Below are 103,066 nucleotides of genomic sequence, written 5' to 3'. Positions count from 1 at the left end.
CTGGAAACTGGCCCTGCACCTTGTCAAGTCCAGCTTCTCTCTGGGCTGTTCCCAGGCCATTCTAGAAGGAGTTTGCTTCCTATTTGTCTCCTCACTAGCCACGCCTCCCCTCCCACAGAATACCAACACAACTCTGGCTTCTCCCTCTTACATAGACAGAGTAAGTAACTCCCTGCATCTACCTCCATTTCTTACCTGTAGACTGTAGGTGCTCTTGTAGCACCTAAAACACTCTGAATGTGTGCAGTGAAATTTGGGAGCCCTTGTGTGGGGGTCCATTCAATTGATTTATAAGTTTCCACCTTGGACTGAAGAAAGAATCAGAGTTCAGGGCCTCTCTCTTCTACTGCCTCAGGAGACTACTTCTTTTCCAGAGTCTTATCAATAATACAGTCTGCACTTTAAAAAGGGTAAGGAAGAGAAAAGCTGGTTTGGAAGTTGGCAGAAAGAAGAGAGAGTAGCCCCAGGCAAGGAGGATGGGGAAAGTTTGTTCTGCTAGGGTTATGGCATCTAGGGGAAAGAAGTGTGTGTGTGTGTGTGTGTGTGTGTGTGTGTGTGCGTGTGTGTGTTGAGGGAGAGAATAGTTACCCCAGGCCAACTTCCTTGGCCTAGTGCCAGCACATAGGCCAGAGAATGTGGCAGGGAATTTTCAGGGACCAAGCTGGGGACTGTATGGGAGGCTTCTTGGTGGTCCCAAGCCTGCAAGCCAGCTGGTGGTGGATGAAGCTGCTGACATGTAATTGCCCAGGAGGGCAGTCTGAGGACAACCCCCCATCTCACACTGATTACTGCCACTGTCTGTCTTCCCAGTGCGTGCACACGCACCCCCCCCCGCCCCACCCCCACACACCGCCCAACCCATTTACATCCCCCTAGAGCCTGGAGCTTCCCATTACTCTCTCTGCCTGGACCCCTTCCCAGGGCACTGGTACACATTGAGCATATGTGTGTGTTTTGGGGGTGGAGGGGCAAGGAACTAACATCTGTCCCCCACCCCCACTAAGCTATGCCTGTGAATGACCCAGCAGGGTTGCTGGCTTCAGAGTGATGATGCCAGGGGGCAGTGACCCAGCCAGCAGGGGCCAGAGGGCCAAACGGGAGGGGGGATCAGAGAGCAAAGAGCAGACACCCGGCTGGAAAGCAGACAGCAGGAGCCTGCCCCCGGCAGGAGCCAAGGATTGTTGGCTCAACCCCTGTAGCTGCTGAGATAATAAGCCAGGGCCCCCTGCCCAAGAGTATCCCTTGCCCCACAGGGTTCCAGTGGAGGAGGCTGCGGGGAGACACTTTGCAACACACTCCATCAAGTCTTGAAATCTGGAGGCAACTGGGCAGAAATATCCAGACCCCAGTACAGATGGAATGAGGGCTAGAGGAGAAAGAGCTTTCCTGGGTCCTTTTATAAAACTTGGTACAGAGCAAGCACTCCATAAAGACTGGTTTTGTGAATACATCTGATGAACTAGTTAGTCCTCACAACTGCCCCCTCAGAGCTCACCAGCTTCTCTGCCTCCCCCTTACCCTCCTTATATTTATTTCCCAGGGCTACTGTTACAAAGTACCACAAACTAGTTGGCCTCACAGAGCAGAAATTTATTCTCTCCCAGTGCTGGAGGCTAGAAGTCTGAAGCCAATGTGTCAGCAGGGCTATGTGCTGTCATAAGGCTTTAGGGGAAATCCTTCCTTGCCTCTTCCAGACTCTGGTGGGTGCTGGCAGTCCTTGGCATTGCTTGGCTTACACATCCATCACTCCAATCCCTGCCTCCGTCCTCACATGGCGTTCTTCCCTGTATGCCTGTATGTGTGTGTGCGTCTTATAAGGACAGCAGTCACTGGGTTAAGGTCTACACCAATACAGTGTGATCTCTTCTTAAACTAATTCTCTCTCCAAAGATCCTATTTCCAAATAAGGTCACATTCTGAAGTTCCCGGGGGGATACGAATTTGGGGAGATACAATTCAACCCAATATGCTTTCTTTTCCTGTTGTTCTTCCCTGCTTCCCCCTCTATTATTCCTGGTGCTCTCCTAGGGGCCCCATTTTGCTGGTTTTGAAAACAGTTTTGTTATTATAGGCATAATACATACACAAGCAAAAATACCCAAGCAGAATAAGAGAGTATGAGATGAATAGTCAAAGTCCCCACCATTCTTTTGTTTTTAAGATTTTATTTATTTATTTATTCATTCATTCACTTAGAGAGCCGGCGTGAGCAGGGGGAGGGGCAGAGGGAGAGGGAGAGAGAGAATCTCAGGCAGACTCTGTGCCCAGTGTGGAGCCTGACGCCAGGCTTGATCCCACGATTCCAAGATCATGACGTGAGCCGAAATCAAGAGTTGGACGCTCAACCAACTGAGCCACCCAGGTGCTCCAAAAGTCTCTCCACCATTCTTAAATCCTTCGTCTTATAGACCCATTTGCCTGGGTAGCTACTGATGGTTTCCTGTGTATCTTTCCAGACTCTAAAAAAGCATGTATGTCTCTATCCTTTTAAAAACACAAATATGATCATACTATGTGTACTGTTTTACACCTTGCTTTTTTAACTTACCAATATTTTTAGGGCACTGTTTCATATCAGTATGTGTATCTACATCTTTTTTACTTTAATGACTGCTTAATATTCCATCCTATGGATTTATCATACATTTGTAATCAGTCCCCTATTTATGGAAATTTGGATTGTATCTTTTTTTAAAATAAGCAATGCTACAAATAAACATACATATATCTTTGCACACATGTGTAACTGTAGGATAAATTCTTAGAAGTGAAATTGTAGAGGCAAATAATAGCTGAGAACAGCTAATGTTTGTTGAGAGGTTCTATTCATTCAACCACCTGGCAGATGTTCACCAGGTACCGACTACATGCCAGACACAGTTCTGCAGGTAGGAGCTACCTGTGTGAGAAAGATAGACAAGGAATCTGGTCTGAGCACTTTAAAGACATAATCTGCTTTTCACAGGAGCCCTATGATGTACGTACTCTTATCTCTGTTTTTCAGATGAGAAAATTGGGCCTAAGAAAGGATAGTACGTGAAGTAATTTTACTTAAGTAAACTCCCCAAAATCACACAGCAAGACTTTTGAGCAGAGGAGTGACATAATCTGACTTATTTTTAATAGGATTTCTCTAGCTGTGATGGGAACAAACTGAAGATAAGGCAAGGGTAGAGAACGGGAAAACGGCTGGAAACCTTTTGCAATAACACAGGCAAGTGATGATGGTGATAGGACCAGGGTGGTACCGGTAGTGATGAGTGATAGCCAGATTCTGGATATATTTTATTTTATTATGTTATGTTAATCACCATACATTACATCATTAGTTTTTGATGTAGTGTTCCATGATTCATTGTTTGCGTATAACACCCAGTGCTCCATTCAATATGTGCCCTCCTTAATACCCATCACCAGGCTAACCCATCCCCCCACCCCCTTCCCCTGTAGAACCCTCAGTTTGTTTCTCAGAGTCCATAGTCTCTCATGGTTCGTCTCCCCCTCCGAATCCCCCCCTTCATTTTTGCCTTCCTACTATCTTCTTCTTTTTCTTCTTTTTTTTTTTAACATATAATGTATTGTTTGTTTCAGAGGTACAGGTCTGTGATTCATCAGTCTTACACAATTCACAGCGCTCACCATAGCACATACCCTCCCCAATGTCTATCACCCAGTCACCCCATCCCTCCCACCCCCCACCACTCCAGCAACCCTCAGTTTGTTTCCTGAGATTAAGAATTCCTCATATCAGTGAGATCATATGATACATGTCTTCCTCTGATTGACTTATTTCCCTTAGCATAATACCCTCTAGTTCCATCCACGTCATTACAAATGACAAGATTTCGGGTTTTTTGATGGCTGCATAATATTCCATTGTGTGTGTATATATATATATATATATATATATATATATATACCACATCTTCTTTATCCATCCATCTGTCGATGGACATCTTGGCTCTTTACACAGTTTGGCTATTGTGGACATTGCTGCTATAAACATTGAGGTGCATGTATCCCTTCAGATCACTACATTTGTATCTTTGGGGTAAATACCCAGTAGTGCAATTGCTGGGTCGTATGGTAGCTCTATTTTCAACTTTTTGAGGAACCTCCATACTGTTTTCCAGAGTGGCTGCACCAGCTTGCTTTCCCACCAACAGTGTAGGAGGGTTCCTCTTTCTCCGCATCCTCGCCAACATCTGTCATTTCCTGACTTGTAAATTTTAGCCATTCTAACTGGTGTGAGGTGGTATCTCATTGAGGTTTTGATTTGGATTTCTCCGATGCCCAGATTCTGGATATATTTTGAAATTAGAGCTGCCAAGATTTTACTGAGATGGGGAAGCTTAGATTCAATGAATAATATTAGGAAATTAGGTTTGGGGCATGTTAACTTTGAGATGATTATTAGAAACCTTGGTGGTGTCATCACATGGGCAGTTGGATGAACTAGTCTTGAAGTTCAGAGGAGCAGTCTAGGCTAGAGCTATAAATTTGAGGGTCCTCGTCATATAAATGGTATATAAAGCCACAGAAGTAGATGAGATCATCAAGGGAAATAGAATAAAATGGACAGGCCAAGGACTGGGCCTTTGGGTACTCTAACATTTAGAATTTAGGAAGTTGAGGACGAAGCAAAAAGAAAACTAAGAAGGGGCCAAAGAGATAAGAGGGAATCTGGGAGAGCGTGATGTCCTGGAACCCAAGTTAAGAAAGGGGAATCCAAGTGACAGAGGAGGGGGTCCATGGTAAGTGGAGTAAGATCAACTAGGATGAAGACAAAGATTAACCACTGGATTTAGTAACATGGATGCCACTGTTGGTGATGAGAAAAGCAGTTTTGGTGGATTGGCGGAGGCAAAATCTGACTGGAGTGGATTCAAGAGTAAATGGAAGGAAAAGAATTAGTTTTGCCAAAATAGGAAGAGTTGTAGGGAGACAGTTGAAAAAAGTAGAAAAAATATATATTAATACATATATAAATATATATTTATATATTTATACACATATGGGAGAAACAAACTCATGTTTATGCACTGACTGAAATTATCTAATAGAGAAAGGAAATCCATGATACAAAGAAGAGGGGGGAGAGTTGCTGGAACAATGTCCTTATATGGGAGACATGATGCACTCTAGCCCATAAGTGAACAGGTTCACTTAGGAACATTATTCATCCACAGTAACAGACACAGGGTAGGGTGTCTGGACACATACAGATAGGTGATAAGATGTGGCGGGAGCCAGTGGGAATTCTCTTCTGATTGTTTCTCCATTTCCCATGAAATAGGAAGCAAAGTTATCAGCTAAGAATGAACATAGGGGAAGAGGTGTTGACAGTTTGAGGAGAGAGAAGAGTGTATAACAGTCATGTGGGAGAGCAAAAGACAACACCTGAGGAAATACAATGTAATCCTAGGCAGCATTAGAGGACTGCTTGCAATCATGAATTAAAAGTGAGATAACTGTGATGCCCGGGTGGCTCAGTCGGTTAAGCATCCGACTCTTGATTTCAACTCGGGTCATGATCTCAGGGTCGTGAGATTGAGCCCCACTGCGGGCTCCATGCTGGGGGTGGAGCCTGCTTGAGAGTCTCCCTCTCCCTGTGCCCCTCCCCCATTCTCTCTCTCTTTCTCAAAAAATGAAATAAAAATAAAAGTGGGACAACTGTGCATGGTTTTGCATTTTTTTCCGTGTCCATTCAGCTCCTTGGGTGTAGGTACAGAGGAGGTAGAGAGTTGGATTTTCCCATCTTTGTGGGTTAGCCAGACAAACTTAAAGAAATGAGAGTCAGGTAGGGAAGTTGAGAATGTATGCAAGAAACTGATTCTGATGATTGAGTAAAAAAGGAAGTAGAGCCATGAGTTGATAAACTGAAAAAAGTGACAGTGAAAAGGAGTTGAGATCAATGGAAAGAACTGATCAAGGGATTGTCCTAATGGGGTCTAAAGTTTGTGGGAATTGGAATATCAGAAGAGGTGAACAGGAAAAAAAATAGGAGATGGTGGTTGGAAATGAGAATGCTTGAAATTAAGATCATGAAGTAGTTCAGTTATTGCTTATGACAAGGTCTGCCAGGGTATGACCACAGGAAATAACAGCTGGGGTAGCGCAGACAACAAGACTGTGGTAGGAAAGGTCAAGAAACTGAGCAGCAAGGATATTGGATGGATCATCTAAGTGGTCATTAAAACCATCAAGAATTAGAGCAGGGGAAGAGTGGGTGAGAGACAGCTAACTGGGAGCTAAAACACACAAGGAACAAGGTGACATGACCCTGGAGTCGATAGTGGGTGGTCCTGAGATGGTGGGTCGTAGAGTCTTATGACATTAGACTGAAAATTGGGGAGTTTTTTAGGGAGGAGGCAGGGAGAATGGTTCAGATTCAACAATAAAGAGGAAGGAGTATGCTTATCGCCCTTTAGGACCAGTGATACAGATTTGTGGAGGAAAATAGCTGCCTTGTTTTTATGTCCTCTACTAATTTTATTTTATTTATTTATTTTTTTTAAAGATTTTATTTATTTATTTGACAGAGAGAGACACAGTGAGAGAGGGGAACACAAGCAGGGGGAGTGGGAGAGGGAGAAGCAGGCTTCCCGCCGAGCAGGGAGCCCGATGCGGGGCTCGATCCCAGGACCCTGGGATCACGACCTGAGCCGAAGGCAGACGCTTAACGACTGAGCCACCCAGGCGCCCCTGTCCTCTACTAATTTTAAAGTTTTCATCATGGAGACCTTGAGCACTCCTTGTTTGTTTATTCCAATGTTTATTATTGTTGTGTTACAAATGTATACAGGATCTTTCTTTTGGACTCCTAACCTTTCCATATCCCCCTTAAACTCTGAGCTGAGCATGCCACTCCAGTGAGTTTCTGAGAGGTATATCATCAGCTCTGTACCTCCTGCCCAGTTCAATGCCACTGCCTTACCATCTTTCATTCTGACAACTGAAAACTAACTCCCTGCATCCAGTCTTCCGCTGAGAATCCATTCTCCACACTGCTGCTTTGGGGAGTTGTCATATAGTTGTTCAACCCCCCATTTAATAAGTACCTACTAAGGACTGAGCTACAGGCATGGCTCTAATGTTCAAATCTGATCATGTCACTCACTCACTTAAGGATTATAACGGCCCCTCAATTCCTACAGGATAGATCCCACGCTAGTGGCACCCAAGTATGGCCATAGTCCAGATGCTGTCTGCCTTTCCAAGATCTTCTCCGTTACCCCACAACTACCCCCTCCCCTCTCGCCATCCATATCCCACCACCAAGCTACCTTATTTCTGTCAAGTGTGGTGTTTCCCATCGCCTATTCTTGAAAAGCCCTCTCCCCTCCATTCTCCACCTGCTGGGTTCCTTTCATCCCTGCAATTCAGCTTTAGTCACCTGATTAATGAAGCCTTCCTGACCCCCCCACATAGATTGCAGTGTCCTCCCAAACCACTTGGTTTATTCCCCTACTGTATAACTTTACATACAATGTTTTAATTATTTGCTTACATCTACCATCCCCCGTAAGCTCCAAGTTCCCTTTAGAGAGTACGGACTACATCTTCGTACCCCTGGTCTCTAACTTAATGGGCAGCGTATAGTCAGTGCTCATTTAATGTTAAGGAATTACATGAATTACAATAGATAACATTAATTGTAAATTTACTGTGGCCAGGGCTGTTCGAAGTGTTTTACTCATTTAATTCTTCTAAAACTCTACGAACACGTACTGTTATTACCCTCATTTTACAGATGGGGAGACTTAGAGTGATCAAGTAACTTGCCCAAAGTTACTTGGTTAGTAAATTGAGGATCCAGTATTCAAACTCAGGCCAAACCTATACCAGAAGGAAGACTCCCCCTGTGACTACCCTCAATATTCTACTCTTACATATAATTCTAGTAACAGAATAACTTCTACAGTCACATTGTTGAGTATAATCCATTAAGACATCCAGGTCTTTTTCTCCCATTCTGTTTTTAGTTCCTAAATTCCTTAGTCCCTTGTACCCATCATTATTAAACCTGCTGCTCTTTATATTTGCTCATTTCTGTAATTCCTTTTTTAAAATATTTTATTTATTTGAGAGAAAGGGAGAGCACAGAGGGAGAGTGAGAGGGAGAAGCAGACTCCCCGCTGAGCAGAGAGCCTGCCCTGGGGCTCGATCCCAAGACCCTAAGATCATGGCCTGAGCCGAAGCTGGATGCTTAACCAACTGAGTCACCCAGGAGTTCCTCATTTCTGTAATTCCTGACATTTTTGCAGTTTCAGGGAAGTCAGAAATGGACTCTGTTCTTTATCTCTTAATCTGTACATGAGCATTAAATTCACAAAGGAAGAGACTAATTAAGATCTTCAAATCCACTGCATCCAACAGAGGGTGTTCCATTTTTCAATTAAAGAGGACTGTTCCCTCGCCTCTAACGATTTACATTGAGAGGGAAATGCTTTTGCGTTAAATGTATATGTGAATGGTTTTCCACCTTACTTTACTGAGTCTTTATTTTCCATGTTTCTTTGGTTGCCTATGTATATTCATAGATTTGTCTATGTTTACCTCAAATACTAGACCTATCTCCTTTACTTGCAGGGATCCCTCTGCCCTGGAGTCCTTCCTTCCACTGTTCTACACTGATCCTTGGTTTTCCATACCATAAGGGGCTCCTTTTCATGAGCTCAATTCCTTGGAGTGAAGATGACTCCAAGATCTCTCTGGGCTCCCACAAAGAAGCACAGTCTGACCTAGAAAAATACAGCTTCATTGTGACCTCATTCCCCATCTAGACGATGAGTAGAGATTCAACTAGATTTTAGGAGCAGCAGAGAAGTCACTATTCTGACCAGTAATGGGAACCTAGGCTGCCTTTCCTTCCTTCCTTTCATGTGGCCCTCTCCTTTTCCCATGTCTCTCTCCCCTTCCATCTTCCCTACCCCCATCCTGCTGCCATTTATTTTTAAAGACTTACCTCCTAGGTCCTGATTGCATAGCTCATAAATATTCAACATTCCCTAGAAGCAACCTCTGAATGATATTTCACTGCTCAGTGTTATTCCTTCATCTAATCAGAAATGGGGCTTGACTTTTCCAGGGTCATTTGCCTCCACCCCTGAACCCTGAACTTATCAGCATGGGGGCCTTATTTTCCTCTCCATGATCTTAATCATAAAGGGATTGCCCACTGTGACTTTGGAGCCCCTCATGGGCTCCAACCTTGATAGGCCCTGAGACTCCTACCTCTAAATGTGAGAATTCTCAAATATCCCATGATGAGAAGGTTTGCCTACTCCAGGACAATAGAAGAGGAGAACGGATCTGGAGTTATGACCCAGGTAGAAAAATTATAAGCACCGTCCTTGACACGTAGAAGACATTTAGCAAATATTTTCATTGTGTTGAATGATTTCTTATACGCATATAAAAATGGAAAGAAAAATAAGCCAAAATATAAGCAATGTTTGGTGAAGTGTGAGGGAATATATACAATTTTTCCATCTTTTCTCCATTTAAAAATATTTTGTTCATTAATAGTGGAAAATATAAAAGTATCATTTCAAAGGTGCTAAGTAGAGGAAGGAGGGCAGGCAGATTATGGGTCCAGGACTGTCCTCAGGACAAAAAGCTCCCACTTCAGGGGCACGCTGGAGCAGCCCAAGCCCAAGGCCGTAGCTAGTCTCACCTTTCCTCCACTGGTTTGGAAAAAGGATCAGCAAAGCCCCCACTCTTTGCATTGGGGGAAGGAGGGAACAGAGACGCGGGAATAGGAAATAAATGCAGGGAATCAAAGAATGGTAGGTTCCTTTGCAAATATCCTCCGCCAAACCTCCCTTTATGACATCTTAAACAGATCTCATCCAGTCTTGGCTTCAATCCTTCCAGAGACAGGGGGCTTAAAACCTGGTGAGGGAGCTGAGTCCAAGAGGAAGCAGCTCCAACAAAGAGAAGAGGTCTTGTCTGTGGATATCGGCCACACTTCTAGCTCTGTCTCTAGCAAAATAATTGGCTGGGAAGTAGCTCAGAAGACAAACAGGATCAAGAAACAGAGATGGAATCCAAGAATCAAGGAAAAGAAATCTCTTGGTAAGGTTCTAATATTAGTTGAGACATTGGAGACTCAGAGCCAGGCTCACCCTTTAATGCTCTGCCCAAAACACACAAGAGGACCTAGGTTGGCAGAGGTTGGGGTCAGTGTGGACAGCAATGGCTTGGGCCAGTGTCCAAAGACGCAGTTTCATGGCCCCCATTTAGGTCCTCTTTGGGCACAGCTTAGGTTGGAGAAGGGAGTGGGAAATATTCTATGGGGCTATTTCAAAAGGCTAGGGCAGCTGTCAGAGGAAGCTGTAAAAGTGTGTGTGTGTGAGGGGGGAGGGTCGGTGTGGGGACAGGGCCCATGTGTTTTGGGCTCTATTAACTAACTCCCTCCCATCCATCACAGCCTCCCCCCGGGGGCCGCTACTGCCCTGGCAGCTGGGTCACCCCGGGGAGGCTGGGCTGGGGGTCCCTGAAGGGAGCCAGGCTTCAGGCAGAGCAGCGGAGACACATGTGTGCCTGGCTGGGTTGGGGCTGGCGCCTCATTGAGAAGGGGGCTCTCCAAGCTGGGCTTCATTAGGGCAGTGGCACTAATAGGGGAGGGGGTGCAGGGGGCCGGGCTGACAGCCAATTACTTGCTCGTCTGCATTATGGATTAACCCATCTGGGCCTGGGAGATTGGCTCTGAAAGGGGCACAAAAGGGGGGGCGTGACCACAATCACACAGTGAATTATCCTGTCTGAGCGCAATTGTCCAGCAACAAACGGGGCCTCAGGATGGGTGACCCCCTTGGGTTCTCTCCATCCCCCACCCCTTGCCCCACAAGAAGAACCAGAGATAAACTGCTGCCTGGTTAAAAGGCAGGGTCTGGGACAAGGAGAACAGGGATGCCATTCCAGAGAGGCAGGGAATTTAGGGGAGGAGGCCGGGTTTGAGATTAAGTCAGAGAAGCCCAGAGCCAAGCAAAAGTTCCCCCAACAGACTTTTGTACCTCACTCCTCCACCTCAGAGGGAAAGACTGACAGAAGAAACTCACCTATCTGGAATGCCGAGGAGAATCAGAGAGTGGAGGGCCTCAGCAGAGGCTAGGGGGCAGGAATGAAAGGAAGGACCCTCAGAGTCAGGTGTCTCGCTTCTCACCTGTCACCCCTTCTAAAGCTAATTGATTCCAGACATGAATAAGGGGTCCTCAGATGGGGTCTTGGAGGACCCCTGCCCTGCTCTGGCATCCCTGATGCTCTCCCAGTGGGAATGCCCGCACCCTCCCCCACACCTCCTTCGTCCAGGAATAAACCCACGTGCTGGGTGATGGAGAGAAGAATGGGAGGGGGCGGCAGGCAGGGGGCTCTCTCTGGCTAATCCCCTCATTACCATCTCATAATCAGAATCACGCTTTCAATGTAAATGGGGATGTTAAATATTGGTTTCTCTAGACACAAGCTCCTTTGGAGAAAATTACTGATGCTCCCCCTTTTGCCAGTGCTGGTCAGCTCCCACAGTGAGGGGGTGGTGTGGAGTGTTAGTGAGGGCTGGGGGCTTAAGAGTCCGGTGGCTGATGGGGAAGGTGGGGGGATCTGACAAGACGGGGCAGACTGATTTGTTTTTAGTTGGCCTGGGCGGCCTCAATTTCCCCGATTCCACAGAAGAAACTCATCCAGAGGAAACTGACTCGTTTCAAACTCACCAAGACTTTGTTGGAGCTGACTGGCTTCTGGTCTCAAATCACTCTTGACTGGAGATCAGTATGGAGTTGTGGAGCCCAAAGTCAGAATACTGGGGTAAGGGAGGTGTATTCATTAAGGAGCTCAGGCGCTGTTGCCCATTGCTAGAAACCCCTGGCATACCCCGGGGGAAGTGACCTGGACTCTCCTTCCAACCATTTCCAGATACAGAGCACATCAACTTACAAAGGCTCTTCAAGGCAAAGCTTTGTGCCTGTCCTTTCCCATCAGCCCCATGAAATGGGTATGGCAGTTATTATTCCCAATGGGCAGGCTCGGAGTCCTCAAGCAACCCACCCAGGTTCACACGGCTGGTCAACAGCAAATCCATGTTGCAACATGGTTCTTCTGAGTCCAGCGTCATCCCTTTGTGCCATGTTCTATCCTTGAAAATTGAGGCGACTACTCCTATGTCACTTGTGGGGACATAGACGACACTGGGTGTGTCTGCAGTCTGACCATAGAGGGGTGTGCATGGAGGGTAGGTATGGAGGGGGCAGGCAGAGGTCATTTTCTGCTCTTCTCTACCAGCATAGGTTAAGACACAAGGCCCCAGACTGTTGGGGAGGCCGTCATACTGCCTGTTCTCTCTCTGTTCAGGGGCTCCATCCCTCACTGCCTCCTCTCCACCCTGGGTTCAAAATTGGGAATGAAAAAATTCATATCAATATTGATGATAGGGGCTTCTTTTCAGTTTTGCTTAGCATTTTACAGTTTTCAAAGTCCTTCCTGTGTGTTATAGGATTAGATCTTTACAACCACCCTGTGAACTTGCACCATCACTTCATGCTTAAGGACATAGGTTCCCGAGTCACATTAGATTTACTTGCCAGCCCCACTGCTTAGTAGCAGGGTGACCGCGGGTCGGTGGTGTCACATTTCCTGCCTCAGTGTCCTTTTCTGTGGAACACAGATGATTATAACAGAGCCTACTTTCTAGAGTTGCTGGGAACAATAAATGGGATTATACATGCCAAACGCTTAGACTAGTGTCTGGCATAAACTAAGTTCTCAATCAATGTTAGCCATTTTGAGGGGGGTAAGGGGCATGGCCCAATTTGACAGATGCAGCAACCGAGGCCCAAAAGATTAGGAATTCGGTTAAGGTCCCTCGGCTGGTAACAGCAGAGCTGATTCTTCAAGCCGGATGGGAATGATATCTGCAGGTGGTCTGGGACTTCTGCCCGACGTTCCTCAAGATGAAAAGAAAAGGGCGATCTTCCGAGGTCCTTTGTTGTGTCGTAGGTGGCAGGGGCAGGTTTTCTGTTTAGCCAGGTTAGGCCCACGCGGAGGCAGGAGAAGCGATTCCCCACTGCGGCTAGCACGCGGCGGCGGCGGCGGCGACCCGTCCCCTCCCTGGGCCGGAGGCGGCGACGGGAGCCAGGGGCACCATGTGGCTTGCGCTAAGCCTCTCCTGAAAAGAGAGGGCGGGAGATGCCTTCGGAGGGCCCCCTCCAGGGCCTCCGAGACGGCTTCCGCTGCTCAGCTCCCTCCGTTTAGCTTTCCCCTCATTAACTCCCCGGCCTCATTAATCAGCCGCGATGAAATGCGCCCCCGGGAACACTGCCCGCCAGCTCCACGGTTTGGCGCTTTAATTATCCTCCCAGCGGGAGGAGGCGAGGTGGGCGACGGGCGCGCGGGGGACGCGCGCACACGCACACGCACACACACCGGCCCGGCGCGCGCGCTCACACACACACCCTCACCAGCCCGCGGATGGCCAAGCGCAAGCAGGTCCTGGGGCGTGACCCGGCCAGGGCAGCAGACACCGGGCTCGGTTCCCAGGATGCTGCATCAGCCCCAGGTAGCGCTAGCGGCTCCTCGGCATCTGTCGAATGAGTCTACTAGGGAGTTGTCATTTGCATGAAGTCCCCTCCCTACGAGGGAAGGGGGAACTTCTGTCCCCAAAAGTCCCCAAACCTTCATCTCTCTAGTCTAATTTCATTTACTCATCAAATCCTCGCCGAGCCGCCTGCTGTGCGCTGTCGTTTTAGGTGTTGGAGACACAGACACAGTGGCTTCAGGGAGTTCCCACACCATCCAGGAGGGAGACAAATGAAAAAAAAAAACCAACCCAACTTGAAAAAGCAAAATCAAAAACCCACCAAGGCAAGGGGAGGTTCTTAAAGGAAGCACAGGATGCTATAGAAGTGCAGAGCGGGACATGGAATGCAGCCAGGGCCTGCCAAAAAAGGTTTCCTAAGGGGATCGAAGCTTGAAGTGGGACTTAAACTCTAAGTGGGAGTTAGCTGGTGAAGGGGTGGTGCCTAAAGAAGCATATCGCAAATACAGGGGACAAAAGCTAGACAGCACTGTGTGTGCAGAGCCCTGTGGGTAATTTGATCTGGTGGAGGACAGGGTCCTGACCAGGGGACAGCAGGAGGTAAGGAGGCAGATGTGGTAAGACCCAGGTGAAGAGGGGCCTTGTATGCTATGCAGAGGTTGATTAGATCTAACCTAAAGGCAATGAGGACTTACGGAGAGATTTTAAAGCCAGACAGTGACATGATTAGGCCCATGTTTTGGAAAACCTCTTTTCCATCAAGGAAGATGATTTGGAGGGAGACAGGAATGAAGGCAGGGAGGCCAATTAGCAAGCAAGGTGACTGACTGGGTGTGGGAAGAGAAATGGGAGGGGGGGAGTTTCAAATATTCCCAAGTTTCCTCTGCAAAGGATGGTTTGGGGAATTGGGAGGAAGATGATATTGAGATATTTCAAGGTGTCAGACCCATCTCAAATTGGAGGGAAGGCAGAGTCCAGATACTTCTCCCCTCATGGGAGGCTTATCTTCTAATCCCAGGTAAATAATTTACTTCATCAGTTCTCTCATCTGTAAGATGAAACATGGGTTGGATTGGGCTTACAAACTCATACCTGTGGGGTCCAGGAAGATTAAAAAAAAAAAAAAAAAAAAAAGATCTAAGCAGACCAGGGCAAGAATAAATGCCCAATAAAGAGAGCAGTGCCCTTCAACCACAGACAACTCCAGCCATGCTGGAAAGGGGCTCAGGATTGCCAGATCATCTACAGGAGACGTCAGCCCTCAGTATTTTTAATATGGTATCTCCTAATTTAAAAATACCCATGCAATCAAAACATACTTGGCGTGAAACACATTACATGTATTGAAATCCATGAAATCATAATGACATATATTTTTTAAATCATTGCTCACCTTTAAAATATGCTAAGTAATAAACTTTCTTTAGACAAGTATTCCAGCTAATAAATGAAGATGGAATCACAGAACTAGAATATCACAATTTGGCAAACCCTAATGAAATAATGGGTCTAGGCAATGATCATTTCTGGATGTTAATATAACAACAACAACAAAACAGACCAGCAACCATTACTCTGGAGACAAACAATACTGCCTATGAAGAATTCATACGAAAAAAATCAGGCATTAATTGATCTAGCTTCTATATCTTGCAACCAATTTACAGAAAATATAGGGGCAGAAGAACATGTTAAATGACACTATGGGGATACATTCAACAAAATCCAGACTGTGGAAAATTCTACGGAACAAACGACCCAGTTTTTCATCAAATAAATTGCAAGGGGAAAAAAAGAGATTAAGCAGAGAACATCAGCTTAAAAGAGTCATTACACTATACATACAGACTCATTTGTATTCTATTTTGAAAAACAATACCAATGAAGAAAAATAATTGAGACAATTGGGGAAATTTGAACATTGATTACATATAATGATATATAGTAGGTTGATAATGGTATTGTCATTACATTACTAAATGAGTTCTTACTTTTTAGAACTACATTGAAATATTTACAGAAGAAATATGATTTCCAAGATTTGCTCCCAAATCATGAGTGGAGAGTAGGGGTATAGATGACAGGAGATTGCCTTTGAATGTTAAGTGCTCAGGCTGGGTGATGGATACACGGGGCTTCATTCTATTATTCTATTATTCTCTCTAATTTTGGATATTATCCACAATATACTCTTATCCATAATAGAATGTTTTATATCATATATATATATACATATATATCCACACATATGTGATGTATTTCACACGAAGTATTTTTGATTGCATGGGTGTATGTATATATGTATGTATATGTATATATATAATAGAATGTTTTAAAAATAATTTCTGGGCCAAAATGTGTCTGTTGCCTCCATTGGGTTCATGGGCAGCCAGGTTGTGGTTCCACTCACCTCTAAATTGCCCATTAACCAAACCATCAGTGGTGAGAAACTTTATTACTAGACCTCATTTTCCCCAAACCTTTTTCTGGTCCCTTTTCAGCTCCTTTCCCAGAGGTGCGCATCTCCCAGGGAACATGAGATGGTGTGCAGAGAGGAGCATTAAAGAAAGCCATAAACACTAGGACGAGTTCCCTGGGACAGAAGACACAGGGGATTAGGGTGTGTGGAGCTGGAAGTTACGTGCTGTCACAACCTAGCAGCCTTCCTTAAAATCCCTGCCTGCGCCCTTCCACCCTTATCCCACTCTTTCATCTCAGCCTTAAAGGTACACACATCTGGCCGATCTCCCACCTTTTACCTCTGCGTTCCAGAACCCAGACAAAGGCATCCACTGCCCAGGAAAAAAAATAAATAAATAAAAATAAAATAAAATAGAAGGCGGGAATCTCCCCGGAGCAGTTCGGATTAGAGAAGAGGGTTGTCAATGTGGGGAGACCGAGCATTTGGGGTGGGGGTGGGGAGCGAGAGAAAGTCCCCTTATCCACTGGCACGCGTGAGGGACAGTGTTGGACCCAGGCTGACTGCTTCTTTTGTGTGCAGTCTCTTCTGGTTGCATCCCCCCCTGCCTCCACCCCCACTTCTCCCTCCGCAGTGGACGACCCTTCCCCCCGCACGTGTCTGCGGCGCTAACTGCTCATTTAGAGCCGAAGAGGCGGGCTGGGAGAATGATTACGCGAGCCGGGAGCACCGGGAGGCGGCGGGGCCCGGGACGCGGGGCGCCGGGCGGGCGCGGAGCGGGGACGGACAATAGGCAATCGGCGGACCCCGGGGCTGCGGGGCGTGCGGGGGGACGACGCCCACAGGGAGCGCGCTCCCGGGAGGAGTCCGGACCCTCCGCAGCCCGCAGGCCTCTTGTTGTTCCTCGGCTCCTCCTCCCTCCCGGCCCTGGGGGCCCAGCTTGGCACCGGCGGGAAGCGTCCGGCGAGGGTCGCTCCGGGCCGCCGCTGGACCGGTGTCCTCGGTGCAGGCCTCGCCCCTCCGCCCTCGCGCGCTCCGGCCCAGGGGTCTGCGCGCAGTGGTCGGCCGGCCGGCCCTCCCTCGCTCCCACCTCTTTCATCAGCCGCTCCCCGGCCGGTCCCGGTAATTGGTAATGAGCTCCTGGCCCCCGCGCCATTGTGTGCACGTTAGGGTGAGGCCGGGTCTCCGCGGTGCGATGGAGGGTGACCGCGCGCGCGGCTGCGACCCCCGCTTCACACCTGCTCCCCGCCCCCAGCCCGGGGCCGGCGCGGGTGTGTCCTCTCCCTCCCCGCGGGAGGGGGCTCAGCTGGGGCTGCACTTGGTAAAGAGGCCGTGGAGAGGACGCGGCGGCCGGGGGAGCAGCTATAAATTTGGAGCAGATGCGGCCTGACAGTCACCCAGCCCGGGGAGGTGGCGGGGGGGGGGGGGCCTCCGTGTCCCTGCCAGGCCCCATCTTCTAGTCTGCAGCTGAGTTAGACGCACCCGGGCCGAGGTGACCCGGACTGTGGGCAGACGGAGCCTGTCCCCGCGCTTGTGCTCTTTGTGTATCCACGTGTGGACAGGAGGAATGGAGGTCAGGGAGATGCCCGAATAAGCTTATTACTTTTCCCCTTTTAAAAAAGAGTGGGTTTTTTTTTTTAGAAGAGACAGGCAAAGTCTGCGCCCCTGGCTCTGAGCTGGCACTTTCCTGCAGCAGCTCGAGGAAAATATGGAAAAATAACAGAAGCATGCTTCAGTTGTTCTTTCTACTCTTTTTAATCAAGTGCCCATTTTGTGCTAGAAATGCCAGGTGGGGGCGCCTGGGTGGCTCAGTTGGTTAAGCAACTGCCTTCGGCTCAGGTCATGATCCTGGAGTCCTGGGATCGAGTCCTGCATCGGGCTCCCTGCTCAGCGGGGAGTCTGCTTCTCCCTCTGACCCTCCCCCCCTCATGCTCTCTCTATCTCATTCTCTCTCTCAAACAAATAAATAAAATCTTTAAAAAAAAAAAAAAAAAAAAAAAGCCGGGGGGGGGGGAAAGGGAGAAAGGGAGGGGGGGGGGGAGGAAAGTGGGAAAGGATAGCAACACACACACACAATTAAGGACTAATGCCTGCCCCGAGTACTATATAAACAGCAATACTGTACATTTAAATAGCATTTCCTTTAGCAAGTAGTATTCTCTCCATTCAACAGAGGGAGCAGCCTGCAGAGGGCCACCAGGGGTGTGGTGGAGTTAGTATTCAAGCCAGGCATCCCAAACACTAGTGTGTCTGTGTGTTGGGGGGGGCGGGGCCTTGCTGGAGGGGGCTCACCACTACACCACACCGCCAGGGAGCTACAATGGGCCTCCCATGGATCTGGGAGAGAGTGGAGAGAGTTGGAGCTGAGCATGGGTACAGGTGGGCACAGCCCTGGTTTCGCCTACTTGGCCTGGACAGTGTAAGGCTCCCTCTCTAGAGCAGTATGAATTGAAGGCGGAGTCCATGTTTCTAGTATGAAGATCATGGTACCATAACCAATCTAACCTAGAGTAAATTTCGGGGTTAGTGTCCACAACACAGACGCCAACCTGAGTTGGCAGAAATCTCTGCAATGACTCTGTGGTCCCTCCTTGTAGCTGTCCCTCTGACTCCTCTAACACTGTGGGGCTCACTCTGGCTTGTAGGATCCATCGCTCCTTCCCTTCCCTTCCACTCTCATCGGTCAGTCTCCCTGGTCCACACCCACAAGGTTTACTAAACTGGTGGTTCTCAGACTTTAACTTGCATCAAAATGCCCGGAAGGCTTGTTAAAACACTCCCAGCTTCTGATTCAGTGGGTCTCTGGTAGGGTATGAGAATTTGCATTTCTAGAAGTTTCCCAGGTGATGACAATGCTGATGCTTGGGACCATACTTTGAGACCAGGGAAGACAGAAAGCAAAAGTAGGGGCTGAATACTGAAGTACTGTATGTGTGGTACTGGAAACAGTGATTGGCAGTTCAAGCTCCCAAGCTCCCTCTGAGGGAGATAGGCTAAGTCCCCAAGGAATTGTGGGCATGGTCCTGAATTAGCCCAGTGCCTGTGACTTTCCTGGAGACTTAGCACTCCCCCTAATGGACTGTAACGATTCTGCGCTTTCCCCCACCTTACAAACGGAAGCAGGAATGACCCTAATTTATTTTCCCAACCTAATTTGGTCATCCATTCATCTCTTTGTCACTAAAGGAGCAGGGGTGTTGTCATAGACGTTTCTGTTTGCAAACTGATCAGCATAGGTTTTTGGTATTCAGTAGTGAATCAATGAATGTGTATGAATAAATTAACTATGCTCTTATTTCTCTTTAGGAGAACCCTAATACTTACAAGTCCCCTCCTCTTCACTCTTTGCTCCTCCTAGCTGTTCTGAAACAATGTAAAGGTGATTTAAGATGTTTGAATTCCAGATGGTTGCCAAAAAGTTCTCTTTGAGGTGTCGGTATCTTTATCATCAGTTAGAAGCCTTTGGCAGGTGGCAAGCCTTAAGTCAGAAACTGAGGATGGATTTGCAAAAATTGAATAGCGAGAGAGAGGGAGGGAAGGAGAGAGATAGGGGAGGGAGAGGGAAGGAGAGAGGAAAGGAGAGAAGGAAAGAGGGAGGGAAGGAAAGAGGGAGGGAGATTGGATGAGAAAAATGTGGCATTTCATTTCTTACCACCAGGTGGCGGACCTTTCCTCAGGAATGTGAATCACCCTACATTTGAAGCCTGGCCCAAACTCTACTTTTTTCAAATCAGAGCCAGGACAAAAGGGCTGTTTCTCTTATTAGAAGACTCGGGAATTGAGGCAGGGAGACCACTTGCTTGTAAATACCTTTGTAACTGCTGCCAAGGTACTCGAGTGATTCCCTGAGCTTCCTTATCGTCAGAAAGGGATCAATGAGACCTTCTAGTTTTTCCTTCTGGAAAAGAGGTACACCCTTTTGCAGATGTAAGAAAATGGGTTATGTAACTAAGAAAAACACAAAGAATGTAACTTCAGACCAGAGGTTTCTGGTGCCATAAAGACATGTGGCAGCCCTAAACCACTTTATAGGCACATTGTTTGGCTTCTTTCTCCCGGCCATTGTCTGGGAGGCACCCCTCTACTTCCTGCCATCCAAGAGTTCTTTGTTCTATTGCTCATATTGAATTTTTTTCAAATAAACAAACAAACAAAAAAAAATGAAAGCTTTATTCTAACCCTAGAATCCGCTCAGGGGCCTTTTTATGAAATTCCAGCTTGCAATCTAATGGACAATGGATGGTCTCTATTATACCCAAATGATCGTGACCCTCAGATGATACTCAACATTGAACAAAATCTAAACCCTACAATAACTAAAGCAAGAGTTGCACACATACAACAGGAATATATGTATGTGGGGCACCTGGGTGGCTCAGTCGGTTGAACGTCTGCCTTCAGCTTAGGTCATGATCCTGGGGTCCTGCTTCTCCTTCTCCCTCTGCCGCTAACCCCACTTGTGCTCTCTCTCGCTCTCTCTCTCAAATAAATAAATAAAATCTGTAAAAAAAGAATATATGTATGTATCTCTTACAGGAGGGCTCAATGAAAGTTTTGGGAGAAAGAAGATGAGGATTTCTGTTCTATACACCTTTCTCATCTCACGTGTAGGTACAGCAGATACTGGGAATATAGTGGTATCCACCCCAAAGCCAAGGTCAGAGCAGATCACTCCTTACATAGAAAACAAGGAATTGGATATACCAGTATCAGGTTCTCTAACATAGGTGGGATATCATCCTGTTAGCCTGCAGGGGTCCTTACTTCTCTCCGCTGATCAACGTTAGGCCTTCTACCTCATTTGGGAGCGGGCAGATCCCAGGTGCATACTGACAATCTCAGACTAAGCAAAGCTCCCCTGGCCAGAGTCCTTCATTGGTCAATTCTCTGCCGAGGCCTCGGCTCCCTTGTTCACCTTCGATATTTATGGATATCGGTGGTAAAGACAGAGACTATGAAAAGAAAGTATTATTTAAATAGTACACATTTGTTGTGTGGTTTTTTTTTCTCTATGTGGGTTAACAGAGTCACTCAAAACATATTTATGGAATGCCTTCAGGGCACATCGCATGGTACTTCACCCTTCATTGAAAATCCATTAAAACAATTACCAGGTCACGCTTGGAAACTTTTTTTCACAAAGGAATTTGCTTTAGTTGCTCGGTTAGCAGGAACTAATTTGAGATGCAAATTTAACAACCCCGTTTGTACTAGGAAGGCCTTACGTAAACCATCACACAGTGAAGTAATATCTGTGAATTTATTCACACCCGTATCTGAGTATATGGACTTAAAAGCTACAAACTTAATGGGATAGTGTTCATGTGAGGGAAGAATAACTTTAGAAGTTAGTGAATCATCTTCTACTAATGCTCCAAAGTTATATGTTTACCTGGAAGGTTATGCCTTGGTTATAGGCCATCTAAGACCACCAATAAATGAAAGTGTGTTCACATCTATAACACTTATGGAATGTCCTATCTTCTTGACTCTCATACCAGGACTAGGCTCAAAAAACAAAAACAAAAACAAAAACAAAAAACAAAAAAACACTGAAACCCTACTTTTTACTGAGATAATGTTGATCAAGGCAAATATCCAGACACATTCAAACCAACATTTGGTCTTTGAAATTAATTTATAATTGTTTTTTCCCACTGCTACCTTTAACTGCATTTATTAGCACATGTATGTATACCAAGTTGGTTCTGTCTTCTTTCAATTACTCATTTAAAGGAATTTTAAATGGAGCTTTTTCTTCTTGAATAGCCCAAGTTATCTAGCAGAGAGATGCAGTTTGAAGGAGTTGTGGGGTCTTGTTAATGGTTCCCAGTTGCAGCAGGCCCCCCCCCCCCACCGTTCTATTCCTGTCCCTTGTTTCTAGTCCCAAATCTTCTCTGCAACCAGTGACTAATCCAGAACACTCTACTGTATCCCCAGCCTTTTTAAGGCAGGAGGAGAGACAAAGAGTAGAGGTGGGCAGAGGGTCTTACTCTGCCTTAAAAGGATACACTTTCTTTTTTTTTTTTTTTAAAGATTTTATTTATTTTTTGACAGAGAGAGAGACAGCGAGAGAGGGAACACAGCAGGGGGAGTGGGAGAGGGAGAAGCAGACTTCCTGCGGGGCAGGGAGCCCGATGCGGGGCTCGATCCCAGGACCCTGGGATCATGACCTGAGCCGAAGGCAGACGCTTAACGACTGAGCCACCCAGGCGCCCAAAAGGATACACTTTCTAGCAAATGGCAGAACTGACATAAAATAACTGACATAAGGAAAATAGTACAGGTTTTAGAGAATAAGCTGGCATCAGAGAGTCTCAGGTTCGAAGTTGAGATTCACCACTTACCAGGGATAAGATTTGGGGCAAGGATCTTAACTTCTCTGAGCTTTGGTTAACTTCACTGTAAAGCGAGGCTTAAATAAGATAATGCATAGGAAATGCTTCATAGCGTGTCTAGTAGAAAGCATCAGTGAATGAAAGCTCTTCGTATCCCCCAGACCCGAAGCTCTGTGACCATAGAAGCCTAGTTCACCCCTGCGGCTTCAGCTGGTTTCTGACAAACCTTCACCTGTGATGGAGAGAGTATGAATGGACCAGCAAAACAGCAGAAAGCCCATTGAACCGTCAGTAAACCAGGGTCCTGCATCATAGGAACTTTCTATTCTGGAAAAAAAAGATCTGTTTCGAGTAGGAGTCAAAGATGTCCTGTTGGTAGGTTAGGTGGGGTCCCTCAGAGGTAGACACTGAGACAAAGATTAAAGAGCAAGGAGCTTATTTGGGGGAAAGAAGTACCAGTAGGAAAACAGAAGTGTGGGAGAGAAAGGAAAGAAGCCAGTAAAAGGTGGGTTGTGGATAACTGGGGTGTAATCCCATCAGGGAACTCTGGGAGATCACACAAGACACATCTCAGAGTTATACCATGTGAGGAGCAAGAAAGTCGGGATGTTTATTTACCAATTCTTCATCCAGCACTAGTGAAGATCTGCTTCTGGGAACATTAAAAAGAATGGATGTGCAGCAGAACCCCTAAAGGTCTAGACGGCAGCTTTCCTAATGGAGCTTGCCAGGGACTACATGGCATAGACATCCACGACAAACAAAACCAGCACCCTGGAATCTACTAGTCCTATGACCCAAGCAGCAAGGCCACTTAAACTGCAGCCGGAACCTGCTGCAGAGTCTATTCTTGCTCTGGGCTTCCCTCAAAACCTGTTACTCTATACATAGATCGAGCAGTTACGGTGTCACCAAACTCCGAAGAGGCCAACCAGTACTGCATCTCTGAGTGGTAGGAAAAGCAAGGGACTTGTCCCCAGACTTGGTGTGGATGTCTTGGCATTCTTCAGACAACTGGTCTCCTAAAAACTTCACTGATATAGTAGACCCCCCCACCCCCGGAATCATTTTAGGTATTTGTTCCCCTCTGGTATTCAAGTGATCCAATTAACATGATGCCATCAAAATAGGGGAACTTCATGGTGTTCTGTGTTATACATATGGTCTTTTGGGCAATAATTTGAGGCTGCTGTGGGAAAATATCCTTAAGATTCTCAGAAGCTCTAGTTGAGACAGTCCTTTAGGCATTACCTTAAATCATTCAGGGGTCTGAACAAGGGTCCTTACAGCCATACCCTTGGTTTGATCTTTGGCTTTGAGAATTTCTACCGGCTGGGAGAACTAGGGTAAGATTTATATTTTCCAATTTTAGTATATGTGCTGCCGAAGCGAGCACAGATTTATATTTTCCAAAGCAACAAATCCTTGGGCTTCTAGATATCCTCTAGATTCTTCTTCTAAGGTTCATGATTCCTTCTTTTGTTCATCTCTCTCTTCCTGTCCATTGTCATGCAGTTAGAAGAAGCCAAAATGGCTCTTCCAACATTCTGTCTGGAAATCTCCTTAATCATATTTTTAAAAAGGCTACGAGGTACGTTTTCTAGCTTTCAAGTTTTCACAGGCGACTTTTTGCCAATGATTGCGTCACTACAAAACACGAGTCGCCCTCCCTTTAGCCTCTGATAACGATTTTCTCACTGCATTCCCAGCCTCCAGCAACTGTTTGTCCATCATTCCTCCAGTCTTTGCTAACAGCCTCTTTGGGGTTTTTCCAGCCTCTAACCACCCACTGGTCCAAGGGCAAAATTCCAGGAGCATGAGAGTGGAAGTTACAAGCCTCTTGAGGTTAGGCTCTGGAACAGCATCGCTTCTGCTACATTTTATTGTAGCAAGCTGCAGGGCCATCCCAGATGCAAGGAGTCCGGGAAAGACTCATCTCTTAATGGAAAGAGTTGTGAAATATGTGGCAATGTTTTCAATCTACGGCAGACATCTTCACACTTAACATGTGGATACATCTTTAGAATAAATTCCTAAAAGTGAACTTGCTGAGTCAAATGCAAGTACGTATTTGGGAAATATGGCCAAGTCACCCTTCCCAGAGATGATACAAATTTTGAATCTCACCATCAACGTATGATGCCAGATGAGGGTTCTCCAGATCACACAACACAATGTGTTTTCCAAATTATTTTCTCTGCCAACCTGACAGGTAAAAATGACATCTTCTTGTAGTTTTAATTTGTGTTTTGCATATGATGAGTGAGATTGGGTGTATTTTACTGAGAGCCAATTGTATTTTCTTTTCTTGAAAGCAGCTAGTCATATGTTTGCCATTTTGCATTTGGTTTGTAGGCATGACTTATCATCTTTCAAAGCCCTTGAGAACTTACACATGTTTGTAGTTGGATACTTGGATACCAACTCTGCGACTGGTTCTCTTGAGTCTCTGAACTAAAAGATTCCTTACATACCCAATTTGGGTCTTGCTGAAGGTAACAAATTTTCTCCCCTGGGAAAGGCCATTAGTATGAGGAGTCCATAATGAGCTCTAAAGAAATATGTAGTTGTCTAACTGGAGAAGACCCAGGTTTCTAGATACTTTCCCCTAAATCTCACTGCCCCCAAAGGAGAAAATCACATAGGTGGGAGAGAATCCTGAGTCTTAAGTCTGGAGGGACCCAGTTGCCTTCAGTTTCCTACAAGGTGTTAAAGGAGAACTGATCATAAAGATGCTCCCCTGAGCATGTTGTAACCCACCTCTGTAGTTTGTAGGCCCTGGTGTGAAGAGCTCTGCATTGAAGCAGAACACCTGTGTTTGAGTCTAATGACTTTGGACGAGTGTCTTCCCAGTCACTTCAGTTTCTTCACCTGTAAAAGGAGGGTGATATTACCTGTTTTGAAGCTCAAATATGAAAGCAATTTGCAAAGGTAAGATATAAAAACATACGGTATTATGATGTTTACCTAGAGGTTCTAGATGCCATCCAGGATCTAATGCAGGATGTGGAAACTCAGTGATCTAAACCATTGTTGCCAGTAGGACACCACTATCTTTCTCAAGCTGAGATACTAGATACTCCTGCCTAACCTCTTCTAACGCTACCATGAGTAGCCAAACTTGAGGTTAAGGGCACAGTCCTCCAGACTGCCAAGTGTGTCCAAGACTGTAGGTACCCACTGCAAGTTTGGGACCCTTAGGACCACCCTTACTTCAGATCAGCTGGCTACAAATTAGGGGGCTCTCATGACCACCATAAGGTTCAATAATTTGCTAGAACTCAGGACTTATTATTATAGTTTTATTATAATGAAAGGATACACATTAGAACCAGAAGAGATGCATATGGCAGAGTCTAGAAGTGAGAGGGTTCCAAATGCAACCTTTTGTGTCTTCAAGAATGTGTTTCCTTCCTCGCATTAATGTGTGGTAATAGGCAGAGTATTGTCAATCCAAGACACTCATCCACATGCTTTGTATATTCAAGAAACAGCAAAGAAGCCAATGTGACTGGAGCTTGGAGGCAGCAATAAGAGATGAAGTCAGAGGGGTAATGGAATGGAAGCAGGAAGACCACTCAAGTGGTTCTTGAAATCATCTAGGCAAGAGATATTAGTGACTCAGAACGGTGGTGGAAGCTGTAAGAAATCATATTTTGAATAATTTTGAAGGTAGACCTAACAAGACTGGCTGATAGCTTGGACACAGAGTGAGAAACGGTCAATGACAGTACCATGGTTTTAGGCCTGAGCAACTGGGATGATGAGGAAGACTAGAAGGCACAGGTTTGGAGAAGATCAGGAGCTGTTTTGTACACACAGTTTGAGAAGCCCTTTATGTGACCACATGGAAACGTCAAGTTGGCAGTGTATTATATGAGTGTGCAGTTTGGAAGAGAGGCCTGGCCTGGAGACGTGACATTTGAAAGTCATCAGTGTAGGGGCGCCTGGGTGGCTCAGTCGTTAAGCGTCTGCCTTCGGCTCAGGTCATGATCACAGGGTCCTGGGATCAAGCCCCACATCGGGCTCCCTGCTCAGCGGGAAGCCTGCTTCTCCCTCTCCCGCTCCCCCTGCTTGTGTTCCCTCTCTCGCTGTGTCTCTCTGTCAAATAAATAAATAAAATCTTAAAAAAAAAAAAAGAAAGTCATCAGCGTATGGAGAATTACTGAAAACTGTGAGACTGAAGGAGATCACGAAGGAAATGAGTGCAGATAAAAAGGACAAGAGGTCTGAGGACTGGTTCTGAGGCACTAGCAAAGGAGACTGAGGAGGAACAATGAAGGCGGTGGGAGGAAAACCAGGAAGCAGGAGAGTGTAGTGTTCTGAACGCAAAGTGATGAAGGAGGGAGGTGAGATTGATTGTGTCCAATACTGTTGCCAGGTCAAGTAGGATGAAAATGAGACTCCACCTACAGGATTTAGCAACAAGGAAGGCATCGGTGACCTCACAAGAGCAGTTTCATTGAGTTTGTGGGGGATCAGAGTCTGCTTGGAGTTGATTCAAGAAAGAGGTTGGCAGGGAGCAGGAGGAAGGAGACAGGAATTGAACATGAAGTAACGACAACACTTTTGAGAAGCTTTGCGTAAGAGGGAAGGAGAGAGAGGATGGCTTCTGGAATGGTAGTGTGAGGAGCTTTGTGGTTCCTTTCTCCTGTGAAACAGCCATAACTGGTGAAAATTATTTCTTAAAAAAACCCAATCTTTCAGTCCCTGGAAACTGTCCTAAGGGCATAGAGCAAATGAAGAAATATTTATTCAAGAAAAATTTATTAGATCTGTTTGAACGGAGTCTGTGGCACCCACTGACTCTCTCGACCACTCTCCCACCTCAGCTTGATAGAAACTCAGCATGGCAGAGCTTCCGGTCACAGACTATGTTATCTCCCTGTGCAGGGCAGCCACCAGCATCTTCCATACCTCCAAACTCTGTGCTGCAGACATTAAATGCCAGGGAAGTGTTGCCAAGGGGCTGGAGTCTCTCTTCCTTCACTGAGCCCCCATTCATAGGTCAGAGGCTCTACCCAGGCATGACAGGCCTAGAATACTGGGACCCCAATCTCTCTCAGCCCAATTCACTCATAGAACAGAGGCTCCACATGGCCAGAGGCAAGCCAAGGAGACCGGATGTTTATGACCCCCATCCTCTGCCCTGCAGAGGCAGGTCACTCTGAGACACTTGGATCACTGTCCCTCTCACCAGCTCTAAAGCAGAATTGCAAAAGTTTTGCCGCTGGGGAGAGGTAGGCCATAAGAACAGAGACTGCCAAGGCTTTCACCAAGGGAACTGACTTTATATGGAACAGAATGTGGGGAAGTTCAAACCTAAAGGCACTCTTGAAAACAATGGAGGTTTTGGTGGTAAGCAATTAAAAAGTTGGTAGCTCCATGAGGACAGGAAGCTAAACTATAGGCCAATAAGTTTCCCAGAGAGAACTGGGAAAAGAGTCAGCTAAGAACAGCACTCCTGGGGTACAAATCTCAAAAGCTTACCTCAGAGGCTACCCCTGCAGGGGTGCCCAGCTGTAGAGGTGCCTGGGTGTAGAGATTACTCAATAAAATCTTAAAAAACACAAAAACAACAACAACAAAAAACCCCAAAAAACCAACTACCCCAGCAAAGAGGACCAGACTTAACTGGTTCCCGTTGTGGGGCAATTTGTGCCTCACTTTGTGATAGAAAACAGTAGAAAGCAATCAGCTGGCAATCAGTGAAGCCTAACTGTCAAGTGTGAATATAGATGTAAAAATTCTAAAACAAAACAAAACAAAAACTTATAAATTGAATCCAGCAACATATAGAAGGAATTACAACTCATAACCAAGTAGGATTTATCCCCAACACGCAAAGTTATTCAAACATCTGAAAGTCGATTAATATAATTCACTATATCAGTAGAGAAAAGACAAAAATCACATACATGATCATCTCAATAGAGGCTGAAAAAGTACTCTGACAATATTCAACACTCCAGTATCCTTTCATGATAAAAATACTCAACAGACTAGGAATAGTACAGAATGTCCTTAACTTGATAGAGAACATCTACCAAAAACTCACAGCTAACATCATTATTAATGATGAAAGACTGAATGCCTTTCCCCTTTTATGATCACAAATAAGACAAGGATAGACACTCTTACCACTTCAACACTGTACTGGAGGTTCTAGCCAAGGTAATTTGGCGAGAAAATGAAGTAAAAGACATTCAGATTGGAAAGGAAGAAGTAAAAACATCTCTATTTTTAAAAGATTTAAAACAATTTTTTTCGGGGTGCTTGGGTGGCTCAGTCATTAAGCGTCTGCCTTTGGCTCAGGTCATGATCCCAGGGTCCTGGGATCGAGCCCAGATTGGGCTCCCTGCTCGGCAGGAAGCCTGCTTCTCCCTCTCCCACTCCCCCTGCTTGTGTTCCCTCTCTCCTCCTCTCCCTATCTCTCTCTCCCTGCCAAATAAAAAAAAAAAAAACTAAAAAAATTTTTTTAAGTAATCTCCACCTCCAACATGGGGCTCGAACTCACAACCTCGAGATTAAGAGTTGCATGCTCCACTGACTGAGCCAGCCAGGTGCCCCAAAATATCTCTATTTTTAGATGACATGATCTTGTATATGGAAAACCATAAAGAATTCACTAAAAAATTATCAGAATAAACAAGTTCAACAAGGTTGCAGGCTACAAGATCAATGACATATATCAGTAGATCTTCTAGACACTGGCAATAAACAATCTGAAAATGAAATTAAGAAAACAATTCCATTTGGAGTAGCATCTAAAGAATAAACTACCAGGGATATGTTTAACCAAAAAATGTATAAAACTTATACTCTGAAAACCACAAAAATTGTTGAAAGGAATTAAAAAAGACCTCAATAAATGGAAAGATATTCTCTGTTCCTTGATTGGAAGATTTAATATTGTTAAGATGGCAAATTGATGTACAGATCCAATGCAATCCTTATGAAATCTTTGCTGGCTTTTTTTTGGGGGGGAGGGAGCACAAATTAAGAGGCTGATGCTAAAATTCATATGGACATAAAAGGAGCCCAGAATAGCCAAAACAATCTTGAATGAGAATAAAATTGGAGGACTCACTCTTCACAATTTCAAAACTTACTATATAGCCACAGTAATGAAGACAGAGTGATTATGTCAAAGTGATAGACATAGATCAGTGGAATAGAAATGAGAGTCTAGAAATAAATTTCACATTTACAGTCAATTGATATTAGACAGGGGGGTGGGCAAGACAATTCAATTGGGAAAGAACAGTCTTTCCCACAAATAGTGCTGAGACAACCGGATATCCAGATGCAAAAAAAAAGGGGGGGGGTTGGATCACTTCCTCACAAATATTTAATATGAGACAAACAAAGGCATTGAATAATGTAGTCATACAGGAGAATGAGAGAATGAATGAGAGAAATGAAATGATTGCTCAACTATATCAAGGGGCCACTTGAGGTCAGCAATCAGCACTTGATTGAAAGGCAAACCAGTCAGCCTGATTGGTGTATTTCTCCAACCACCAGCCGTTGCATGGTGCAAGGTGCATAGGCAGACAGTTGGATTTAAACAGGATTGTGATTTGGACAACGAGTGCTACAAAGACAGAAAGGAACAAGTGAATGAAAGGGGAAAGTCCTCATTTAAAGGGCTGAAGTGGGAAGCTATGGACAGCCAAGGTTGAGTAAGAGCAAGAAAGTATAAAGAAGGGTCAGAGAAGAAACTGAGGACATAGGGAGTTTTTCTTACCACTGATCACAAACACCAGAGGACACAGGAGTTTGAAGGGGTGGGTAACGGAATCAGAAAAGAGAATTTACAGAGTCCCAGGGTTATTAAATTCAATTGCATTTAAGATGTCCTTGTATTCCCGGGCTTCCCATGGGGAGTGACTTAAACAGGGAAACGGGCATGATGAGGTTAGTCCTGATAGTCCCGAATCAGATAGAGATGGCAAGGCTGTCACTGTTGTGTTGGGTCAGGGCTTGGGGTGGGAGAGCTTCCTTTGCAGCTATCTTTTATTAAGTGCACTTCATCATTATCTTATCTATGCTTCAGACTTTCCTAAGAGGTAGGCATGTGTCCCCATTTGGGAAAAAATTGACACAGTCCACCTTCAGTGTTACAGTGTCCCATAGGTGCTACAGTAGTGGGAGAGAGGGGAAATTGTCGCATTACTTCTTCCAACATTCCTTTTTAAAATAACTGGGTCTTTCACTGATATGAGGAATTCTTAATCTCAGGAAACAAACTGGGGGTTGCTGGAGTGGGGGAGGGGGGGGGAGGGACGGGGTGGCTGGGTGATAGACACTGGGGAGGGTATGTGCTCTGGTAAGCGCTGTGAATTGTGCAAGACTGTTGAATCACAGATCTGTACCTCTGAAACAAATAATGCAATATATGTTAAGAAAAAAAAAAAGAAGGTAGCAGGAGGGGAAGAATGAAGGGGGGGAAATCGGAGGGGGAGATGAACCATGAGAGACGATGGACTCTGAAAAACAAACTGAGGGTTCTAGTGGGGAGGGGGGTGGGAGAATGGGTTAGCCTGGTGATGGGTATTGAGGAGGGCACGTTCTGCATGGAGCACTGGGTGTTATGCACAAACAATGAATCATGGAACACTACATCTAAAACTAATGAAGTAATGTATGGGGATTAACATAACAATAAAAAATTAAAAAAAAATGGAGACAAAAAAAATAACTGGGTCTTTAAAAGCAGAATCAGACCTGTAAACACAAAGAACAGACTGATTGTTGTCAGAGGGGAGGAGAGGCGAAAGGATGGGCAAAATAAGGGAAAGGGAGTGGGAGATACGGGCTTCCAGGTATGGAATGAGTAAGTCATGGGAGAAAAAGGCACAGCATAAGGAATATAATCAATCGTATTGTAACAATATTGTATGGCAACAGATGGCAGCTATACTTGTGGTGAGAGGAGCATAATGTTTAAGCTTGTGGAATCACTCCATTGTGCATCTGAAACCAATGTGACATTGTGTGTCAACCACACTCAAATAAAAAAATTAATTAAAAAATAATAAAGATAAAATAACTGAATTTTGTTTTCTCAAATATCACAAAACCATCATTTCTTTGTGAGAAAACAAAGATCAACAACAAAATGAAAACCAGAATTAGATATAACCAGTATTAAAACCTGTCGTGTATTATTTCCACCCTTTTAAAAATTAATAAATTGCAATGGAAGCCTATTTTTCAATAAATTATTAAGAGACATTTTTCTTAGATATAGGGATATATTCCAAGAGATATCATTTTCAAGGACTGTAAGACTGATTATCATAAAGATGTCAGTTTTTCTCATAGTGGCCAATAGATTCAGCGCAATACCAATCAAAATACCCACAGCTTTTTCTGTAGAACTTGACAAGCTAATTCTAAAATATATATGGAAATATTAAGGATCAAGAATAGCAAGTCACTCTTGAAAAAGGAGGAGGAGGAAGGACTTTCTCTACTTGACATAAGACTTATTATAAAGCCAGTATGACTCATTATTGTGCTGCAAGGAACACAGAAAAATAGACAAATAGACCAATGTAACTAAAGAGCCCAGAAACAGACCCAAGCACATATGGACACTTGCTTTATGTCAAAGATAGCATTGCAAGAGAAGGAGGGAAAGGATGGTCTTTTCAGAAAATGGAGTTGGAATAATTGGGTATCCACATGGAAAGAAGGAAGACAAGAAGGGAAGGAGAGAGGGAGGAAGGCATATACTCTTGCACATATGGGCTGGGAGACATGTACAAGAATGTTTGTAGCAGCATTATTCATAATATCCTAAATTAGAGACAGCCCAAAAATTCAACAGTAGGGTGGGTAAATAAAATGTGACATAGTCATAAAATAAGAGTATTTTACAGCAACAAAAATGAATAAACTGTAGCCTCATATGGAATGGATGAATCTTAATTAAAAACATAATATTGAATGAAAGAAGGAGATACAGAATACATGTGATTTCACTTACCAAAAAAAATTAAAACCAGGGAAAACTTTTAGCAATGCATGATACAGTGATAAAACTATAAAGAAAGACAAATCAGTATAGTGGTTATCTTTATAAGAGAGATAGGGGTTAACATTGGCAGGGATTATGGGGCAGAGCTTCTAGAGTGCTTCTATTTCTCTGACCTGGGTGGTGGCTATGTAGTATTTGCTGTCTAATAAGCCATATGATAGTTGTACATGTATGTTTCACGTACTCCTCTATATTCATGTTATATTTCACAAGAAAAAAGTTGTAAAAAACCAAATTCACCTTGGCTACTGTGTAAGCAGGAAAGTATGCAAGTAGGAAGTCCAGTTGTCCAGTAAAGACACGATGAAGGCTTGGACTAGAGTCGAGAAGTAGTCAGATTTAGGAAATATTTCAGAGGTGGAGGTAACAGGACTTGATGTGGAACGTGAAGGGAAAAAAAAAAGCTGAAGCAACAAACACATCAACAGTCCTAAAACACAGCAAGAGAGTGTACAACAGAATTAACGAAGCTTTGGAAACAGAACACATTAAAGTGAAGCGCTAAATTGTAGGAGTGGGTCTTAGACCCACTGGAGATCCAGCTGGTTAGGAGACGCTTCATAGAAAAGTTGGGAATACAAGCCCTGAACACAGAAGGATATGCACAGTCTCTTCAACAAATGGTGCTGGGAAAACTGGACAGCCACATGCAAAAGAAGGAAACTGGACCACTTTTTTTCACAGTACACAAAAATAAACTCAAAATGGATGAAGAACCTAAATGTGAGACCTGAAACCATAAAACTCCTGGTATAGAACACAGGCAGTAATCTCTTTGACATCAGCCATAACAACATTTTTCTAGACACATCTCCTAAGGCAAGGGAAACAAAAGCAAAAATAAACTACTGGGACTACATCAAAATAAAAAGCTTTTGCACAGAGAAGGAAACCATTAACAAAATAAAAAGGCAACCTAACCAGTGGGAGAAGATATTTGCAAATGATATATCCGATAAAGAGTTAATCTCCAGACTATATAAAGAACTTATACAACTCAACACTAAAAAAACCCAAATAACCCCATTAAAAAATAGGCAGAGGAGGGGTCCCTGGGTGGCTCAGTCAGTTGAGCCTCTGACTCCTGATTTCAGCTCAGGTCATGATCTCAGGGTCATGATCTCAGGGCTCCGTGTTCAGCAGGGAGTCTGCGTGGGATTCTCTCTCTCCCTCTCCTTTTGCCCCTGCCCCTGCTCTTGCGTTCACTCACTCTCTCAAATTAAATAAATTTTTTAAATTGGGCAGATAATCTCAACAGACATTTCTCCAAAGAAGACATACAGATGGCCAACAGACACATGAAAAGGATGCTTAACATCACCCATCAGAAGGAAAATGGAAATCAAACCCACAATGAGATATCACCTTACACCTGTCTGAGTGGCTAGAATAAGAAAAACAAGAAATAAATGTTGGTGAGGATGTGGAGAAAAAGGAACCCTCATACACTATTGGTGGAACATAAATTGGTACAACCACCACTGTGAAAAACAGTATGGAGTTTCCCCAAAAGATTAAAAATAGAAATACCATATAATCCAGTAATTCTACAATAGGATATTTACCCAAAGAAAAATGAAAACACTAATTTGAAAAGATATATACACCCTTATGTTTATTGAAGCGTTATTTACAATAGCCAAGATATGGAAGCAACCTGAGTGTCCATCGACAGATGAATGGATAAAGAAGAGGTGGTATATATACACAATGGATATTACTCAGCAAAAAAAAAGATGAGATCTTGCCCTTTGTGACAACATGGATGGACCTAGACAGTATTATGCTAAGTAAAATAAGTCAGACAGAGAAAGACAAATGGCATATGATTTCATGTATATGAGGAATCCAAAAAAAAAAAAAAAAAGCAAACAAACAAACAAAAAGCAGAAACAGACTTGTAAATACAGAAAATGAAGTGATGGTTGCCAGAGGGGAGGGAGGTAGGGAAATGGGCAAAACAGGTGAAGGGGAGTGGAAGATACAGGCTTCCAGTTATGGGATGAATAAGTCATGGGAATAAAAGATACAGCATGGGGAAGATAATCAATGAAAAAAAAAGAAAGAAAAGCTGAGAAACAAATCCTGGGCACAGATTGTGGAAGAAGTGGAAAAGGGGAAGGATACAATTAAAGGGAGGAGCTGACAGTTTATAGGTCGATTACCGTGTATCGTTTTGTATTCATTTGCACATTATTTTGAGACGTTGCATACATTATCTCTCAAATAGGTTTTTATCTACTTATGCTATCAACTGAATCCACAATAAAAGGTACAGTACATGACTTCAAACGCATTCCATACATTCTGATTGAACTATGAAGCCTTGAGCAAGCCCGTCACACAGCGCCTGGAATCCAGGATCAGCCATGGTAAGCCAACGTGACAAGCACATGATCCAGGTTGCATATATAGCAATGTCTCCACAGTGTAGTACATATTAATAGCTTTTATGTTATTGAATTAATTTTAACCTCAGGATGTTACTGGAAATTTTATTTTTGATACTTTTTCTCATTGGATAGACTGATGAGTGTGGGAATAAAGGGGGGGGTATAGAGAAATAATGTCTAGAAACAGAAGTTTGTGGGAAGGGAGACTTCCCAGTCAACCCACTTTATCTAGGAAGGCTTCCTGCATGAGTCAGAGTTGATTTGAGAATCATCCAGAATTAACAATAGAAGGAGGGAGGATCTTTTTCAGGCTTGTGGGAAAATGAGAGCAGGATAAGCAGTGATTTTAAAACTCTTCGGAGTCTCTGATCTAGGCGTGATTCTCCTTTTCATAAACATTAAATACCTTATGACATTAAAAAACTTACTGTTGGGCTGAATGAGAGTGAATTTTGCTTTGACAGGTGTTTGAGATGTCACCAGAGCCCTTAAAAGAACTGACAATGAAGACACTGAAAACTAGTGATGGTGAGAAAGCGACAAAGGGAAGATTCTCTATTAACTAAAGTACAGTAGTCCTCCTTATCCACAGGGGATTGTTCCAAGACCTCCCGTGGGTGCCTGAAAGTGCACACAGTCCCCAACTCTACATGTACTATGCTCTTTCCTATGCATACATAGCTATGATAAAGTTTAATTTATAAATTAGGCATGGTTAGAGATTAATGACAATAATAATGGACCAATTATAACAATGTGTTGTAATAAAAGTTATGTGAATCTCGTTCCTCTCTCTCAAAATATCTGATTGTACTGTCCTCACCGTTCTTGCGATGATGTGAGATGATAAACTGCCTACATGATGAGATGATGAGAGGTGAATGACAGAGGCATGGTGAGGCAGCCTTAGGCTACTATTGACCTTCTGACCATAGATCAGGAGGATGATTTGCTTTCCTGACTGCCTTTGGCACTGGTAATTGAAACCCTGAAAGTGAAACCGCACAGAAGAGGGGACTACTGCGTAGCCAAAGTGAGGTAATAGCTCATACACTGTTTACTATGAACCAGGCACCATTCTAAGGGCTTTACCTGTATTAACTCATCTACTCACAACAATGCTGTGAGGTCATCCTCATTTTATAAACAAAGAAACCCAGGTACTGAGAGATTGCTTAAGTAAATTGGCTGAGGTTGCAGAACTGGAATTTGAAGCCAGGCATTGACTCTAGAATCCATACTCTTTTTTTTTTTTTTTTTAAGATTTTATTTATTTATTTGAGAGAGAGAGAGAGAGCACGAGAGGCAGGGAGGGGCACAGGGGGAAGGAGAAGCAGACTCCCCGCTGAGCAGGAAGCCAGATGTGGGGCGCCATCCCAGGACTCCATCCAGGACTCTGGGGCCATGACCTGAGTCAAAGGCAGCCACTTAACCGCCTGAGCCATCCGGGCACCTCTAGAATCCATACTCTTAACCATGGTGCTTGACTATATCTTTTTCTTAGAAAAAGAAGAAAGGTAGCATAAATTCTGGAACGTCTTTATGATACCTCATACTGGTAACTTAAAACTATGGTGGCATTGAAATGTGAAATACACAGTTATCTCCTTTACTTCATCCCCATTGCTTATTCCCTTTGGCCTCCTAGCCATATCACTCTCTCTCGAGTGATTCTGAGTTTAAATGTAGGTGACCTCAGCTCTATTTTAAAAAAAAACAACTTAATGTATATTTGATTTTTAAAAAAATATCGCATGGCTTATTCATATTTGAAAAAAGATCCGCTGAGGCTTTTTAAGTTAAGGATCCAAGATAAACAATTAGATTTTTGGCTTTGAAGAGTATTGAAATACCTTTCAGCTATGTATTGGATTTGCAGCACTTTGAGGAGTATTCAGGAACGGTTAATACACTAATTACTAGAGGTCACAAGAGTTGCCATAATTGACAGTCTTTTCAATCTCCTTACACTCCAGAGTGTGAAATACAGTAGGAAAGTAGGGAAATGATGCAACTTCCAAATTAGGAGGATGGGGAATGGTATTGGAAAGTAACTTTCCTGCCGGGCTCCAGGGTTCCTAACGTATTTAAGCTACAAACTACAAACGCGATAAAGACATCTAATTTTTCTACAAATCGTCACAGCTACCCGGGCAAACTGGAAAATAGATCTTAACTGAGTCAGAGTTGCTGTTCTTCAAATAATGCGCATGGGTTTCTTGAAAAGCCACCGAGTACCAACTCTAACGCCGGTCCAAAACTGCTTTTTTAAAGCCTCCCCCAGAAATGCACCCCTTCAGCCTTGCTGCTTCCTGGATATACCCTCCGCAGGTTTCCCCAGTCTCCGCCCTGGACGTCAGCCTCTGCACCCCGAGGCCAGCTTGGAGGGAGGAGAGGCAGAGCGGAGGGAGAGAGGAGAGCCAGCGAGCGAAATGGTCAAGTCCTCCTTAACTCCGGGCCCCCTCGCGGGCCTCACCCCTCCTCCCGGGGGCTGAGATTGGAGAGGAAGTGGGAAGGCTCCAATCTGCTCCTCACGCCAGCGCCCTCATGCCCCCACCCTTCTCGTCAGCTCGGGGCTTCGGCGCGCCTCACCCCCGCCCCTCGCCCCGGGAGAGGAGCGGGCGGCGCGGTAGGGCTCGCGGAGAGAAGCCGGGGGGAGCGGACAGCCTCCGCTCGGGAGCAGGAGCCCGAAGCCGCCCGCCCACAGCCGAGCCAGGCCCGAGGGCAGCCCCGGAGAGCGCGGCGGCCGGATGCGCGGGCGCGTCACTTCCGGGCGGTGCAGCGGCGGCCGCTTGGAAGATGGCTGCGCCCTGTGGCTCGGAGCTGCCCGCCAACTCGCCGCTAAAAATCCCGAAGATGGAGGTGCTCTCCCCGGCTTCTCCTGGTGGCCTGAGCGACGGAAATCCATCGCTGTCCGACCCTTCCACGCCTCGGGGTGCCTCCCCGCTCGGGCCGGGCAGTGCGGCGGGCTCAGGGGCAGCGGCGTCCGGGGGTCTCGGGCTGGGGCTGGGGGGCCGCAGCGCCGCCTCGTCCTCGGTCTCCTTCTCCCCTGGTGGCGGCGGTGGCGGGGCTGCGGCAGCCGCCGCCGCCGCCTGCCGGGGCATGTCGTGGACGCCGGCCGAGACGAACGCGCTCATCGCAGTGTGGGGCAACGAGCGGCTGGTGGAAGCGCGGTACCAGCAGCTGGAGGGAGCCGGCACGGTGTTCGGCAGCAAGGCCCCTGGGCCAGCCATGTACGAGCGCGTGTCCCGGGCCCTGGCCGAGCTGGGCTACGAGCGGACCCCGTCCCAGTGCCGGGAGCGCATCAAGGTAACCGGCCGCCCGGCCTGGGGCAGCGAACCAGAGGCAGAGAGAAGGCGGGGAAGCGGGCCTCGGGGGCGGGGGCCGGTCTGAGCGCAGGGCTCCCCTCCGGGGCCCGGTGGGTGATTCGCATCTCCTCCGCCTTTTTCTTCTCTCCCTGGGAAGGGGGCTTTTTTCCAGATGGCCGCCAGCCCGTAGGTTTCCTGAGTTTGAAGTTGGGCGTGCCTGCCGCCGCCCCTCTTTCTTGCCAATTGAGGATGTTCCTGCGCTCTGAAGTTGGTAGTTTCTCATTGTGCGCTGTGCGGCAGTCCCCGTGTCGCTGGCGCCTCTCGCCCCCACCGCCGGGGCCCCTCGCTTTGTTCCAGGCTGAGGGGCTCCCAGGCAGAGGCTTACCAGCCGGGGCGGCTTTGAGGAAGGGTAGAAGAGGGGGGCCGGTGAGCCCCCAGTTTAGGAATTTTCAAATGAGTGGCAGTGCAGAGCCATGCAAAAAGCGCCTTTGGACGACTGGCCTTTGTGTCGGTCGCCTTGCTTCTAACTTGAGCTTCGAAGGACGAGTAAGCCTTGAGATGCTTTGGAGAATTGGAAAGGCTTGATTGCAGTCAGCTAGTGTATTGTTATCGTGGAGTTAGGGGCGCAATTAAAGTTAGCCTGGCTGAGAGTTGGTGTGGAATTTGTGGAGTGTCGATGCCTCCAGAGTTAGATTGGCTTGAGGCCCTGCTATGTTTCTGACTAAGCTCCTTCATGAAAGCCAGTTTTTCCCTGCTTAATTAGGTATTGTGCCGGATGTGGTGATAAGTAAAGCTCTCAGTGTGCATCTGGCTCTCGTTGTGTATCTGAATGTTTAACTACAGAGGATTAATTTGGGCTAGAAATTTTTATCACCAGCCAGGTTATCTTTTCGCTGTTTCTATTGACTTTTAATCTAGGCTTTCAGGTTTGTATTATGGGCAGCTAGGGAGTTGTAAGCTAGTTCCCTCATCATAGTGTCTGCTAAAAGATTCTGTTAGGATTCTTCCTCCCAGTTTTCAATGAACTACTTCTTGCTAAAAGTCATAGTTATGTGTGTACTTCTTTTCTGATAGGGTTGACACTTTTTCCAGAGCTCTTTGGGGGTAAAAACCCAGTGAAAACAATCGCAATCACACTAAAGTCAGAGATTGCTCCAGAGTTGGGGAGATCTTGGCTCATGTAGTGTTCATCCTGGGGCAATGTTGCTTAGAAAATTTGGGTCAGAAACTGAGATATTTCAAACTTATTAACTATTGTTCAAGGAATTTGGCACCCATTTCTCATTTACAAAATTGAATTGGTGTACTTGATAACATGTACCTTTAGGTCTTCTTATGCTCCCTCTTTCCCCCCCCCCCCCCCCCCCCCAGCCTAACAAGGTGTCATTAAAATAATCGTTTATAGACAGGACTAAAGTAGTACCTAATAGTAGCCACTGTTTCCTGAATCTCATTCATTTTTCTATTAAAGAATAGAGTTACAAATTCGATTTCAAGGTCATCAAGGTTAAATTTCTGGGCGAGTTTTTGCACTGTGCTGGTTAGCATCCACCCATCAACTTTTCTTGACTTGGAAGTGTACTTAGGCATTTGCAGCTGTTTTAGCTTGATCGATTTTTGTCCGTAGAAATTTCCCAATCAAACGGAAAAAGTGTTGTGCTATCAAAACCTCACTGACTATAAATCTCTCCATAAAATTGTTTCTCAATAACCAGGAAATACCTTGTTGGGTTACATCTTTGTCTGGTTATGAGAAGCATAACCTAAAGCAAGGAAAGGAGATTGAGCTTCTCTGAAGAATTTTTAAAAGAGGATCAGTTTACCTGTTTTCAAATAGGTAAGACCAAATTGACCTCAAGCTCTTAGAATATTTTGAAAATATGTTGATGATAATGGATTCCTAATCAACAGTTGTAGTTGACAAGGAGGACAGATAACTGTGTGTGTTTTTTCTCTACTTGTTAAGTGATTTCTTTTTTTTTTTTTTTTAAAGATTTTATTTATTTATTTGAGAGAGAGAGAATGAGAGAGAGCACATGAGAGGGGGGAGGGTCAGAGGGAGAAGCAGACTCCCTGCCGAGCAGGGAGCCCGATGCGGGACTCGATCCAGGGACTGCAGGATCATGACCTGAGCCGAAGGCAGTCGCCCAACCAACTGAGCCACCCAGGCGCCCCTCTACTTGTTAAGTGATTTCAACCAAGGAACCAGATTGCTTCATTAAGAATGTTGGCCTTTCCTGCCAGAATTATAAGCTCCATAAGGCAAGTTCTGGTTTCTCTTATTCACTACTCTATCTCCAGTGCTTAGCACATTATAGACACTGGATACATATTTATTAAATTTACCAAGTAAAGTCTAGAAGGAGAATTTTGGGACGTATAGAAATCTAGATCAGTGTTACTTAAACTTTAATCCAAAGACATAGACTTTTGAAACCCCGTTTGAAAAATTTTGCATTGAAAACTAAGCTCTGTCCCTCCAGAAGACTTACCATGAATGTAATCTTAAGCATAGAAGCAAATGTTGTCACTGAAATCATAACCTTACACAGTTATGAGGTGGATGTCCAAGTAATCCAGAATATATTTATGAAAATAAAAACACAACCTTAAAAATATCGTCAGAGAATCTCAAATCCCTGAAAACAAATCTTTAGATCCCAGTTTCAGAAATGCTTGTTTAGAATGAATAATTCAGAAATTTCTTCTTTTACTTTATTGTCTTGATGAGTACTGCAAAAAGAAATTCAACAATCTTTTTTGCTTTAGATTTTATAAAATAGAAAAGAAGTAGTGCAGGAAGATATGGACCATGAGGAACTTCTTAAACAGACTAATTAATGTGCTCACTTAAATGTGAACTCATGTCAGAGGCTCACAGGGAAGGAACATCATGTGTGTCAATTAAATTTCTGGCTGAATGTATTTGGAATATTTATTAAAACTCAATTATGAAAACTCCGTAAATAATGTCTTCTAAGTTTGAAAGGAGGGAAGAGATATACAGTAACTTCGGTTTTTCCATGAAACTTTCCTTTAATCCTAGTTTCAGCATGTTGATGTAGCAGCCTTCCATCTCATCATAAGAAGGCATCAGAAAGCTGAGTGCTAGCCCAGCCTCTTCCCTGGCCATCTTCCTGAATAAACTGAAAGCACATCGCTTCCCTTTTCTGGACTGTGTTTTAGATTTCCTGTCTATTAAAATTGTAAATTTTGAAATTAATAACTCTTGGATTTTGCTACCAGAGTACTATTTTTGAATACTATCCAAGTAAATATGTATATTTCTAAGTGCACAGGATTTTAGCTTAAAGTCACATAGAAACACTTGTTTATTGCTGTAAAGGTTTTCATTTTGAAGTCTGACATGTCCTGTTACTGGTATTTGTTCAGTCATTTGGATGAAATGGATGTGTTTGAGACTGCCTTACTCCACAGATGGTTTGGTTCTGAAGTTTTGTTGTTGTTTTTTTTGTTTGTTTGTTTGCCAGAAGAAAATTTGTCCACTAACAATTCCAGCCTAATTTTGGAGTCAGATAAACACATAATAAGGTGGTTTTCTGTCCGGTCATTGCATGATTTTTCTCTTCTATAGTCCTTTTCTCCCCATCTCCATCCACCAAGTACTTGAGTGCTTACTGTGTGCAGGGCTGTATGCTAGATGTTAGGATAAATAAAAGAATTGTAATATACAGTCCAAGAGCTTACAGTGCACTTGAAGTCTGTATACACACATCCAAGAGTTAAAAAGCTCTACAACACAAGGGATGGTATGTGGTGCAGTATTTGATTAAGTGTCATATGACTAAAGCAGACAATAAATGTGATGACTTCAAAGGAGGGAGAGATCTCATCACAGTCCATACTGTAGTATTTGAAAGATCTATCTAGACTTGGCATTCATGAAAGCATTCACTTCGGAGCCAGATGCTGTATTCACACTTCAGTCAGTTAATCTGATGCACTGCAAAACTAATTCTCAAGTCCCATGTTTTTGGGTGTTCTCCAAAAATTTGCCTCTTGAGAGTTGGCTTTATGTCTTTGAAACAGATGTGTACTTCTAGCTCTGCCTCGAGATGAAAAGCAAGGTGATTGTATGACCTAAAAAGCTTGTCTTTGCTGGATCAGTACGGGTTGCTCATCAGACAAATTTAAAACTGGTTGGGAGTCTTCTGCCTAGCAAACAAAATGATCAGTTTTTTAGGGAGATTTCTTAGATTTATTCATCAATCATTAGGACATAATCATTCATAATCTTTAGGACAAATTTCGTACTTTAACAGACAAATGACACGTAGTACATTTGGTCTTTCATTTTAGCTCTCAAGCCTTGTCATTATTTGTTTGCAAGAACCAATAGGGTAAAGATGACACGGAGCCAGAAGATACCTTTGTCCCTGTATAAGCGTTTTAATAGACTTCACCAATTTCTGAGGACTTTCCTCTGGGGTTTGCAGCCAAGACGGTCCCTCTGTACTATCATTGGAAGATTTCCAAGAAATACGGTATACCAAATAGTTTGTAAGAAGGATTTAGTCAGATTTGTTTGCTTCCATTTTTGACATATTCCTCTTCTGTTGTTCCCATGCCACTGTCACCCAGAAGCTTGTGTGTTCCAGAATGCTTGTCTGCTTGTGAATCTGAAACAGGCTTGATGTGTATCTTAAGAGAATAGACCATCTCAGACTACTGACCATACACTTATAGTCTTTCAGTTTAGGAGGTAAAGGTCTAACAAGCACATGTTAAAACTTTGGATGAATAGGCTTCCTAGTTTATTTCTTGACATTTTGGGAAATCTAGTGAAGAGTGGAGTGAAATTACTATGAATCCTTCATTAAGAGGATATGTTAAAGGAAAAAAGAATTTAGAAAGCACATAGTACAAACAGTGCTGTTTAGTAAAACTTTCTGTGATGATGGAAATGTGCTGTATCTAACGCAGTTCAGTGTGATAGCCACCGGTCACGTGTGGCTGTTGAGACGTTGGAATGTGGTTAGTGTGCCTGAGGAACTGAATTTTAAATTATGTTTTGTTTTAATTTAATTTTTAAAAAATATTTTATTTATTTTAGAGATAGAGTGAGCGGGGGAGGAAGAGAGGGAGAGGGACAAGCAGGCTCCACACAGAGCACAGAGCTTGACACGGGGCTCGATCTCACACCCTGAGATCATGACCTGAGCCAAAATCAAGAGTCGGATGCTTAACCGACTGAGCCACCCAGGCGCCCCTTTAATTTTTTTAATTTTAAACTATAAATGCCACATGTGGTTAGGGGCTACCATATTGAACAGTGTAGGTAAAAAGTTGTTATTTGGAGTACTAAAGAAGTCTGTTTTATGAAACAGTTCTCTGAGCTACATACTCAAACTTTTAGGGGAAGCTCAAAGTTCCTTTTTCTTGTCCCCCCTGTCACTTTACTTCTGAGGAGGAGGAACCTTGATAGAAGTCAAGAAAAATGGTCCACTGTACTAGGGAGGAAGAGCTTTTAGTGCAAGGAATAAAGTGTTATAACCTCAGTTGGCTGGGGCAAAGAGTGTCCTATTCTTGGTTCTCTAGGACGATGCCATCGATAGAACTTTCTGTGATATGAGTGTCTTATTGTCTGCACTGTCCATCAGTCACTGTGCAGTAGCCACTAGCCATAGCTGGTTATAGAATACTTGAAATGTGGCTAGTGTGACTGTGAAACTGAATTTTTAATTTTATTTAATTTTAATTAATTTAAATAGTCATGTATATCTAGCCAATGGCTATTGTATTGGCCAGAACAGCTTTGGAATAATGGTATTTGAAGTTTTTCATTTATGTACTCCCAAAAGAGTCTTTGTACTCTCTTGAACATTTTAAAGCTGACATTAAAATTTTTTCATTATATATGAAAGTTTACAGGAAGTTAATAGGATATAGGAAATAGTAAATCTAGTATGAGATGAATAAGATGTGAGGATTGGCTGTAAATTTACTCAGTAATGTACTCTGAATCAGAAAAATCCACACAAAACTCATTTCTGTAGATTTTATCAAATGCATCTTGAAAATGTTGGTCATCAGACAATATTCCACTTACATTTAAAAGAAACAATATCACTAGCCTATTTTGCTTTGGTTATTCTAAATTAAGGGGCCAAGCTTTCCACCTAAGAAATAATGGACCAGACTGGGAATGCCAGGAATCCCTAAGGTTTTAAGGTGCCTTGATTAATCATTAAAGGAAGAGTAGGGATACCCCAGTGGGAGGCCACTGCGTTAGAACTCTGACCATCTTTCTGATATCTTTCTTGGCAGATATAGTGGGGCTGGGCCCTTGGATTCCACTGCCCTTAGGAAACGGGAGAAACATGTGGAGCTTAACTCTTGGCTAAAGTGCAAGAATCTGTGGGAAGATTTGGAGATCTTGCCCATCCCTTTCATCAGACTCAACTGACAGATTGATCACAGGGTTTCTCCAAATACTTAAGTGTGAAATAGGCACTTGATTTTTTTTTTATTATTCACCCACAAATATTTGAGTACCTTGCATGGTAGACCTTAGACATGCAGCAGGGTACCATCTACCATCAAGTGTCCACCTTCCAGTGAAGGAGTCAGACTACTAAAGCACCAGTTACGGTATTGTGAGTAAGGTCTGTGTTGCATGTTGACGTTAAGTTCGTGGTGCTTCGGGCGCACACAGGAAAGGCATGTCATCATAGACTTTCAGGAGGTGGGTCTTGAAGGTAAAGTGGGACCAAACTGAGCGGAAGAAAGTAGAGAGAGATGAGCGGTTGGGGTAAAAGGCCAGAAAACACAGAACCTAGAACAGTGCAAACCGCAAATACAGCAAAATATATTTTATTCAAGAATCCTAAACTGGAAACATCTAAATGCTGTAGTTGTTCCAAAAAATTTATAAGTGATAAGTTGCTTACAAAGTCATGCATTTCAATTGAAGAACAATTTGTTATAGTGCATGGCATTTGGTGAAGGTAGGACTTAGAATCTACAAATGACTAGTTGGTGGTGTCCTTAAGAACCAAGAAAAAGGTGGAGCAGGTAGTTTTGGAATAACAGTAGAGTGCGCATACCAATTCTAGACAGTTTTATGGTTTTTTTTTTTTTTTTTTTTTAGTTTATTTGACAGAGACAGCGAGAGAGGGAACACAAACAGGGAGAATGGGAGAGGGAGAAGCAGACTTCCCGCTGAGCAGGGAGCCCGATGCGGGGCTTGATCCCAGGACTCTGGGATCATGACCTGAGCTGAAGGCAGACACATAACGACTGAGCCACCCAGGCATCCCTACGTTTTGATAAATAACCTTTTTATAGTGTTGGACTGTAGTTGTGCACATATCTATTATATATCTCATTCTTATTTACTGGAAAGAAAAACCAAAGCAGTGCATCTTTTGAACATACAATAGGAAGACATATATTTTACCCTGTGGCCTAATATTCCCATGATATATATGTGTAACTGAAACACTTTCACAAAATTATGATTATAGCTAAGACTTACATAACATTTGTCACATGCCATGCACTGTTGGAAGTGTTTCACAAATATTCATTTACTTAATCCACAAAATGATATTCTCCTTAACTATGTGTAGTACACTCTGGTATGTTCTGTTCTATGTGAGCACAGGTCATTTAGCTCCAAAACCACTAGGCCATATGTCCTCTTGAGTATCATAAGTATACAGTATCTGAAAGCACCCAACACATTGCCTGTCTGGTAGGCTCTCTTTCTCCGGTCCCCTCCCTACATCCTCCTCCTCCTCCTCCACCAACTCTGCCCCAGGACTTTGCAGCATTGCCTCCCCTTTTCACCCCCGTCCCTCTGGTGCCGCTCATCTTTCCCTCCCCCAGCCACAGCCTCAAGCTCCCTCACCTAAAGCTGGTGCAAAGAAAACCTGGGTGGATGGGGGTGCCCGCTCCCACTGGTACTGGGCAGCTGGCTTACTCCTTGGGGACTGGCAGCTCAGGGTCACGTTGGTCCCCACACGGGGCACGCCCAGGAGACGGCAGGATGGAGGAGCTGGAGGAACTGGAGCAGGGAGACAGGTTAAAAACTCAACCCCAAGGGACCAACAGATCCCTCCCACCCACCCCCAAACACACGCCCCCCTCCCTTCTATCGCTCTGTCTGCCCTCCTCCAACCTTTATGCTCAGCCATTTGGGAGAGAGAGCTGCCTGGCCTCCACTGGGGCTGGGGAAGATGTTGCCAAGTGTGCGCTTCTCACTTACCCAGCACCCTGAGCTCTAGAGTTCTGCTGCTGTGGCTCCTTTTGATGCCTTGGTGGTCTTGCACATTCACAGAGCAGCGGTAGGACCCAGAGTCTTTCTCCCGGAGGCCCTGCAGCCGCAGGGACACATTCTGGGAGGGCATGGAGTAGACCAGGGATACCCCCGGTTTGCTTGACGTGACCCCGCTGATGTACGCCAACACCTGGTGTGGGACACGATGCCTCCCCGTTATTACATGTGTGCCCTGTGCCCACAGGCTCGGCTAATCCCCCCCCCCCAGACTGGCAGTCTTCAAGCCTTCCTCCCCTGTACTCACCCCCTCTAACCTGTCCCAGCTCCCCATTCACCCCCTGTCTCCCTAGGCTCCCTCTCACTGCCCCTGGGTCCTCTTCCCCACAACAGTTCTTGATCCCCTGTGCTCTGTCTCTTCATCTTCCACTTGGGGCGTTTAGAAAGGTGGTCACAACCTACTAAAATTGATTTCCCAACCCAACCCACTAATGGGCCATAACCTGCAGTTAGATAAAAGAAGATTAGAAGATACTGAGGTGAGATCAAGGTATTTTCAGTCATTGTGCTCTTTCAGATTTAAGGTATCAGAACTTCAGAAACATCATAATTTGGAACAGGTCACGTCCCAGATATTCTGGTGAAATGTTTTGTACTGTGTAGTTCTAGAGAGCTGGAGCCTAGGGTTGGTGGGAACAGAGTGGAAGGAGGTGGGAAGTGATAAGAAATGAGACTGGAGACATAAACAAGAAGTGAGATAATGTACTAAGGAGTTTCGACTTTACCCTAATCATCAAAGAGCAGTAAGCTGGGGAATGGACATAGTTAGCCTTAGGGTTTGGACTGGCTGTGATGTGGAGAATGAGTTGGGAAGGGTGAGACCGGAAGCACAGAGATCATTTAGAGGCTTTTTGCAGTAAGTTGACGAGAAGTACAATAAAACAGTGGTTATGAAAACAGAGAAGATTGTAGATTTCAGATACACCCAAATCAGCGAGGCTGTTCGGGGAATCTGAAAATTCTAATCTCTAGGGTTTGATAGATCTTAACCTGGCACACAACTTCTACCAGCTTGCACAGGATTGTTTGTTGTAGTCCTCAGCACCACAGTGCTTCATAACCTAAGTTTTTAGAGTTGGTTCTAGAACCCAATGAGATCCAACTAAAACACCATTTCAGCACAGCCCTGTCTATGTTACCTCGAGGATATATTCTAGACTCTTGGATTCTGATCTCCCTGAGCTTTGGAAGTGATTATCCTGCCTTCTTTCCGCCCCGCCTCTTTTTTCTAACATTACCAGAGGGCAAAAAAACTAAAAGTCACATCTCCAGTTTCAGATGTTAATTGTCATACAGGCCCTCTGAAGTATGCTCATATCAGGTAGAATAGTGGGTTTTTTTCCCTTTTCAAAGGTTAAATCTATCTAATATTTTAAAAAGGTTTAAAAATGGGAGGAAAAATGTCTTGAGTTTCAAAAACAAGGACCAGTACCATAAAGCTTTAGATTTTAAACAGTTGATTGTTAGGATTGCTGTGATTATTAGGTACTCCTTAATCTTATTTCTGTTGTGGGGTTCATGCAGTGTGGTCGTCTGCCTGCTATTGACCGTAGCAAAAACTTCATTCAGTGTTCAGAATGAATGCTTAACGAATCTGTGCCTCGTATGCATATGTTACAAATTATCTGGAGTTTGTAATCTATGCGGAGTCTTCCCCCCTACTGTTCTAAATCACTGGAAAATGCGTATTGGAAAAAGGCATGTATTTAAATCTGTTTTAATTCTTACCTCTTGTAGCTGAGACAGTCCTTGAGAGCCAATGGAAATACTTTTTTTTTTTCTTGGCACTAATCAAGCGAGTGTTATCTTGTCACTTAGTGGGATGTATTGTTATTCCTTAGTAAAATACAAACCTGTGTTTATTCTCAGACATTTTAGGAATAACAGCCATTATTTTATTTTTATATATGTGTTCTTGGCTGTAGTCAAAAATTACATATTTTGAGCTACCAAGTAATACTTCATTCAATACAAATTGAAACAACAGAATGGAAGTTATTTACTTAGATATGTTTCCTAGTTGCATTTTCTCAGCCTGTGTAAGACATATCTTGTTGTAATAGCCTGAATTTTTGAAACTCACAATATTGTTTCTCTAATATCTACCTTCAGATTTCTTCATTTATTCGAATAAGTCAATTATGTTTGTAATTGATATTAATAAAACCAGAATAAAGTTCATATCTATCAAAAACTGCTTTTATTATTATTATTTTAAATTTACAGATACTTTCTCTAAAATGGAAGGAGCTGGTTTATGATTTAGAAAGAAGATGTGATAGGTCAAAAAGAACCTCAACCTTATATTTGATTTCTCTCTCTTTTTTTTTTAATAAAGATTTTTATTTATTTATTTGACAGAGAGAGACACAGCGAGAGAGGGAACACAAGCAGGGGGAGTGGGAGAGGGAGAAGCAGGCTTCCCGCAGAGCGGGGAGCCTGATGCGGGGCTTGATCCCAGGATCCTGGGATCATGACCTGAGCCGAAGGCAGACGCTTAACGACTGAGCCACCCAGGCGCCCCTATTTGATTTCTCAATTGCCATATAAAATCTTAAGGAATTTTTATTCATTCATTCATTCATTCATTCATTTAGCAAAAAATCTACTGAGCTGCTTCTGCATGCCAGGCATTGATTTAGGTGCTGGAAATATATCAGCAAACAAAATCAAAGGAAACCCCTGCCTTCAAAGAGCTTACATTCTGGTAGAAACCAATGTGATATTTAAAATAATGCAATTCAAAACAATTAGCACAATAGAAAGAAGACCACTCAAACATGATATTACTAGATATCAGCCTTATTGACCTTATAATATTTGAGCTCTTTTTTTTCTTTTTTTTAAGTAGGCTCCATGCCCAGCATGGGGCTTGAACTCACTGAGATCTAGAGTCGCTTTTGCTCTGCTGACTGAGCCAGCCAGGCGCCTTGGAATGTTTGAGCTCTTACTTTTCATTGTATGTTAGTCATAAAGGTTCAGTTTGCCTTTTCTTTATTAAGAACGAGTTACATGATTTTATATTAGACCTTTTTATTGTGATATGTCCAGTTGTCACTGAGGTTTGCCCCATGAAGCAGCGAAGTACAACATTGTTCCTATTCATTCAGTCATTAGATAATGCACACCCCTGTTCAGTCTCCCGCATAACCAGGTAATGTCCCTTCTCTCTTTTGCAAATTAGGAGACATGGTTAATAGTTGGACTTTGAGGGATCAGAGTTGTGCTTGTTTTTGAACAGTATAAAAGAATATTTTTCCTTAAATAAGTAATATAAACCACATTACAAAATTAAGAAAAATCAGTGGAAATACTTTAACTTCATGGTAGCATAATTACATATCTATGAAATGTTATTTTTCAAAAAGTGGTGAATCTGATTTAAAAAAAAAAAAGATTTATTTATTTGAGAGAGCGGGGGAAGGGGCAGAGGGAGAGAATATCCAAGCAGATCCTCACTGAGCCCAGAGCCTGAAGCCTGAAGCCTGAAGCAGGGTGCGATCTCACAAGCCATGAGATCAGGACCTGTGCCAAATCCAGGAGTCGGATGCTTAACTGACTAAGCCACCCAGGTGCTCCATGATTTTAATTCCAGTAAATTTTCATGCACCAAAAAAGAATGAGAGATGCACATGCTTTTTGTTCCATTGAACTCCAAGAAAATATATGGGTCATTCATACTTATTATTTGATTCATGCTGTTCTGTCTGCCTGCTTCTCGTAAGCAGGTTGCCCGATGAGTAAGGCCTATTCCTGTAGTTAGGATTCCTTTTCTCCCCTTTTCTTTATATGTCAGTGTTAGTCACCATATTCTTGCCAAGACTACACACCTTTGAAAATAGTTAAATGATTGGCTTTTATCTATAAAGAGGAAAGACTAACAAAAAGTTAAAGAAGCTCTGCTAGTATAGCCAGGTGTTTCTGAAAACTTGAATAATCTAAAGCATGTTTATGCAACAATGTTACATAATACGTAACAAACCTAAATCTAGGTATAACACAGATCTCACATGTTATCAAAAAAAATTACTTTAAAATACTTCTACATACCAATAAAACTAAAAATCAGAAAATGAAGCTGGCATTCCTTTAACATTGGATGATGTGGTTTAGCTGAAACTTACTTGCTTTCCAGATTCTGATGCTGACTTTTTGATAAAACTTTGGGGCTACCTTTTCCTGCTTGAACTAACCTTTATTTACAAGTGGTCTCCATGTGGTGTGACTATCATTTTTGTTATAATGGCAACATTTATTCAATACAAGCTGTTAGGCAGACACTGCTTTAAGTGCTCTGTTTGTATTTTTTCATTGAACACTCACAACACATCTATGATGGAGGTACTGTTATTAGCCCCACCTAACAGATGGAGAAATTGAGGCACAGTGAGATTACTTCATCTAATGTCACAAAGCTAGCAGGTGGTGAAGTTAGACTGAGCAGTCTGTCGCCATGCTCTTAGCCACTTGTTTATATTAACCTCTTTATGAATCATCAGCCCACATTTAAAAAATGTTGACAATTGAAGTGTTTGGCAACAATGTGATCATAAACAATCAAATGCAATAGCAAAGACACATAGCAACACACAGATGGATGTTATTATGCTCATACATGTTACTTAAGGTAGAAGGAAAACACAAGTTTTAAAAATTCTTGCAGGTAATTCATGGTGTCCTAAGATTATAAGCACAGTGAAAAACATTCGATTTGGAAGTCCCAAGGAAGAGTTTACAACAGGTATTGAAACATAAATGAGGCTTTTGTTGTCAAAGACTCAGTTCACTCACATCTTTATATAAATGATGGTATTTATTGAACTACCAACTCCTCTTAAAGGAAGTAAGTTTGAACTGCAGAAGGAATTTACAAAGTAGAATTACTTTTTGGCAGTAAAAGCAGGTAAGGATGTGGTTTACCAAAAGGAGGCCATGGAGTGTCCATTACCTAAGCCTGCCATCATTCACCTAACGTGTAAATGGTTTAGGTACTCTTCTTAGAGATGATGAGGATGAGATGGGCTGCTTGTAATATATAATGTAAATGTGCCAAAGAAAGTGTAGACGCATATAAAGAAAGCTAAAAATAGAATTCAAAAATAAGAAATCAGCGAGTGTAGGGAGTAACCCAGGTAAATATGGTTACTTGCGCTAAATATTAAAACGAGCTCTATATAAACTTCCTGGCAACTATGGCAAAAAGGTAAATACACTGATTTTCTATACTTTTCAATGTCCACTGAAGAGAGGAATACCAGGTCCTAGTTTTGAAACCTAAATTTACGTTAAAGAGGCTCTGATAGTGACGTTGGATAAGCTCTTACCTTTCCCTTAGTTCTCTATTCAATTAAGTAGGGATGTATCACATAGCTTTCATATACATGTGATACACTACCCAGACCCCTCCTCCAGGAGTGAGACACCAGTCAGCTAGTCAGTCTACCTCCCTCCACCCCCACCCCCAGGCTGCCTGGAGCAATGATTGGCCAAGGCTTCCAGGTGACTTCCTGGAAGGAAGTTCCTTTTGCCCAAGGGAGCTGTCTCTCCCAAGGTTAGGCTCCCTCCCCAGGGGCAGCCTGAATCCAGTGGCTGGATTACAAGGTACAGCCTCCTTGCCCCAGTTAGGACAACTCTGAAGGTTTATCCCAGTTCCCACACCTCACTTTGGGTTAGCTGAGGCCTCTGTTGCAACTTCTTTGTCTGCCCAACCCTGTTCTGGTCAGTCTCTCACGGGTGTTCTCAAGAGCCCTCCTCAGTAAGCCTGCTGCACTGACTTCTCAGACTGTTTCCTGGGACCCCTCTCTTTTAGCATTAAAGTAAACATTAGGAATAATAAGTATAAACTGCTTAGCCCAAATCTCGGCGTACAGTAGGCACTGAGAAAAATGGTAGTTACGGTTTTTACCTTCATTGCATGGAACATTGAGCCACATATGGAAAATGTTTGATTTTTGTAGACTGCATTTTTCATATGGCTATTGCTTTTAGCAATCCTCATAAAGGTAAGAGTAAATATAAAAATGCTACCAAATGAGCTATAAAAAGGGTTATGATTGCCTGAATTTCTTTCTAACAACTTCCTAAATAACTTCAGGTTGCCCAAGGACAAATGCATAAACTTAAAACATGCTTATTTTCAGGTCTTTCATAGAAAAGGTATTTGTCAGCGTATGAATATGTGTTCTTTTCATGCATTTATGATCTGTAGTTTACACCATGGAAATGCAAAAAAAAAACCAAAAACCCACTTTTTGAAGTACAGTTGACCCTTGAACAACATGGGGGTTAGGGACACCAACCCCCTGTGCAGTCAAAAGTCTGGGTATAACTTTTGACTCCCCAAAAACTTAACTACTAATAACCTGTTGACCAGAAGACTTGCTGATAATATGAGCAGTTGATTGACATATTTTGTATGTTATATGTATTATGTATTGTATTCTTACAATATTCTTACTGTATTCTTACAATAAAATAAGCTAGAGAAAAATATTAACACAATCATAAGAGAAAATAACTTTACAGTAATGTATTTGTCAAAAAAAAATTCATGTGTAAGTGGACCCTTGTAGTTCAAATCCGTGTTGCTCAAGGGTCAACTTTAATTCAGTATTTACCCTTTTTAAAACAATTGTCTGAATCTTGTCCCAGATTCAGTCAAGACTAACCAGATACCATGATGGAGGATTTCTAATAACCTTACTTTTTAGATGATTTTGTCTGGATGTCACAATCAAATATGCAAAGTTTACTAAGGGAAAGAATTTGTATTATAGATTATCTTTGCATAATAGATGGTAGTTTTTAGTAAGAAAATAACTACAAAACTTTCATGGTTCACATAAAAGGAATAAGGTGGCTTACTGTTTTGGCGGGGGAACTGCTCTGCACCATTTTCCTTTTAAACATTGGTCTCGTTACTAGCAGAAAGTACCCTGTGTTTGGGAAGCAGTACAACGTTGTAATGATAAAACTGTGTGAGGTGTTTTTGTAATGTGTGTGTGCATGTATGTGTATGCGTGTGTAGTTCTTAATTATGGACCAATTAGTGCGCAGTGCAGGATGTTTGTGTGGGAGACCTTTACGGATGAATGATTCTCCCCTGCTGCCATCCTTGAAATATTTTAGATAACTCTCTTGAATATGTTTTTTTTAGTTCTCACATATTAATAAAAGTTAACATTTTAAATATCATTTGAATACCACTTTGAGGTGGTGCCCCAGGGTGTGAAGTACTGAGAAAAAGATTTAACAGAGATGCTAATACAGCAACTTCAGAAGTGATGGAGGAGGTCAGGTGAAAATAACCTAATCCAGGTTAATTCTTTACCAAACAACTGATCTTTCCCCCCATTTAGATGGAGAGGAAGTTCTAGACAAAGAGTGGTATATGACTGTCTTTGATGACTATAACTATCTGTTGCTGCTTATGTCTGAAATAGTTAAGTAGTTCAGTAAGCCCTAATTTTTTGACCTGTCTTGTTCTAAATAGAGCAGCACTTGAGGATTTCATGCCTAGGATTCTTGTATCCCAAAGAAGCCCTTAAGCATGACTACACTTACTAGGTAATGCTTGTATGGTGTTGCTGCCGATAGGAGATATTGTATAAGCACCCATATGATTTACCTACAGCATAGGGTTAAAAATTTATGGTCCTATGAATATAGTTCCTTGGGCAATGGAAAATGTTTGTTTTCGACAATTGGTATTGTCCTTCTTGAGGGCTTTTCTTCTTCATAATCTGAATGGACAAGACCCTCACCTGCTAGCATGGAGGAACCTAGAAAACTTAGAGGAGCTGATGCTCACTGAGGATCAAAGTCTCCTGAATTATTTGTTCCACATAAGAATCTCCCTCATGAAGACAGTACTGACCAGTTATAGACACAAAAGTGAGTCGTTCGTAGCCAGATTTGGAATGTGGTGCAAGCTGAAAAAATGCAATCCTGGACAGTTCCCCACAGAGACTGGGGCTCCAGAGAGGTAAGATCTCTTGGTTTCTGGTGGTCATACTCCTGTTTGCCCTATTAGAATCCAGGAAACAATTGAGTCTTTTTTCCCTTTTCTACTCTACTTTATATCCTTGAATATTTTATTTATTTAATTTGTAAGGCATAAGAAATAATCAAATTTGGACAGAGCGACAGAGCTCTCCCCCACCCAAAGAAAAGTATAACAACAAGAATGGTAGATATTTGTTAAAATAGCCCTTGCCCTCTGCACCTATTCCCTTGGTTACAAAGGGAATTTGCTTTGCTAATTACAGCTGTATCTATGTTTCAGACCCTTTTCTGCTCCTGCTTTTTTCAAGTAGGAGCCTTACCTACCTTGGATTTATTGATTCTATAAATATAATACACCACTGTGGTTATACAGTGAGTTTCCTAATTTTCTCCGCTAAGAAAAAAAATTGATCTTCTTGCGAGTGATTTACAATGTTAAAATCACCTTAATTCATTTACTTAATAAATATATATTGAACCCTTATGTGATAGGCACTATTCTGGGCTCAGGGAAACCATGAACTAGGCAGACATAATTCCTACCTCCCAGAGTTTATGATCTAAGGAATAGTTCTCTTAGGGAACATTCACATGTGAGTGGCATTTGGTACCTTTTCTTTTTTTTTCTTTTTTGCCAAATCCCTTTCAAAGGAATACTTATTTGTCTTGGGTCCTTGTCTCCTCTTGTTAAGTGAGGAAGGTGGACTACATGATCTCTGAGGTTCTTTTCCATTCAAAACATCCATAATATTTTGGAAGCTGGAACCTGGTTTGCTCTTAGAGCCTTGGGCAGCTCCACCCACCCGCTGCCAATCAGTTTATTATATAATGTCTTACAAAAGAGATTATCTGGCAAGGATAGTGATATAGACAGGTGATGAATAGTGTCAAGTGCTCAAAAGAGTTAAGGACAAAGTTTGAGGGTCATTCTTCTTAGTAATTAAGACACTGCTCACCATGATATGAATGATTTCAACAGAATAATAGATCAGACTTAGTCCCTTAGTCCGTTGCGTAAGGACTAACTAGTGTAGACACTGCCTATTTCTTTGAGACCCTTTGGTCTTTAGGCAGTATTAAAATGGGAGGATGCTAAAGCTTAGCCATTGTGACTACTAAGGAAAGTAGTCAAGACTTCCTTTCCTATACTTGTTTCTAGATGTGTGAATGTCCCTGTTGTAAGTTGTCACCTTAGGTAATTTATCTAGCATCTGTATTGATAAGTGAATCAGATAATGAATAATCACGTATTATGTGATTCAATTGGAACAGATAATCGGCATAATTTATGAATCATTTAATATTGCTTAATTGCCACTTCAGAAAAAGATTTCTTCCCTAGGAGGTGGGGGGGAAAAGTGCTGTATTTCTGTGATGAGTAAGTAAATTGATATCCTTTTATGTTTTTACTGCTAGGAATTGTTTCTTTCCAAAAGCAGGGGAATTTGGCTAATTTACCTCTTAAAGGAAATATTAATGCTGCTTTATCTAAATGAGCAGGATATGGAGCAAACTGGTTAAATTGTCCTTAAACTGGTTGTCCCAATCTTTAGACTTTCTTGTAAAACCTAATACACAATTTAAGTCTACCTTGTTTTAGGGCTTCTGACTAATACCCGTTCTGTTCTTTTATGGAAGAAACCACACCATGGTAGAGAGCAGCTTTTTAACCCGGGGTTCTTGTATGGGCTCTTCAGAGAATCCATGTTCCCCTTGAAATTGTATGGAACGGTTTCATATATGTGCTTTTCTGGGGAGGGGATCCATGACCCAAAAAAGTTTAAGAGCCTCTGTTCTGGAGAGGAAAAGAAAATTTAAGAATAAAAAGATCTTTCACTTGCCAAAACCTCCTCTGTAGCTCTAAGAAGTGGGGGAGTGTGAAACAAGTGCTGTATTTTTGGTCTTGGTTTTGATTTGTTGGGGTTTAGGGTTGGTTGGTTTTAAGGGATTTAGGTGATTGGCAAATCCACTTGCCAGATTTGATGGAAAACCTAAGAAAATAGGTGGTAAAACTTCTGCGGGCCCCAGATGGTTTTTGCCTTGAGAGACTTCCTAATCATTAGTTACAGCTCCATGTAATATATAGACACATGTAGTAATATGTGCTGTAGTCATAACATCCCTCTTACTGTGTGCAGAAATGTGTTTATTTGCTTATGCCCCCTGTTTCGGGTTTTTTTATTTTCCACCTTTTGTGCTCACAGTAAGAAACTAAAACTAATTAAAGAAATTTCGAATCTCTAAAAGATACTGAAAGAAACTCAGTGGGTTTTTTGCTGTTGTTGTTGCCTCTTTAACTAAGAGCAACTTGTTTTAACAGTTACAATAAAGCAATAACTTTTTTAAAGATTTTATTTATTTATTTGAGAGAGAGCGCACAAGCAGGGGGGAGGGGCAGAGGGAGAAGCAGACTTCCCGCTGAGTGGGGAGCCCGATGTGGGACTTGATCCCAGGACCCTGGGATCATGACCTGAGCTAAAGACAGATGCTTAACCCACTGAGCCACCCAGATGCCCTAAAGTGGTAACTTTAAAGGAAGAAGATAGATGTATTTCACAAGGACCTTTTTTGCTTCAAAATACACATCTGCTTAGGCTGAGGTATTGTTTTTAACACTTTTATAAACAATTAGTCATTGGAGATTTGCCCCCAGGATAATTTCCCCTATCGCTTGTGGAATAGAACATGTGATTTTTAAGACTCTGACTGCAAATAAGTATATTCTGTATGTAATCATTTGGGTTTTAAAAAAATCTCAAATCTATCATTGAGTTGCCAGAGGGTTAAGAGCAACTATGTAATCCATTTCTAGTTATGGCCAGTTTGACAATTACGTTTGAAAATCTGTTTCACTGCTTGTTTTTCTTATAACATTGTTTCCTGCTATTATGACTAGGCTGTCCTGCCTTGCAGTTTGACTTTGTTTTTCATCTGATGTCTTAGACTGATCACGCCAGTGTTTCCTAAACAACACATTTATGTAGCTATTATGCCTTATTTCCGTTCCTCCTTATTACAGACCCTGTCCCACCTGTAGTCAGTTCGGTTAGAACGGTGGTTTTGTCATGGTGATTATTTTATGATTGTATGAAATGGGGCAAATTTTGAGAAAATGATTGAGCCAGTAGCAGAACTGGTGGGCATATGCCCATATGATTCATTGAGTTTGCTTCCTGGAAGGAATTCAACCCCTCCCGCTTCCCGAAAGTCAAAGGAGGGACTGGAGGACACGGGAGCGGAAGACACCTTATTTTTTTTACCCCCAAAGTAGCTCACGTAATGTCAGGAAGGGCTTTGATGAGACCACTGGCCCTACTTGTAGATCTTATTTTCCAAGCCTTTCATTATTTTATTTGCCCTTTTCTGAACTCTGCAATTTCCCTCTCTTGTAGCTGGTTCGATGCCCAGAACTGAACGCTGTGCTCCAGCTGTGGCCTCATCGGTGCTGAGTAGAAAGGAAGAGCCACCTTCATAGCTTACATGTGATTCCTCTGCTTGCACAGCCCAATACTGGAGTGACTTACTTTGGCAAGACAGCTGCACTGTGCACTGTATTTGATGTTACGTGTACTGTAACCCTGGGTCTTTCTCTGCATTGCTGCCGTTCAACCCCCAATCCCGCCAATCTAAAACTCCTGCCTTTGTTTACCTGCCCCCCTCTCCCAAAGACTCCCCCCCTACATTCATCCACAATGAATGTCATCTTTATTCTCTCATTTCCTTTCACCCCAGTCTTAAACTTTGGCGAAACTTTCCCTCTGTCTATAAATGAGCAGTTGTCAGCCATCTTACTTTCCTCCCTGCTTTGGTAATGGGACGATCCTTCAAGTCTTCTCGCTGGTTCTTTTCCTGTTGGAGTCGTTAAACACTTGGCATTTCTTCCAAACCGGATACCTCCCAACTCCTCTGATTTGACCACTGATCAAGTTGTTACCTATCCTTTGGTTCTTCTTTCCAGATTGTCTTGACTGCTCCTGACTTCTGTCCCTCCGCCTGCATTCAAGATACAGTATTATCTCCCTCCTCTTCCCCAGGGAGGAGATTGTAATATTGATTTACCGTGGAGATTTCCAGCGATAAGGAAAGTGTTATTCTCAATTGTGGCTAGACTGGTCTTTAATAATTTTAAGCAAATTCTTCCCCCGCCCCCTGAGATTTTAATTTAAAAAAAAATGCTAGAGGTTAAATTACCATACATTTCTAAGACTAGTGAGGTCAAGAAAGAAGGAAGGGCAGTGAGGTATTTGTGTTGAGTAGGAAATGGCCTTCTAAGAAAGCTAAACTGAGATTCTTGTTGGGTTTGGCATGGCTGTCTGAAATGGGAGGTGAGATTTTATTTTTCCTAGATTCTGGAGCATTCTCTTAATCTCAGATTTAGAGTAGGTTTTTAAGTTGGCTTATTTAGGACTGTTGACACACACACACAGTCATTTAATTGCCTGCTTTGGTTCATCATCTAGAGTGTGGGAAGTGTAACTTTTTCTGATTGGAAGGTCTCCATATGTTCCTTTTATCCCTTTCTAAAGTCCCTGCAGTTCCACTGAATTCCATTGTCTCCTGTAGTGGTGGTCAAGTTCATGTTTGAGTTCTCACTTTTTTTTTTTTTTTTCTATCTTAGTTGATGTGTCCCTATTCAAACAGCCTCTCCTTGGATCTGTGGATCTTTTACTGAACCCAGAAGGTATCTCTTATGTGTACTTATGTCTTGAGAGAGTTAAAGTCAATCTGGAAATCTTTTGAACATTATTTCAACATATCAAATTCCTATTATCATATGGATTTAGGAATTACCAAACATTTTTCCTGCAGGCCCCGGATAGATATTTTACGTATCAGCACATTACACTATTAAAGTGTATTACAGAAGTACACCAGGAAGAAAGAGATGGCAAGATCTCTTAGTCTTTTTTGATGAAATATAGAATGTATCCTCTGACTGTTCTGTATCTAAAATCATTAGATATTGCTGGTTTCCTTATTCACAATTACATAAGCCAAGGAAAATTTTAAGCTCAATTTGGTGGTTTCAAAGAAAGTAAATCTTTTCTGTGGTTTCCCACCATGTATATTGTCAAAGATTGGTGGCTTTGCCTTATGCCCATATCACATCCTGATAAGGGCCGCACCTTTCTTCAAAGGAGCATCAGTTTTATTCCTTGACTTCTGAAATACCCCTCAGTGACAGATCCGACTGGGCTCTTTTGTGTGCTGCGTGCTTTTCTCTAGGCAGCCAGGAAGTGGTGAGCAGCGGTATCTCCATTTATGGCCTTGGAAGGGTAAAAGGGACACGGCTGGGACTCTCCATGTACGGTCCTTGGAGGACTTGAAAAGAGTGGTTGGGGTGTTCTTGGAGGCAGAAACTAGACATTGTGAGATAAAAATAAATTGGCAGGAGATGTTTGCAATTCAAATTCCAGTCCCTGCAAGGAGGGCAGAGGGCACTGGGAAAGGGGAGTATATAGAAAGTCAAATGAGATCTGCTGCAGGCATTTGTCTCCTTCCATTGGAAGGGTTGCCCTGTGACACATTTCCCAAGTTCATGCCTGATTTTTTTCTAGAAGGTTTTGTGTTATGTCGTTGTGACTGTCTTTTACAAAGAGAAAGAGAGGGAACACTTTTTTAAAGAGTGTATTAATCAGAAACTTCAGTTCTTTAAGGCATCATTGGAAGCACCAGAAGAGATCTCTAGAAAGGGAGAAAGGCAGGTGCTTATGCAGGGGATAGGCTGGCTGGTTTTCGGACGGGGTGACTTGACTAATCACTGCTCTGTTTATGTCTGAGGAAGATCATCCTATGTGTCATGCTTTTATTATTCCTTTCGCCCATCTGGATTTCTGGTCTCCAGGGACAGATCTGCCAAGTATTTGACAGTGTGTTCTTGTCGTTTGTCAACCGTGATTTAAAGATACGGAACCTTCATGGAGGCTCTGTAAAGATTATTAGGAGTTGTTTTAGTTTGGTGAGAATATGCGATATATTAGCTTATGGAAAGTAATCTCACATTTAGGAGAAACTTACAGTCTGGCTAATGCGTATAAATTAAGTCTGAGGTGAACCGGTTTTGCAGAGTTGAGTTAGAAAGTATTTGGGAGCCATCAGGGAAAAAGGGTCTTGTCTCTCAAGAAAATTCTGAGTGAAGTCCAGTCAAGGAGAAGGGAGGTTAGAAGGAACAAAAGGGAGCAGAGATGGGATAGACACTGGACAGCACTAAACTAAATGTGGATGCTGGCACTAAGTCCTTGATTTATCCTTTAAAATATCATGTAAGACAGAGTTAAGGAAACTGGGCTAATGTATGCATTAGAAGGCCATGAAGAAAATGGAAGGGTTGGGCACGATAACAAAATCGTGCAGGTTTTCTCTGTGGACTCACATAGTGATTTTTATTTGCACAAGGCAGAGAAAGAAGTGAAATGATACCCTGTCCACCTCACTTCCCACCCCCCCCACCACCAAGAAGAGGAAATTATTGGCCTCCTTTGTTGGTTTGTTTAGCTGGCAGTTTGAGTTGGTCGAATAGATGAGTACTGGCTAATGTTTCGGTGTAGGAATGAGTGTATTGTTTCTTGATAGTTGATGTTTGAGACTGGGGATCTGTAGCATAACTGATTTGACCTCCTTCAAATTGTAGCAACTTCCCTAAAGACAGAGTCAGTTAGTAAGGACTATGGACTTTGTAAGTAATATGTTTTCCTAGCTGATTCGTTTAGGCAGTTGTGTTTACCCTGTTTTCCTTCTTAGGAGTAAGGAAGGTTATATTCTTTGCTTTGGGAAATTCTTCTTTCTGTCCTCCCTTCCCTCACTTTTTCCAAATTCTGGGCACAAGAGCAGTTCTTTCTCTTCTGTGGCAGGTGTGCATCCTATTGGCTGGCTGGTATTTCTTGTTTTCTTTTTTTTTTTCCCCCTTATTCTTTTTAAAAGGGGGGGTGGGGGCATAAAAATATGTGTATGGGGTACATGCAATAATGTTGTAATGTTTCTTGTTGTTTAATGGATGATCAATTGCAAAATAATTGTTTGAACTATAACATGTTTGCGTAAATGCTAAATTAGTTTTGTTTTTTTTTCTAATATAATAATGAATTTGAAATCTAGCATTCCTGTAACAATGTGTCTGTGTTTGTCTGTCTGTGTCTGTCTAATAGTAATTAATATCTGTGGTCCGTACCTGGAAGAGGAATACAGCTTTAAAGGAATAACAAAAGACTTTGTGTCTTAGACCCTTCGCAGGTGTTACAGTCGGGTGAAAGAACATGGTGTTGGGAAAAGAAAGAGCAGTTACACATTTGAACAGTTGGAACAGGTGTTTGGTCAGGGAGGATGGGATGCTCAGCCCTGCCAGCCTGTACTTATTAACAGTAGTGGCTTGTACCAGGAGCTGGGGTCAGATGGCAGCGCTATGGAGGAGTATCCACAGGAGGACTGGGGAAACCACAGTCAGGATCTCCATGGCTATCCAACAGATCAGGAATTGGGTAAGAAAGCTCGTGTGTGTGTGTGTGTGTGTGTGTGTGTGTGTGTACAGCTTTACACGTGCACCTGTCCTTAGTACCTGGCACATCGTCTGGTGCTGCTCAGCACAAGGCACACGGCCAGCCTCCCTGGGGCAACCTGGGCATCGTTGCTTTAGCCCTAAACTGCGAGCTGGTGCTTTGCTGTGAGTCATTTGGATCTGGCTACGAGCAGAATTCCTGAAGACCCAGAATTCCTAATCAGTGACAGGTGGAATCCTATGCAATTTAAAATATCCCGCACCGTCTAGGTCTAAGACAACGGCCAAGAACGTTAACTCTTGGCACACATGCTCTAGACATGACGGTCTTTTCCTTCCTTTATCCCGAATACTTTTCTGTTTATGAATTGGGAAAGGTCCCCAGCCAGATTTTAGTCTGAACAACAACAAACAAACAAACAAAAAATAGAAGAGAAGCCTCAGTTTATGTTGAAAAGAGCTGATATTCGAATTTTAGCAGTGATCATACTCCTTTAAAATTCAGATTCACTAAGGATCCCATCCAGGCAGTAGCTGGGAAACAGAACTCGTGCCCATCAAATCCAAACTGGGGTGGCCTCATTAAAAGGGGGTATAGGTAGTTGTTTTTTTGTTTCTTTTTGCAACAAATGCTCCAGTTTGGGTTTTCGTAGTTTGGAAGTTCGAGTCCAGTTTCTGGTGCAGGAGCTGTGCTTTGGTAGCAAGTTATGTGATGAGTGTTCACTCCTAAGTAAATGTTCTGACTCCCCAGTGAGCTACTGAGGCAACCTCCAAGAAGTATAAGTAGGATTGGCACTATAAATGTGCTTCCCTAGCTTAAGATAAAAGTGCACAGGCACGGCTTTACAGAATTCCTGATGATGGAGAAAAATGCTAATTCAAAAGAAAAAGGATTAAATGCTAATTATCTCCTATAAATGCTATTTTTTAAAATCTCTCAAATATTGGAAGGGAAAAGGAGAAAAGAAAGAAGCTATAAAACTATAAGACTGATGCAATGTAAGAGACTTAAAGATCGGGAGAATGAAAAGGGCCGATGCCAAATGATCGCTACCTTTTAATTTCTAAGCGGTAATAAGGTCTAAATTGCTTTGGCATCCCATTATTCGGGTTTTGCCCTAGAGAGTTAAGTTCCACCCAAACCTTTGGGAAGAAAATAATAACATGCAGAGTGTATTGATCGTGATATTGGGGGGAATAATTGCTCTGTAAAACCTACATAGAAAATCTAAATAGAAGAGAATCATTTTTCATTCTCGTTCCTTTAAAAATCATGTTTGCAGTGAAATTAAGCTTTAAGCTCCTAGCTACAAATCCACTGGTGACCTTGAAGAATTTTATACTTGTAGAGCTGGTTTCTGATCTTGCATATAAATGTATGCATCTCATTATATAAGAGTTATATTTATAAATCTGACATTGGATTTGACACTAGAATTACAGACTTGCATTGGAAAGTATGAAATGAACAGTAAATAAACACAGTTACTTCTCTACTTAAATGTATGCTACTTAGAAAAATACGATTTTTAGAAGAATATAATTTGTTTCAAAAACCTTGCTTTTCAGATGAAATACCTGTCACAAAGAGAACATTAAAAATAAAACAAGAGTCTTCTGAAGAAGCACAGTAAGTAGATGCTTCTTTCTACAAAGTGTATTTACCTAAACTTAATGACCGTTGGGAAGACCCAGAAATGGTGTCATTAGACACGTATGGAAAATACAGACATACCACTGAGGGGCAGGTGTACTCATGGTTTCTCATCTGCTCAGCTACATTTGCCAATAGTTAATCTATGGTGAGAATTTTGTATACAACATGAAGAAATAAATGTATTAACACAAAAATAAGTGTGTTGATGGTGTTTGCCTGTACTCGAATGTGGCTATGTGCGTGTTTAATTACGGTACAAAGATGATTCACGGGGCCCTGAGTTTATCTGGGGTTGGGTGAGATGACAGGAGGGCCAGAGGGGCACTTACATTCCTTACGATATTACACTTTGGAGATCAAAGAGTGAGCTCTTAGGTGGCCTTTTTATACATTTGGAAAAGAAAGCTGTTGACGGATGCAAGATGGAGTCCCAGGCTGGGGTCCTTCTCCTGGCTACATCACCTGACCCTCCCCTATAGAGTTCAGCATTATCTCTTCTGTAAGGAGACCACAGGTCTCTGAGTTTCAGTCAGTGTTAGTATGTTTGTAGTTCTTTTAAATAACGTTAAGGAAGTCCCTGATTAAATCTATGAAACAAATACATGAAAAGATAAATTTAGGGGGAAAGTAGAGGAATGCCTTTTTTTTTTCAACCTGGTCATCTTGAAGCATTGATAGCACCCATTTTTCTCCTTCTCTACTTCATTCCACACATGCAATCTTGATGTTTGAGGGGGAATAGGCAAGATGGAAAGAGCTGTGATAAGCAACAAGCAATATAAAAAAGAAACTGTTGTTTTCACTGAGCCAACCACCACCACCACCAGATTTGCAAATGCTCCTGTCTTTTTCAGAGTATCTGTAGAACCAAAGAATTCCCAGTATCAGCTACTCCCATGTCAGGGGAGACGGTGAAAGTTTAGGGATCAAGAATTATTCCTTAAAATTGTAACCACTCCCCACTCCTCAAAAAAGAAGTTTATGACTCAAGTCAGTCAGTTTGAGGCCGTCTCTTGTTGGGAAGTAGGTCTGTTTTCCAGTTGTGACATCAGAATGTCCGAAAGGAAGGGAAACTTTGATGATGAATAGTTTTAAAAATGCATTATTACTAGCCCATCCCTTCAGACCCCAAGTCTCCAAAAAGGCCATTGTGTCTCCTTCACTAAAATGTCCTTTCACCACTTGGGACCTTGAGAGAAGGCCTGGTTGACGTACCTGGAGATGAACTCAAGCTTCACAGAATTGGTGTCCCTACCCTCAAACCATCTGCGCTTTTCCCGTGGTTGGAACTTCAGAAATCAGGAACTAAAATAGTCCCTTCTCTGGAGCCATTTAAATAACCGGGTCTCATTTTTACTGTGCTCTGTAGTTTTGAAAATGTGATGAGTCTTAGGCCCAGGGGTCTTCAGGCTGACATCAGATCAGCAGGGCAAGACACTGACAGGTTCCGTAGAAATGGACAGCTTTGCTGCCTCCCCAAGTTTTAGCTCATACGGTGAGAAATTTTAAAGTGGTTCCTAATAGGCCATTTATTTTCCAGTGCAAGTTTCCTCAGAACTATTCCTTATGGATGATTTAGGCCTAGGATAGTGCTGAATAAAATAACTTCATCTGGGCATTGGATTTTTTTTCTCCCTCTAAGTATAGTTGGGATGAGCCTGAGCTAGCAGACATAGCCTATAGTTAAAATAAACCATCCTTCATCCATAAAGAAGAGTCACCTAACCTGCTCATTTAGTCAACAGTTATTTGCCAAGTGCTTACTTTATGTCAGGCATTGGGTATATCAGTGAGCAGAATCTCTGCCCTCCATTCCAACTCCTTAGCCTAGTCCTTGAGATCAGTGTAGCATTTCAAAAGAGGACAAGGAAGGATGGTGGCTATGAAAGAGAGCTTTTCTTCAAGCATTCATGCAGAAACACGGTCCTATATCTTCACCTCACGAGCACCAAGCTATATATGAATGATCATTGAGTGTCTTTGTGTACTCGGAGAAGAAACCATTCTCCAACAATGCAGTGATTTCATCTAGATGGCCACTCCGTTACTTGAGAACTTCTGTGACAAACTAGAGTGGAAGATAAGTCTAGGGCAGTGTTTGGCTCCGAGAAGCAGCAGGTGACAAAATCTTAGCATTTTGTCATCTTGCAGAGAAAGCCAAAGAGAGTTAAGAGGACAGACTGAGAATGACTACGTGTTTCATTTCAACAAAATGACAGTTTGTTCCCAAAACTCTTCCCCTAGAAGATACAAGGATTTAATAGGAAACCTTCAAGCATCTGTCTCCTTCCAAGAAGTTGTTAGCAACCACGTACACCCTCTTCTCTTTGCCTATGTTTGATCGTACACGGGGGTAGTCGTTGAGTATTTTTGTAGCTTAAACCTATGACGGATGTAGACTGTAATAGATTGTTGCTAAGTTAATATTTAACAGACTTCAATCTTTCAATATCAGAGTCTTGCCATACCTGAGGAACAAACTTGTAATTACATATGCTCATATGTAGGGCATGAATTATCGTGAAGTATCAGTTATGATTATATGAGTTAAGCAGCATTTGAAACAAAAACTTCCCAGCACATTCGGCCTTACTCTGTTAACTCTCCAAATCCAAATCGGAATAGTTTCTATACTTTTGCTCTCCTTTAGAAAATGTTTTCTAGGATAGTCTCCATTCATTCATTTTCCCCTCTAAGCTTGATGTAGACCTTTTCCATCTGAATTCTCGGATCTTAATTCTGTGCTTAACTGACAGTTCTACATTTGGGAGTAGTAATGAGTTTCGGACAAACAGAAGAAAGTATCGTTTTGTTTCTGCATCAGGCCATTAGACATAATCAGTTGTACATTTCCTACAGCAAGCATGTATGGGCCAAAATTACTGAACTCTAAGAACTTTCAGGTCAGAAATTAAGCTATTCATTATTTTAAGTGATATGGGATGCCATTTTGAATACAACATCCTTCAGCTGCTTTTGGTACTTAGGTCGGAAGGCCATCCTATGCAGTATAATAGCCACTTTATAAGTCAGTCAGAGAAAGAAGATACCGTATGATTTCACTCGTATGTGGAATTTAAGAAACAAAACAAGCAAAGGGAAAAGAAAGAGACAAAGCAAGAAACAGACTCTTAGAGAACTATAGAGAACTATAGAGAACAAACTGATGATTCCCAGAGGGGTAAATGGGGGATGGGGATTAAGGAGTGCACCTGTTGTGATGAGCAGTGGGTGCTGTATGGAAATGTTGAATCCCTAGATTGTACACCTGAAACCAATATCACACTGCATGTTAACTATACTGGAATTAATAATAATAAATTAAATTTTTTTTTAAATTCTTGATCCTTGCGTTTCTGAAATCCTAGGGTCTTACATATCAATAGTTACTAAGTTTAACACAGCCAGACTATAGAAGTGATGGAAAGCAGTTTATCATTAACTCCTAGAAATTTCCTAGGAAAGAGTGTTTCTCAGATTTTAATACTATGTTTATCTCGAACTGCAGTGTCCCAATACGGTAGCCACTAGTCACATGTGGGTATTTATTTATTTAAAGATTTTATTGATTTATTTATTTGACAGAGAGAGAGAGACAGCGAGAGAGGGAACACAAGCAGGAGGAGTGGGAGCCCGTTGAGCAGGGAGCCCGATGCGGGGCTCGATCCCATAACCCTGGGATCATGACCTGAGCCGAAGGCAGATGCTTAATAACCGAGCCACCCAGGTGCCCAACAAGTGGCTGTTTAAACGTAATTTCAAATTATGATTAAAAAGTTACTATCTCACACTGATCACATTTTAAGTGCTAATGGCAACCATATTGGACAGCACAGATATAGAACATTTGCATTATCGCAGAAAGTTCTGTTGCACCGTGCTGAGCTAGACACCTGAGGAATTTGACTTTGTATTTGTCTTTCTAGGAAGAGAGACATCATGCAAAATATCGTACAGATTTTGGAATCAGTACAATTGAAGTGGGAACTGTTTCAGAGCTGGACGGACTTTTCAAGGCTTCATCTTTCTAACAAACTGGCCATTTTTGGAATTGGTTATAACACCCGTTGGAAAGAGGATATCCGTTACCATTATGCTGAGATCAGCTCCCAGGTGCCCCTTGGCAAGCGACTGCGGGAGTACTTCAACTCCGAGAAGCCTGAGGGACGGATCATTATGACCCGCGTGCAGAAAATGAACTGGAAAAATGTTTACTACAAGTTTTTAGAGATCACCATCAGTGAAGCTAGGTGCCTGGAGCTGCACATGGAAATTGACTGGATACCCATTGCCCATTCCAAGCCAACTGGTGGGAACGTGGTTCAGTATTTATTACCAGGAGGCATTCCCAAAAGTCCGGGCCTTTATGCCATCGGCTACGAAGAATGTATGGAGAGGCCCCCCTCGCCACACCTGGAGCGACGTTCTCTGGACCCAGGAAAGGAGGGCCGGGTTGACTTGGAGACCCTCTCGGCACAAGCCTCATTACAGGTGGAAATTGAACCCACCCGAATAATCTATTGCTACCTCGGGATTGCTGAGGTCAGGACTCTCCAGCAATGCTTATTTTTACATTTCCAGGCAAATACCAAAACCTTCAGCAAAGATTGGGTTGGTATTAATGGGTTTTTGTCTCAGAACTGTCTTGTGGATCCCGGAGTTTCCCCCAAATCCATCTATATCAAATTCGTAGAAGTAGAGAGGGATTTTCTTTCCGCTGGCTCTTTAGTTGAGTGCCTGGAAAAAGCCATTGGATACCCCTTAAAATTTAACAACTGAATGTCATCCTTCATAAGGATTTGGGCTCTTACCTCCCTCTTCTCTACTCATTTTGCATTAGACTGCCCCTCATCCAGATGCTGCCATCAGACTCTTCACGGAAACTCTTTCCACAATCGGGCCAGTACAACTTCAAAGGAATCACACTAGACTTTGGGCAGAAAAAACAGGCCTCACCTGAAAATGCTCATTTTGAGCAAGCAAGATATACAGCGAACTTGCATGGTGGGTCAGCTGTTCCTTTTTTAAAAACAAAAAGACGATTTTTAAATGGATTTTAGAGCCCTAATATAAACAAATGTAGGTACATTCCATATTGGACAAAACTTATACTTTGAGTTTCATATGAAATTGAAAAATTGTATTTTTTTCACAATGTTTCATTTTTACACATCTCTATGTCTCTATATAAGTATTATTTACAACCCTGAATAAATAAGCAATAGATAATGGCAAGTTAAATCTTGAGTCACAGTAAAAATAAGACTGTTTTTCAATATCACCCTTAGCTACTATTGTATATAATTTAGAGTTTCATTTTTTTCACCAACCAAGTGTTTTGCTATTCCCAATCAGTGTTGCCTGCAAAGACCTTTGTTTCTGTGATGTACCAACTTTACGGTTGTGTTGCCATTTAAACTTTTTAAAAAAAAATTATTAAAGTGATCTTGGCCTCTTGGAGTACCAGTTGAGCTTTTTTGTAGCAGGGTGTGGGCACACCAGTACTGGGGCCTATGCTCTGACTTCACTGCTTAGAATGTACAGAACAAAGGGAGCAGGACTTCTTCACTCTCTCTCACTCTCTGTACCCCGCTGACCGATGTCATTATTTCTTGTCAGAGCACCAAAGTCACTGGACATAGCATTTTGTATTTCTTTTTGAAAAATGGCTGGGATATTCCTTCTGACCCTGCGTACGTGCATTTGTAAGAGATGTTCATTCTTCATCTTTATACTCGGTCGGCAGGGGCCACTCTCTCAAAGAGTGTAAGTGGGGAATTATTGTCTTCGTGCTGTTCATTAAAAAAGAGAAGATGTAATAGAAACATCCAAAAACTTTTTAAGTGATCCACAGTAAAGGAAGTTGTAAGGGATCAGCCCATTAGGAAAGTAGCTATCACATTTAGACCTTTCAGGGATTTCTTTGCATCAACTAGCACTCCACTTAGAGGTTAGTGCTCTTGGCTAACAACTAGCTTACTGGAAGGGCAGTCAAGGTCACTTTGGTCTCATGGCTGGGACTTGTTAGGTTGATGGTTTATCTTCAGTGATTCCCTCAACATCTCTCAGGTGCTCTCCTTTAGATGGACTGCAAATCCAGGTAAGAGCTATAATTTTCCCCACCTTTTTTATACTATTGAAGATAAAATTGCATATTGATAAAAAAAAAAATTCTCCTTCCTACAACCTGAATGGCCTCAAAGCAGTGATTTTCTCATCCTGATACCTCTAGGTTGGTTGATGCTTATTTTTTGATGGTTAGAGAGCTTATAATCAATGGGATGACTTTTATTAATGTCATTTTAGTCTAGGTTTAAGGAGTTGGCTGTTTTCTGATATGAGCTGCTAAAAATGGATGCTAGTTGGGGCCCCTGGCTGGCTCAGTTGGTAGAGCACGTGACTCTCAATCTCGGGATTGTGAGTTCATGCCCCACATTGGGTGTAGAGCTTACTTAATAAAACAAACAAACAAAAAAATAAGTGGATGCTAGTTCAGGGAGAGTATAAATATTCTTGGAATTTGAGTGTAGCACCTCTTCTCTCTGGGCACAGTTGATAGGTATGGGCCTTAGGAAATTCTCATGACTGCTTTTCTTTGGAACTTGGAATTACAGACCTAAAGGCTGAGGCTCCATTGACCATCTTTTAGCAGTAATTTCTTAATATTCCGTGCTAAGTGCTGCAGGAAAAAGCATTACCAGTACCACATGGCATCCCCCAAACTTTGCCACTGACCAACCCCAAAACCAACATGCTTCATGCATTTTTTTTCCCATCCCACTTTCTGTTGCTGTTGAGTTACTTTCGGGAACATTTAATGAGGGTGTTTCAGATCTACCTAACATTACTGAGAATGGGGCATTTCTAGAGCAACGTGAGCAGCATGGAGAAGGGGGCCAAGACTGGATCCAGCAACCAGTATGTTTTCACCATTTGACCTGGGATGAGTGAGCAGTAAGGGCAAGAGGACGAAACAGCACTGGGAAATGGAAGCTTGGAAAGAAAGGAGCTTGCTGATAACTGAATATCCAGTTTCTTTGGCCAGAACAATCTAGAAGAGAGGATAGCAGGGTATCATATAACTCTATGAGCATTACTAAAGACAAAACGTGGGCCTTAATGAAGCCTTAGAACTGAGTGAGGGGGGATGGAGACACTATGTTCAAATGTAAGAATTAGCATGAGAAGGTGCTTTGAGAGATGAGATGAAGTATGATTGGAAGAAACGCTAGTGACCTGCATGTCTCTTAACATATGAAACTATGAACTCAGCTCTCGCATGCAACATGTTTATAGAAGCAGTCTCCAGGCCACTCATGGGTTATCTGCCAACATTCTCATTTTACACAAGGGTAGAGAGCAGTGTTCATCCTAAAAGGCATCCTGGCAAGAACTTTGAGAAAGGAATGGAGCTGCTCTGCTAACTTCTGTCACTTTGACTGACTCGGGGTCAGCAGAAAGAAGTGGTTGGAATAGGAGTTAGAATGGGAGATCTTTTGGTTGGGGTGAGGGCAGTGAAAGAGTCCTAACCGGACGGCCCCTGTGTTACATGGAGAGATTCACCACTTACACATCTTTGGTTGCAGCTTTACTTCCGATGTTGCAAATTATTTGGGATCTACTTTCTGAAAAAGTTAGCTACAGAGAGTGTGTATGTATATATATATATATATATATATATATATATATATATATATATATAGTAATATATAGCACTTGATAGAGATGAGCACAGCCCATGTTATTAGAGGCTTTAGCATTCCTGGGATACAACCAAGAGACTTTGCACTACCTTTATCGGAAGGAGTTACCTATTTGGGGTAACTTAACCCTAGTCTGGAAATGAAGGAGGGATGTTTACAGGAGGTGGTTTGCAGTGTAAACTAAAGAAAAATTTGAGTGGGATAGAATAGGAAAACCAAACCAACAGCCCTAAGCACACACACACACACACACACTCTCCTTGACGATCCAAGTTTGTAGGTCCTTGCATAAGGGTATGAGACTGGCAGTTGTCTGTTTCTGTTGCCTTTGCTCTGGCTCAGCTGCCAAGTATTAGATTCCAGGGGTTGCATGAGCGGTCTAGTGTTTGCACAGGCATTTCTCAAAGCCACTGCCTGGCAGGTATTTGAAGAGCAGCCACGCAGGTCACACCAGGCAGAGGCATCCCAGAGGGTCTGTGGGGCATGCAGGCACCAGGACCACACTCGGCGTTAAAACAGAGCAGAACTGTGTGGAATAAATGGGATCGGAGGCCTGGCTGCTTTTCTTCCCAGTCAACTGGCACCCGGAGCAGACAGCGCCAAGAATTCATTCTTATGCTTTCTGCCCCTGGTGACCTTTGCTCTGTGGTTAAGCTGTGCCCGAATGTTTGAAGTTATCTGTATTTGGGCTGTTGGACTGAGAAGCAAGGAGAGGTGCGTGCCCTTCTGTGAGGGAGCTGAGGCCGCCAGAGGGCGCAGAGGTGCCTTTGGACCGACGGGAGGTGGTGGGGTGGGCGGGGCGGGGTGGGGGGGACGGTTAAATTAAATTCACAGCGAACGAGATCTGGTCCCGGGAATTAAAGGATCAGAGCGGGGCTGATGGCGGATGGGGGCAGCGAAGATACGGGGATAAAGAAACGGGGGGCTTGGTCCGGTCTACCTTCCCACAGCCGCCCGCCTCTTCCCCAGTCAGCATAAGGCCCATAAACCATTCTTTTCAGAGGCGAGGAGCTGGGAGCCGGGCTCCTGTTTCCTCAGTTTCCTGCTCAGCTCCTGGGGCTTCCTTGCGCCAGTCCTTCCCCTGCTCGGGGTGGGAGGCACAAGACCCGGTGACCTGGGGCCTGGGTTTCGGGGATTCCCCTCTCTCCGCCGCCCGCAGGTGCAGACGGTCCCCGCGCGCCCCGGCTGGCGCGGCTCTGGGCCTTCCCCGGAGCGGCCGCGGGGGTCCCTGCGGGGCTGGGCGGAGGCGGGCTCGGCCGCATCTCTTCCCCGTCCGCACCTCCCGCCCGGCTCCGGAGAACCGGGTCCCCTCCCGCCGCTCCGCCCCACACCCTGCGGAAGCCCAGTGGCTCCGGGACAACGCGGCTCCCCTCTTCCTCCTTCAGGAAGGCCGCCCCGCTTAGGCGGAGGACGCGGTACCCCCAAACTCGGAGCGGTGGTCGGGCCAGAGCCCGGGCCTGCTCAGGTGTCAAGCGTGCGGGCGGCTCCTGGACGTCGGAGAGTCCCCCAAAGCTCCCTCCGTTCCCCGTCTTCCTTCCCACCCCCCGGCGGCGGAGGGGGAAGGGTATGGCCCCCCCAGTGTGGCAGTTCAGGACCCTTCCCTTTTCCCCTGGCCCCCCGGCCGGCTGTGGGGGCGCCGCGACTTACCCGACCCCACCCTGCGTCCTGCCCGGGTGGAGGCCGCGAGATCCGGCCGTCGGAGCACGGGAGCCGCCCCCCCCATCGGTGGCGGGTCACCCGCACGCCCCGCCCGGGAAGACCGCGACCTCTCCGCCCCCTCGAACGCCCCGCCCCCCTGTCCCCGTCGGTCCCCACCCCGCCGGCGGGACACACGCGCACAGATTCTGGCTAGAGCCGCCCTGGGTGTCAGTGGCCGGGCTCCCGCGTCCGCCCCAGCTGCCGAGCCGCCTCAGCACCTGTCGGTCGGTGTGTCCCGGAGCCGGCGCCCCTGACTCCGTCGGGGCCAGGGAGTGCCATGGTTTCCCTGCCCAGGCCCCCTGCGACCAGCTTGCTGCGGTTTTTGTTCCTGGGGCTGAGTACCCTCGGTGAGTGAAACCTGGACGGGAACGGACTTGAGATGGGTCATGGGGTGAATCCGACCCTGAGGGAGGTGGTCTTGGGCGCTGATGAAGGAACTGGATGGATGCGGCCTCCCGCCTCTGACTCTTGCCCTCCTCCCCCAACGCTCCCTCCCCCATCTACCCACCCAGGGCATCACTGGCTGGTGTTGACTTCTGTCTCCGCTCTGTCCCGACAGCTACCACTTTGGGCGTAGGACTGTGTGTGGTAGGGGAGGGGGTCAGGGCATCTGTCTGGGCGTAGACCTCTATGTGAGTTGTGGGAACCATTCCTCACCAGCACTCCCCACCTCCACCCCGCAGAGCCAGATGAGCTGAGCTGCTAGATGAGACACTGGCTAAAGAGCTTAAGGACTTAACTCCAGCCCCCACCCCACACACGACCTGATATGCAAGAACCCCCAGGAATTCCCTAGATCCCAGGCTTGACAAACGCGCTTCACGTCAATTCCCCAGCCCAGATCCTCCCTCTACCCCCCTCCTGCTTCCTGCCCTGGGAATAAAGGGAGGTGCCCCGAAAGCTTGACCGTGAGGTCACTTAGGACACAGGAAACGGGGGAGGGGTTTGAATGCCTAAAGGAGCAGAATTGTGACCCCCCCCCATGAAGTCCACCACCCCCATTGGTTCCCAGAGCCAAAGGGACAAAGGAAGTAGAGAGGAGTTTCCTCAAAGAGTCAGCGAGGAAGGGCTCTTCCTTGGAGCAAGTGCTTAAGGAGTGTTGAAGCCTTCCAGGAGCTCCCAGGAGCTGGGGATGGCCCATTGCGACATCTGGAGAGTAAAGCCCCAGCAAGAACTAAGCCCATTACAAGCATGTTTCACTTCCTCTGGCTCTGTCTTGCCACCTCTTTTCAAGGATCCCAAAAAGGGTGAAGGGTGAGTTTGTCAAGGTCAAATTTAACTCATTTCACTCAGGTTGGAAGTCACCAGATACAGAGAGACATAGAGTGAAATTGAGCCACAGTGATGGGGGCTAAGATGGGGACCACCTAACTCTCACCCATGCCCCCTTTAGCCTGATTCGTGCTGCAAGGGTGTTGGGGCATGAAGTAATTAGGGTCGCCAGACAAAGAGGGCTCCAGAGGAGCCCACCTGCCACACCAAAGCCTGGACAGATTTCTGTCCCTCTAGGCTTGGTGGGCCTGCTCCAGGATCCCTTAACCTCTCAGCCGTCTTCTCCCAACGTTAACTCGGCGCCCCTTTCCTTTCTGCATTCTCTCCCCAACTCCCCCATCTCTCTGCTGGGGCATTTAGGAAGCAAGGGAGGAAAGTCCAAGTTCGTTGCTTGGGCCTCGCCTGCACCTCTCCTGCAACTTCTTTTTCTATCGTAACTCTGGCCCTCAGTTTTCACAAGGACAGCCCAGGCTCAGCGTCCCGACCAGGCCGGCCCCCGGGGGTTGCTGACCGCCCACCCGCCACTCGGGAGTTAACTGGCACTCGGGCCCAGGGCGCCGGGGGCAGGCCTCGGCTCCGCTGGGCTCGGCTGGACCGGGCTCTCGGGGAGGCCGGTCCGCTCCGCGCTCCTCGGTGGCTCTGCGCTGCTGCCCCTGGGGCGTGAGAAGCCCGCGGGGGGAGTTTCCCAGAGAAAGGGAGACTAAAAATAGTAGCCCCGGGGAGCGGGCCCATTTTTTGTGCTCCTGCTGCCCTTGCCGGCTCCCTCACTCTGGTCTCGGAGTGGGCCAGAAGGGTCCCTTCCTTGGGCTGCTCCTGTGTCCTTCACTCGGACCCAACCACTCCGTCGTCCTCGCACTATGGCACCACGGACCCCGCGAGCGACAAGGGGCTTCTGCTGCAGCGGACACCCAGGCCCGAGGGCGGGGAAGCTTCGGGCCCCCTTCAGCTCCTAGTTTCCGACTGGGGCGGAGGACAGGGAGCATTTGCCCAGACCCCAGGGAGTCCATCATCATCTCTTTCACCACCGCCACCCCCACCTTTCGCAGCGAAAGGGTCAATGCAGGACCTGGGGGAGGTCGCTGGGGGCGCCTGCGGCGAAGGAAGCTCGCGCGTCTCCCGCGCCCCAGGCAGGTTTCCCGACGGGAACCGTTTGTGGCCCCTCGGGTGTGCGCGGCAGAAAGGCCGGGAGAGATCCGGCACCGCCCGCAGGCCTCCTGCCGTCCGGGCCTCCCGAGACCGGCGAGCCGGCCGGGTCCGCCCCGGGTCCCCAGGGGGGCGTCGGGCTCCTTGAGGCAGAGGTTGTTTTCGCCTGTAGCCTCCGGTCCAGCGGCGCCCCGGTCATTGTCTTCTGGCTTATCACCGGGCACCAGCTTCCCGCCCGGCCCGCAGGGACCCCCGCCAGGAAATGGATGGGGGGGGCGCGAAGGCCAAGGAATAGGGGTGGGGGCTCTGTAAAGACGCGCAGCCGGAAAGCCGTGGGGGCGGCGCGCATCCTGGCCGGCTCCGCGCCGGGGCCCTTAGGGGCCTGCAGCCCGGCTCCAGGAGGCCAGCAAGCCCGGGCTGCGCGCGGCCTCTGTCCGCGCCTTGGCCGCCTGGTCACCACGCGGAGATGGCGTCTTGGGCTCCAGAGCGCGGAGGCCAAGGACTACGGTGGCCAGCCTCCTGGGGCCTGGCCTCTCCAAGCCCAAGGTTATTCCTCCCAAGGGCTTGGGATTCGGCTGCTCCATTGCCTCTCTGAAGGGCAAAAAGTGAATGTTTCTGGACGCCATCGCGCAAGCATTGGTTCCACTGTCCTCTCCTTGAAAGCGACACCCCAGTCCACCTCCTGAACGCCAAGCACACACAGACAGATGACTTGTACTTGATTGTCGGGGTGGGGAGGGCCTTCGTGTTCCAGTTCTGCCATGATTTCCTGCGACCTCACAGGACTCGCCCAGATCGCCTGGACCCCAAAAGGGCTCCTTTCTGGGCCTCAACTCTCGGCTTTCCCCGGCGGAGGCCCTGGGTCGGGCCTGAGCGGGAGGCGGGGGAGCACTGTGGTCAGGCGGTCAGCGGGAGCGCGGGGCGGCTCCGGTCTCTCGCTCGGAGCTGTTAGTTCAGAACGAGCCGCGGGTTAATCGCTAATCCGGCGGCCTCCCAACCCCCTCCGCCCGTCGGGTTGAGAAGCAGGAGCGAGGAACGCTGGCGGTGTCCTGACCAGCGTCGCTACCCCCTCCTGGCTCTCGCCCGGGGAAACTGGGGGAGCAAGCGGGCTGTGTAGAGTGCAGATTAAAAGTATTCAACCTGCCCTTCCTCTTAGAGGTCTTCCCCCTCCCTCCCGCCCCGCCTTGGAAATCTGCCCCCTCTTCTTGGTGCTCTGAAATCTGCTCCTCTGGATACAAATAAATGCACAGAAATGTGTCCCTATCCCCTGGTAGGAACCCACGGGCTGAGGTTACGGAGAATAAGCTCCGATGAAAGCAGGACGCGAGGTCAGCAGTCCCTGGGCAGTGTTCGAGGCCCACAGAGGTTGGGACCCAGCCAGGGACGTCCTTTCTTCCCGCCGCGCTGGGCGAGGTCCACCGGCGGAGCGGGGAGCCAGTCCTCCGCGCTCACGCCTCCTCGCTCTTGTCCTCAGCGTCCCCCTCGCAGGCCCAGCTGGAGCTCCACGTGCCCGCTGGCCTCACCCGGTTGAAGGCAGTAGAAGGAGCAGAAGTAGTGCTCCCGGCGTGGTACACCCTGCAAGGGCAGGTATCTTCGTCTCAGCCGTGGGACTTGCTCGCAGTGATGTGGTTCTTGGAGCAAGAAGGGAAGGATCTGAACCAGGTGAGGGAGGGACGCATCTCAACCAGAGGCGAGCTACACCCTGTGGCTGAGCGTGGGGAAGAGCTGGTGAGAGTGGGAGGACTGGCCAGGGAAGGGGGGACCGGGAAGGAATTTCAGGAAAAAGTAAGGTCCTCCTCAGCGGCTCAATTTCTGTTCTGACCTTGGAGGCTGCCCCCCCAAATTTTCTTTTCTGCAACTTGCCCTAGGAATCCAGTACACAAAACACAGGGAAGTGGAAAGGCATTTTGCTTTGCTTTGGGGGAGGGACAGTGAGGATTGGGGTTTGAGGACCAGGAAAGGGTTAGGGCAAGTTTCACACAACTTGAAAAAGTTGAGCATCTTCCTATTTTCACCTTCTTAATGTTTTGGACACTGTCACAGGCCACTTCTCTTCCCGAATCTGTCCCACTGCCCCTTTACACACTCCTTTGAGAGACAAGGGGCAGTCTCCTTTCCCAACCGTAACCTACCCTCCTTCCTGATACCAGACTTCTCAGAGGCAGATCTACCCAGAAGCCAATGAAACTTGATTTTCAGAGCCCCTTATTTGCTCGGGCTCCTCCCAAGGTTCTGGAAAGTATTTTCTAGAGGTCATTTGATAAATAGGGGGTACGTATGAGAGAAATTTGGATTGCAGAGGTAGATCCAGGTTTCACAGGACCTGAGTTTATACATGGGGAAGGAGGGACATCTTCAAGAAAAAGAAGATTATAAAAAGATTTTTTAAAAAAATTCTTTGATCTACCCCTGCAATCTGAGTTTCTTTCATAAATACCCCCTGTTTACATTATCCCTCACCATTATACCACTTTCTAAATGCCCCAAGGGGGAGATGAAGAGACAGAGCACAGGGGATCAAGAACTGTTGTGGGGAAGAGGACCCAGGGGCAGTGAGAGGGAGCCTAGGGAGACAGGGGGTGAATGGGGAGCTGGGACAGGTTAGAGGGGGTGAGTACAGGGGAGGAAGGCTTGAAGACTGCCAGTCTGGGGGGGGGGGGATTAGCCGAGCCTGTGGGCACAGGGCACACATGTAATAACGGGGAGGCATCGTGTCCCACACCAGGTGTTGGCGTACATCAGCGGGGTCACGTCAAGCAAACCGGGGGTATCCCTGGTCTACTCCATGCCCTCCCAGAATGTGTCCCTGCGGCTGCAGGGCCTCCGGGAGAAAGACTCTGGGTCCTACCGCTGCTCTGTGAATGTGCAAGACCACCAAGGCATCAAAAGGAGCCACAGCAGCAAAACTCTAGAGCTCAGGGTGCTGGGTAAGTGAGAAGCGCACACTTGGCAACATCTTCCCCAGCCCCAGTGGAGGCCAGGCAGCTCTCTCTCCCAAATGGCTGAGCATAAAGGTTGGAGGAGGGCAGACAGAGCGATAGAAGGGAGGGGGGCGTGTGTTTGGGGGTGGGTGGGAGGGATCTGTTGGTCCCTTGGGGTTGAGTTTTTAACCTGTCTCCCTGCTCCAGTTCCTCCAGCTCCTCCATCCTGCCGTCTCCTGGGCGTGCCCCGTGTGGGGACCAACGTGACCCTGAGCTGCCAGTCCCCAAGGAGTAAGCCAGCTGCCCAGTACCAGTGGGAGCGGGCACCCCCATCCGCCCAGGTTTTCTTTGCACCAGCTTTAGGTGAGGGAGCTTGAGGCTGTGGCTGGAGGAGGGAAAGATGAGCGGCACCAGAGGGACGGGGGTGAAAAGGGGAGGCAATGCTGCAAAGTCCTGGGGCAGAGGAGGGTGTGGGGAGAAGAGGCGGGGAAAAGAGGGCCCAGCAGGTGCAGCCTCTGTGTTGGGGACTTACACTTGCTGTACACTTATGTTACTGAAGAGGCTCTGGAGCTAGATAATCTGCATTCAAATTCTAGCTCTGCCATTTACTAGCCGCGTGACTCTGCTTCCATTTGTAAAACGGGGATGTCAGAGCCCTGATTTGAACCCATTAGTTATAAAAGATGTTTTGGGACAACTGGGACATTTTCAATATGGATGATTAGATCATTATTATTAGGTATTAGATAATTCCTTTAGAGGATTATTAACTTATCAGATGTGGCAGTGGTATTGTAGTTATGTGGTCTATGTCCTTATTTTTTGGAGACTTATGCTGAGCATTTATTTTTAAGTGTCTCACAAAAAGAGAAATGAAGTAAGTATAGCAAAATGTTAGCAATCATTGAATCAAAGTAGTGGGTATATGGATATTCATTTCGTCCCTCATTCTACTTTTCATGTGACCATTTTTATAAGAAAATTATTTGTATTTTTTAACTAGTGCTCAGCTCATAGGTTTGTTGTGAAATTTTCGTTAAGTTGGTACGTGTAAGGGACTTAGTCTCTGGCATAGAGTAAGTGGCCAATAAACTTTAACTATTAATAATCATTATTTCATATAATCCTTTCAACACCATCAAGGAGGTCATATTACCCTGTTTTACAGATCAAAAAACTGGGACCCAGGGATAGCAAGTAACTTGTTTAAAGTCGCATGGCCTATTCTGGTCAGGTTTTCTGATTCCTAGCCTAATGTGTTCTTTCTCACCACTCCGCCAATCCAAACTAAAAGTAAACATGGTGTTTGGGTTTTTCTGGGCATCAGTTCCTCTCTGAATCTTTTTAGATATCAATCAGGGACACTGAGCAGTGGAAGTGGGGAGCACCATTGAGTTAGCAGTTCTGTACTCAGGGGCAGAACCCAGCATGCTGGCTATCACAACTTTTCCCACCGTGAGGGAACAGACAGATGAGTCTCCCAGAACGTCAAAGAGGACATTCCAGAAGGGACAGAATTTTTTCAGTGGGAAAGACGGTCCCTGGACTGATGGCCCAATTGTGTCCACAGATGCCATTCATGGATCCTTAAGCCTCACAAACCTTTCCAGTCCCATGTCTGGAGTCTATATCTGCAAGGCCCACAATGAGGTGGGCAGTGCCCAGTGCAATGTGACCTTGGAAGTGAGCACAGGTCAGTGAGGGGTAAGTGTGGTTAAGGAGAAGATTGGACGCTGGTGGGGGTGGGGTTGCAAGAGGAGAGGAGGCCTGCCTGCTGAGGCCTGTCATTGTTAACAGGACAAGGAGCTTGTCCTGGTCAGATGTTTGTACAAATGTCTGGTCACTGACTGACCATTTTCTGCTTGACAGAAAATGGAAGAAGAAAAACTGTTTATGGTGGCAGTGGGGTAGAGGGATTGGAGGGGGTGGGTACCAGCTGGGGGTCTCCCTCTGACACCAAGGCTTTTCCAGGGCCAGGGCCTGCGGTGGTAGCTGGAGCTGTTGTGGGCACTCTGGTTGGACTGGGGCTGCTGGCTGGGCTGGTCCTCTTGTACCAACGCCGGAGCAAGGCCCTAGAGGAGCCGGCCAATGATATCAAGTAAGTGTGTCTGGTCTCTGCCCGAACGGGGTTCTCCTAGCTTCCCTTGGCTGGAAGTTTGGGCAGCTGTCTGAAACATCATTCCATTGGGTGGATTTTAAGGGAGGGGAGAGTGAAACGGTGTCTGAGCAGGGAGTAAGACAAAGCATGTAGAAATTCTCCCCTCTCCCCCCCTCCAGCTTCTGACCTCTTACTACTTCTTTGATCACTAGGGAGGATGCCACTGCTCCCCGGACCTTGCCTTGGCCCAAGGGCTCGGACACAATCTCCAAGAATGGGACGCTTTCCTCTGTCACCTCAGCACGAGCCCTCCGGCACCCCCAAGGTCCTCCCAGACCTGGTGCACTGACCCCCACACTCAGCCTCTCCAGTCAGGTCCCGCCCTCACCCAGGCTGCCCAGGACAGATGGGGCCCAACCTCAGCCAATATCCCCCAGCCCTGGTGGGGTCTCTTCCTCTGCTCTGAGCCGCATGGGTGCTGTCCCCGTAATGGTGCCCGCCCAGAGTCAGGCTGGGTCTCTGGTGTGATGGTCCAGCCACTCATTAGCTAAACCATCTGGTTTCTCTCCTTCCTATAGGGGTCACCCCTACCTCAGAGGCCTGAGTCTTGGGGGACCACCTTCCAGACTTCCAGTCCTCTGCCCACACCTTTCTTTACTATGGGAAAACTGAGTCTCTGTTAAGATCCAAACATTCAGGAAGTAGAAGAAGAGAAAGTGGACCTCAGATTAGGAAGAGCCCCTGCCCCCTCCCCCAGTCCTCCTTAGGACTGCAGGGAACACTGCTGAGATAGGGCCCTGGTAGGGACTGCCAGTCAATGAGTCCTCCAGGCCCCCTTGATCTGTACTCCACCCCATCTAACAGCATCCTTCACTCCCACTCCAGCTCCCTGCATTCATATAACCTGTCCTGCTGGCTTGGTTGGGTTTTGTTGGGGCAGGGGATAGGGAAGGTATTTTTTAAACTAACTTGAAATGTGTGTTTTTGTTTTTATTTTGCAAATTTCAATAAAGATGCATTGTGTTTGTATGGAAAGTAGGAGTCAAATTGCCTTTTCAAACCCTGGAGGGCTTCTCCATACAGCTTCCTGGAACAGCTCAGTCTTTAAAAGAGTCATTTGTGGGGGCGCCTGGGTGGTGCAGTTGGGTGGACATCTGACTCTTGGTTTTGATCTCAGGATCCTGAGATGGAGTCCCTCAGAGTCTGCTTGGGATTGATTCTCTCTTCCTCTCCCTCTGCCCATCCTGCTTGTTCTCTCTCTCTCTCTCTCAAATAAATAAATAAGTCTTAAAAAAAAAAAAAAAAGGGTCATTAGCTATCAGGTGGCTGGGGAAGGCCCCAAAAGTCTGAGGCCAGGAAGACCCTAACCCACTCTGAGCAGCAAGGGGATGAAACCTGGTGCCCTTTCTGCTAGGGCTTGAGTACTCACGGACTTGGGGTGTGGGTGCTCTTAATCTCCTGCTTCCTCTTAAGGGCAGGAGGGAGAAACCTGACTTGTTCTTCCCTCTCCCAGACCACTGAGTCCTTAACAAACACATCTTCTTGCCCTCCAGTGTGGTGAGGGAAAGCTGGACATAGGATGGGGTGCAGGGGTGTGCCCCAATTCTGCCACACCCTTTCCTATCAAGGGTGGGGTCTCCTCCAAGACTCAGTTTCTCTGCTGAGAAATGGAGTGGCTCTGGGAGTGGGGAGCTGGCTTTAGTTTCCATGGAGACTCCTACCTCAGCAAGCAGTGATAAAGGTGCCACAGAAGGACTCCGAGAGAAAAGAAGGACTAGGAAGGAAGAAGAATCTCGGAAAGGGTCAGAAAGGATCTTCTGCCTGGGGCTTATGCTTCCGGGCAGGACCCCAAAGTGGTGATGTCCATTTGCCGATTCAGGTTATTAGAATGCCTCCCTCTTCTTCAGGGGCCACTCTTTGTTGGTCTACAGAGCGCTCCAGATCTGATCCCTTCCCCCTGGGGTGCCCACCCAAGCCCAGCCCTTTTCCCAGGGCCTGACAGCTTCAGAAATCGGGGGGAAGCGGACGGAAGAAGGGAGTAGGGCTAGAATGATTCCAGTATTGGGGCTGGAGGAGGGAGGAGCATTTCCTTACCTGAGGGCACCGGCCTCTCCCCTTGTTTGCTCTGAGATAGCCAGTCTCGCTCCTGCCCTGCACGAGGAGGCCGCCCTGTGGGCGCTGCCTTCCCTCCCCCAGACCCAGACGCCCAGACCGACCCACAGACGGCTGGACTCGGCCATGGCCCGGCTTCCAGAGCCCTTCCTCTGCGGGGCCCTTCTGGGCTTCGTCTGCCTGGGCGGTGAGGAGGCGGCGGGCGGGACTGCGGTCAGAGCTTGGGGGGCAGACGCCTGGCCTCCCGGCTCCAGGGGCCGGCTCAGTCCCGCGGAGCGGGCTGGGGGTGCGCGGGGCCGCAGGGGCCCGGGGTCCGCGGGGCGGGGCCGGGGAAAGGCGTCGAAGGCCGGGCGGGCGAAGGACACAGTCACGCAAGCCGGCGGGCAAGTTGGGCCTCCCCGGGAGGGTTTAACCACCACCGGACTATTGTTTTCCTTTCCCTGACGAACACACCCTCATACCTGGCCCAGTCTCGGGCCTTTTACCCACAAAAACCCGGCCGAGATGTGTGCTCCTCCCTCCCGGCAACCTCAGGTTTCGAGAAGGGAGAGATTGAGGGGAGGGAGCTGAGCTCTGGAGGAGGGAGGGAGGCCTTGAGAGCCGCGGGTTGGGCCGGACCCCAAGACCGCCACCGGGATTCGGCGCCGGACCTCCACTCCACCCCAGCCCCGGGCCTGGCGCCGTCCTAGCGCTTCTCCCGCCGGCCTCCCCTCTCTCTGTGTCCCCCCAGCCCCCGGGCTAGCCGTGGAGGTGAAGGTACCCGCCGAGCCCCTGAGCACCCCCGTGGGCAAGACCGCAGAGCTGACCTGCAGCTACAGCACGTCGGTGGGAGACAACTTCGCCCTGGAGTGGAGCTTTGTTCCGCCTGGGAAGCCCATGTCTGAGTCCCACCCGGTGAGCTAAGAGCGTTGCGCTGGAGTGGGGCGGCCCTCCTGCCTCTTGGTGGGGTTGGCTGGGAGAGGCTGGAACAGAGGGCCCACCCAGGATGAGGGTGCGGGTCAGAGAGGGTGGGTTTGGGGATCAGCATGCTTGGATGAAAAAATGAGTGGAGTCTTTCTAGATCTTCTTAGGACCACAGTCTGCATGACTCCGTATGCCATATAGGGCCCTGTGTATCCAACCTCTCTCCCCGAGCTCCTACAAGCAACTCCCCTAGCCTTGTGCAGTCCCAGTTTCATTAATGCTAAGCTCTGGTGATTGTTAGTAGGATCAAATGATGCCCCTTCCAGGAATATTTGCATTAATTTCCCCCCTCAGATTGAGAGCCGTGCTTAGCTGAAAGCAATAAAACTAGTTTATTTAGCCCTTGGGAAGGGATGGTATTTGGGGACAGATAGACCTTGCTGGTTCTGGCTCCAGAGCATCAGCTTCCCTGTCTGGTATAAAAGGAGGGGCCTCTAATACCTTCTTATGTCTGCTTTGGAGAAAGGACTGTAGAGTTGACGCCAGGCAGAAAAAGGCACATATGTGTGTCCTCTGCTTCTCCTCAGATCCTGTACTTCACCGGTGGCCGTCTGTATCCAACTGGTTCTAAGGCAAAGAGGGCCAGCCTGCTTCAGAACCCCCCCACAAGAGGGGTGGCCACCCTGAAGCTGACTGATGTCGACCCCTCGGACACTGGAACCTACCTCTGCCAAGTTAATAATCCGCCAGATTTCTACACCAATGGGTTGGGGCTAATCAACCTTACTGTGCTTGGTAAGGCAGGCTGGGGACCCACCAGCCACCCATATACTGAGAAAGATTGCACTGGGCCTGCTAAGTTCCCTCCCCCAGATCCCTGATTTCTAGCCCAAGCACACACTGCGCTGGGGACCCCAAGGGAAAATACCTCCTTCCCAAAGTCCTCCACCCTCCACAAAGAATGCCTCTTCCCTCAGTCTCTAGTCACAAAGGGTTCAAGAGAGAGAAAGCTCTTCCCATATATAGGGATCTGAGTCATGCCCCGGACAACTCTATCTTTGGGGGAACGTCCCTTTTGTAGCTCAGATTCTGTCTCTCCGTATGTCAGTGGCAGAGAAGGGGAGTGGCCATTAAAGGAACAAGGGCCCCTGTCACTAGGCACCAACTTTGTGTTCACAATTTCCATCTCACTCCAACCCAGAACCTGCTCAGAGATGAGCAAACAGAAACTATGAAAGAGGCTGGGGATGTCTAGGTGGAAAAGTGAAGATTTAGGAGGTGTGTAACAATTGCACTCAAATATCTGAAGGCTTGTCCTGTGGAGGAGAAATTTTTCATTTCTCTTTGTGGGCAGAAATTGGGACCAAATGGGTGGATATTATATTAACACAGATTTTGGCTCAACACGAGGAAGAATTTTCTAACAATCAGAATTTCCAATAGTGGCAATCATTTCCTGGGGATGCAGTGGAATGTGAAGAGAAGTGGACTACTATTTGGTGGGAGTACTGGAGCAGGAAATCCAGCACGTGATGGGGGGGTGGGGCTAAAAGATGGCTAAAGTACTTTCTGTGATTCTTGCAGTGCCCCCCAGTAGTCCCTTGTGCAGTAAGAGTGGTCAGACCTCTGTGGGGGGCTCTGCTGCACTGAAGTGCAGCTCTTCTCAGGGAGCCCCCAGGCCAGTGTACAACTGGGTACGCCTTGGATCTTTCCCTACACCTTCTCCTGGCAGCATGATGCAAGGTAAGGGCCTGGGGCATCAGGGAAGAGGGGACTCAGGACCTGGGCACACCTGGTCTCTAAACTCCACACCCCCTCACTTATCGGTTCTGTGCCGTACCATTCCCTGCTTCTTCCCTGGGGTCCTGTATTGCTCCCTCCTGTCTGGCTTCCTGTGGTCTGTGGCTCTGTGCTCCTGGGAGCATTTCTCAAGTTACATGTACTCCTGGTGTCTTGGATGACAGTGGAAGACAGGGGGAAGACAGGGGGTCTTCTATGATTTCCACTTTTGGGGATTTCTTGAGGGTCACGAATCATTTCCAAGCTTCCCAGAGAGGAAACTGAGGCAGAGTAACATGGACTGGCTTGAATCATTTAGTCAGTGTCTTGGGAGGAACCAGGTAAATGGGTAAGAGCCTTGTCTTCTCAGCTTCCTCATACTTGTTCCAGTGCCCTGTCCCTTGCCCCAGCCCCAGCACACCCCTTTATCAATCCAGAGAGCCCTCTGGATCATCTGGTGTGTGCTCTGCCTTCTAAAGGGAGGGTAAGCAGCTTAGTAAAACATTTGAGCTACCCCAGAAGGTAGTTTCTAGCAATGAAGCCTTCCCTTCACCCCAACCTGGAACCTGACATCAGCCAGTAAGCATCCCACCCCAATCCCATGAGTGTGCCATCTCCCCCTCCCCTGAAAAGGCAGCTGTGCAGGGTGGAAAGAGCACAGAAGTGGCAGTGACTTTGGCACTTCCTTTCTGGTTCACCTCGGACAATTACCTTCCTTCTCTGAGCCAGGGTCCCCCCTAATAAATGAGGTTAGTCCCTTCCTGACAGGATTGTGTTAAGGATGAAATATGTTTTCATCATAGTAGGTGCTCCCTGTGAGTTGAATGAATGATGGAACACTTCCTCCTTACCCTCTAGATGAGGTGTCTGGCCAGCTCATTCTCACCAATCTCTCCCTGACCAATTCTGGCACCTACCGCTGTGTGGCCACCAACCAGATGGGCAGTGCGTCCTGTGAGCTGACCCTCTCTGTGACTGGTAGGCGATGCTGGGCAGAGGCCCGGCTGGCAGGCCTGGGCTGGGGAGGCTGCGTGAGACACCTGGGGAGAGGCCAAGGGAGGTCTGCCCCTCCGAGTTCCCTGTGTCCCCTTTAGAGCCATCCAAAGGCCGAGTGGCTGGGGCCCTGATTGGGGTGCTCCTGGGCGTGCTGTTCCTGTCAGTTGCTGCGTTCTGCCTGATAAGGTTCCAGAAAGAGAGGAGGAAGAAGCCCAAGGAGACATATGGGGGTAGTGACATTCGGTGAGCAGGAGGGCTGGGCGGGGGTTACAGAAAAGGAGAAAAGGGCTTGGGTTATGAGTAGGTGACTTCAGCCCTCAGACTCTGACATATTTCGGGTTGTTTGGGGGTAAGGAGTGCTGCTCAGCTCTGGGATTCGGTGGTGGGGGTGGCAGGTAGAGCAAGTGTGCTTGCGTGTGAGCGATGCACAGGGTGGAGGACTTGGTTCACGGCTTCCCTCACCCTCCTCACACTTAAAAGAATTTTCAGTTTTTAAGTCCTTTTCATATATATATATATATATATATATATATATATATATATATATATATATACCGGATATGGATGCCAAGAGTTGGATTTGTCCTGAGCCTTCAACTGAGTTTAGTTCTTCTGTGTGGGGGAGTAAGGAAAGGAGAGGCAAAGCTGCCTCTGTCACCCGTTAGCTGTCAGTCGTGGGGTCCAGAAGAGGGCTCAGAGCAATATTTCTCAAGGTGTGGTCTTCAGATTCCCTGGACAGAAAATATCAGATTCCAGCTACTTCCTATTCCTCCTGAAGCAGTGTGTGTGCGTGTGTGTGTGTGTGAGATGGGGCCTGGAATCTTCATTTCAACCCAAATGCCACAGATGATTTTCATGCACAGTAAAAATTTAAAGTCTTTGGGTTAGAGGATGGGGGGGGGGGTCCTTTGAGGGATGCCCCCAACCTTCACTAAAAATTTTCTTATATCAGGGAGGATGCCATTGCGCCTGGGATTTCGGAGCAAACTTCTGTGAGAGCTGATTCTAGCAAAGGGCTCCTGGAGAGGCCCCCCTCTGCCAATAGTGTGACGACCACCAAGTCCAAGCTCCCTATGGTTGTGTGATTTCCCCTATCCTTGAGGGGGAATATCAAGAATTAAAGCCTTTGGGTACCATATTGTCTCCCTCTTCTTTCTGCCGGCATAGCTAATTCCTCTAGGCGGCACAAAGAGTATTACCAGGACGCGAAGGAATGGGCTTGGGGTCCTAAAGGAGATGCTGTAGGTGGGAAGTTTGGTTGGCTCCAAGAGAGTAGGTTTTAACAAGGTCCTCTTCCCATTTTTCCCCCTCCTCACCTCCACTTTTGGGTTTGGTCAAGTGAAATTTGCTCAAGCTTCAGGCGATGGCCTTGTGCACCCAAACTCCCTCCCCTCCGGCACCCTCTGAATACTTGGACATTCCTCTTTATTGTTCACATTCCAACCCAGCACGGTCACATGCACACACGGAGATAAAAATCCTTCGGGCCACAGCCCCAGGAGCCCGGCGGGGGGCGGGGCTAGCAGGGTGGGGGCGGGGCCGCGGCAGACTCCTCCTACCGAGCCTCCCAGGAGCTCGGCGTTTGCATAAACAAGATGAGAGCTGGAGAGGTGGCTCTCGGGGTGCGCCGGGGAGAGGGGAAGCAGATTACAGGCAGGCGTGGGGTTGGGGTGCGAAATAGGTACTTCCCTTACGATCAGAGCAATAGGTACTTCCCTTAGATCAGAGCAGGAGGTATCCAACACCATAAAAACCCTCTTTCCCTCTCTCCTCACCCCAGAGCCAAAGTTCTGGGGCTAGGCTGGGGCGCGAACAGCACAGAGACGCAGAGCGCCCCCTTTATCTGCGCACAGAACGAAAGGCCTTTTTTTTTTTTTAAGTTAGTGTACTTGGGCGACGCTTAGGGCGCCCTCCGCAGTGCGCGCAGGGAAGTGCACGGAGGCTGCGGAGGCAGAGCTGCATGCGGGGTGCGGGCAGAGGTGGGCGAGAAGCAAAAGAAGGAAGATGTGAGAGCGCGGGGTTTGGGGCTAGGGTGGGAAGGAAGGGCGAATGGGGACCATATTAGACTGGAGGACTAACTAAAAGGGCACGGACTTAGCGACTCCTCGACGGAGCCTGCCTGGGAGAGGGAGTCTCTGGGGACGCAGGGAGGGCTCCTGAAGCTGGCAGGCTGGTGGGAAGGAGAGGATCACAAACACGGCAGGGAAGTCTCGTCACTGCGAAGGGGACGCGGCATCCATCTCTCCTTGGCAACTGAGGACAGAGAAGGTCTGAGCACCTGCCCTCCCGGGTACTTCCTCTCCCCCTTCCTTCTCCCTTCCTGAACCAGGACACCAGGGCGGGGAGCGCCAGGGGACCTCAGTCACCCAGAACCCCCCACCCGAGTCACTGAGCTGAAATAAGCCCGTGACCAGTGCGTGTGTGCGCCGCAGTGTTTACAGCCTCAGGCCGGGTTTGTGCAGCCAAATGGGGGTGGCTGCGTTTCTGTGTTGGTCCAGGTGTGTCCCTGTCGCAGCCTCAGGCGTCCTGATGAAAACCCTTAGGCTGGAGGGGGTGACGGCGGGCAGAGGGAAGGGTGGGGCATTTGGTCCTTTTCTCCCCCTCAGGCCTCCCACCCGCGTCCGAGTCTTATTCATTACCTTTGAAAATGCTCAGTTCTTCGGTCCAGGGCGGGGCAGAAGGAGGGAGGAGAGAGGAACAGGTGAGCTCTCGGAACCCGCAGCACCCTCAGCCTCCTCCCAGCCACCCACCCCAGGTCTCGCCTGGGAGCCCCCGACCCTTAGCTCCCTCTCCACCCCGCAGCCCGCCCGTAGTCTCCGGGCTACTTCGGAGGGGGAGCGGGGCCGCTCTCGGCAGGTCCCGGGTTTGGGAAGGGGGAACCTGCCGCCCGCCGCGCCCCGCCCGCCTCACCTGGCCTAGTCTCCGCTGGGGCCGCCGCCCGCGCCTCCCCGGGCGCCCCCAGCTCCGCCCGTTCCCCCGTGGCCCGGGCCCTTCCGGCCGCGCTCTCCACTCTTTATCTTCTTCCGCGCCATGTGGCCCCGGAAACTCGCCTGGATTTTGGCCGCCGCTGCGTTGGCGCCAGGATCGTCCAGCGGGATGTCTAGGATGTCGTCGTCCGGCTTGGAGCACGCGCTCTCCTGGGGGCGGGGCAGGGGGTACTCGTGGGATGACTGGGATGAGACCCCGACAGGGTAAGGTAGGAGTAGAGCCTTGGGGGGGACCGACGCGCGAGTGGGAAGCGCAGAGAGGGGAGCTATGGGCGTGGGGAAGGGCTGAGCAAGGGCCGCGCGCGCTGGTGTGTGTGTGTGTGTGTGTGTGTGTGTGTGTGTGTGTGTCCCTCCTGGAGAGCGGCAAGCAAAAAGTTAGGGTCATGGTCAGGTGGACTCAGCTGTGTTTCCAACTCAGGAAAGAGTCGTGCACGGTGGGCTGGGGTACAAGACAGCCAGAGAGCCCTGAGTGAGCTGAGCGAAGGGTCCATCACCAGCGGCTGAGCTGGAGAGCGGCAGAGCTGATGGAGGGTGGGCTGGGAGGAGCAAAGTAGACAGCAGCAGGGACTCCTGGATGTGGCTGCCCCTCCCCCCTGTCCTCAGAGGGTGCCTCCAGATCAGAAGGGCCCCTTCTGAGTCCAGGATTCCCTGGGATAGGGTGTAGAAGAATCAGGCCAGTCCCTTCCCTAAGTAAAATTACATCAGGGCTCAAAGCTGGAATTAGGGTGAAGGTGGGGCTAACCCCTGGTGAGTCAGCCTCCCTCCACCTAGGGCTAGAGGCCCAGAGACTGCTTTGCCATTGATTCTTCCCTTTCCAGTGCTCCCCAGGAGGTACTCAAACACAGCAGAGACGAGGTGGTCTGGAAGAAGCTACAGAGAAAAGGCTTCACTCCAAAAAAGACAAAGGAAAGATGAGGAGCAAGAAGTCCTTGGCCTTGTGTGCTCCAGAAGAAAGGTGTTATGACAATAGCTACCCATTAAGTACTTCTCTTGTTCCTGGCACAGTAACACAGTGTTTTACAGACATTATTTTATTTAGTCCTGGCAAAGCTATGACGCACCTTTTATTGTCATCCTAGTTTACCTCTAATAAAACTGATGATGTAAGTGTTTATAAATCTTACATGAGGTTGTATAGATAGTTACTAATGGACCTAAGATTCAGACCCTTGTATGTCAGAGTCCAGAGTATATTTTCAACCCCTATTCCGTAGCATAAGCAAAGGCAGTCAAGAAAATGAACCAAGCTCTACCTCTTGTTACCTAATGCTTTCTTGTCTCAGCTCCTTCATCTTAAATCAGGATCATCGTATCTACCTCTATGGGTTGCGAGGAAGAATAAACAGCATGATATACATCCAGTTTCTCGCACAATCTAGTTGCTCAATAAATGGTAGCTATTACGATGATTCTTTTAATTAATAAGTTGATGTGAAATAGTAGTTTTTATAGGCCAAAAAATAAAACAACCCCAATTTCATATGGTTCAGCCTATAATAATCACATCCACCCCCAGGGCCTCAGGTTTCTGTCTCCCACAGCCTGCCCTAGCTGAGACAGGCAAAGGTTAGGGAATAGATGGTATTGATTTTAGAAGTAAGGCTCTGGAATGGAGAGGGCCTCAGTCCCTGAGCCCCTTTGTTGCTTAATATTATGCACAGCATTAATGTGGGTTGGGATGCATATGGTTACTATGGAGTTAAAAAGGCATTTCTCTTTTGATCTGACCCTGTGGCTTCTAGGAATTCTCTCCTCCCCCCTCCACCCCCCACCCCAAGGACTTCTGCTTTAAAAATGGCTTCCCCTCATCATCTTAGCAATGCTGTTTTCATTTCCTGGGCTTCAGTGTTCTGCAATTTGTGCTCAAGATGCCCACAATTGATTTAAATGCAGTTACAGGGAGTTATTAAGAAGCCTGTGTGGTTGTGGAGGGGATTGGCACTCTTTTTGTCTTTTGCAGGTCTAGCACTCCCTCTCTGACCTCTTATTCTCCACCTGTAATCAGAAACAACTCTTGTGTTCCTTGATTCCCAGAGCTCATGCCTCTCTTGGGATATCCTTAGGGAAAGAGGTTCTCCTCAACAGAGGACAACGATTTAAAACCAACCAACCAACCAACCAACTAACCCATTCCTGACCCACCTACCCTTGGCCAGCAACTATGGAAGAAGGGGTATCTTCCCCCAACTGTGCTACGACCAAGCTGCTCTGTCTCTACCCACCTCAACCGGATCCAGAATGGAAACCCAGAACAACTGGCAGAGGCATCCAACACACTACTCCTCCCCCAAATCAGCTCCCTCTCCCTCCAGCTGAATTCTCAGGGCAGAGCAGCTAGGTGGCCTGTCCACAGGCAGAACCGGAGAGAGAATAAAAGGAATCCAGGAAGGGTCATGGTTCTGGGCTGGTGCCTTCTAAAGCCTGAGAGCTCCATATGAACCAGCGGTGGAAACGTGCACTAGAGGGTAAAACAGGAACCATGGCTTCTGGTCCCAAGCGGGCGTATCACTTCACCTCCAGGGGTCTCAGTTTCTTCAGGCCGCAACTGGAACTTGGCCTAGATGGATAAATTCTTTAGGTCCCCAATCCTAAAAGCCTTAAGAATTATCCCCGCTAGGGCGCCTGGGTGGCTCAGTTGGTTTAAGCCTCTGCCTTCCGCTCAGGTCATGATCCTGGAGTCCCAGGATTGAGCCCCGCATAGGGCTCCCTGCTCAGTGGGGAGTCTGCTTCTCCATCTGCCCCTCACCGCATTCTTGTGCTCTCTCTCAAATAAATAAATAAATAAATCTTAAAAAAAAAAAAAGAATTATCTCTACCTATTGCTTACTATATGCCAGGCCCTGTGCTTTGCACACATCACCTCACTTAATCCCCACTTCAGAGGTAAAAAAACAGCCTCAGAGACATTTTGTAATTTACCCAAGGCCACAGAGCTAACAAATTGTGATGGGATTCGGAAGCCTCAGGGCAGGTAATTATTTCTATGAGTTCAGCTAGACCAAGTCAACCAGACTAAGCAAAAGAAATGAGTGGAATCCAAAAAAATGTCTCCTTGCCTTTTCATATTAAGTGAATGGAGGGAAGTCATATATATGTGACTATGTAAATCAGCAACTGGTACATTTGAATCGGCAGCTCTGCCTCTTAAAAAAAAAAAAAAAAGCTCTGTTTTCTTCTCGAGCTTCCTTGCCAAGGGGCAAGAAGGAAATAAGGCAGGACTAAGTGTTTCCCAACACCAGGTCAGATGGTCAGCAAGGAGAGCCCCAGAATGAAAGATACAGAGGGCCCTGCCTTGGGGTGCCTGGCTGGCTCAGCCGAGAGGGGTTGATGTAGAGGGGTTTGGGCGTAGAGCTTACTTAAAAAAAAGAAAGAAAAAAAAAGAGGGCCTCTAGACCCCAGATGCACTCTGTTCTCTACATGTCCCAGCTCCATTCCAGCTCTCAGTCCACCTCCACAGAATGGGGATGGGGTAGGAAGATCCTCAGTCCCAGCCCTGTTCCAGCCCTCTGCCCGTCCCCCCTTTTTTTTTTTTTTTCCCCCCCCCCCCCCCCGCACATTCTTACAATGGTGCTGTCTCTTGCTTAGTCCTTTAGCCCTGCAGATCTGGGACAGGGCCTCACAGGGTTGTTGTGATGATTAAATATAAAGTTAATATGGTAAGCAATCACAAATTGACCAATATTATTGATGTTAATGAATCAAAATCATAATAACAACTACAATGATTTACCCCTAAGTTCTTTCTGCCTCTTGGTACCCAGACATAGGGAAGTCTCATCTCTTATAAACTGGGCTATTCTTTCCTTCCAAACCTCACTTTTTTTTTTTTTCTTTTCTTTTGTAAGCCATAGGGTGGAGGGTGGGGAGCAGGCAAAGTCATAACCTCTTGTATCATTAGCTGGCTTGACTGAATGACAGAGAATGCAAGGACTTTGGAGTAGTCTTTCTCCATATGTAGGGGCTAAAAATAGAAAATAAATAAACACATTCCATATATGTATGATCACTGTACTCCTCTGGGGTGCTAGGAGCCAGGTCCTGTGCAGGCGCTTTCGTACCCAAGTCACCTTAGCAGCAATCTACTTGGGCATCAGGCACTCGCAGCCTCCAGGTCTCCGTGTGGGCGCTGACAAATTGCAGACACTTCCTTGCCTCGCCAGCAGGGCTCCCTCGCGGTCACTTCACCCAGCCCCCTCCGGGGCTAGATGGCGTTGGGGGACGGGCCAACCCCTCCCCAGAACCACACTGACTAGGCTCTCTGCTGCCCATCATCATTCTTTAGCTAACCAATATGAACTGACTGTCCACCCCCACCCCCGCGCTGTACACGAGGGTCACGGAGATCATCCTGTCTGCCCACCTACGGCGGTGGCAGTGGGATGGGGAATGGAGTGAGGGCGAAAGCCAGGGGAAAGGAGACCGAAAGGAGTCGCCGCAGCTTCGCTACAGTTTACAGCGTCTCTCCGGGGGAAGTTCCTCTTCTCGTCTGACCTGCAGCTTCGCTGCTGCAGAGCCCTGCAGAGTCCCCGGTCCAACCTGGACTGCCTGGCGGATGGGCATCCAGACGCCCCCGCGAGTTGGGGAGTATTTTTCCTAGGGCTTCCAAGTCAGGCGGGTACCTTCCACCACCCACCACCCACGTCTCCGCAGGCACCCCTTATTGCTCCTGGGTCTTCTGCACCCTCAAATGCACTTCCATCCCTTACTCTCCCTCCAGGGGGTTCTTGGGAGCCCCTTGCCCCAGATCAAGCTGAGTGCCGGTCCCCCCGGCCCTCTAACTTACGGTGCAGCAGTCCATGCTGGTGTTGGGGGTCCTTGGCTGGGGCACAGGCTGGCGCAGGGCGGGGGTGGGGTCTGTGTGGTGCTGGGTGGGGACTCTGGGGCCTTGGGGTGCCCGCTGACCAGCGCCGAAGCAGCCGCTCCGCTCTCGGGTCCTCTCTCCCGCGCTCCGCTCTGCTCGCAAATGTAACCTGAGCCCTTCGGTCGAGAAGCCAATCAGGAGAAGGCTCGGGCAGGGCGGGCGGGGATTTTACAGGGAGGACCACGCCCCCTCCCTGCTCCCTCCGCCTCGCTCCCCCTCCTGCCCCAACCCCTCCGCCTACACACTTCCATCCATTCCTCCTACACACCCCATCCTCCCAAATTCAACCCCCTTGTTTGCTGAGGCGGCAGACTGCCAGGCAGATGTATGCCACCGCAGGCAGAGGGAGGCCCCCGACATCCCGGGCACAAACACATTCACATCTGGGCACGACACCCCTCCCACCCGTATGTGGAAAACCACGTACCCCTCACCCACCTCCCCACACTTCCACAACTTAGCTAGAGTCCCAAATATGGCTCCCTCTAACTCCTCCTCCCCTCACCCCCGCCAGTCCTCAAAGAAAAGCCCCCTAAGACGTGCGTTTAAAAAAGTCCCATCATCACTCTGCTACGGAACCAAGAAAGCTGTCAGTACAAAACCTGAGGGTGAGCACACATAAACACGAAAGCTCACAAGCCCCACATGTGTATATGTGACACTGCCCCGGCTCGCCGACACGCGCACGGCTGCGGGCAGACTCTACAGACACCACCTGGAAAAATAACTACAAAGACCTTGTACACACGCTGTGCAGATAAATGCAGACGGTGCCCGGCCTGCATAGGTGGGTAATCACGCTACCGGCGAGGTCCCCGTTACCTATCTATCGATCTATCATCTATCTATCATCTATCATCTATCTAATGTATGTATTTATGCATAGATACTAGCTTGGGAGAAATACCCTTCCCTCCCACTCCCCAGTCCAGAATCTCCCTAACCTCTTTTTTAAAAATTAATTTATTTTAGAGATAGAGAGAGGGGGGAGAGAGCAAGAGAGAGCGAGAGAGAGAGAGAGCAAGGGTGGGGAGGAGCAGAGGGAGAGGGACAAGCCTACTCCTTGCTAAGGGGGGTGGAGGCCCACGTGGGGCTGATCCCACCACCCTGAGTTCATGATCTGAGCCCAAACCAAGAGTCCCTTGCTCAACCTGCTGAGCCACCCAGGCGCCCCTCCCTAACCTCTTGATCCATTGCTTCAGAATAAAACAAAAACTGGCCACTCTCACCCTGCCCCTGGGAAGAAGAAAAATACCCGAAACCCTAGTATTGAGAAATTTAAAAAATGGTTGTCTTTTGGGGTCCACGGTGGAGGAAGGATGTGGGCTTTGTGAGAGGCTGGAGAAGGGAGATACGGAGGAACATCGTGGAGCAGCCTGTCCGGGTAGGAGAGCAGGCAGTGTGGCATGTTAAGTGGATAGAGTAGGCCACCTCCGAAGAAAACAGAAAGTCTTTTTCAGCTAGGGTCCCAGAGGAGGGAAGGCTGCTCAGGCAGGTTGACTGAAGCAGAGCAAGGAGGGGAAAAGGCCCTGTGGCTCTGCTTGGGACAGGGGATCCTGGAACAGCACTGCAGGGAATCCACAGCCACTGGCCAGTCCTAGCAGGGCTGCCGCAGGCTTCCTTCCTACCTGAATGGGCTACAGGCTTTGCTGGCCAAAGGGAAAATGAGTGGGAGGGAAATTCTTGTGGCCACTCATGATGGGAACCGGGTTAGGCAGCTTGGCCCCCCAAACCGAGCTGGATGCTGGCCGGGATTCCAGGGCTTGGGGCATAGGGGTGTCTCTCCCAGCATGTTTGGGACCCACCCACCCTTGTAACTGAAAATCTGTTCCCCAATCTGTCTCTGGCACATCCTCTATCCCCCCACCTCTGCCAAATGGCAGGATGTCCTGGGAACTCAGCCCCTTGCCTAAATGATGGGCACATCTGGGGCCTTCGCTTAGGCCAGTTCCGGTTGGACTCCAAATCTAGGATCCAGAGGAGAAAGGGAAGGAGGAAATTGGGGACAGAATGGGTATCAGGCCTGGACTCTGCTTTTCTCTTCCCAAATTAGAGCTGAGGAATTCGGGATTTAGCGAGTTTGCAGTAAAGTCCCCCAAGTTGCTAGGCAACATCCCTCTGCAGGCTGGCTGCCTCTGGGCCCTTCTTCCTGCTGGTCAGAGCTGAAGTGGGGGGGGGAGCTTTACAACATGCCCCCCTAAACTCCCACACAGGCAGCACAGCCCTTCCCTCTTCCTAAAAGATGCCCTTGTGTGGGGTGAGGGTGTCTCGGAACACTGGCGGGCCCGTGGAAGAGCAGAAATGGCAACTGTCAGTTCCATCCGCAAAACAAGCATTTCAGCAACAGCCCACTTGGGGCGCCCACGCAGAACTGGCCACTGAGCTTGCCGTGGGGGATGGGCAGTCTCCGAGGTAAGGAAAAGGTAGACAGAGAGGAAGGCAGAGACGGGAATCAGAAGACAGACACAAACTCAGACGATCCAGAGGAAGGAGCAGCGACACGCACAGCCTCATTTAAATGACACACACACGGACCCAGAGGCACAGAAACACGTCCACAGAGACACATACTGTGGGCCCGTGGCCACCCACTGACATCCAAAGACATGCACGGCAGTGCACCCTTTCACCATCACGCATCAGGGGTGCGTGCTTCCTTGGTGAGGGCTTCCTCTTTTGGACTAGGTGGCCGGGGTTCAACAGCAAGATGGGCTGGGTGGAACTCCGAGCCCCTGCTCAAACAGATGAGCAAGGAGAAGGGACAGGAGTGTGTGGAATGCCTGGGTCTGGCGGCTTTGGGGAGCAGGCTGCCTCACTCTGCAAAGCTCAGGAGCTTGGCAGAGTCATGCCAGATGACACTCCCCATGAGGACCTGGGTGCCAAGGTCATCTTTTGGAGGGTCACTTATTAACTAGCTGGACTTGAGCTCTGTAGCTGTCCTCCGTGCCTCTTCGAATTTCATAAACTCTAAGCCCCCCCCCCCCCCCCCCAGCTATTGAAGGAGAGGGACTGGCAGCCTGGAAATGAGATGAACTCCAGAGGGCCAGGTTAGAGAGGGAGCCGGGGCATGTGGGGGCGGTGGGCTGCATCGGGCAGGGAGCATGGCAGGGGAGGGGCACAAAGTCGAAGCCAGGGCCAGCAGAGGAAGAGATTTTAGACAAAAGAAAATATAAGAGATGGATTAGTGGGAAGCTTTTGGGGTCCAATATGGATCCATCTGGGGACAGATGGTGGGGGATTTGGAGAGAGTTGGTCCTCGTAAGCAGAGAGAAAAGCCAAGGCACATGGCAAGCTATTTGCCAATACTTGTGGCTTCCTTTCCTTGGAGTGGGCACTTTCTGAACATAAAATCACAGCTCAAGCCCACAGACGGACTCCATGATAAGATGAGGGTGGAAAGTAGGAGGCCGATGCCTCTGGTGGAGCTGATCTGGGGGCTTCTTAGGTCAGGATTTCACCCATTTGAATGGAGGGGGTTGGGGTAGCAGGAAATTCAGTTTTCTCTGCAAATATTTCAGCTTTTGCTGTAGTAGTATTTTTAGCAACTTGGTTGGCAGAGGAGGAGCCCGGGTACATTTTTAAAGGGGCCTCTGCCAGACTGGAGGCCTCCTCCCACCCTCACCCCACACGTCCTAAAGGAGAGGGGAAGAAAGCACATGGCTCAAGGGGTGCATTCAAATCGGGTTTGCTGGGCATTAACTGACCATTAAGTGCTCTTCACCCATAGTTGGTAGCAATCATCAGCAGTATCCTTATCATTAGCAGCATTATCCAGAAGAGGAAATACTTCTTGAACTTCTGTTGTGTGCAGGATGCGACCAGGGATGCAATAGAGAAGGTTTAATATACTTGGAAAGACAGCGGAAGGAACCAGCACTCCTGAGTGACTACTAGGTGATGTGTGTTGTGCTAACCATATCATCTATGTGGTTCCATTTCATTCTTACAGCAATCCTGTGACTTCGGCCTTATGTTTCCTATTTACAGATGAAGAAGCAAAAGTGTTGAAGAACTTACCCAAGGCTACATCGTCATTCAAGGGAAAAATCTAGATCAAAACTCAGAGCAGAATAATAACATTATTCTACGTTGGAATAGTGTTTTCCAAAGTGCTACCGAATTCATGATTTAATTTGGTGCTCATGAGAATTGTGTGGGGAGGTATTAATATTTTTAACCCCTTTTTCTGAGGACAAAGTAAGGCCTAGAGAGGTTAAATGACTTGAATTTAAGACTATGACTAGAATTAGCCCTCTGGTGAATTACAGAACCAGAGCTAAAATGCAGGAGTTCTAACTTTGAATTCTGTGTTTTCACCTCTAAGGTGCTCTGTACAACAACCCAGCACTTGCACTGGGCTTCATGGGATGGATTATAGTGGTTAGCAAAACAGACATAGTTTCTTCTCTCTTGGATCTAACAGTCTGATGATAAAAGTACATATGTATATGTGTGCACATATATGTAGATCTATGTATAGTTATAGATGTGTATATATATCTATGTGTATATATATATATGAGATATATTTAAGTAATAAATGATAGATGCCAAATGAATGATGCAGAGTAAGCATTATGGGAGTTGAGGTGTGGGAGAAATGATTGAGAATTGGGATGATCCAGGAAGGCTTCTTGGATAAGGGGGCTAGAGACGGGCAGAAGGACATCTTAGGCAGGAGCAAATGTTGTGAGCCGTGCACTGCATTTAGTGTCTCTGTGCTTATGCGACCCCATTCCAGAAAGGCCCTGAGGACAGCAATCCCAATCTCCTCCGCTCCTCACAAGGTTGTTTTGTTTTGTTTTTAGTAGGATCCACGCCCAATGTGGAGCCCAAGGCGGCTTGAACTCATGACTCTGAGATCAAGACCTGAGCTGAGATCAAGAGTTGGAAGCTTAACTGACTGAGCCACCCAGGCGCCCCCCCAAAACCCCCCCCCCCCAACAAGGTTTTATGTCTGAAGCTCAGCATCCTGATTTTACCTATGGCGACGTCTCGAAAGCCTCCAGGACCTGTAGGTACACAGCAAATGTGTACTCGTGCTTGCTCGCAGCCATGCTGGTCCTTGGTGCTTTAACACACAGCGACCCCTTGCTCCTCCTGATGTGGCAGGAGGCTGCTTCCTTCACCTCCACCCCCTTGTTCTCTGGGCCTGTGTAGTTCAAAGTCCTGGATGTGGTTTACTCCTTGTTCCTCAGTTGCCCCGAATGTCTACGTGTTTTGTTTCACTCCACTTCCCTTTCCTCGGTTTGCTTCCCCACCTTTCCTTATGAATCATAGCTAGTGGTGGCTAAGCAGTGTGTGTACCTTCTGGGCCTACACAGGCCATCTGTAAACATTGGACCGACACAACCATCTTTATGACAAGGGAACGACCATCTTGATAATATTTTAATGACAAACTCCAGCACCAACCTAATAACCACGTCAATTTGGGTGCAGACAAATGTCTGTTTGAATTAGTTTTTATAAAAAGACTTACATGAGGTACAGTTCTTACCTGATTCTTTTTTTTTTTTTCTTCTTACTTGATTCTTTAGTCCTTTCACAGACCCTTTCTTTTGTGGTTCAGCCAGATCTTCAGATAAAAGGCATTCTTGATTCTACCAGCAATATGTGTTAAGTGAGGTTCAGGCCATTCTTCTTGTCATTGTCTACCTCAGGGCAGAAAGAATAACTCTCATCCCGGAGATGGAGACCCTCTTACAATCATTCAGAATGAGCATCTCTCTGGGGCGCCTGGGTGGCTCAGTCGTTAAGCGTCTGCCTTTGGCTCAGGTCATGATCCCAGGGTCCTGGGATCGAGCCCCACATCGGGCTCCCTGCTCTGCGGGAAGCCTGCTTCTCCCTCTCCCACTCCCCTGCTTGTGTTCCCTCTTTCGCTGTGTCTCTCTCTGTCAAATAAATAAAATCTTTAAAAAAAAAAAAAAAAAAGAATGAGCATCTCTCTGAGCATGTGTGTGGGGCCAGTACCCAGCCTTACACTTCTTCATGTTCACACTGTCTAATCTGAGAACTTGGGAGTGTTGGTTTTGATCTGGATCCACTGGCCATGGCTCTCATTTATTTGGCATCTAGCAATGTACTCTTTTTTTTTTTTTAACCTTTTGTCTTATTTTAGGAACTTTAAACTCTTGCGAAAGTTAAGTAATATATAATGAACCCCACTGTACCCATTACCCACGTTCAGTAATTCCCAGCACATCACCAAACTCATATAACCCTTATTCCTTATGATTCCCCCATTACCATTTCATTCATAAACATTTAAGTACGTGTCCTTGAAACATACGGACTCTTTAATACATATTTTTAAAGTATATGTTCATTAGCCTGGAAGCTCCATAAAGAAAGAGATTAGAGCGGTTTTCTTTACCACTGTAGCCTTAGCACAGTGTCTGGGACATAGCAGATACTCGGTAAATATTGTTTGAATGATTGAATGAATAAGGGGGTGAATGAATAATACTGTCACAAGGAAACAAGGTGTGTGTGTGGGGCGCCTGGGTGGCTCAGTTGCTTGGACATCTGCCTTTGGCTCAGGTCATGATCCCAGGGTCCTGGGATCCAGCCCTGCGTCAGGCTCCCTTCTCGGCAGGGAGCCTACTTCTCCCTCTCCCTCGGCCCCTCCCCCTGCTCATGCTCTCTCTCTCTCTCAAATGAATAAATAAGATTTTTTTTAAAAAAAAGGAGGAGGGCGCCTGGGTGGCTCAGTCGTTAAGTGTCTGCCTTCGGCTCAGGTCATGATCCCGGGGTCCTGGGATCGAGGCCCGCATCGGGCTCCCTGCTCCGCGGGAAGCCTGCTTCTCCCTCTCCCACTCCCCCGGCTTGTGTTCCCTCTCTCGCTCTCTCTCTCTCTGTCAAATAAATAAATTAAAAAAAAAAAAAAAAAAGATTTAAAAAAAATAAAAAAATAAAAAAAGGAGGAAACAAGGAGTAAATAAAAAAGTGCATATATCTGTGATCAGGCGTGATCTAATTTGTTAGAGGCCAGATATGTCTTCAGCAAGCACTCAGTAGGTGGGCCTTAAATAGGGAGGCAACTCTTTATCTCTCTGAGATTCAGTCTTAGGCCTTCCATTCTGAGGAGCTGAGACATAGACCCATGTGTTCCTTGGAAGTAAATGCTGAGGTGGCCCTTTTATTTTTTTTTTTTTTAAAGATTTTATTTATTTATCTGACAGATAGAGAGACAGTGAGAGAGGGAACACAAGCAGGAGGAGTGGGAGAGGGAGAAGCAGGCTTCCTGCTGAGCAGGGAGCCCGATGCGGGGCTCGATCCCAGGACCCTGGGATCATGACCGGAGCCGAAGGCAGACGCTTAACGACTGAGCCACCCAGGCGCCCCTGAGGTGGCCCTTTTATAGGAGCAGCATGGGAGATGGAGCATGAGAAGGGCCTAAGGAGGGAAGGGAAGGAGCCATGCCTGTAAACCAGTTTATTGAGTCTAATATTTCTATTTCTGTTTTATTATTTCTTTCCTTTATCTTGGTTAAGCATTTCAACTTTGAGCTATGAAAGGGGATATTTTAGGAAGAGTTATATATGCAGTCTCAGGTCGGGTAGCCCAAGGTAGAACAGCCAACTTGGTGGCAGCAGTCATTCGTGGGGCATCTTACGAGGAAGGTGTCTCTCAGCGGATGAGAGTCCAGCTTTGTGGTCTTGCTTCCCTGTTCCATCGAGAGATTCTCTTCCCAACAATAAACTTAGAGAGTTTTATTATTATTTTTTTTAAAGGGGAAGTTTCTTTCATTGAGCGGTCTGACCATAGTTGATCCCAGTTCTCTTGAATAAGTCTGTATGTTAATGTTTTCTGCCTCCCAGGCCAATCCAGTGGTCTGATGGGTAGGTGAAGACCAGCCAGCCACTCCCATTTATAAGGAATTAAGGGCCTACCAACTTTCACTTTTCTTAAGCCAATACAGATCAGCCACATGGCTGGAGATGGTGTTGCCAAAGACCATCTCACTGTAATTTCCGTATAAGCTTCTGTGAGAATAGTAAGTGTTGGTATGGAGAGGTCTCTTATCTTTAAACTTCCAAAGGAAGGAGATATTGACAGAATTTCCCTAGTAGACTGTCATCTGATAGGGCCAAGATATGGGGGAACAGATATTAGAATTCAGCCATTGTAAGGCCTGGTTGGCAAGCCATCTGCAAGAGAAAGCTTCCTCAAAGGCATACCCAACATGAAAGACATGTCACACACCCCTGAAATTAGATGACACAGGAATCTGGTCATTGGTTCAAATGTCTTTCCTAATGTAAAAATGAGAGAAGTTCTACCTAGCTTAACCCTGCCTCTAACCTTGGACAGTGATGTTGTTTTGCTTGAATTTTTTTTTTTTCCTTTTTGGCCAGATGGAAGCACTGAAAGTAAAGGATTATTAACTACAAGCTTTTGTTATTCTGTAATTTGGGCGGAGCATTTAAGTTTAACGAGGTAAGCACTGGTAGTTATATGGGGTTGGTATACTTTTGTTATTTTTGCCTTGCCTGCCGTGGGATTGTGAGTTGGAGTGGGGTGAGTGGGGAGTGCTGGAACATGAGCTGTTTTGGGACTGGGTTGTTAGTGGAAATGTTCCTGCTGCTTAGCTAGAAGGCATGCCAGGTAAAACCATTCTGTCCCTTTGACCCTGAAGCCCTAAGGTCTTTAAGTAGTCTTTCTATAGGTGTTCAGTGTTCACATATACCTAGAAGACAGAGTCGAAGTCTATACCGTAGACACAATCCTATGGCGTAGATATTCTTCGGAGGCAAAAGAGTATAAAGCCTGGTCCTTAAAAAAGAGAGAGCGCTTTTTTCTACTGGGAACAGCGTCATGGAGCTATGCTATGTTATGATTTGCTAAACATATGTCAGATCATAACAGTAGGAAAGTTCCACATTTGGGATACTATGTGAGGATGTGTATAGATCTTACTAAAACCATCATGGCAGACGCTGTTGGTTTCCTAGCCAATATCTACGCATTTCCCCTTCTTGCTTGCTAACAGAACTGCAGTTTTGTTGGGAGCAGTCATGGGTCCGGACCTGACATTATGCCATAATCAGTCTAAGCCTGTTTCTACTTCAGCTTTTATGACAGCTAGGGCTGGTCAC

At 46.2% G+C, this 103,066-nt stretch overlaps 4 protein-coding genes across 9 annotated transcripts; 3 read left to right on the top strand and 1 right to left on the bottom strand.

Moving 5' to 3' along the window:
• Positions 1–37,134: 37,134 nt before the first annotated feature.
• MSANTD2 (Myb/SANT DNA binding domain containing 2) lies at positions 37,135–69,899 on the top strand. 6 transcript variants are annotated; one of them, XM_032426266.1, is made up of 5 exons: positions 37,135–38,041; positions 61,563–61,646; positions 61,719–61,818; positions 63,405–63,465; positions 67,419–69,899. In XM_032426266.1, exons 1-5 carry the CDS (start codon positions 37,280–37,282, stop codon positions 68,269–68,271), a joined length of 1,860 nt encoding a protein of 619 aa, XP_032282157.1. In that variant the 5' UTR covers positions 37,135–37,279; the 3' UTR covers positions 68,272–69,899. The 6 variants fall into 6 exon arrangements, with proteins under 6 accessions (XP_032282157.1, XP_032282158.1, XP_032282156.1 ...); XM_032426267.1 differs by lacking the exon at positions 61,563–61,646; XM_032426265.1 differs by having other exon boundaries at positions 61,563–61,818.
• Positions 69,900–73,035: 3,136 nt separating this feature from the next.
• ESAM (endothelial cell adhesion molecule) lies at positions 73,036–81,497 on the top strand. Its single transcript, XM_032426290.1, has 7 exons — positions 73,036–73,240; positions 76,783–76,970; positions 78,034–78,235; positions 78,437–78,592; positions 79,800–79,922; positions 80,201–80,327; positions 80,540–81,497. Exons 1-7 carry the CDS (start codon positions 73,171–73,173, stop codon positions 80,853–80,855), a joined length of 1,182 nt encoding a protein of 393 aa, XP_032282181.1. The 5' UTR covers positions 73,036–73,170; the 3' UTR covers positions 80,856–81,497.
• A 1,068-nt stretch (positions 81,498–82,565) lies between these two features.
• On the top strand, positions 82,566–86,606 carry VSIG2 (V-set and immunoglobulin domain containing 2). The gene is made up of 6 exons (XM_032426326.1): positions 82,566–82,626; positions 83,170–83,333; positions 83,930–84,137; positions 84,927–85,085; positions 85,980–86,099; positions 86,216–86,606. Exons 1-6 carry the CDS (start codon positions 82,566–82,568, stop codon positions 86,362–86,364), a joined length of 861 nt encoding a protein of 286 aa, XP_032282217.1. The 3' UTR covers positions 86,365–86,606.
• Positions 86,607–87,525: 919 nt separating this feature from the next.
• On the bottom strand, positions 87,526–94,110 carry NRGN (neurogranin). The gene is made up of 4 exons (XM_032426328.1): positions 93,888–94,110; positions 89,028–89,254; positions 88,757–88,774; positions 87,526–88,370 (listed from the first exon to the last, which is right to left on the bottom strand). The coding sequence occupies exons 1-2, from the start codon at positions 93,900–93,902 to the stop codon at positions 89,033–89,035; spliced, it is 237 nt and encodes a 78-aa protein (XP_032282219.1). The 5' UTR covers positions 93,903–94,110; the 3' UTR covers positions 87,526–88,370; positions 88,757–88,774; positions 89,028–89,032.
• Positions 94,111–103,066: the final 8,956 nt, after the last annotated feature.

Source organism: Phoca vitulina, unplaced genomic scaffold (genome assembly GCF_004348235.1).
Source record: "Phoca vitulina isolate PV1807 unplaced genomic scaffold, GSC_HSeal_1.0 scaffold34, whole genome shotgun sequence".
Taxonomy (NCBI): domain Eukaryota; kingdom Metazoa; phylum Chordata; class Mammalia; order Carnivora; family Phocidae; genus Phoca; species Phoca vitulina.
This window is presented reverse-complemented; position numbering and strand designations above follow the sequence as displayed.

Bases quoted from the DNA above. Each gene is read 5' to 3' on its own strand.
- VSIG2 (XM_032426326.1), top strand. From the start codon at position 82,566: ATGGCCCGGCTTCCAGAGCCCTTCCTCTGCGGGGCCCTTCTGGGCTTC. The intron at 82,627-83,169 runs GTGAGGAGGCGG...GTGTCCCCCCAG, and splicing joins GGGCTTCGTCTGCCTGGGCG to CCCCCGGGCTAGCCGTGGAG. The intron at 84,138-84,926 runs GTAAGGCAGGCT...TGATTCTTGCAG, and splicing joins AATCAACCTTACTGTGCTTG to TGCCCCCCAGTAGTCCCTTG.
- MSANTD2 (XM_032426265.1), top strand. From the start codon at position 37,280: ATGCCCCCACCCTTCTCGTCAGCTCGGGGCTTCGGCGCGCCTCACCCC. The intron at 38,042-61,562 runs GTAACCGGCCGC...TTTGTGTCTTAG, and splicing joins AGTGCCGGGAGCGCATCAAG to ACCCTTCGCAGGTGTTACAG. The intron at 61,819-63,404 runs GTAAGAAAGCTC...CTTGCTTTTCAG, and splicing joins TCCAACAGATCAGGAATTGG to ATGAAATACCTGTCACAAAG.
- ESAM (XM_032426290.1), top strand. From the start codon at position 73,171: ATGGTTTCCCTGCCCAGGCCCCCTGCGACCAGCTTGCTGCGGTTTTTG. The intron at 73,241-76,782 runs GTGAGTGAAACC...TCTTGTCCTCAG, and splicing joins CCTGGGGCTGAGTACCCTCG to CGTCCCCCTCGCAGGCCCAG. The intron at 79,923-80,200 runs GTCAGTGAGGGG...AGGCTTTTCCAG, and splicing joins GACCTTGGAAGTGAGCACAG to GGCCAGGGCCTGCGGTGGTA.